At 38.4% G+C, this 109,997-nt stretch overlaps 4 protein-coding genes across 5 annotated transcripts in view; 2 read left to right on the top strand and 2 right to left on the bottom strand.

Moving 5' to 3' along the window:
• The window catches only part of LOC139732986 (ragulator complex protein LAMTOR1-like), a 22,390-nt gene extending 357 nt beyond the window's left edge, over positions 1-22,033 (top strand). The window contains exons 2-6 of one of the 2 annotated variants that reach the window (XM_071643824.1): positions 12,668-12,729; positions 16,045-16,131; positions 17,109-17,186; positions 18,063-18,192; positions 21,517-22,033. In XM_071643824.1, the coding sequence (XP_071499925.1) occupies positions 12,668-12,729; positions 16,045-16,131; positions 17,109-17,186; positions 18,063-18,192; positions 21,517-21,615 (456 nt within the window). In that variant the 3' untranslated portion in view covers positions 21,616-22,033. Of the gene's footprint in view, positions 1-12,516; positions 12,588-12,667; positions 12,730-16,044; positions 16,132-17,108; positions 17,187-18,062; positions 18,193-21,516 lie in introns of both variants that reach the window. The other variant, XM_071643823.1, reaches the window with a different exon arrangement.
• Positions 22,034-31,803: 9,770 nt separating this feature from the next.
• Positions 31,804-34,730, bottom strand: LOC139732982 (leucine-rich repeat-containing protein 51-like). The gene is made up of 3 exons (XM_071643819.1): positions 34,606-34,730; positions 32,788-32,993; positions 31,804-32,394 (listed from the first exon to the last, which is right to left on the bottom strand). The coding sequence occupies exons 1-3, from the start codon at positions 34,709-34,711 to the stop codon at positions 32,104-32,106; spliced, it is 603 nt and encodes a 200-aa protein (XP_071499920.1). The 5' UTR covers positions 34,712-34,730; the 3' UTR covers positions 31,804-32,103.
• A 9,627-nt stretch (positions 34,731-44,357) lies between these two features.
• On the bottom strand, positions 44,358-84,983 carry LOC139732981 (WD repeat-containing protein 19-like). The gene is made up of 32 exons (XM_071643818.1): positions 84,879-84,983; positions 82,379-82,536; positions 81,430-81,654; positions 80,820-80,952; positions 79,983-80,063; positions 79,180-79,292; positions 76,715-76,888; positions 74,814-75,057; positions 70,674-70,788; positions 68,728-68,763; positions 62,430-62,536; positions 61,918-61,923; positions 59,068-59,190; positions 58,120-58,269; positions 57,293-57,440; positions 56,615-56,781; positions 56,063-56,198; positions 55,416-55,477; positions 54,698-54,918; positions 53,767-53,824; positions 52,780-53,009; positions 51,951-52,091; positions 50,961-51,050; positions 50,570-50,694; positions 49,462-49,643; positions 48,853-49,027; positions 47,858-47,982; positions 47,547-47,628; positions 46,883-47,033; positions 46,214-46,337; positions 45,314-45,390; positions 44,358-44,578 (listed from the first exon to the last, which is right to left on the bottom strand). The coding sequence occupies exons 1-32, from the start codon at positions 84,882-84,884 to the stop codon at positions 44,467-44,469; spliced, it is 4,077 nt and encodes a 1,358-aa protein (XP_071499919.1). The 5' UTR covers positions 84,885-84,983; the 3' UTR covers positions 44,358-44,466.
• A 9,349-nt stretch (positions 84,984-94,332) lies between these two features.
• LOC139732980 (zinc finger protein 330 homolog) lies at positions 94,333-104,978 on the top strand. Its single transcript, XM_071643817.1, has 11 exons — positions 94,333-94,365; positions 95,664-95,807; positions 96,620-96,639; positions 97,232-97,302; positions 97,841-97,920; positions 99,118-99,244; positions 100,583-100,687; positions 101,454-101,500; positions 102,336-102,453; positions 103,719-103,850; positions 104,707-104,978. The coding sequence occupies exons 2-11, from the start codon at positions 95,688-95,690 to the stop codon at positions 104,856-104,858; spliced, it is 972 nt and encodes a 323-aa protein (XP_071499918.1). The 5' UTR covers positions 94,333-94,365; positions 95,664-95,687; the 3' UTR covers positions 104,859-104,978.
• Positions 104,979-109,997: the final 5,019 nt, after the last annotated feature.

The raw sequence follows: 109,997 nt of genomic DNA, 5'->3' as shown, positions 1-109,997 counted from the left end.
AACTGAGACTGGGCTGGACAGTGTACAAAACAATAAACAAGACAAATACTGTTGCTATATACAGTAGAAATCTATGTCATGTGGAATGTGGATGAACACTTGCCTTGGTCTTGACTTTTAAACTCGGCTCAGTAACTGCGACCAGCCCCAACGGTAACGCGTAGCGTAATCATGGTAGTAGAGCAGATAGGTGCAAAATTTCGTCGAATTGTGGGTTTCGTGAAACAAGCATGAAATTTGGTCTGCTGGTAGATTATGACTCAGTGGTGATTTCTAGATATAGGGCCATCGTAGATTCGACCTTGGACAAAAATGGCGGCCATTTTCCAAAATGGCCGCCATTGCTACTTTGAAATTCTATGATATTGTGGGTTTAATCAATTCTAGGGGAGGGATTGTTTTCCCTTTGTATTATAAATCACACCGCAGTAATTTTACTGTCCACATAACATTCCAGACTCGACCTGTGACGAAAATGGCAGCCATTTTGCAAGATGGCCGCCATCACTTATTGAAATTCTGCGATATTGTAGTGTCATCACAGCTATTGTTTTGAAGGGTTTGGGAACCCGTCTGGCACCATTTCAATGTTTGCTTGCGATATAGGGAAAGAGTCTACCAAAAAACTTAACTGACGCGATTTGGCGGGATGAGGAATTGTTTTGGAGTATTTCGAGATCAAAAATAAAAGTTGGTATACCGGTACCGACTATTATTCCAGAAGGATCCAGACTAACTCGGTCTTGGGAAAACTTGGCCCTATTTCAGACAATATACACGCTGTTCGTGATCGCCATACTGAAGAGACAATCAAAGACGCTTGATAAACAAAACAATTTCAAAGACAGCGCGTCTCAGGTGATGTGCGTATATACGCTTGAGGACAGCGCGCTGTCCATTTGTTTTGTACTGGGTTAGCGCGCACTTTCCTGTTTTCAACTCGGACCATACTGTGACCAAGCAGAACGCAAAGCGCTACAGGCCGCTCCCATAGTACAACACAGTACAATTTAGTGGGACAACTCGTCCCGCCGTCAAAGCGAGGCCGAGTTGTCCCCGAGTTCGAGTTTAGCCTGACCCCGAACGGATAAGTTCTGAGACTGTGATTCTGGCGAACCCTTTTGGTTATTATTTCGCATTTTCGTTGTTGACCATCGCATATCTTGTTATAACAGCATTATTCCACACATTTCTTAGGCATACGTGCACATTTGGAAGTGGAAATTGACCATTAAAATGCGAATGATGATTTTCACTTAAATATTCAAAAATTTTGATCAGTTGAATTTACTCTTAAATAACATAAACAAAAAAAAAGTATGTTGTCGGACTTACTGAGACATGGACCTCTCACAATTTTATTGCAACGGCATGTTTGCTCTTCCTGGCTATCATAGTCCAATTACAAATTAAGTGGCCTGAATACACATGGAATAGGGCAGGGCCCTGTTGCGGAAAACCCTTACCGCTGGACTTACCGCTCCTTTCTAGCGGTAAGTCTTCAAATTAGCGGTAAATTTTATCATCCTTGATGCTGATTGGCTGTGACACCTAATTTTGACGGTAGTTACCATTGAATTTCAATGGTAAGTTTTATGCAACGGGCACCAGGTGGCTACTTGTATAGCGCACGGATCCACTTCTCAGTGCTCATAGGGCTTTAAAAATGAAAATATATCATATATATCTTCTCTAATTTTGAATACAAGCTTAAATCAGAACTTACTGTTATGAGTTAAGCGTTAGAGACTCTATACGCTGAATTGGTTATTCCCGGCCACAAAAATATTGTAACTGGAATTATACATAGACCGCCACAGAATTGTTCTGAAGTCTGTCTTAATGAATTTTAATTACTTGATATTCTCTCGAGCCCTTAATTGAATAACAAAACATTGTTTCTAATGGGGATTTTAACGCAAACCTCCTACAATTAATTTGGAGAAAATGTTTGTGTAAATATTTTCTTGAATACTCTTATCTCATTTGCTTTGTTTGTATGATGTCATTTATGTGAACACTTTCTTGAAAACTCTAATCTCATTTTCTTTGTTCCCACTCATTGATAAGCCAACCAGAATCACTGATACCACCTCATTCTATACATATTCTTTACAAATCTACAGCCGATTCCAACAGGGATCCTAGTAAGTGACATTTCAGATCACTTTCTTATATTTCTAGTTTATCTCTAAAGATTGAACGGTATGAATTTTGCAAAGAATATATACAAAGTTGCAGCCCTGAGAATGAACAGAAATTTTAGGACGACTTACTGCTGAAGAATGGACCTCGGTTTTGAGTGAAGCTGATGTGAACAAATCTTTTGATAATTTAAGGCAGATAATAACTTTGTTATTCAATGAAAATTTCTCTGTGCTATAGAAAAGAAATCCCGTAAGTCTAAGAAAACTCCTCGCATGCCTTGAATTGCATGTTCTTTAGTGAATTTAATAAATACGAAAAATAGTTTTTTTTTAAATAAATATACGTATAAAAACACCAGAATCAAAGCAAAAGTATACTTGATCTGATATAGGTATATTCTTACTACCACTTTGCGTAGTGCTTTGTACCCGGCATGGATCCGTGCAAACAGGCAGTGGCGTATCTAAGGGGGGGGGGGGGGGGGCAAGGGGGACACGTACCCCGGGCGCCACTACTTGAGGGCGCCGAAAACGAAAAAAAAAACGAAGAAAAAAAAGAAAAGAAGAAGGAAAAAGAAGAAGAAGAAGAAAAAAAAAAACCTTTGCCTGACCGGGGGGTGGGGGGCAGGGAGAATGGGGGAGGGAGAAAACCAAATCAACCACAAAAACAAAAAATGACAATGTGTTCACACAAGAATTAAGAATTCCATGTTTTGTAAGCTGAAATTTCGGCTCGCTCGCTGCGCTCGCTCGCCAAAATTTATATATACATGTATATAAAAAAGAAGATAAGATCAAAACATGATGACGCGGACAAAATGACAATGTATACTAGCATTGTGTTCACACATGCCATCGTTAGAAGGCAAAATGTTACATGGAGCACCGGCTGCAATTTTATTTCCTTCGTTCTGAAGCGATCGCTCATTGGATCAAACGAGAGCGCCAAAGGTGTCGAACATAATATGGGGGGGGGGGGGAGGGGGCGAAAAAAATCAAACAAGATAAGAACAAAACATAATGATGACGCGGCATTATACAAATTTCGGCTCACTAGCGCATATCTTTTTTTTTTTGGTTCAAGTCCTCAGTTTGTTGGTATAAATCGTTATCTACAAGGTCGTCACTTTATCTTGATTGGAATTTTAAGATTTAATAAGTAAAATATGACAAGAATTCCACGATTTGTAAGCTGAAATACAAAAATGTTTTGCTCGCTCGCTGTGCTCACTGCCAAACTTTATATTAAAAAAAATATTAACAAAACTTTATGGCGCGGAAATATGCAAATTTCGGCTCGATCGTGCTTACTAATTTGGAGTATTTTTTTCCAATTCCTCAGTTTGTTGGTATAAATCGTTATCTTAATAAGGCCGTCATTATATATGTTGATTAGAAATGTAAGAGTTAATAAGCCAAAAAATGATAAGAATTCCCGATTTTGTAAGCTGAAACACACAAATTTTCGGCTCGCTCGCTGCGCTCTCTCGCTAGAATTTATCCAAAAAAAGAAGAAAAAGAGGAAATGAAAACATGATGATGATGCCAAAAAAAAAAATATATTAAAATATTCGGCTTGCTCGCTACGCTCACTCGCCAAAATTTATCTGAATTTATTACATTTAAACTACCCTCAAAAGACCCCTTTTAAGTGCTTGAGAAAGCATATCATGTGAATGTTTCTGAAGCCCCTACCGGGATGGGGTTGGGGTTGAACTCTTTTTTCAGAAATTATAGTGGCACGATTTTCGCGCTTGCCCCAGACGCAGTTTTCCGTAGATACGCCAGTGCAAACAGGTTATTTTTAAATTTCTTGAAAACCAACTACTGTATGTGCTATTTAACCGTCCATTATCATCCTTGCCAGGCCATTATTATACTCTTTGATAATGTGCAAATAGACAAAGTCACGAATACAAAAATTTTAGGCCTACATATAGATGACAAATTGAAATTGAGAATTCATATATTATATGCTACTTTGGTAAATTTCTTTCCAGAAATGTTGGCGTTATCAATAATATAAAATCTATATTTCCAAAGAATATAGTGCGTATACTACTGTGTACTCAACCCTTGTACTACACTATCTCAATCATTGTCAATTATGGTGTTCTTGCCAGGAGAAACTCAGTAAAACTTTACTTGGATGAATTATTATTATTCCAAAAACGCGCAGTGAGAATTATTTTTCTGGTGCAACATCACGTTCTAACACTATTGAGCTTTTCTATGAAAATAAATTTCTAAAAGTACATGATATACATTCTATGAATCTAAGGTCCTTTATGTACAGAACGAAGGATTCTGAATTTCCACAGGGTATTTCGTCACTTTTTGTTATAAATGAAAAAGTGCACAATAACTACACTCGGCAGTCTTCTTCTTACAACTGCCATCCATCAGAACGATCTTTAAACAAAATACATTTGCTTTGGAAAAAGGTTCAATTTCAGGGGTTATCAGGATAGTAGGACTACTGATGTGTGGTTTATAACATAATGGAAAAAGATTTCCACCCCAAAAATTGATCTAACCTACAATATCAACAACTTTCATGTACAAGCGATAGCGGCCATTTTGGAAAATGGCCACCATTTTTGTCACAGGTCGAACTTGAGATCATGTTGTGTGGACAGTAAAACTACTGAAGGGTGATTCTTAATGCATGAAAAAAGATTTTCATCCCTAGAATTGATCCCACTTACACTGAAATGTCAACAATTTCTAACGAGAAATGGCGGCCATCTTGATATATGGCCGCCATTTTGAAACAGTCAAATTTGAGATGTTACCTAAACAGTAGAACTACTGATGTGTGGTTTATAACATAATGGAAAAAATTCCATCCCAAGAATTGATCAAACCTACAATATCACTGACTTTCATATAAGAGATGGCGGCCATTTTGGAAAGTGGCTGCCATTTTTGTCACAGGTCGAATCTGAAATATTGTGTGGACAGTAGAACTACTAAAGGGTGATTTTTAATGCATGAGAAAAGATTTTCACCCCTAGAATTGATCTCACCTACAATGTCAATGATTTCGAATGAGCAATGGCGGCCATCTTGAAAAAATGGCCGCCATTTTGAAAAAGGTTGAATTTCAGGGGTTATCAGGATAGTAGGACTACTGACCTGTGGTTTATAACATAATGGAAAAAGATTTCCACCCAAAGAATTAATCTAACTTACAATATCAAAGACTTTCATATAAGCCATGGCGGCCATTTTGGAAAATGGCCGACACTTTTCGTCACAGGTCGAATCTGAGATGTTTGTGGAATGTAAAACTACCGAAGGGTGATTCTTAATGCATGAAAAAAGATTTTTACCCCTAGAATTGATCTCACTTACACTGAAATGTCAACAATTTCTAACGGGAAATGGCCGCCATTTTGAAAAATGGCCGCCATTTTCAAACAGGTCGAATTTGAGATGTCATCTGAACAGTCGAACTACTGATGTGTGGTTTATAACATTATGGAAAAAGATTTTCATCCCAAGAATTGATCTAACCTCCAATATCAATGACTTTAATATATACAATGGTGGCCATTTTGGAAAATGGCCGCCATTTTTGTCACAGGCCGAATCTGCGATGGCCCTATATCTAAAAATCACCACTGGGGCATAGTCTACACGCATGCCAAATTTCATGCTTGTTTCACCAAACCCACAATTCTTTCACCTATCTGCCGTACTATGGTAATGGGGCTGCGCATTGCATTGTAGCATTCAAATCGTGACGGGGTAGCATAAATATCAACTTAAAATCGAACAATTTCTTCAATTTGAAGACTTAAGGTGAAGTTGAAGTGTTGACAACAGGTAATGTGCAACGTTTGGTTCTGCCAATAGTCCCTTTCTGTTCGAATTGATGACTTAATGTGACTCTATCGAGTGGAACGTGGGAGAGCTACACTGAATTGATGGCCAGCACATGCGCACACAGACATCTTATCCGGTCAGTGGATTTGAAATTTGAATGCTACAATATAATAGGCAGCCCCATTACGCTACGCGTTGGGGCTGGTCGCAGTTGGGTCTTGACATACTTATTATCTGCCAACATTTTCATTTGAGAAAGTGGTAGAATCCAGCTTACACACTGCTTACACAAGCATTGACCGACAAGTCTGTCTAATTCTGCGAAAAACTTCTCATTTATAATAATTACATTTGCTGGGTCAGTTTTTCGCTTCTTAGACAGACACCATTGATACATATGCCATTGCGACAGTTTCCACCGTTCTGGCTGAAACGCAACTTCAACCCAGTTCCCCCTGCATGAAAATGGTTATTTTATTATCATTTTTTCCAGCTTGGTTTTCAAACCAATCTGGAAAAAATATATACAGGATTAATCAGTAAACATTGTACTCGCCTCTTCCACTGTTTCCTCCTGTTTTTTGGTTGTTTCCTCCACTTCTTTGCAGCGCTCCCCAATTCATCGCCGCCTACATTTGAAAAATGGCCGCACGAACGTCTATGGCAAGCCAAATGCTCCATACAATCACTATATCGGTACACTTACGTTTATTGACTAAAGTGCTAGTAAGTTGTTCGTGCGCTGAATTTAACTTCGTAATATTGTGAATGAACATTTGGCTTGCCATAGACGTTCGTGCGGTCATTTTTCAAACGAAGGCGGCATTGAATTGGGGAGTGCTGCGAAGAAGTGGAGGAAACAACCAGAAAACAGTGGAAGAGGTGAGTCAAAATGTTTGCTGATTAATCCTGTATATATATTGTCCAGATTGGTTTGAAAACCAAGCTGGAAAAAATGGCGTATGTATCAATGGTGTCTGTCTAAGAAGCGAAAAACTGACCCAGCAAATGTCATTATTATAAATGAGAAGTTTTTCGCGGAATTAGACAGACTTGTCGGTCAAACACAAGCAGTGCTAGCTTGAAGTTGAAATCTCTCATAAGAGGTAATGTTTCAGTATGATTTACTGCCAATTGCGGCCATGCAGTATCAAACGTTAGAGTTGGCAATGTAGATCTAAACATAATTGATGATGAACATGGTGTTGAAAATCAGTGTTTCATTGTTAATAGTAATACATAATGTGTTATTTATTTGACTCATCAGTGAACAGTTGTCCTGATAAGAGTCAACTTTTGTGATTGATACAATTGAAGTCATATGGTGTAGGGTCAACCCTGTTTAGTGTTAATGTACAGTACTATGGAACATACACATTTTCATGATTTTTGTGCAATATTGATATGAATGTTCATGATTTCACAGCAGGATAAAATTCTTGAATTAAAACAAACAGACTGCCTCGTTTTCTGGTAAAATGTACATTTTACACAATTCATGCAGGGTCTGTTTTTTACTATGTAGCTGGGGTTTGAAATACACAGTGAATACATTAAATTTATGTGTTCTTATCCTCTTCATATCAGTTAAACAGCTAAACAGTATTTTTATGTTTAGAAGCAATGCACAAAATTGAAGATTATTGTGTATTGTATATTAAATGGAAAAAAAAAAAATTGACTTGACGAGCAGACCTGTCTGTCTGGCCCGTGTTTGTGGAATTTGCAAACAGTTTATTGAATACAGTCTTGGTATACATATCCTAATAACTAAAATAAGTATGCAATGTATGATGTACATCATATGAGTGCACATGCTCTTTACGTTAGTCTCGGCCAACCATCAATGATCATGCAACGCTGTTTGCACTTAATTACTTGTGGCAACCTTGACAACTGACATGATGGCTAATGCTATAGTATAACACAGTTTTGTGTTGTCTGTGCCTTCAAATTTTCAACCGATGACACCCAAGTTAAGATATCTGATGTCCACTGAGTCTGCATGCTTGCAATCTCTTTTGTGAATCTGATGAAAAGAAATTTTCAGGGGTTTTGAATGCACAGTAGAATTTGTGAGAAGAAGTTGGTATCCTCACTTTCTGCAAACTGCAAACATTACCAATAACACCTGTGTCTCAAACTTTCAGGCCTGTTACTCGTGTATGCAAAAATAATGTACAACGTAAAGTATGTTCATATGCTTATATACATGTATGCATACTACCACAGTGGAAATGACCACAAGAGCAAAGTACAATTGTATGTACATTGTAGTAGGCTTTGCCTTTCCAATATGTTTTGAGATGTCATGATAGAAGATGCACTCCCTGAATCCAGCAAACTTTAATTGAAAAAGTGCTCCAAATGTGCTTTAAAGCTGTGTTTTAGAAAACATGTTCAAGTTTGCATTCAGACTTACCAAAAGTAACTCAGTGAGCATGATGCATGATTAGGAGTACAATGTACAAGTATGGGTTCTCTGTAGGTGTGAAATCTCTCGATTAGGAAAAAAAAAGAATGTGAAATGGGCCAGATGCACAGGCCCCTATTGGTATCATTGAAGAAAGCATGTGATGCTGCAGTGTAATTGCAAAAATTAATTGTTTCAGATAGATATTCATTATTCAACCAGTCATATTTGAAAGATAAGATAGAGATCAAACTTATACCAAATTTGGTAGCAGGTGTTGAAAACCACTTGAGATTCAGAAAACAGAACTTACAAGTTATGTGTTTGTTGTTTTACTCACATTTTTCTTTGTGCATAAGGGGGCCAGGCATACTGTAAAACATGATATATTCGCGGCATGAAATTTTCGTGAATTGGATCCGACGGCCTTTTTCGTGGCAAGAAATTTTCGCGAATTGCCTCTTGCGTTCAATGCATATAGTGTAGATAAGAAATTTCGCGTGCATTTTAATTTCGCGAATCTTGGCGCTCGTAAAATTCGCGAAATTAAAATGCACGCGAACATTTCTCGTTTTACAGTAGTTGTGATTACCTAAATTGGCTTCATTGCATAACATTTACTTTAGAGACATTGTGTGCTTTGCTACATGTACGTCTTTGCATTTGGTAAATGATGGGGGTTTTTTCAGCTTGAAGTGTGTACATGTACACAAGGCCCTAGATGACATGTAAAAACTGTCCCTGAAAAATTAAACACTGAAAAGAATGATAACATATTGATCACCAAGTTACAAGCAAGCTACCTAAAGAAAGGAGGCTCAAGGTACATTATATAACAAGCAAATCCTTGATTTCTTTTTAATGCTTTAAAAATGGGAATAATAATAAATTTGGTTATATTGATTTTGTGCTATTACCGTAAAGTTCCGTGTATAAGACGCACTATTTTTTCGTCGGAAAACGTTGAAAATCGGGGGTGCGTCGTATACACGGGTACAGTCGAATCACGGGAAAAAATCCATCATGTACACCCAATTTTATAAGGCCAACTTGGGGCCATGTATGCCCATCGACGTTTGGAAGGTAAGCAGTCACTAAAACTTATGGATAAAAGAGCGATCTTTCAATCTGGACGCACACAAAAGCTGCAAATACGAGATAAACTTACATCGTCCTTGTGCAGTAACGATGTATCAATCTGGCCATAGACAACAGCTGTAACAGCACTGCTGTATGCTACCGATGTCAGTCTACCAAGCCACCAACAGCCAACCTAGTAGCTGGAATACGCGATGTACAGGTATCATTACTAAATTACCGATACCGTAAAACTTATCAATGTACTAGTATCAATATGGCCATAGACAAAAGCTGTAAAATACGGAGTAGGATCGACACTATGTCACCGTAAATATATGAACGATGTGTGAAGCATGCATGCATATCCATGTCGTTCGTTTGCTCTTCATTTCACGAGTGCGAGGCCAGCTAGGATAGCATAGCTACACTGTAGCTAGTAGCTAGCTAGCAAGCCTTTGGCAACTGCAGCAGCTGCAGAGAGGCTTTTGCAATGGACTCGCGTGCACACAGCGATCGGATCGAAGCGCGCTTGCCCGTTGCGCGCTGTGTGTGCAAGTCCATTGCTCTCTGTGTGCGTGTGCTGAAATTATAGCGAGCTGCCTTTTGCAAAAGGCTAGCACTGTGCATACAAGCATGGTACAAGAGACACACATGTTACTGGTAACAGTGCATGAGTGTAATTACCGTACGCACCGTACGTCTTGCCGTATGATCCCTCTGCTACACTTGTTGATGTTTTTCTTATTTTTCGTAATGAACCTTCCAGTCTGACATGTGTCAATATGCGAGACACCCTCTGCTATGTATGACAGCAAAGATCGTACCGTACACTCATGAGTACGATATGCATGACACATGTACCACGATTGAAAGGCGAAACAATAGCAAGTGAGTACCGAGACAAGTCTCGCATTTTGCGTCTTCCATATTTTGTTGATGTCCGATGAATACCGTTAAAAGAAAATATAAAAGGAAACGAAAAATAGAGCAAATACATGCTGCATTCTAGGGAAATTTTGAGCTGAAATAATATGTATGACACACGCAATATTTGCGTGGACATTTTCGTGTTTTTTTTTTTTTTTAAATTCTAGGTCCGAAATTAGGGGTGCGTCTTATACACGGGTGCGTCTTATACACGGAACTTTACGGTACATCGTATACATGTAAGTTAATGTTTTGTAGACACTAGAGTAAGCAAAAAACATAAAACTTGCAATTTGCATTGAAAGACCTTTTCTTATTTCTCTTGAGTTGATTTAGCCTGGGATTAATGGTTAAATCAATCAGTGGGGCACAGATCCTACACCCACCCCCCCCCCCAGCTCAACTGATTTCTTTAAGAGCTCTTCAGCTTGTACCACAAATATATGTACTACTGTATGACAGAATGTGCAAACAGCTCACCTGTGGTATTGATGGGGTTCAAGTAGTTAAGCTACAGCCTTATTTTTTTTCTCTTTCTCTCACTGGCTTGTTTAAAGAGGCTAATCCCATTCGTGGTTCAGGGCTGTGTAGCTCTGCAGTTTGGTGGGGTAGCACCATAATTGCAGTGCTGAGAAGCCTTGAAAAAGTGGTGCAGAGTGTGCCATTAAGAAAAGAAAACAGACCCAGGTTATTGGGTTTATTGGTGCAATATCAAGCAGTCCTCATGTATATTCATTCACCCTCTTACTTGACCAGGTGGGCAAGTGTGTCGAATTAAGAGGGGGAAAGTACCGGTAAATGGGAAGGAGATGCCCACTTCATGTAATTCATATGTGATTGGACTAGCCCCAACCCCCTACTCAGAAATATTTAGGGTACATGCATAATGCTCCTTCCCTTCCTTCAGAAATTCCTTCAATTAGATTCAAAGCTAAGGAAATTAAATTTTTTCTACATGTATGTTAATACCATGTTCTCATCAGATATTGAAAACAGGTTAACTTTAGATACACCCCACAGTTGTATACTGTCAGCCAGGTTATTTGGAAGTAGGGCCTCACAACCCCCCTCCACCCTCCCCCCCAATATGTCATCAATTGGTTCTGCATGCAAGTAAGTTAGCACTTGTATCGATTAATGCCATTGGCTTTTGAAGAACAGCAGTGATCAGTGCCTTTCTAGGGTTTAAGGACATTTCTTTTTTTTCTGTCTTTTTTTTTTTTGCTCATTTCTGAAGTAGGAAGTGCAACGTGAGGAAAAAAGTGGCCTGAAGTGTTGTGCTTGAGTTCAGTGGCATTTTTTTCTTTCTTGTTTAATGGGTGAAAAAGGAAGGATGCCTATTCAAAGCCTTTGAATCCATGTGGTCATAATGCAAAATGCCTTGTAGGTGAGTTAAGTGTGCACAATATGAGTAGAGGTGTCATGTGTGCCTATTGTGTTCGGACAGTGAGTCTGGAGAGGAAGTGTGCCATGGGACAGAAACTCGGTCTGCAAAAAACTTGCACAGTTCTTGTAGGTTTTGCTTATTTTAGGATAGCTCTTTTGAGTGGTTGTGCCCATACCATAGATAGGCTTGAGAGGCTATGTGTATGAGTACCTAAACAGCTGATTGATAACTACAGGGTTTGTACCTCTCCAAACACACAGAGAGTAATTCTATACTAGTCTTGTTTACAATATGTCCTACTTCAGTCTTCCCTCTTAAAGTTTACAACTAGGTTTTGCAGAGTTATGATTTGTTATCTTTGTGAAACCATCAATTGGCATCAAAACATATTGTTGCTTGATACAGTGACATAAGTTGCTCAGAATGGTACTCTACAACTAGTGTACTTTATTGTGTAATGTTTTAGGGACTTTAATAATATGAGATTTTATTGATTTGAATGTGGATGTATGTGTGTGTATGTGTGTGTGTGTGATTGTCTGTGATGTGTATACAATTACATTATATGCCTATATCTCAATTTAAACCAGCTACCATATGAACTTCTCCTGCGGCAAGATTTTGCGGTAAAATTGTTTGGAATATATTCACATTCAAGTCCTGTAATGGCCTGAAATGTGGCACTGTATTAAACCTCTCTTGGTCTGAATATGTTTTCAATGATTCTACAGGACAGTGGGCCAAATGAAACAACACATTTATTAGACCCTGCCAGGAACACACCGAGCAGACCTGTGCACAGGTTAGTCCCAGTCTCCGTTCAAGTCCCATGTTTATATTTGTCTGTGGTCACACTAACCTTGTTTTGATATCACCCTACAGGATGTTGATCCTAATGAGCCTTTAATAAAACCAGAGGCGAGCTCAAGAACAAGGCCAGACAGGTTAGTCCGTATCACCAGCCTCCATCGTGGACAAGATACGTAACGTGGCTTCCAGAATCCACCTGTAACTGGTTATGTTGTAAAGATTGAGAGTGATATATAACCTGGCACTCATAATGATTTTGCATCATTTTTGTTTTTGTCTGTTTCTTTGTTTGTCATAAAAGGTTTTATTTCCTTTTTGGTACTGTTCTATCAATGAGCTGATATTGTGTGATTAAATACAAATTGTATCGAGACAGTAAGCTTTTCTCCTTTTTTGGTTCATCAGATCCCTAGCTTGAGAATGTAGTAGTAGTGCTGTACTATGTAGTAGTAGCATTGTCATTCATCTGTGTGTTTTCTTCTTGCATTCTGGTTATTTTCACAATGGTATTCGTCATTTCTTTCACTGTTGCTTCCATTGAAATCCTACATCCACCTTTGCACTGTCTATATATTTATCCATGTATTTGGTTGCGTTTGTATTTTGTTTTTGTTTTTTGTTTTTGTTTTTTTTATGGGGGTTGCTGTATGTGGAATACAGCTCTATTTTATTTACTATGCATGGTGGGATCCATATGTAAACGGATGGTGAATGTGTTGCCTTTCTTTGTTAACTTTGTATGCATGCTGTGTACATTTTGATGCTGTATTATGTCTTGATTTATGGAGTTCAGGATGACTTTATGATTGTCCAGGTTGCAGTCTATCAAGTAGGCAAATGTTTGTCTTATGAGCAAAAAAAAATAGATGAATAAAATAAAAATGAAAAATGATGAACATGTGTTCACCAAAGAAGGATGTCCATACATGTATATATGTGACAGGCTTGAAAAAGACTAACAATGATGCCTAGTCTATTTGTGTATTGCTTATTAAGTGAGCTATTACATTTGTCATCTATTCAAGTTGCCTGGTAATTGTCAATTACAATTCCTTGTGGCAAATGGTTCATGGCAAATTAATTGAGGGATATTACTGATTCAACTGGTAGTATGGTATGACAATTCAATGTTTACGAGCAGGAAATATCCATGTACAGTACCAGGTTAGATGTCTCTACTGCACTCTCTCCTTTTTAAAACCAAGAAAGAGAAGAGAGAAAGAAAATGGAGTGCTACATGTACTGATGATGTAGTCACAAGCTCAAAGTAGAGCAGTAACAAACAGATAACACAACTTCTGCAACAGTAAACTATGATTTTACTTTTGATATAAGGTTTTGAATGCACCCCCACAATAGCTCTTTTACCATGAAAAGGAGATTACTTTGTTTTCTGTCCTGCCCAATGAAAGTAGGGGTGGGACTGAGCGAACCTAATACATGAAGTGTCACTGAGCGAACCTAATACATGAAGTGTCAGTTCGTCATCCCTACCTCATCTATCGCAAATGTGAAAGTTTATGGCGTAGACCCTTTTGAGGCATAACTTTCCGATCATTATCCTAGTTATCATTAAATATGGATAAGTGTAGGTATGCACATTGGGGCTACTTTTTTTGCCAAGCAAGATCACATGCCATGGTCATAGGTCATTGAAGGTCATGTGTTACAGCTTTCCTGACAACAGACTCCCTGTATGAAAAAAATATATTATTCAGAGGGGTAAAGGTTCAGGTGTGAGTTTCTTCAATTTGTCTCCCTCTACAAATTAAATTTGTTAAGATCGCAACTGCTGATCTGTAAATTAACAAACATGTCAGAAAAAAGGAACCAGTGGGACTGAAACTGTCATCTACTGCTTTTGGGCAGCAACACTACCACCAGGCTGTCCCAGGCCTTGTCTGCCTTGGACTACTTAACATAACAATGTCGGAATTTTGGAGCTTGGTTATTTGTTCCATGTTCATCGTGTCACTGCCGGCAACCAGGGGTACCCTGCTGGTAGTGTCGCTGCCCGGAAAGCAATAGACGACACTTTCGAGTCCCACTGGTTCCTTTTTTCCGACATGTTCGTTAATTTACAGATCAGCAGTTTTTTTAATTTAATTTGTAGGAGACAAATTGAAGAAACTGACCCCTGAGACGCCCTGTATGTATGACAAGTTATTATGTGACTGTGAGAGATCTGCCTTTAATATGCACAATGTTGGTATGAAAATTCACATAGTTATACAAGTATATGTATATTATGTATGCTTTTTGTCTGTATGTATGTAGACTGTATATTACCGCTGTCACTTTTTGCACTTTTACGTGGTATCCCATTCAATCTCTATTCCATTTATCCACTTCCCATTTCACTGTGCATTCCGCACTATCCGATGTCATTGAGACACAGCATTGCACCTTTTTTGTGTGTGTGCCGGAGTTCATTCAGCACATGCTGGACAGAACGTGATCATGCATCACAAAACCAACAAAAAGTTGCACGCCATGGACTCAATATAGGTGAAATGGATGAACCTTGTCAACTTTTTACTGCATTGAAAGTTGGTTTTCAATAGTCATGAACAGAATTTACCTAATGAGTGTGCAAAATTTCAGCTACTTTTATAATCCCTCCATAGTGTTTGCTATGGATTCCTGTTCTTGGTCCCATTCATTGCACAGAGCTCTGCTGGGTGAGATTAGGCACTTGAATAGACCTAAAGATTCAAAGTCTCTTTTCTCAGTAAACAGTTTTCCAGAGGATATACTTTCTTTTCACCATGGATGGAGATGGGTTAGCAATATGTCCATTTGCATTGAGTTTTGTGTCATTTAAAGCTTAGAATCTCCTCTTTCAGAATCCGCTCTTAAATAAAAATCCATGTCTGGCGACTTTTTGGTGGTTTTGTACTGCAGGGTTACAAGTGGTTGTCATCTGAACTATCTGCTTATGTTTATGTCATTTATTCTGTCTTTTTCTGTTTTATGTAGTGACTTGATGTTACCATTAATATGATGAATAGTAGCCTTAAATTACTGACAGTAACTTGTACTTACAATGTAACATGGATTGCAAGCTATGAGTGCATAATACAAAAAGCATGAATAAGCTCTCACAGCATACTCAATAATTCATGAATTCATGAATAATTCAAATTTGTCCGTGTTGAGAACTAAGGGGGAAAAAATGTTTGTAGGAAGTGAATTCAACAGCTGAGATGTCCTTAGCATGTACGGAGACTGATGGAGGTTTGTGTTGGACTTCGGTGTTCTGACTCCGTAGAAAGAATTCCAGACAACTTTTGGGATGATTTCAGGAAGACGTAAGGATGGAAGTGCCAAAGAGATGCAATGTTTCTGTCATGCTCCAATTGATAGCTTAGTTACAATTCTCACAAACTGAATAAAATGCATATCATTGGAGGTGTTTCATTTTTCCTCTCTTGTCTGTCTGTGTGCAGTGACCAGTTCGATGCTCACAGCCCCAATGGGATTCGGAGAGGCGACCAACAATCTGAGCTTAACAAAGTCCTGCAGAGGGCAGTCACGTAAGTCCTCCTTAAAAGATAAGAAACCTCCAACACCCTCTTCTTCCCCTCCCCCAACAATGAATAAAAATTACAAAGAGAGTGAAACTGGACATTGATGAATGCATTGGAAACATTAGTAAATTTTTCATCGTTTCCAGCTTGTGTCATGTAGATATGGTGCAATAGACAATGTACAGGTTTTTGTCGTAAGAAATGGAAGAATGCAATATTATTGATAGGAAAAGGATGTCAGCATGCTGTCCTAGGTATTGATATGAAAGAGGAAACTTTGAAGGCAAATAATAGCCTGATTTAAGATAATGTCATCTGGAAAACTTGCCTAATGCATTGCTATTTTAAAAGGCAAAGTATAGTCCACTGCAAATCAAATTCAGATAGAGAGGATGGATTTTTAGGATTAGAGATATGATTTTGTTATCAGATAGCAAATGATTAATGTCTATCCAGAGGAAATATTCCTCTTAATCCATGGAATTGAGCATGATTATAGACAATAAAAAGTATTTTAGACGTGAAGATACGAAGACAGATTTGATTCATTTTTTTTTTTCTGGTGAAAGCTTGTATGCAGAACACTCACAATTTAAAGGATATCATTAAAAAAAAATATTCCCTGTACTGCATCAATATCAAACACAATTGCTGCCATATTGCCTGTATGGCCACATGAGATCCTTTATTGAGCTCTTCATTCTTTCTTCCCTTACAAATGAGCATAACTTCTGTTTAATGTAGGTAAAAGTAATCATCCATACCGTGAGGAGCATATTTCTTAGCAGAATGGAACTAATTCCAAGAATACAGAGCAGTGTAATTTCTAAGTTAGGTAGTCACACCAATACTGCTTGTATGCTTCATATTTTGTGATGAAATTTGTTTACTGGACAGTTCTCAAGATCATGATGGACATTCCTTTATCTTAAATGTTTGACCATACTGTGTGTACCTGTGTATATTCCTCTTTGTCATTACAGAAATGTCATAGATGTCTCTGCCATAGATTCACAAGCATTGGAGCAGCATGAGTACATGGACAGAACAAGAGCTTACAGGTAGGCCCATGCAGTCATTTTTGTGTTTGCATTGATAATGCAGCAAAAACTCCAATCACAAGCATACAATCTTAAACTGGAGTTCATCCTGCCTGGCTCCCCAAGCAAACTGGAGAGTCTGATTGCATGAACACATGCATGATATCAAGTGTGTGTAGGGCATATCCATGAGTAATAAGCAGGACGTCCCTAGTGGCTGGGGTTATGAAAGCTCTAGGGCTAAATAGATGCTCTCTGATGCTATCTTAGCATTATATTTGAACATAACAATTAAGAGTGGTAAGAGTGGTGGTAGTAGTAGTAGTAGTAGTAGTAGTAGTAGTAGTAGTAGTACTAGTAGTATAGTGGTAGTAGTAGTAGTGGTGGTAGTAGTAGCAGTAGCAGTAGTGGTAGTAGTAGTGGTGGTGGTAGTAGTAGTAGTGGTAGTAGTAGTAGTAGTAGTAGTAGTAGCAGTAGTAGTAGCAGCAGTAACAGTAGTAGCTGCAGTATTAGATACTCTCGCCCTTCCCCCCCCCCCCCCCCCCAATGTTGCCTTAAAAATTTAATTTACTGTATATGACGGATATATTTCAGAGGTTTATGTTTTGGGTTTTTGTGAATTTCGCGAGTCGGGTGCTATTTTGCAAATTTAAAAACATGCGAAAATGTTAACTGATCGCGACACGAATGTGACATGCACGCATACATTTCCTTGTTCAGTAGTGTACTCCACAATCGCAATTTTAGCCACTCGTGAAATTTTTAGGAAGTCCTTATTCATGAATAATTAGACTCGCTAAATATATGGCGTATTCAGAAAGAGTTTAGGATTTCGCATCCTGATTTTTTTCAGTTATGTTCTGTCCATATCTCTCTCTCTCTCTGTCTGCTGTTTAGCTCCAGGGTGGCCGTGGTGGTATCCGGTCCCAAGAGACCCCCCTCAAGTTTCCTGAGGCTCCCCAAAGGTGTGTCTATGCCCTACTCCGTGCTTTCAGAAGAACCAGTCTCCATTGCAGACATCAGTCTGGTGAGTAACGAACACAGTGTTGCAAACTGATTGACAAATTGCCCTTCATCAATGAAAATAAGCACCAATTATTCATTGTTCATTTATTTCATTTCTAACAAGGTATGAATACACATAATTATACAAAATCAAAGAGGCTCATTTGTCATGATAAGGGAATGTATAGTGTAATGAAATACAATCTAAATGTGAAATTTTAGTGTGAAATAATATTTGTTAGAAATGGAGGGGACTGCTGAAAAGCATGACTTGTAATTTGCAGTCCCTTCATAAACAATATCTAATATCAATGTGTACTGAACTAATGGAACTGTTCAAGTAGTAGCCATGATGAAAAATCATGGGCATACATAGGCCCTACTCATGAAAGTTAGATGCCTTGAAGTTATTTGATCATGCTCATTTTATGTGTTGGATATATCCAACTATCTTTAAAAAACAAACAAACAAACAAACCTGAGATATATATTTTTATAGATGATAGAACCTTTCAGACACCCTTGTGCAGTCATCAATGGCTTGCAGGCTGGTGGCAGCCTCTATCACCCACACTGAGGTGAATACAGTCAACCTCGTGTAAGTCGACATAATCGGGACTGAGAAAAACACGTCGACTTACGCGAAAGTCGACTTACGCGTAAGTCGACATTTTGTCGACTTATAAATGAAAACTAATTTCCCCTATACAGAGTAAGAACACGATACGGATCACTACCCAAATCTCACTCCTTTTGCCGCCAAAACATACCTACTGACATTAGCAACAATTATGTTTTAGTTCATGCATAAATCTCGCGCGGATTAGTAACGACAACGCACAATTCCCAAATCTCTAGAGAGATTTTGAGAGAGCTGGATCGGAAACCTGGGCCCGTTTCTAGACACTGTACGTTTTAAATTTGATTTAAAAAATCAAACGCATATTCCCCAAATTGCATGCAACTTTGCGATTTAAATTCAAGTGCGTTGCTGCGAATATATGCGTGTGAATTCGTATGATTCTGTCGAGATAATTTTTCAGTGCCGACTGAGTTGAAATCGGATGTGTGATTTTCCTTCCCTAAGTCGCCATATTTGTTTTGCTTAAATTTCTATTGCCATACTCTGAAAATGAATTGTTCTCGCGCTCCGATTCGCAACATTACCACTCTGTACGGCGCGGGCCAGTCTGAAATAAAAAGAAGAAGAAAAGTTTGTTAATCCGAAAACGACATCTTTCGGATTACTAACCTTTGTAAAAACAAATCTCTTTCCATCGTCAGACTAATTTAACTTTGGACTGAGATTTAAACCTTCGGCATAGCGAACTGTAACAATAATTTGCTACTATTTTTTCATTGACATTTCGTGCAGCAGCATGCGTTTCGGTAGTTTGAAACGTGTAAATGTTGCGATGTCTTTCCCCTGCTAGTGCAGACTAAGTTCGGTCACGGCGAAAGTTCCGTTACGACTAAAAATAAAAAATAATGCAAGTCTTTTCAATGATAACACACTTCGGTATAGATTTTTATGCGTTTAAACGCAGTTTCTAGTTTCGTACAAAAACCGCAAGTCTTTTCTGCAACACTCTTGCGTTTTGAATACAGCGTTGCTTGTGATTTGATGGACTTGCATTTGATTTTTAGAATTGCGTTTAAACGCAATTGAGTTTAAGTTTCTTACAACTTTCTAGTTTGGATGATTATCAAAGGCAAGTCTTTTCAGCGTTCCGTGTGATTTGATGGACTTGCATTTGATTTTCGGGGTTGCGTTTAGTTTTAATTTTGCGTACGAAATGAAAAATAATGCAAGTCTTTTCAACAATAACGCACTTCCGTAGATGTTTAGAGATGCGTTTAAACGCAGTTTCTTATAGTTTCGTACAAAAACTGCAAGTCTTCTCTGCAACGCTCTTGCGTTTGAATACAGCGTTGCGTGTGATTTGATGGACTTGCATTTGATTTTTAGAATCGCGTTTAAACGCAATTGAGTTTAAAAAAAGTTCCCTACAATTTTCTAGTTTCATATGATTATCAAACGCAAGTCTTTTCAGCGTTCCGTGTGATATGATGGACTTGCAATTGCATTTGATTTGCGTTGCAATTGCATTTGATTTGCGTTGCAATTGCATTTGATTTGCGTTGAGTTGCGTTTAATTTTTAATTTTGCGTACGAAATAAAAAATAGTGCAAGACTTTTCAACAGTAACGCACCTCCGTAGATGTTAAGAGATGCTTTTAAACGCAGTTTCTAGTTTCTTACGAAAACCGCAAGTCTTCTGTACAACGCTCGTGCATTTGAATACAGCATTGCGCGTGATTTGATGGACTTCATTTGATTTTTAGAGTTGCGTTTAAACGCAATTGAGTTTCAGGTTCGTACAACTATTTTCTAGTTTCATATGATTACCAAACGCAAGCCTTTTCAGCAACGCACTTGTGTTTATGTGCAAAGTTGCTCGTGATTTGATACACCTGCATTTGATTTTTAGTTGCATTTAATTACATGTAGTTGCATTTTAATTAATTTTCTAAAAACAGGCCCAGGTTTCTAATACCGCTTCGGAATAATTAACGTTAAAATATTCGGATAAACGGAAACACCTATTTCATGTTCTGATAATGATTCTCTACTAGGACCTATAGGTGTACAAAATTTGTGCGTTTTGAGAATAACGAGAAGGAGAAAAGGGGGAAAGTGAACTGCTTTGGGTACTACATGTAATTCTCCAATGTAAATGAGTGTATGCCCTTTCTATTCTGGCGTACAAGACAATGGACGCGTGGCGTGAACGCTACCGCGCCGTACGCTAGCGAATTACCGAGTAGAAATGCTGCGAATCGGAGCGGGAAAACAATTCTTTTTCAGAGAATGGCGATAAGATTTTGAGCGAAAAAATTATGTCGACTTAGACGAGGGAATTAACACGTATTTCAGCTCAGTTGGCACTCAAAAATCAGGTCGACTTACGCGAGTTGTCGACTTATAAATGTCGACTAAGACGAAGAAATTTTCAAGGAATAACAAAGGCAAAAATCATAATTTTTTTATCGTGTCGACTTAAGGGAGTTGTCGACTTATGCAATGTCGACTTAAGCGAGGTTTACTGTATATTGTTTGAGAGTAGAAAGCAAATGTGTCAAGCACATTTTAGCGGAGGTGATGTACCTTCCTCAATGCTGTGCTGAAAAATTCTAGTCAAGGGGTGAGCTGTGCATTCATGTATTGCAGGTCTAGAAGTTAGAAGCGAAAAAGTAATTCCTCGAGAAGTAGTGGCAGTGCAATTCAAGGAGTGCCCGTAACTCTACCATTTTGTTCTTCCCCTCGTCAATCTTTTTTTTTCAGGTGTCTGATACAGCAGCGAAAGCATGGCAAGCCTCACAGGACATCCAGGTCACACATAAGGAGAACCTAGTCGCCCAGTTTACTATCCCGCAGAACTGACGTACTGTAAATGTTGTTGTGTCTTCAATTGTTTCCCCCTGAATGAAAGACTATGCCAGAGGGCACTGAAAGTTGAGAGGGGAAAAAATAAAAGAGGTGTGAAAAAGCCGCAGGAGAAAAAAAAAAAGGCAATACGGAGTACGGATAAGTCAAAAATATATAACATGAAAGGCTTGTGAGAGATTATCTCCTTGTAAGATATGCATTCCAGGCATAACTTTGGCGGTAGGGGAGATTGAGAGGACTTCTCACTGTCAGGCAGAGTGATGTAAGGCTGCATTCAGTTACCCTCTAGTTTGTTTCTCACTCTGTTCACCATACCAGCAAGAAAAGAGTCCACCAACAATCCCCATTGGTCGTCCAGTAAGTTACGTGTACAGAGACAGTTTGTTGGATTTGTGACCTTCTTGACTGGCGATGTAAGAAAAAATAAATATCTCTTGCATCCTTCTTTTGAAACTGCTCAAATGTTTATGAAGACAGGAATTATATTTTTTTGTAGTTGTTGTTTTGGGCACTCTTAGCCAGTTCAGAAAAATGCTATGATAAGAGAGTAAATTTGAAGCACCAAACTGAACAACAGCTGTGAAAATAAGATCGCGCTCGGACAAATATTATGAATAGTTTATCTAGCATTACAGTGACCTGCAGACTACCACTGGAGGCCAGAGTTATGTGAGCTTGATTCATTTAAAGGTTCTCTGTTATCCAAGTGTTTGCAGCTCCAAGTTATTGTGTCATCAAGAAGGAATGCAAATATGCTCCTCTCATTTCAAAAATGTAAAAAGTTTAGGTCTACAGTGAATGAATCAGGAATGCCTGTGCTACCCCCTCCCCACCCAAAAAAAAAAAATAAATAAATAAATAAATAAATACCCAAATGCGAGCAAGTTCTGTTACCCCAATGATATCTTCAGCTCCAGCAAGATTGGTATGCTCAGCATTGACATTGTTCGGAATAGTTCTACTTGTTTTCTTCAATGATAGAACACTTTTTTTCTCTCTCACTCAGAGGCAGGGATTAGATGCATGAGATAGCAAAGTGTGCGTGAAAAATTATCAGATTTAAATGTTTACGCTTTCAGATCAGAGAGCTCTTGATACCTCTTATGAGAATAGTGATATTGTTTTCGACATGCTTCGTCATTCATTTCACTTTCTATCTCTACTTGAAGTGTATGTACATGTAGGACATACACATGTATATTATACTTGAATTCCACGCATGTATTAATTGCATGTTTTAAAATCATGTTTTCGGTATTTCTGTTCTAACTTTGCTCATCAACTGAGGAATAGCACACAAGAGATGTAAGCTTTGTGACCAAGATGACTTCTTTAATCAGCTGCTTTGAGCACATGCAACTGTAGAAAGCTTTTAGCAGATGTTGAAAGAAAGGAAAGGTCTCGGCCACAACGGTGATATCACTTGCTTGATACTCTATTCCTTCTCATATTTCAATACCTCAAAGGAGGGACACACCTTTTTTCTCAGACAAGACATGCACTTTTTGCAACTTCGGGAGAGATCTATGGCAGGTTCTAACTTTATTTCACATAAATCCCATAAGACAAGGGACTTTGATTCAACTTTCAGAATTCTGGGGAAATCGGGTCGCTTTGTCTACACGGAAAATGTAGATTTAATATGGATAACATCATGGTCATACAACTTGATTTTTTTCTTTATTCTTACCGTATCGACACAAATTTTTCCTGCACTGTTGTAATGTTTCCAACTATCTCAGTTAAAAACTTCATGTTAATGCAAATTCTCCTTAAGGTAAGATCCCTTCTGAGGACGGTATCACACTTAGCTTCTCATTTTGATGGCATTTGTGGCTTGCCGTACAGTTTCTTGGGTCACTTGTCTCTACGTAACCTGTAAGATTGGGGTCTCTGTAGGGTTTTACTTGTGTTGCATCACAGAGTATTTGATCGACTTTTTGTATTTGTTGCTCATTGGTTGTCTAGGGGTGCGTTCGAGCGCTCTCCTAAAGCGAACTGTACCGTACCGTACCCGCGCCAGAGGGGCGTTCGAACGCTCCTAAAGTGGACCGTGCCGTACTGTACCGAGGCAAAAGTGGACCACTTCCCGATGTGCTCCAAAAGCGTACCAAAGCATACCAAAAGTTCGTTGTAAAGCATACGTGTATCATGCGCATACGTCACAATGCAAAGACATCATTCTCTTTGTTCGGGACAGCTGTAAGTAGGTCAAGTGCAAGGTGAATGACATTCTTGCTGTAAACAAGCGTTACCTTTTCTGAAAATAACTTGTGAGGTACGCTTTCTCCACAGAGCGCTTGAACGCTCCCAAACTGGCATGGTACGTTACGGTACGCTTTAGTTCAGTTCGCTTTGATTCGCTTTAGAGCGTTCGAACGCACCCTAGCAGAGATTTGACATTGCTCCCGTCATTGTTCCACAGTGGCTTTTGCTTAGACATTGCTCAGGTTTATCGTTTGTAAACTTTGTTTGAATGTTGATGGCAATATATTGTCCATCCAAGCAGAAATCATTACAAAGGCCAACTCATACAATACTGGGTATTTGTTCCGAGTTCATCTTGTCACTGCCAGCAACCAGGGATAGCCTGGTGGTAGTGTCGCTGCCTGGAAAGCAGTAGATGACAGGTTCAAGTCCCATTGTTCCTTTCTTCCGACATGTTTGTTAAAGTTATAGATCAGCAGTTGCGATCTTACAAATTTAATTTTTAGAGAGAGACAAACTGAAGAAAACCCACACCTCAAACTTCACCCCTCTGCTTAATAATCTCTTGCTTTCGTCCTTGAAGTTTGTTTTTTCTTCAAAGAAATCCTTAATTTACCTCATATAGAGAATCCCATCCGGCACACTTCCTCTAGATTGAAGCTGTGTGGCAGAGGCTTTCTTTTTGTAACTCGGGTTACCTAATGAGTTTTGCACATTTCCTGTATTGACATAGTAGGAAACTGAAAGGGGAGCCATGTGCCTCCATCAACCACTCATTGCGAGGTGTGTAGAATGAAGACCCATTCTCTTGTGTCTTGCACAGCTAAGTTGTAACACCCCAATACCCTGATAATGCATCAGCTGCCCAAGTTGAAAGAGTTGTAATACATACAAGGTGATTCCCCTGAAAAAGAAGAGATTGTGTTCACAAACACATGGTGAATATTTCCTGTCTTAAACTATGCCCAACTAGTACCCATAGCCAACTTTGATATGGCTTCTGAGGTATGTTTCAGAGAAAGAGAGATAACAGCAACAACAACAAAACAACAGTGGGCCAATTTACAGTGTTTAAAAGCTTAGAGAGTAAGGAATTTGATTATCCCAAAATAAAAAATCAATGTGTAATAGGTGACTCTCATCTTAGGCTTTGGAGGTAACAGGTCACATTTAATTCAGACCTTTCTCTGGATTGGAACAGGATTGATTTTAGTTAAGGCAGAGGGAAAAACAAAACAAAACAAAACACAAAGTTTGTTATGCACCATCACACTGAGAGTGGACTCCCTCTCGGGAGGCTGTTTTAATCCCCAGGACCCTTCATGGGCTGGGCTGGGCCGGGCCTGGCCAGGCCAGAGCCACCCTCTCACGTCCCAGTGTTACCCCCTTTTAGTTTGCTTTGCACCGCCTGTATTCTATCTGCAGCCCGACATATTGTGCTGACTGCGAGAAGGAGGGGGGTGAGGGAGCTAAGATTAGATTACAATTTGCAGAGATGTCGACTGTTACTTTTTTGCAGTATTTTATACTGTTTTTTTCCCAAAAAAATATTGCTGGTTTTGTAGAAAATACTGCTTTTTCCCTCAAATTGTATTAGCATATATGCCTATGGCAGGAGAGGTAAATATGCTGTTTTCCATGAAAAATGTTCCTTTTTAGCCCTCAGAATACTGCAGTGCTGTATACAAGGTGGACATCCCTGAATTAGTATCTCTTACAGTCAACCCAGTTCATGTGTATAAAAAAAAAAGAAGAAGAAAAGATTTAGTCAGAGGCATTTACTTGTTGAGAGAATCTTCACTGATTCATGATACACTGTGTACAGTATAGGCCACAAGTATTGTGGGTTATTTTCATCATTTGTGTGAAGTCCGTAAAGACTAGTGTTGGTGCACAAAGCATGTGAAAACAATTGTGGAGTGAGAAATTCGGCGTATAAAGCTGATAATCGAAAGTGAAACACACGGAGACAAGAGAGGCGTAATCTTTTCGTGTAATCATTTCTCTTCAAACTACGATTGCATAAAAACAGGTACATACTGTAAACATCAAAGACAAATCCATCCATGTAGCTTTTAGGAATCGAGTGGTGTTGAAATCAGAGGAGCTGAAGGAGCCAGGGAGTGAACAATAAATGCTAGATCTATGACACTTCAGACCTCAGTGCTAGTGCATAACAAAATTATGTGTCATGAAGGTCAAAGGTCATAAAAATTGTGAAATGTGTGTTAGTGCATTCATGAGGTGACATTTTATCCTCAAAGAAATGTTTTTTGGTGTTTTTTGTTTGTTTTTTCAGATGAAAAATGAAGGGGATGGGCATCTCTACAGAAAAAAAAAAGGAGTAAAATGCACGAATGATTATTCTATGCAGATTAAGTTGTGTTGTAGTATTACAAGGTGTACAGACTTGCTCCCAACAAGTTACTGATGAGTATGCAGAGTTTTGGTGGGAGTTGATTTTTGGGATATTACTGGTCATTGCCAATGTACAACATCATTAGGTTAATAAATGATAAATTCATTCTCTCTGTATATTTACCATACCCATAATTGGCCAGAGGTTTTTGGTTTAGTTCTTCTGTCAGAAAATTTCTGTATCATAATTGATATCATATTTTTTCCTCATTCTTCATTGTTTTCTCTCATTTTTCTCCCCTCCCTTTAAGTGGAAGTTTATGGTGCATCAGGTCCAGTCTAGTTGCTAGTTAGATTTTTTTTTTAATAGTTAATAACTTCATCATGATGTCATTGTATGATTTGTGCTTTATTTGTGTACATGAAATGTCACAAAATTTTGTGAAACTTATTTTTTTGATAAAACACAGTGCCCCCTTTTGCCATTTGTTCTTACTGGTATTCTTAGTTAGAAAGATGTTGAAACTAATAAAAAAGTCATATGTCTTTGCCTTGTTTGCACAACTGAGGAAAAACACAATCTCAGAATCATTTGAGCAAGACAGCCTTTGCGAGATTACATGTACCTCACTTTCAGATGATCATCAATGTTATTTCCCCTCCAAATGCCAAATGGCAGTTGACCATTTTGCAAGTCTTATTTACTTAGCAGGTCAGGAATTAAAACCATCAGTTGCAGATAGGCGTAACCTCAAATCTCAATATCATATCATTATTTGTGTATATTGTTTGGTTCAACAAGCATGGATATCTACATGTATCTATTTTTGTCTACGTACACACAGCCTGGCATGTAACTGCATCATCGCTAACAATATCCTGATATGCGCCCGGTAGCAAGATACCAGTTTTTTTACAGATGAGATCCCAATGGGTATATGTGTATTGTTTTTGGGTTTGTGTATGTTTTTAGGGTTGTTTTCTTTCATTCTCTTTCTGTTTTCTCTTTAGATTTGATTTCTTAATATGCCATATTAGCTATGTAATAGCATTTTTTTCCTTGTTCATTTATGCTCGGTATTGAAAAAAGCAGCCTGGGCTTGAGTTTGATCATACAGACGCACAGACATTTTTTCTTTGCCAACGGAATGAGAAGTTCATGTTTCTCTCGCGTGTGTGTATGTGTGTGACAGACTGATGTATCAAGCGACACATTGGTTCCCTCTGCGCTTTGTAATTGACTCTTAAACACTACCATCCCTCATTTGCACATCAAAGTGAGGGTTCTTGAGAGAATTACACAAAAGTCTGCAGCTTGAATAATTTGTCACAATAAAAGTGCAACTTCTTGATTTTCAATTTGTTAGCCTAATGTGACATTCACCTGATATTGTGTACAAGTGGAAAATTTTTGCACAAGTGATTTCTTGTGCTCAGCCAAGTACCAGGTAAGACAAAATTTTTGATTGTGTTTGATGTTCAGTCATGACAACTGTGCGAGCACTTTAAAACAGCTCACCGCTGCCACAATGGTTAAGGGATTTGGCAGCACATACTATGGTTAAGTTAACTGGTCTGCATTACAACAGCGCGTTCACTCAGGCCAGAGGACTTATGAACGTGAAGAATATGTTGAATAACACAAGAGTAAAAACAATAAGCAAATTAATGTGTGCTCCTTTTTTTTTGCACTAGTTTTTATGTAGCGCAAAAATGGGCAAAAAATTCCCACTTTCACAGTACATATGTACATGTATATTGGAACCTGAAATGATATTGGCATCAGGAGAAAAAAAATCACATGGAATGTCAAGGAGCATATAATTATGTCACTGCAGATTCCGTGTGTATTCGAAATGAAAATTTTGATGCATTCTGCCGGGAATCTGTATGCCATCTATAGCTTCATTGTAATATGATTATGGAAAGATTGTGGGACAGACCTGTGCGCCTTTGTTTTGTATTTTTTGTTTTATTAACTTTCTTTGAATGCAATTGTTTTTTCCCTCCCCCACACTTCAAGTAGTGCAACTATCCTTATTGTTCACCAAATTATATTTTGTATTTACCATGTCTTGCATCCTTTATTCATACTTTCGACAGTAGTTTGAACAGAAGAGGGTATAAGGTAAAGAGATTTTTACATGTTGTAATAGGCCAAGTTTTCATATTGTAAGCAATCATGAAGGTACATTTGATATATATTCCGACTTGAATTCTTTCAACTTTGTGTTTTTTGTTTTGTGTAGTTTTGAAGCAGAGGGTGCTGACTTACATCAAGCATGTATTTTAGAAATAGGTCATTGGCCACTATTTTGTCATTTTATGTTGATTATATCACTCTGCCAAAATTGACGTCAGCGACATGATTTTAGGGAGATTTACAATCGTATTAAATTAGGGGTTTACGCCAAATGCCCAAAGCTCATCTAACACCCACTTTTCCACATTTTTGCACATTTTTCTTCCTGTAATATGCAAATGAATAGAAATGTAATTGAGAAATTTTCTGACCAGGACATGAGCTAGACCATGTTATGGCGTCATTTTAATAGAAAACATAATATTTTCATGTTGACAGACACACCCTACATAAAACAATATTGTTTTTGGTCTGTTTGTGCGATATGCCAAGTACCTTCACTTTCAAATGCCGGTTGAAACATGTCCTTTGAAAAACTGAAATGGTCGGCTTTTGTCAACTGTGTTAAAGATGTTCTGATTTTTGCATGTGCAAACAATATTCTGCAAGAAGTGTTTTTTGTTGAAATGTTTTTTGTCTTCTGTCTAGCCCACAGCTCTGGGAGCATGCAGGAATTCATCTCATTGTGTCAATAGACCTTAAAATTTGAATACTTTGTAAAAGATAAGAAAATATCTACTGTTGCTTTGCATTTGTATGGCAATGTCATGAATATATTTTGGGCTTACAGAGATTTTCTTGCTTAACATGAAGACTTATAGCCCTTATTTTGCGAGATGTATCATACATTTATATATATGTTTTTCTTGTAACCATTAAAAAACAAGAAGAAATGAAAAGACAAAGAGTGAGTTATTTGAACTGTAATAAATACATTTATTAAGAAGATCATTTTTCTCTGATGTGGAATTATTTTCCTTAAAACTTGTTTGTACTAAGGTATAATAATGTGAAGTACAATGAACAGTACAGTGCTGAGATGCTAGGAAGTTTTTGGTCATATCACATCTCATAAATACTGGATGAATAGCCTCTACCATAAGGGTTATTAGAGCAAACCTTGAATATCTTCTCACACCTGCATACTATATATTGTACTTTTGTTAAAAAACGCATTCCTGCATGTTCTATGTTACTTACTTGAAAGATATTTACATGGATATAATATATTTAATCAACATAAATATGCAGATAGATTACATTTATGCCTTCACACAGGGGACTAAAAAAAAAGGAAGACTGTTAAAATGGTCCATTTTAAATCTTCAAGGTGAATGGTAGTTATTAAAATAGCATAGTATATTTGATAAAGTGGGACACTGTGTATAGACAGGTTTAAGGATCTCAAAACTGTCCCTCTAGAAAGGGGACTCCCCTCCCCCACACCACATTTATGACAAGACATCGTGGACAACTTCACATATGCGTAACATGTGCAAACAAAGGCAAGTCATATTGATCACAACAAGACATTTTAGAGCATTCGAAGTGTCTCATGCATTTCAATTCGCGAAATTAAAAATGCACGCAAAACATTCCTTGTTTTGCAGTACCTTCCAACACCGTTTCTTCACGGGTGAAGTGCAAGAGAGGATGCATTATCAGATTTTATCTCCCCTTGGGTACTTTGCTTGATGCTCTCCATAGTTTTATCTTCACACCACAGAAAAACAAAACAAAACAAAAAATAAAACAGTAATCACAATGTTTCATTGCACTTGTCCAAGAAAATAGGCCGTGCAGTGATATAGTTTTGTGTTTTTTGTTTTTTTTTTCTTAAGTTTGCATAGTAGGAAGCAGAGCTGAAGTACTGTATAAGCTGTTATTTTCACGACAGTTAAATTTTTGAGGTAAATTTTGCGAATCACTGTTCACAAAATTTTCACAACACGTGAAAAATGTCACAATATGCCAGGATTATAATAATGTACTGAGGATAGCCTTGGTGTTAAACTACGATAACAACATCTCATAAAAAATGTCCGTAATCTCCTCATGAACGAAAATATATGTACACAAAAATAACAGCTTGTACAGTAGTGTGTACCGCTTGACATAAAACTCTGTCAACTGCTGACATTCATGAACCACAATATTCATTGTAGTATAAATCAGTGCATTTCTTAGCTGGAACAACAAACAAGGTGGCAAGGTTACAATTCTGACAAACATTTACGAACATCAGGACATTCGGGAAGAATGATATAACAAAGAAAGAGGATGTGACATGAAAGTATTTGAATATTACAAGTCAAACTAATCAAGGGATCTAGTCTGAGAAAAAAAAAAAATGGCCATTACTTTGACTAAAGACACTACATATACGTCATTCTTAGCTCACATATATATCATAAACATTGCATATAGTAAAAAGAAGCATCTTGAATTGTTAAGAACAAAGCAGTCAAAACTAGTATTAAATGCCACTATGTTCCTATAAGCAAATCTACAGCAGACACACATATATCTCTTCCAATGATTGACTTTTCAAGCAATTCAAAAGTGAGATCCCAACTCCACAGTATATTTCATATGGTTCCAGTTCATTTTGTTTCTGGTGATAGTCCTTCATGGGTAGAAAACATGATTTGTTATTATTGCATTTAATTTCTCTGCAATAAAAAGAGAAGGTATGCCATACAGTTCCCCATAGATTCACATCATGAACTCCTAGGCCATATGTAACATTATTCTACGCTTCTGACCCTGTGGCTGTTTGTAAAGTAACCTAATGAAGTGCTAAGTACTACCAAGCAGCCAATGTCATGTCTGTGGACCAAGTCGATGGAAACTTTCTACATAACAAACTGTTAATGATGGAAAAATTGCAAGATATATTAATTGCATACTTTTGACTCATGAAACTGCATTTTTAAAATGTCCCTGAAAGTGAAAGCACAACCTGCTTAAACTGAATTAATACTGTATCTTGACATATTTTAGTGTTCTTCATAAAGTCCATACAGTGCACTCCCGTTATAACAGACACAGTTAAAACGAAATTCCAGCGGCAACTAAATAAAAATTCAGGCCGCAACATTATCCGTTCCATGTTTTTAATTGTTTATTTGTTCAGTTATAACAGAAGAAAACTGCCAGTCCCGAGGACTTTGTTATATTGGGAGTCCACTGTACTCAGTACAAATCTGATAAAAATTAATTCTTTGTTTTATGGATAACATTGACACTTGGGTAGGGAAGAAAAGGCAGAGTACAGGAAAAGTAGAAAGGGCAAAAATATTATTTTCTTATTCAAAAAGTAGAATGCATCAGACGTGAAATCCTGCATCATCTTAAAATGTAATGCTACATCTCATCATGTATGTTTAGCGGTTTCCTCATTACTCAACAGGATGCTGAATTCACCAATTTTCTGCTTCTTAGTGGTAAATTATATGCTACAGTCAGGCATGAACACTGCTATTGCTGGTAGTGAGCAACAACAAATGATGCTGGTAATAACGGCAAGTCTTCGAGGATGATGTCTCTACAAGTCATTCCATGGTCTTTTTCTGTCAGAATCAGAGATCTACAAATGAGATAGAAATCTGGAGGCACTTCACAGTCTGTGGCTTGTCTGAAGTCCCACAACTGCTCAGTGACCTTCACACGAATATTTCTTTTGCCATTAGCATCTTGGAATGTTTCACCAGCATTTTGTAGACTAGTCCGTGGTTACAAGAGTGAGGTTCAGCAAAACGGAGGCAGGCATTCTACGCATCGTCTTTTGGCCTCCGCTTTGTCTTCTTCCGGCCGTACATCGTCTTCCACGTGGCCGCGTTTGTCAGGTCCGCCTTCGTCACGCCGCTGAAGTTGAGCGTCTTCAACTTCGGCAGCCGCGAGAGGATGTACGAACGGAACCCGGGCAGGTCTTCGATCAGGTTGCCGTGGACAGTTAGAGAGATGAGGTTTGGAAGGGCGGCAAGCTTGTCGATCTCCTCCAGCTTGTCGATGTGGTTGCCATGGAGATACAGCATCTTCAGGTTTGGGTATTCAAGGAGGACCTGTATGACATAAATGTATTCAACAACAATGAAAAAGCATGTCTCGCAAAACAAGTTCTTATAAAAGGGATGTGGGTTTTGTTGACACCTTGAGTGTCAGTTGACATGGTAAATGCAATATTACTGTAAAACATGATATATTCGCGGCATGAAATTTTCGCGAATTGGAGCCGACAGCCTTTTTCGTGGCATGAAATTTTCGCGAATTGCCACTGGCGTTCAATGCATGTAGTGTAGACAAACACTTTCGCGTGCATTTTAATTTCGCAAATTTTGGGGCTCGCGAAATTCGTGAAATTAAAATGCACGCGAAAATTCCTCGTTTTACAGTATGTGAAAACACCAATATCATGGAAAACATCAACAAAATTTTGTCTAGGTTACATTTCTTACCGGATCTATCTTGGTGAAGTCATTGAATGAAAGATCCAACGATGAGAGGTCTGATGGTGTTTCAAGGATTCCTTCCAGGGCCCCCTTGAAGCCCTCAAAATCTGTCAGTGCATTGTAGTTAAACTTGAGTGATGTGGAGCGGTATTTCCCTTCCTTGGTTCTCATGACCTTTTGCTGACCCTTTCTTGGCACCTCGTCTCCAGCATCTGAAACATTTGAGAACATCACAGTGTATCAATTATGGAGGTAAATGGTTTGACATCTCAATCAAAGGGTGATCAGGCTATCAGTAATAATACAGTACACCTGTGGTTAGACTTCAGTGCCATGCTGCAGCATTTTCCCTCGCTAATTCATTCATAGAAAGTGAATAAAAGTCTGATGGATCTCCACGATAGGCTGCTTTATAATGTTTTCTTGTTGTTATTACCTCCGCCAAGGGAGGAGGTTATGTTTTCGTTACCGTTGGTTTGTTGGTTTGTTTGTCCGTGTGCAAAATAACTCAAAAAGTAGTTAACAGATTTGGATGAGACTTACAGGAAAGGTTGAGAATGACACAGGTAACAGATGATTAAATTTTGGTAGTGATCCGAGAATTTCTTGGGAATTTATGAAGGATTTTTGATATTTTGGCGGGTAGGTTCAATGAACTTGGGAGTTCAAGCTGCACATTATTGAAGTTTACATACACGTACTTAAGTGCGTGCTCCACTTTCTGCTAGGGCGAGGCGCGCCGTGCAGCTGAGGGTTTATGACGTAACAAAGGCTTCTATATTGGGAAATCGGGCGATTTTTCAGCATAGTGGTGGCAATCGATCTCTATGGAAGAACCCAAAGAGCTTTTCCCCTGCCAGTGGTGGAGAGGAGAAAAATCTCTTTGGGAAGAGCAAGATCATCGGTGGAAAGTAGCTGCTTGGCGGAAGTTTGCGCTCTCAGAGTGCTTTTGTAGTTGTTGTTGTTGTTTAAATGCATGTTATAGTACCTTATAATGCACAATTTTTTTTTAATGCATCAATTGGGTTTTTGGTAGAATAATCTAATTTTCTGGATGAAAAGTACTGGCATGCTTAAAATACAGTGCACCCACGTTATAACGAATACAGTTATTAAGAAATTCTTGGAACAAAGTAAAACTTCGGGTTCCAAAATTATCATCTACCTGGTATATATCTTAACTATTCAACTTTAACAGAATTTCTATACTGTATAACAAAAGAAAAATGCCGGTCCAGAGGACATTATCATAAACCAGAGTGCGCTGTAAGTTTATTTGTTTTCCAAACTTTCCAAGAATATTTATAATTTGATCAAAATTTACTAAACACCTGCCAAAATACATTTTGGAGCTAAGAAACAAAGACAAACAGGAACAAATTTGAACAGATATAGCAAGGAAATTTTTTGGTCCTGAACCAAACAACCGGCAAAATCACTCGCTGTATCAAAACCAGTTAGCTATACTGTTAAAAAAATATTCTCTATACTTGTTTGCATTATAAGTGAGATTCTCAACTATAAATTTCATGCAGACAAAGCGGGAGTCATATCCCCCCCCCCCCATATGCATATGGGGGGGGGGGGGTACAAACTATAAGAGGTTTTAAAAAAATTGTTCACTTAAATCCAGCAAAAGCTCAGGACTTAGCAATGGCATACAGTACATCATTTGATTGCATCCAATTTCAGTTTCTAGTAAGATATTCACACAAGAAAACTCACATTTAGAACAAGAAACTATTCTGTCCCATGAACAGTGTGTCCATCGATCTCGTGAGTAAGTCTGAATAAGAATTTGACAACCCTGCATGCAGCACTTACCTAGAAAGGACGTTAGGGGTATGTAAGAATAGTCCAAGGGAGGACCATATTCATTTGTTGCATCTATGGCAGCTGAAGTGTCTCGAGGTGATTTCACTCCCGACATGGCAGGTGACAGGGAAACGCAGGCTGGAGGAGAAATAGCAGAAAAGCAAGAATTATTATTTTACATTTTGTCGGCTAAATTAGAACCAGAAGGGCACTTTCCCATTCTAAAATTTTAGTGTTTGTAAAATGAAAATGAAACAATCAATTTTCATGAAATATACAGTTTATTTAATCAAAAGTGGGTAGATTTATAAGCATTGTTCCAAATATGGCGTAATATATGTTAGCACCCTTGTGGTTTTAATCATAATATTTTACTGAAAATGAAAATAATTTAAAATTGACACCATATTGTAAACAAGATCAAGCTCTACAAGTAGCAACCTGATACCAATAACTCAACACCTCCAAAATTGCTGGCGATTTCATCATAGTTGCATGGCTTTATAAGGATTACTACATACACATTGACAACCTCATATCTTGAAAGCTTAATTGTTTTGGTGAGATGCTGTTCACTTAGCAAGAGGTTATACAGTACATGAATCATCATTTGCTGGAGCGGTCTAGATGTACACAGATTAGAACTATCTCTTTTCCCCCTTCCTGCAAGTGCAAGTTCTCTACAGGACTAAATTCACAGCATTAAATTAATTGGTACCAATACTAAAATACGGTACTAATCCGTAATAGCGTGTGGTAACGAAATACTACAGATTGTATACGAAAATATCCATTAAACTACCAGTAAATTTGGAAACACATAGTTTTGTTGACCAATCTTTTTTTCCCTTTGTACCTTTCAGGGCCGGCACAGCCGTGGGGGCCGTGGGGGCTCGGGCCCCCACACTTTTTGTGCACCATACAAAGGAATACATAAGGTGTCATCACTTTGTTAGCTCATGAAACCCGGAAGTGGGCCCCACACTTTTGAAAACACTGTGCCGTTCCTGCCTTTGACATTTTATTATGTTAAATGCATCTGCTGATTACGTATGCAGATACCTAGACAGTGACAATACTCGACAATAGTGTCTAGAGTAAATAGTAAATTAGAGTCGTAGAGATGCTCTGAAATGTGTGTCCGTTTTGAACATTCAAATTTTAATTATTCAAATATCATCACATATTGTACGTCTACTACTCATAAACCACCTATTTTCAGATCAACCACCCTCACGCAATGACTTTCTCGGTTACATCTAACATCTAACATCTTATAAACAGCTTCTTTCTTTTTTTGTCTTCACCAGCAAATCTTTCAACACATGGGACTAAGCTACCGCAAAAATCTTCACACCAAGTCAGTATTTACGTAAGAATTTAGGTGTGTAAAAATGAGTTTCTATACACTAAAACCACCGAACAACATTTGGAAAGCCACAAATACTACAGTGAGAAAGCTTAAAAGACAATGATCTCACCTCAGCTCGACATGAAAAAAAAAACAATATTACGGCAATAGCGTTAATATCACCCGGTGTAATGTGTATACGACGCACATTCGGTTGTTGTGGACAACGACTGTAGCGTGTGAAACAAAAGATGGCGCTGTCTAGAAAAATATTCGTGGGGGAGACTAGAGAAAGTTATGATACATAATATGAAAAACGCAAACAGAAAAAAAAAAACTGACTAGAAATGAATATTATCTATTAGTGGCAAATTGAGCAAAGAAAATGGGATTCCATCGGGATCCCGATTTTCTTTGCTCAATTTTCTATCCGATAGAATCCCATTTTCTTTACTCAATTCTCACTAATAAAGTTTTAGAAACAATAGGGCCTATTTGGATTGATGGTTTGATGCTGTCCCTTCATCACAATTTCACTTTTGACATCGCATTTATAGCTAAAAGTTTTTAAAAAAAAGAAGAAGAAGGGAAAAAACACACTCTTTTGGGAATCTTCACATTTTCTTTTTCATACATGTACACATTTTTGCTTTAGCCATAGAATTTTAAAACGGTTTGATTTTGCCTCCTTAAGCTGAAATTACGCCTATGTTCTTGATTTCTAAATTTACAACACACTATGACAGGATAAAAATTCCTGTTTCTGAGGATCGATTCCAAATTTGTTTTGTTGTTTTTTCATGTCAATATTCTTCAACTTAATGGGCTAATGTATTTGTAGAATATTCAAAATAGAAAATGAAACATATTTTGTATAAGATTAAGCCTAACTCAATCTTAATAAGGTTAATCTTAATTACCAGATTGAGAAAAACTTATGGATTTATGACAAACAAAAAAGTACATGTTGGCACGAAAATATCATGAAAACTGTTAAGGAGTGCTTCAGTTACTCCAAATAAACTGAAATATTTACTGCCACACAATCCATCACATAGTCTATGTAGCATGCTCAGCGAAGCATCATGCATATCAATCTGTATTATAGCAACTTTATTAAACAAAATTCGCTATCAACGACATATGAACTTCTCTTTGATGAATACAGCCATCTTGAAGTCTGAGCTAATTAGTGATACTTATAATAGAGTGTGTGAACAGCACGGTGTGATGAGTGGGCTATCATTGAACTTTGTGTAGAATACAAATAAGTCTAGTCTGACTTCTTTTACAGACAACTGCTTAATCAGGACAAGAATCTCACTCCTGAGTGGTCTTAAAGGACATGTTCACCTCCATGAACATGTGGATGCAGTAATATTAGTAGAACATATCAGTGAAAGTTTGAAGATCCAATATGTCATTTAAAAGTTATGGATTTTTGAAGTTTCAGCGCTGCATCATTGGATGAGAAGACTACTACTGTACAGCTTGTGATATGTTACATGTTTAGAACGATTAAAAGAAAACAGAAAGAAAACTTAACATTATTTTTTACTTTTCTCGCATAATAAAAGAGCACTTGACTTGCCTCTTCCAGAAAGCAGGGGAAATAATATTACCCTTTTAACATCATGTTGATCAGTAACAACATTCAGTCAAAGGAATATGTACTTCAGAAAAAAAAAAATTGTGAAAATCTTTGTGTTCTTTGTATCGTTCTGTGCATGTGACATCATAAACTGTAGTAGTCTTCTCATCCAGCACTGACTGCGCAGAAACTGAATATCTTTTGAACAGATCATTCAATTTTCCTCAAACTTTAACCAGAGTGTTCTACTGATATTGCCGCATTCACTTAATCCACATGTATGTTAACCAGTTCCTTACGGGAACCTGGTATACCAGGTTTCTGTGGGAGCAACTGATACACGGGAACCTGGTATACCAGGTTCCTGAAATGAAGACAAGAGTTTCTGCTTTTGTGGCCTAAATTCATGTTTCTTCGTGTTCAAATGCCCAGAGAAGTGAGTTCGACAAAAAGAGCAGAGCTTACGCTATCAGCATTTGTTCTCTTTCTGTTTAAAAAATGCATATTTCACATTATTATTTACCTTTTACCTGATTTAGTTTTCGCTATTTCTGCTGTAAACTCGTACGAACATGTACATAGCGACCAAGGCTGAGATCAGTTAGATTTCTGCGTTCGCTGACCCCAGTCACCCTAGTCAGGTGCCTGGTTTTGTGTAGAACAAAAGACTCTGTGAGCTCCTCAGCACACGCTCTATTCATAGCTCGCACTTGATCGATATTTCTACTGTTCACTGGCACATGTAGTTGACCGTGGAAAGTTGGATACAATGTACCGCTTGACTGCCTTCACACAGGTGGATTACCAACCTGTCTGCCTCTCTGTTGACTGGCAAAAAGAATCTCGTTTGGGGAGTATTAACAGCACTCAGAGAATTGCGGAAGGAACGGGTTAAGGTGAACTTGTCCTTTAAATGGTTGCGACTGCACATCATTGCATCACAGGAAACTAAATACCAAGGTACAGTTCTTATGCAGTATGTCAACACACTTGAAAGAATGACACGTAGCAGCTCTGATTTCTTGGAGAGGCATAGAAATTAAATATGGACGATTTATTTGAAGCATTGCCTAATACGAAAGACAGACTTTTCCAAGGAAATCCATCGCAGTTCTCATTTCACTTGCATCTCAGAAACACAAAACTTAATCAATGATACTGAATACTAAGGGTCAAGGTACTTTAAACAGCTATAAGAAATACACAGCAAAGGTGGATGGATAATTTTGCATATGTACAACTACAGACTTCCTAAGCTTTGTTATATTTACATATCTACAACTGTACACTAACAGTACAAAAGACAATAAATTATGGATTTATGATTTCTTGAATACATTCATTGTACCATTATACACGTAGTACTTATTCAGCTTAGTACTCTCTTTTTTTCTGAGGGACATTTTCACTCTCTTGGGTTTTGAACTCAACCTCAAATGAGCAAATCAACTGCAGAATAAAGCAAGATGAATACACTTAAAATTGCAACAGTAATATTCGAGCATCATATGGTTAGGTCTAATGTTTTACAAGGCATCAGTATCAATATATTTGGTTTTCATTTCACCAAGAGAAATGTAAATAGTTTGTTGATAGATGTTATCACACAGCATTCACGTCCCATCTCATGCCACACAGTTTTTAAACGATTACCACACTATTCAAAAAGTTGTAACATAACAATGTCATATTTCTGCCAAGTTCAATTTAACGATCATCGCAATATCTAAAAAATTTTTTAATAACAATGTTGTATTTCTGCCAAACTTGATTCACTGTAGTCCTAAAAGCAAACAGACGTGCACATCTACTGTCATACTCTTCTGTTATGTTTTCTCTTCCAAGACTGTCTCTGAAATAAATTAGATTCTTTGTCTGTAGCAAAGATATTACACAAGATAATAGATTATAATCTAAAAGAATATGATTTAGATGATTTGATTTGATGCCACACCAATCACATCACAGTGTAGCATACGAGTTTTGAATTAATTGCTGATATGACCTTCAAATCTGTCCTGATCCTTGTTATTATATCTCCACACAGAATGTTATACCTTGATATATAAATTAATGTAATTTGCAGTTTTGTCACAATCCAATATAAAGACTAATCAAGTGCCTCTCAAGTCGTCATTCAGAAGAGTTGTTGTTGTGTTGTTGTTACCATGTCCACTAAATATGACTATTAATTCCAACTTAAGTAGATGAAAATTTATAACTTCACGAGACTTTCCTTAAGTGTCAGGATTCCAATATCTAGCTGAGAATGCTCCCCACGGACAATAATCACACAAAAATAAATTAGCAGTTTTGGCAGGAATGCATTGATTCCGGTTCCCCTAATGCAACTAGAAATATCACTTAAGGTGATTAATACCCCCGCCCCGTGACGACAGTCTTACCCAAGGAATGATCTTTCCTTGATCTTCTGCCATTTAAATGCCGTTACCATGGCAACGCAGCTTCCGACACGTCCGAAAAATATGTCTTGCACATCTTCCCACCAAGACTATTGTGTGTGCCACATTTCATAAGCTTTTGTCAAAAACTGAGGAAGTAGTTCAATCCACAAGATCTTTCCTTGATCTTCCACCATTAATATGCCGTTACCATGGCAACGCAGCTTCCGACATGTCCAAAAAATATGTCTGCACATCTTCCCACCAAGACCAATGTGTGTGTCACATTTCATGAGCTTCAGTCGAATACAGAGGAAGTAGTTCAATCCGCAAGATCTTTCCTTGATCTTCTGCCATTTATATGCCGTTACCATGGCAACGCAGCTTCCGACACGTCCGAAAAATATGTCTTCCACATCTTCCCACCAAGATCAAGGTGTGTGCCACATTTCATAAGCTTTGGTCAAAAAACTGAGGAAGTAGTTAAATCCGCAAGATCTTTCCTTGATCTTCTGCCATTAATATGCCGTTACCATGGCAACATACTTTCGGGTACTGTCAAAAAATGCGTCTTGCACATCTACAACCAAAGGCACACATCTGTACCAAGTTTCATGGAAATTGGGCAAAAACTGAGGAAGTAGTTTGCAACACAAAATTTTCCATCATTTTGGCTCATAATATGTGAGCTGTTACCATGGCAACATACTTTTTGTCACTGTCAAGAAATGTGTCATGCTGACCTATATCCTAAGACAAACATTCAATATGAATTCCATGAGAATTGGAAGAACACTGATGAAGCAGTTTTGCCATGAAGCATTTTGCCCTATATTTTACCAATAACATGCCGTTACCATGGCAACGCACTTTTTGCCACTGCGGAAATATGTGTCTTGCACATTAACATATTCAGATGAACATCTGTACCTAATTTCATAAAAATTGATCAAAAACTGTGGGAGGAGTTCGCGACGCAAGATTTGTACCCATTTTTGCCCATAATATGCCGTTACCATGGCAACGTACTTTAGGGTACTGTCAAAAAATACGTCTTGCACATCTACAACCCAAGGCACACATCTGTGCCAAGTTTTATGGGAATCGGTTGAAAACTGAGGAAGTAGTTCGCGACGCAAGATTTGCAACGGACCGACCGCCCGACCGCCCGACCGCCCGACCGCCCGACCGCCCGCCCGACCGCCCGACCGCCCGACCGCCCGACCGACCGCCCGACCGCCCGACCGCCTGACCGCCCGACCGTCCGCTGATTCCTATATACCCCCTTCAAACTTCGTTTGGCGGGGGTATAACAAAATATAGATTATATACATTCCAACAACGTAATTAGCACACTAGATTTCAGTCAATGGCCAATTATTTTACTACCTGTAGTACCGTTTTTCCTTACGTGGTAGTTAAATTCTCCATTCATTAAAGCCTCAGAAAATGTACATCACTCAGATATCAGAACAAATACAATATCAGTACCGGTATACAAGACACTCATATCCCTTGCTAAAACACATTTCCCCATAAAACCAGGCTCACTTTGAATACATAGGTGGTATCAAAAGAGACTGACATGGCTGCATTCACACATCCAGTGCTGATTTGCCACCATCTATTTATCCAGTCTCCACAGCTGTGTAATAGATATGATGTTGCTTAAAAGATGCTTAAAGGGATGGTATAATTTTGATTGACATGGGGATTCAGATTTCAACTTTTTGTGAGATAATTAGAAACCACATATAAAATATTAAAGGGCATACAATTCTAAGAGAATTATGAAAATTTATCTCATAAAAATCTGTTTTGAAATGGCCTAGATATCCAAAAGCAAAGTAAAACAAAGTGGTCCTAATAAAAGGTGGGTCTCACCTTTTATTAGGACCTCTTTACTTTTAGACATCCCAGCCATTTCAAAACCAATTTGTACCAAGTAAACATTTTAATTCCTCATAGAATTGTACACTCTTTAGTATTTCAGAAGAGGTTTCTCATTATCTCACTAAATAAGTTGGAAACCTGAAGCTCCATCTCAACCAAAGCTATATGATCCCTTTAACCCTCTAAATGCTTTGAGTTCCACTTGCCACACACAGCTTCATAGCATTTATACACACTATACAAATTCTCTGACACAGAAAGGGTTAAGCCAGTCCTACATGCCGCCAGTGTGTTCATGACATCAGACTTTGCATGGAGGCAATGTCATGTTAGCTTTTGACTCTGGCAAAGGCACAATATGATACAAAGCTCTGAATGCTACATATCCAATACAGGTAAGTTACACAGAATATGTACACAAAGAAAAACCTGTCTCTTTGGCACACTGTATATTTTGCATTGCGTTTAAATGGTTATGGTGACGATGATGATGATGATGATGATGATGACGATGATGATGATAGTGGTAAGGATCATAATGATAATCACAGTAATACCTACAATTATAATAAATCATCATTGTCATCATATTAATAATGAAAGTTCACATGTGACACCTGCACAGCCACACACCATCACCACACTTTTGGTAATGATAACCATATTTCTGGATATCATTCAAACTCTTTCAAACTGCACAAAATGATTAGCAGTAATTCTTCAAATATGTATATATGTGACACGACACATTACATCAATATTTTCACAATTACGACATATCCAGTAAAGTGCCTGGACTTACAAAATCAAACAGTCTTCGCTCTCAAAAGTGGTCCTTTGGAGACATAATCTTAGAAAGTGTAATTCAAATTGTTCTCAAGGCTGTAAACTGGTTAAATGTGACAGTCTTTTGAATTTCCCGGATAAGTAATTAACAGGTCCGAACGTGTCATATAGAATTTGCAGTATTTACATACCAGAGTTGTATCTAAAAACAACAGCAACAACAAACCAAGGAGCACAAGAAAAAAAAAAAGAAAGGAAAAAGATGATTCTGTTAAAATTGATATTCATTGGTTGCTCTGTCTGTGCTATTGATCAGTTTCTGAATACTGCCAAAGTGGGTATTTTTGTAAGAGTAATTTTTCACACTCTACTGAGTAGGATAAATTTCAAGTTTTAACTGCAGAGGAACCAAGACATTACACATAGTGATTTTTTTTTAAAACATAAATAAGCAAAAACAAAAACAAAACATAACAAGCAAAAATGCTTGTGTGCTTTATAAGTTCACAGTAGTTTCTCGTTACGCAGAATGTGCTAAATTTCCACACAGCAAAAATTTCCACTTTTACAGTACACCGTATATCTAATAAGTCTAATTTTTCACAAATCAGGACTACCAACAATTTCGTGAGTGGCACAATGCATTTATGTCAGGATCAGAGATGACATTTTAACGTATTGTTGAATTTACAAATAGCGACAAATTAGCAAAATTTGTGAAAGTGACAACCCCTCAAAAGATAGGTGGCATACAGTAGTCAGCTCGCTGTAAGGCAGCTACAATGACTGTAACCAGCAATGTTTAAGTGGTATTTTTATGAGACAATACTGGTTTAAGCATTGATGTGCTGAGAACCATGGGATGGTGAGAGGACAAGTGACAAGCATAAGAACAAGGTAATGAGGACATTCTTGAGGTCCTGATTATGCAATATTCATCTCAGAATACTGAAGACAAGGAAAACACTTTAAGCACATTGTGAACTGTAAACCTTCCCTGTGATTCACTCCCACATGTTTGGGTTTGATGAATACAGCAAATTGAAATGAATACAATTCTTCTCCACATTTCTTGAATACAATACACATAAAACTTGTGACTTCGAAGTATATGGGCATGGACTCTGTACCAAGAGCCCTCTAGTGTTATGAGTTCCTGCAGCTTTAAATGACCATGACATAAGAGACCTCTGAATGCATCGAGATTCTAGAAAGTGTTGACTGAAATTAGTTGAAACAATCATGGTCCAAAGACATCATAATATCGCAGAGTGGGCAACAATCAGACTGCAATGAGATCTACAATGAGACAAACACTAAATATCAACTGGATGGTAAGAATTTAAATGTGGAAATCTGAGAGGGACAATTTTTCATTAAAAAATGCTGACTACATGTGCCCAGGTTTTCAAACTTTATTCCTCCAGCGTACGAGTTACGGCGGCTGACTGTGACCGTGGATACCAACCCGGGAATATCGGAACTGGTGTATCCCAGCTCTTGCAGGGAAACTTAAGCAATTTCAGTGTTCTTGCAAATCAAATTAATTTTGAATACAGCATCTATTTAAGAGTAAGCATTGTGGGGCATTCAGTGTAGAACAGGAAAACACCAATACAATGACATTGGCAACCCTCCAATCTCATCTTGTTCTGACTGGTACCTTAACGTCATGTACTACAAAAGAGATCACTTAGATACAATGATGGCAAATTGGGATCGTCAAATTGACCTTGTTAAGAGGTTCCTCACTGTGAGTATGCTCAATACGATGGGAGTTTCCCAGAATGACGAAGATCTGATCAAACTGCAGATTATCAAATCTCGCATCACTTAATGTAAGGGGTTCACTCTTCTCCTTGAGGTTGAAGGTATATAGTTGGATCTTCAACTTTCTTTACCCGCCCTGCCTTGACGTTCTCTGAACACATCGGACATGAATCCTCATTCTCCAGCAAGCTGCAAAAAGGAAGGGTAAAATATAAGTCTGTTTAGGAGGTGCAAATAGTATGAGATATGAATTTCTACTCTTTTTTGGTCTCTAGTCAGATAGAATGATGTACATAGTGTAGTCCATCATTTCATACTATGGTCCTGGCATAATGATATCAGAGATATGTACCAAGTAGGCTTTCATACTAATAACAGGCTATATTTGCTGAAATTTGTGTGAGACACGTATACATCAACACAACTTGTGTATTTAGTTTTACCTAGCTACATGCTTCCTACATCTACACGTCATGAGCACACCAACCAATGGCTAGACAATACCAAAGAAGTTTTCAATTCTTTGAGTATATGCATCTGGGGGGTGTTTCATCAATGCTTGTCAGTGCTGACAACTTGAATCTCCATAGTAACAGTCAGTGACCAGAGCATCTCAGCCAATCAAAACCAAGGATTTTGCTGAAATTGTCAGAGCTGACAAATGTTGATGAAACACCCCCCAGTATTTGTATTCATCATGGAGTTTCCAATTAATGTATCTGAGCATATGTAGCCTAGTGGAAAATTATGCTGTTCACTAATAATACTATAACAATTGACAGTGCTTATATAACGCATAACACATAGTGATAATGTCCCTATGCGCTCAAGTATAAGACTGTGCCCTTAAATTGTCAATCTATCAGAATTGGATTTAGATGGAATATAGGAAATCTAGGATCTAAGATGGAAAACAGGTCTTACCTAGTGAACTCTGAGTACAGGGCTGGAAAGTCACAGCTGGGACATGCAGACCAGTCATCTCGCACCATGTGACGACCCTGCACAGGAGACAAGAACATCATATCTTCACTACTAGTACTTGTATGTGGAAATTGATACAAAACATGCACATCAGCTTCATGACAAACTGACCTTGATGTAACATCCCTATGGTGCCCCTGATGATATGCCATTACACTCATTGTAACTACCTCTTCTGCAGTCCCACAAACAATGTCTGCGTACTATTCTTTATCAAAAAGGGTATCTTCACACAATACAATTTGCCTGTTCTACATGATAGAGATGATGATTGAAGACCTTTTGTAACCATGCCCTGAGGCTCCCTGTGGACCACATTTACTTAGATAACTCTGCATTCCCTGCCCTTGAAGGCTGATTTCCACAAACTCTGGTGAGAATGCATTTTGAAGTATGTGATGAAAGAAAATATTTCTCTTCAGGGTACCCCTGCAACTGCCATGAACAACTGCTCCATTCCCATTTCGTCCCCCAAGGGACCTGATTGATATTATTTTCTCCCCCTTAAGGATAAACATGTTATTCATTTTCAATCACTTTTTGACAAATTTTCACCACCATAACCACCACCACCATCACCATCACCATCACCATTACCATCACCATCACCATCACCATCACCATCACCATCACCACCATCATCATCATCATCATCATCACCATCATCGTCGTCATCATCATCATCATCATCACCATCATCATCACCATCATCACCATCATCACCACCATCACCACCATCACCATCACCATCACCATCATCATCATCTTTTACAGAGGCCCATATATCCAAACTAAGAGAGATATTCCCCTTTCCCTCCAACAATCCACAGGACATCATACCGTGATGATGCAGTAGGGGACGGTGTTTTTACATCCAGGGCAGGATAACTCCGTTTCCTCCAGCATGTACTTGCAGTAAGGACAGGGGGTGGTTGGTTCATCCTCCTCGGTCTTATCAGGTTTTCTGCAACAAAAGTGGATTTTAAACATCTTGTAAGTTAAATCTGCCAATGTCAGCAGTTCAAAGACATCTTAAAATGTCACAGACATCTTAAAATCAATGGAAGAAGAGGAGTTTCAGGAACTAAGGTAGTTTAGATAAGAAATAAGAAAATAAACTATGAATGATAATGATGTTCTTGAAGTGATTTATGTTGGGGCTTTCAAACCAAAGATCAAATCTAAATCTTCTTCCGTGAGAAATATGGTGGAAATAGTGAAATTTTAAGAATTTGATCTAGACCTTTCACCTTGAGCATGTCCACCCAATATACATAGGTCACGTTTCATCAGGATACCTCAAACGGTTTTGAAGTTATGCTGCCCACAAAACTGATTATGGATGGACAGATGGACAGACAGACGAAAGGACGGATGGACAACCTGAAAACACAATTGCCTTTGGCAACACTTCGTGCCAGAGGCACAAATAACCCTCTAGCAACATTTGTTCAATGGAGGTTATTCAAAGCATCAACCTATAACACTACATTATAACCTTTGACCTACCTGACAATAGCTTCAATCTTCTTCTTGTACTTGAGATCAATCTTGTTCCTGTATTCTGGTCTCATCAGCATGGCAGCATAGCTGAAGGATGAATTCTTGAGGCCCGATCTGTGACACTCGATCACTGTCGATGTCAGGATCTGTACCACATCTGGAATTTAAGATACACAAATCATAATGTCATCATAGTATCTGCCACACAGATTTCACAATAAAAATGCAGTTAAGTTATATCATATACAATCATCATTTACAAACATAATAATATTGTGGTAATTCTGCATCATTGGTGTTAGTAATTCTGTAATGATTTTCCCTTTTTCAAGCTTGGTAAGAGAGCATCACTTGGATTCCAATTCCAAGATCATATATGATTGATGACATATTCTGCTGTTGTTATGAATTATATCATGATCACATTTTGGCAAATAAAACAAAAAATCAAAATAACTTCTAAATTACTTTGAATTGACTGTTGCAATAAAATTGTGTAGTGAGTCTATACAGGGCTCTACACCAAATGTACAATCGAATGAATCTTTTTCATTTGAAAAGTACCGCTCATAAATTTTCCCTAGGCCGTGCTTGCGGTTTTTGTCCTTTAAATTTCACTTTCTGTAAAGTTGTGATGTAGATTGTTATGAAGGAGTGATGTTGCACTTACGGGCCGGAAACTTGCTGATGTTGTTTGCCACCCTGATGAGCATCCTGGCTCCTTTCTTGTGGTCGCCCCTCTTCACATGAATCTATATGAAAGACAGAAAGCAAGATGTTGGCATCTTTGAAATTTCAATACCTTTATATATTTGCTGCCATGCACGCACATAGGTGCCATGTAAACAATTTACACATTCCAAATTAGCACACTACTTCAGCGAGTGCAGTATCGACAAAATCACTTCTGGCACAATTCGTACAGTGATATTTTGGAAATGTGCAGTGAAAAATCGCCTCTTCAGACTGACGTGTACTTACCTTGACTAGGATGTAGCTGTGTAGAATCATGAGATTGGTAGCCATCTCAGTGGGGATCTTGATCTTCTGAGATCTCAGCTCGGTGTACATGCTGAAGAGCACATCATGGGCATTCCTGTAGTTGCCTGGGTGGCAGTAAAAACACAAATCATATAGCACATACACTTCATTAGCTTTTCACTTTAATACACTTCTCGTCTCAAATGAACAAGGCAATAAATCTGACACTGCAAAAGGATTTCATTACAACTTTTCTGCTGACCCTTGCCAACTTGGCTTGGGGGGGGGGGGGGGAGGTTTGAGGGGTGGGGAATGCCCTAAGATATCCACATGGCTTAATCTTTGCCAACATTCATGTGATAAAATATTACTGATGCATCCTCTAATACTTAACCCTCAGTATCTAGAGGATAACAACATTTCATATCAACACTTTGGTTCCTGCATGACATTAAAGGGTGTGTACAGTTCTGGTCGAGGCGAGTATTTAGCTTTTAACGTTTTGCGAGATATTCAGAAACCACTCTATGAGATGCCAAAGAGCATGCAATTCTAAGGGGTATCAAAAGTTTATTTGATGAAAATTGGTTTTGAAATGGCTGAGATATCCAAAAACAAGGTGAAACAAAGAGATCCTAATAAAGTTGTGGCCTGTCGCCTTTTATTATTCTCACTTTTTTGGGTATCTCAGCCATTTGAAAACCAAATTTCATCAAATAAATGTTGAATCCTTCTTAAAATTACATGCTCTTTAATATTTCACAGGAGGTTTCTCATTATTTCACTTAGGAATGTTGAAAACATTAATCCCTCACCTCAACCAGTACTGTACAGTCCCTTTAACCATCAGTACTCTTGGTACAACTTCTAATGATACAGAAAAACAAAACATCCCCAATATCGTATCACATCAGATATGAATTTTCAGAAGGCACATCTTACAAGGAGCCTCACTGCTGTAGTGATCCCCACTCCAGCTCTTCTGCAATATTTACCTGCTATCTGCTCCTCCCTGGCTATGATAATGGCCGTTCTGGCCGCTTCCCGGAATTGGCTGAGGGCCATGTAGAGGCGGAACAGGTACTTGGCGTCCTTGGGTACCCCGTCCGTCTCACCCATCAGATAGTCGATCAGCTGGTGAGCAAGCTGGTCATCTTTGGCCCGACCAACCTGATGTGTAAATTTGCATCAGAAGAAATATGTTTTGCATGTTTTAACTATAACAATTGTTGAGAAAAATATATGTATACATTTTTGTTTCTTCATTTTTACTTTTGAATACTGCAATTATTTTATGAGCAACACTCTAGACATTTCCCTATAAATGATGTCTGAAACTTTGATAACCCTGAATACATTGTCACATATAGATTACTTAAATTAAAGGATGAAAAAAAAATGAGATTATTCTCATTATCAAAATACTGTGCATATTATTCTATTCATGTTTACCTTCAAAAACAGAGTTCTTACAACTCCTAGAATACAGCAAAATAAAGGATACAGCTTTGCATACCTGCTTTAAGTGGTGATACTGACTGAATACACTGCAAACACGACAATCACTGATGCTGCTGATATACATGAAGAAAGCTTTAACTCACTGTTTCTATTGCCATCTCGATGGCTTGGCTGTCATCTCCTGTGTTGGGACACCGTAGGAAGTGCTTCAGAGCTCTCGAGTACTGCTCGCACAGCAAAAAGAACTTCCCGGCCAAGAAGTGGTTCTTCTCGTTCTCGAAGAAGAGGGCGATACTCTGGTAGTCTTCCGGGCTGGCATCTTGTCCTATGGCGCCATGGATTGATGAATTTGATGTCAAAATTAATGAACAACACATAATTTGCCATTCTGTAACTAAAACAACTTTATGAAGCGTTTTGTCAGACATTTTTTTCTGACAAACTGTCACAAGCAACTGAAATCCTTGCATCCTTTCATCATTTCCATATACTTAGTCAAGTCGTGCATGCCACCACCTTGACAATATTCACAGAGGCTGCTCTCCCCTCTACTACAACCTTGCAGATCCCTCATCCTTTAGAGATCTATGTATTAAGATTTCACTTGCACAGCACACATTTTTATTGTAAATAGAGATCATCACTGTAGAACCCCCCGACGACACACATGTGTAGTTCATCCCAGTATAGGTTCTTGGAGCTGCACGAGGGATTACGGTATCAAGCACCAAGTATCTGATTGGCTGAGAGCAAATTGGTACTTACCTACAAGTTTGTCGGACAAAATGATTCATGAAATGCCCCCAAATCCTTGTGAAACAGGTTAGGCTACATCATACAGCTGTGCACTGAATCATTGATACAGCAAATATATTTTTGCAGGAAGTCCTAAAGGTAGCCTTAATTCAGTCTATGGCTTAATGAAGATTTGGTACTGATGTTACTGATAGCATTTATTTGTTTTTATGTATGTATATATGTATGTATGTATGTATGTATATACACACTTTGTATGTGAGTATGGATGTGAATGTAGAGTTTGAACATACTGTCTTTTATTGGAATGCACTTGTCCGCAAATATCAGCAGAATCAGGGATTAAACAGAAAGTTGTGCTCATGCTTTCTCATATTTCAAAACCTGCAAACTTGTGTGAGACATAGGCTCAATGACAGCATACTTCAATGTAGCATCTTGAGTGACAGGACCTAGGACATGTCCCGACATGTGACTACTGGTCATGTGACCTACCGATGATGTCGGCATAGACCTCCATCTGATTGTGCTGCTGAGCCAGCTGGAAGGCCTCGTTGTTGCATTGTGACATCACAAGGAACTGGATGGCCGAGGCAAAGTCGTTCAACTTCTGGAAAAACCTGCATGAAATAATCAGTGATTTTAATGTTACATTTGTTTCTATCTCAAAGGGAGTAGCCTACTTGAACAAATGCTTCATAGTTTCAACAAATATGTGGAGACGGTAACCTGCATCAGAGGGTGTGTGTATTCACACAATCAATTCTTCTTGTACAGTTCACATGTTGACCATCAAATCTCCAAAACACTTGTGAATCATCACTTTACAGCCTATGTGAGCTTGAGTGCTGAATTGAGTGCTATGGGTGCAGACTTCTCAACTCACTTTGCAACCATCTTGGCGCCTTCAACCGATCCCGTTTCCTTGACGATACGAACAGCCTCCTCTGGATTTCGCAAGAAGTCTAACTGGATCCTGTCAAATATGGGATAAAACAAGAGATAGGTGGTCATTGATTTGATTTGATTTGATTTTATTTATTCTCTGTAGGCAATTTTTTTTTAGGTACATCATTTTTCTGCAATTTCATTAACATTGTAAAAAATAACAGTAGAATGAATATTTTCAACAGTTATCATCATTTTCATCAATTATACAATACATCTGTAATATAATTACATGAGTTACATCTTAATTTGCATACAGAACTATTGCCAAGGATAAGCACAAAGCTTGAATGTTTGGCAACAAATAATGAATAACATTACAATGAAGATAAACAAGGGGTTCCAACAAGGGGGTCGTGAAAAAAAAAAGAATCATGAATATTATCTATGCATGCTTGTCTGAAAGTCTGCTAACAACAAAATAGAACAATAATTTCCCCGCCTCTATTCTTCCTGTATAATATTGCAACTGCACTGTGTTATAAGGCTCTTCACAAGCCCGAAAATTTTAAGTGCACCATTGTTCAGGATATGACGTCAATGCTACATACAACAGAAATGCAAGGTGGCAACAGCCAAAACAGAGACACAAAGTGATTTACTAACATTGAAAACAGACACAATCTGAGAGGATCTATGGCTCTGTATAACTAACATTGACCCTGTTTTTGGTCTTTTGAGGTAGCTATGGAGGAAACAAAACTCCTGCGTGGAATGAAGTACAAATACTGTGACAGATATACCATAAAATTAGACGCAGACAAATCAAAGGCATGTCTGCAACTGACTAGTGTTCCTTCGCTCAATATTCTACACACATTTCTTAGAGAGTCATCCTAACTGGACAGTTGCAGAAAGACACAAATGACAGGCATGGTATTGATGGATGAAGAGTTTCAGAGGGAGGAATAATCATCCACTATGTTACCTGATGACATTATCCCAGTCTTTGGCATTCTGGTAGGCTAGTGCCGCATCCTTGTATTTGCCATCAGCCTCCTTGGCCTTGGCGTACTGCGTGTGGATCTTTGGGGAGGTGACCTGGGGAAGCAATTCACCAACCTTTGACCTGCAAAGCAAAAGCAATGATAAACAAACTGGGATGATTCGACCAGCTCAGAATAAGTATGACAACATGAATGCTCTAAGAGACCACATTGTGCATGATTCTCTGCAAAAAAGGTATGTTTTCTTGCGGTCTTCTATTTCTTTCTTCTTTCTTACACAAGATTTTTCCTTATTTCCGGAGTATTACAGAACATTTACTTGGGGGAAGTGGTCGAATGAGAGACATTGGCTTTGCAGATACAGGTACAATAATAGTGAGATTCTGTGCATGGGGAGAAAATTTTAGCACACCAAGTATAAACAGACTGCACAGATACATTAGTGTTATCTGACCACCTCTAGGATCTTTGAAACAGAACATGATGTTATCTTGGTCTAATCACTCTCTCAGATTTTTTATTTGGTGACCGAAATAACTTGTTAACAAGTGAAGAGTTTGTTCGCAAAAACCGATAAGTCCATATGTGCCATATGGAGATTTTTGCGATTAAAGGTCAAGAAAAATGAAGTGAATAATAAGAATTTTTTTGCTACTTTTGACCATAATTTTAAAAATGTACCTTTATATGTAGTGACCAATATATCATTTAAAATGTATTATTTTGTACTTTATGACAGAGACCGTACTTCAAAATCTTCAAAAATGGACTTATCGGTTTTTGCAAACAAACTCTTCCAAGTGTTTTTACCAGTTCTTGCATCGGATGTAAACCGAGGCAGCCTTGTCTGGATAGCCTCCCCTCTCGTAGAGCTGTGCCGACTCGGAGTACTGCTTCATGCTCTCCAAGATGGCAGCACAATCACGCTTCACTGCACGTATGTTCATCTTCATCGCCATGGAGACACCTCGCCGGATGTCACCAACGCGGATGGACATGCGTGCAACGCCAGCAGCACAAGTTTCATCATGGTCCCTCTCCTAAAAGTGTTAACAAAGTTTTGTGAGTGGGGGGTGGGGGCTTCCAACTAACATTAAAGCAGGGCTTACAATCATGCACTAAGTGCTACAGTCAAGCATTATTATATACAATGGATGCCTAATTAATATATTCTAACATTATGTTGGACTTAATTTACGGTCTCCAAAGTTTATGTATCATGCATTTAGTTTGCACTTGGTATAATAAGTGCAACTTTGGGAAAGCCAACTCAGAGAGTGTACTCACACTATAGTTAAACTTGGCTGTGTTTGACCTAAGTTGCACCTCATAATTATGGGCCTTTGCAAATCCCCCCCCCCCAAAAAAAAACAAACAAACAAAAACAAATGCTACTCACAAAATGGTTGTTAATGGATCATAGACCTTTGAGCAGAATACCGGTAGCAAAACTCTGGATGTTCAAGCAATACTCTGCTGTTAAGACTTCATAATGGTAGAGGTATAGATATATTGCAATCTGTAATGCAAAGTAATGCATTGGTAACATGGAATTTTCAATTGTGCTAAAGTGATGTCACTAAAGGATTTCGATTTCAAGGCCTTTACATATGTGGGAAATCAATGGCACTTTGCATATATCTCACTGCTGCTAACAAAAACTGCACAAAAGCGAATGAAACTACTTGTGCAAATAAAAGGACCATTGATATAATCGGAAACTTTGGCACTGGTAGATATTAAGCTTCTCTTGAGTATCTTTCTACAAGCTTGGTAGTACTCTGAATGAGAACTTACATTTTCTTGCCTGGTGATGCCCTTCTCATAGTGGACGAGAGCATTTGGATAGTCACCCCTGGGAATAGAAAGACAGAAGTTAATTTAGTCAAAAATTGGCTATCAAACATCATCTCTCTTTTCACACATGGGCAAGTGGTCCTTCTTCGCAAAACAAATAAGGTTCAGAAAGGCAATATCAAGACAAGAGCCCTGGGAGTTTTCCACACTCACTTGGGTTTCAAGATTCAAACCTGATGCAACTTTCCAGCGACGTCTCTTTGTGGTTATTGGTACGTATTCAACCCGCCGAGGACGAGCTGATTTTGCTTTAACACGCATTTTGCACAGACACATGCCTGAGTATATTCAAGACTAGTCTTCAATGGGTTAAAGAAATTGAATCTACCTCTTGAGGGGTTTCTTAAAAGCAACCATTATATATATCTCTTCTACTTATAAATGTATCTGCCTCTACATATAAAAACTTCACTTTTGACCTTTCCCTCAGACTTTTTTACTTAAACCTGAAGATTCTAGCTCTTATTTACTGATCTTTTGCTAATAATTCACACTTGATTAAAATACCTCAAGTCATTCTCATATTGTTGTTGTTACAAGAAAACCTAATTCAGATAGACAACCAACAGACATGAATTTCCTAGCACCACTGAATGGTAGTAGCATACAAAAGTGTTTCATCAAGCCCCTTACCCATAGATAAAGTACCTTGTATGTGATTTATCTAATTCTCAGGACTACACTTACAGAGCAAATCAGAGAGTCATAGCTAAACTGTAACTCACTGGCACATTCATATCAAACATGATGAGCATGGCAAATGAAAGGAAAAGAAAGAGAAGGGAAGGGAGAAGAAAGGAAAAAGAGGAAGAAAAAGCATCTGAAGGAGGTGATCAGTCTTTCCTTCCTTCCTTCTTTCTTTCTTTCTTACGTGAACTCCAACTGCTGGGCATACTCCTTTGAGATGTATGGGATTTGTTCTGGGGCCAGAGTCTTGGCCAGCTTCAGGGCTTGGTCCCAGTGCAGCAGGTCCCGCCTCATCTCCAGGGCTGAGATGGGCCGGCTGGAGGCCAGGAACAGGTCCTGGGCCAGGTTGAAGTCTTCCTGGTACATGGCTAGATGGCCTGCCAGGAGGTTCCTGTCATCAATGCCCTACACAAGAAAGAGAGAGGAGAATTGAACTGACCACTAAATATGAAATGATTTACTAATTCATTTTTTCCTCTATTAATCATTTCTTTTATTGATTCTTTTATCTATTCAGTCATTAATTATCTATTGATTTATTCATTATTAATTCACACAGTTGTTATTTACTTATTCATCTATCTATTCATCTGCTTGATGTATCCTTTTTGCCGAAGTTTAGAGAAAATGAGCATTAGTGCTTTTGCTCAGTTGCACAGCATTCAGTTGATATCAAAGATGCATCATATCAACACCTTCAGAGAATACTGTGTTGAAATAGAAATGCTATTAAATACATCTCACTTTCAATCTTAAACTTTTGATGTGGATACATTTTATACTTGAAAGCAGATTGTTTGCACAATATCGTCTCCTTACAATCTACGTAAATACTTGGTTGAAATTACAATTCAGTAAATCATGAACAAAGAAATCCACAAACCATTGACTTTTGCACTTACCAAAATCTTCTGCAGTGATAACACCATCCCTGCTTCCCCAATATGTCTGTACACTCTGAGAGCTGGTAGGCAAATCAAAACAAACGAAACAAGTCAATCACACAGGACAAAGCAAAACTAATAATCACCTACACATGAGATTTGATATGCGTGAAGAAAAAGTGGTCATGACTGTCACAAAGATTAGTGATGCCATGGGGTTGCCATGGAGATGTCGTGAAGATGTCATGGAGACAGGGCTCAATGAATGCATCTACATGAATGAATGTGATTGATTGTATGCGGCATCAAAGTGGAAGTCCTAGCTGTTTATTGTGATAAACAAACAAGTTGTGCACAAGGGATGGGAATAACAAAATAGCAAGATATGATTATGTTCAGGGAGGTTCCAAAGAGCAATCAAGGAGATACTTGAGTTTTACATGCATTTCAGTCAGCAAATATGACTTCAAAATCAGAGATGCATTTATTTTTTCTTGTCAAGACATGAAGAAATATCTCAGCAAGCAGGGAGCCTCCTGGAGAATCAAGGAGACTTGGCAGCTCTATCATCATTTTATTGAGAAGCACAAAACAAAAGTTAGATTTCAGGTCTACATTTACGACAGCTAGGTTATGCTGGGCGATCCATGCTGAGACGGACTCACCAAACTCCAGCTCGGAGTGTGTGATGGCATCCTTGGCCAGGTCCAGCCAGGCCTCCTTGCTGTTGAGAAGCTGACACAGCGTCCAGGCCTCCTTGTACTGATGGAGGAGGATGCTCTTCTGGAGGGCTGACCGGAGCTGGAGAGAAAGATATATGTTTGTGTATAACAATCTATATATCAATCTATCTATCCATCTATCTCTCTGTACATATACATCCATATACATACAGAGAATAAGTATGTGTGTGTTTAACAATCTATCTATCTCTACATAGATGCATCGACATGTAGTCAAACCTACCTTAGTGGCCACCTGTCTACTACGGCCACCTGCCGTATACGGCCACTAGCCCCCAGGAAACATACTGAAACTCTCTCGTTACAAGCACGAATTGCACAAAGATTTGCAAATAGACAGACAGACGGAGAAGCAAACGCATTTACACAAATAGACAAACACACACACACACACACACACACACACACACACACACACACACACACACACACACACAATAATAATAATGGAAGGAATTGGTTGTTAGGCCTTACCGTTGATGGTGGGAGATCTTGCGGCCGCTCCAGGAAGTTGTGTGTGCTGAGCTGAAGCCCCTGGGTCTTGCCGCTCTGTGTTTGACACATCAGCTCTCCATTGTGCAGCATCAGAGGCTGCTGGGCAAATGGCAACTTGGTTGTTCCCACCAAGATAACTGCTGGACCTACACGCGGCGTGGAAAGAAAACATGATCAGTCACATATTTCACTGAACACTAGACAAATGATACGAATACATCATAGTTTGTTTGTTGTTTATTTTTACTTTAAGGGACTGCTGATTTTAGCTGTAGCCCATCCTGTTCAAATATTCATTACAACATCGTAGATGGTACCTAGTAAAGTAATTGCTGCATACTGGTACTCTGTGGTCGAATGACTTTAATTTTGGATTAAGGTTTAACTAAAAGTATTAAGTGCCCCTGCTTAGTTGAATGGTTTATACCTGAGTGCAGTTTGGCTCTTGTAAGACACAAACTTGCTGTGAAGAAAGGAAACCAACTTCCATGAGATGTGGAATATCCTCTCCTTTAGAGTGTTTCTACATTACGGGTGTGTTCGCACACACAATCAGACATTGTGCGCTGTTCACACAAATGCAAATAGACAAACCACTTGCACTGAATACAAATTGTGAAATAATTATAGACATGGAGCCATCTAAATTCCACTTACCATTGACGGTTTCTCTTGAGTAGAGGTATGTGTAGACCTTTTCCTCATCATATGCCACAAAGACTCCCTTGTAATTGAAGCCATTCTCCCACAGCACGTTCTTGATTGTTGGTGAGAAGTTTGGAATCTCCAATGTTTGGTCATTTACCTGGTCAGATGATGATGATGACGATGATGATTATTATTATTATTATTTATTCGGCTTTCAATCACAAATATCAATATTACATTTTTCGAAATCAGAACATACACTGGAGTGGTAAGGGTGCACCAGGTTGGGCAGATAACGGAAATATTTCCATGATAATGGAAATAGTCATAAAAAGTTGTCATGGTAACCATGATAATGATGATAATGATATTGAGCACCACTGACAAACTAAAGGTAGTTAAAGGATTATGCACTTGTTCTAACCATCTGCACAGAAATTGCAGAGATATTGCAGAAATTGCAGAGATATTATGCAGATGCAGAATTATGCAGATGATTTCCACATTGAAATTGCATACTGGAATACTAGAAAGACCCAAGTCCATGAAACAGAATTACAATACTAAAGAAACAAAGAATATAATAACACATGTGAATCTTTTAGCTATGGCAATGTTATGTATATACATTGAAATGTAAAATAATCATTTAAATGATTATCTATATTTGCATTACTTTGCATAAGGTCTCTAAAGATGATGGCCTCATTTGGACTAGGGCCATTCTTTTATTCAGGTATTCAATTACTTATTCTATATAGTCCAAGTTTGATTAACTAATTTGCTTATCCTCTGACTTGAGGCACAAACCAATCACTGGAAATGAGGAAACTCACAGGATTGTAGACGAAGCCATCACTCTTGTCATCAATGAAGACAAGACGAGTGCCGCTTGGGTCAGAGAAGAGGCGTCTGATGCCCACCAGGTGCCGGAACTCATTCACAAACTGCCAGTCCTCGATGAAGAAGTACATCAGCTCCCCGTTCTGTGTGATAACACAAGGGTCTCATTTCGTAAAAGATATTTATGATAGCATGTCATGCTAGAATGGCAACTTCTTGTAGCAACAGCCAATCAGGAAGCAGGATTCTTGTCATAACCATGACACTATGCCATTGTAGCAAAAGTTGCTATCAACGCAACTCTGTGTGACATGGAACCCAGGTGAGTTTCTATCACAGGTATCAAAATGATTGACGGCTTTTTAGCTCACAGTTTCCAAGAGATAGTAACCTTCTGAAGCCTTGATACATGGCATATCCATTCATGAGGAGGTCATGGATACATCTACAATACAAACTATGTGTCATAGACAAACTGGCTTAATACATACTTCTCTGGATCCCTAATATGACCTACTGTGCACAGCGCCAAAACATTTTATCACACTGTCTAATGTAGTCATGCAGTGTTTTGTGCTCTAAATATGATAGAATGCAATACAATTAGTGTTTAATATGCTTTTCCAATACGGCTCAAAATGCTTAATAACAAAAAATGGAAATTTGAATAGAAATCAGGATAAGAAATGAATACATTTTTTTAGCAAGTTTCGGTCTATCATTAAGACAAGTCACAGAATAATTCAGATATTGTAATGTAAGCATTTCACTCAATACATTGCTTAAAATTGAAATAAAGTACTTTAAAGCACAGGGAAAAACAAATTGTGGAAGAAAGATCAATTTTCATTTCAAAATCATAATTTCTTGTTGAGGATAAGCAAAGGATGCACTAACAGCGGTACAGTAAACTTGTAAGCTGCTCTCACTAAGTTTCTTACATTTGTGCCATAGATGAGAAAGTCAGCGGTGATGGTATGACACGTAATCTTGCTGGAGCTCTCTTTGTCAGGAAAGAGGCGTGTCTCACGGTCCTCATTATCTCCCGCTCCTTCCGACTCGATCTGAAACAGACAAGCCAAAAACAGTCATTGGGACAGGCACAAGATTACATTCCAAAATATTTGTGTGTGTGTGTGTGTATGTGTGTGTGTGTGTGTGTGTGTGTGTTTGTTCTTTTCAGATTCAGCTTCCTACTAAAATCTTGTTTCGTACATTTATATATCAATAAATGCTTTTAAAGTGTGATATCATCAACTTTGCTTTTGATCATTTTGTTTAACCTTACTTCCTTACCTCCGATTGTATGAACAGTGTATATCATATTTTCAATATTAATGTGTTCCTTAATACCATAAAAGTGGAAACTTCCGTGGTGCACATTTCGCACAACCAGAAACTAGCATGAAAATAAAAGCATGCAAATATTTTTGCTTGCTATACACACCACTATGTAATGTCTTGTATAAAACATACACAAATTCATCTTATTCAGCTCAGCACAAAAAATTACTCACACAAATATATCCACTTCTACAGTACTTGTTTTACCATGTAATACTATTGTACCTCAAACCTGAAATATCTGATATTTGCAACATGGCTCACTATGAAAGCAGACCCATGCGCTCTGAATGTAAATATCCAGTTTTGTTTTCATACAAATCTAAATAAGCAAACGAATAAGTAATGAAGTAGAATGCACACCTCTGTCAATGCCAGACTTTAACACATTAATGCTTTATGCTTCAGATAGAGCTCCGTTGCTGGAGAACTCAGTATGAGATTCTGTGTATGCCCAAAGCATTTTTAATTATACACAGATCAAAATATGTTGATACTCTTTATTCTAATGTAGCAGAGGGAATTACAGAGTAGCTTTGAGCATGGAAGAATTTCTGTTGTTAAAGTAAAGCTACAAGCAGCTAGTAGCACTTGTTTTCTTTGCACACAGCGTGAGAAAAGAATAGAAAACGTTGAGTTCAAAAAGATCAACAGTAAGAGAATGTATATAATGCTTTAAAAACACACAGGAGTAGGACAGAAAATTCGGCAAGGCTAAAAGAGAAAAAGAACAAGACAGAGAGAGATCAAGCTTATATGCAGAACAACCAATCTCATGGAGTATCAATGAATGAAGAGAAATCTAGGCATCAAACTGGACATGAAGAAAACACTGACAAGCAGCATGCATCACCAACGTAAATAATAGAGATAAGTGGTTTCAAACACCATCTATGCATTAGAAACTGAATCCTGTCAGCAACATTAGTTACCATGCTGCACACAGTGTCAATGGTATATAGGTCAGAGTGCCCAAAGGGTTACGACAAAATTAACTCCTCCTTGTTTACCGGTAGTTGCCTTTACACCTATGGAAAGTTTAATGGCCTAGAAATAATTGAGTACAAAATACTTGGCATACAAATCTGTGCTATCTCTCAAGCAGAATGAAAGCATGTATAGCAGAGTTAATGAAAAAATAATAAGGTAACATAAAAACAATGTCATTACTGATACAAAACAATATCACTAGTCTCCTTCCAGAAGTTTTCAGAAAACTTATTTTTGTTTTCTCTTTCTCATAAAGTGTGTATTTCATCCACATTGTATTATCTACATTCAATAATGTCCATCTTGATTGCATGTGACAATATGTCTCCTTCCAACGTGGATGCTAATGGAAGGAAAGTCTTGAAAATCAGTACTATGAGGTGTGTTTCATTTTCTTTCTTTTTTATTAATCAATGAAATTATAGTTTGAATGATTAAGTTTTCTTTTAACTAGAATATGATGCAGATATTACTTCAGTAATTCTCAAGTAAATTTATTGAAATTCTGCATAGCACAGAGTAGCTCAGAAATGCCATCGTATGAAAGAAATTAAAGCTTCTTTATATCAGGAAAGCTGGCATATGAAAGGCATGAAATTCAGGCAAAGACACAAAACAAAACCATGTAAAAAATTGAAAACTTCCTCAGTGTATAGACAAGAGCACAGCATATCATCATGCATCTAATATTGAAAGCACCTTAGAGATGCATATACACACGTAATCTAAACACTAAAAGATAAACTACTGATAATATTACATAGGTGTTGTCCCTGTCAAAACAGTATCTAATGGCTTGATGCTTTGTTGACTCTGTTTTCAAATAGATGTTGCTAAAATATAGACATGCAAAGAATGGAAGGTCTGTTTCTGTGGTATTGTACAGTCTTATCACCCAAAGTACCCCTAGCTACACAAAAGTCTACTTTAATGTAATTTGAATGTTACCAGGTTACTTACTACAGAAGAATACATCACATCATATGATTGTTATAAGAAATGGTCAGTACTGAGAACTTCTAGTACCACTGCATGAAATATTTCATCTCAAAGGAGTCAGATGAATACTTTATCTAATTAGTTTTTTTTATGGTCCCATGGTAAAATGGAAAATCAATTTCAGAAGAAAGATGAAAAGAGTAAAACCTGAGGAATTATGTCCACAGCATTTTCTAATACAATGCAGATGTTACATCTAGTAACCTTGTATTGTAGCCCCCCCCCCCCCCCCCCCCCACCCCCACCTTGACACAAAAACAGGAGAAATTTTGTCATTACAAGGGACCGGGGGAGTATGGCACATTCATATCAATAATTAGAAGACTCAAAGAAGCAGCAATATTGATCACACATTTTCTGTAGATTCATTAATTTCCTTTCTCATTAAACTGTCTACAATCTAAACTACTGCATAACTGACACATCACTGGCTGGCAATATAAGAAGTATATTATTACCTGAATCTGTAAAAGGAGAAGGAAACAAACAAACAAAAAGAAATGTCAAACTAATATATACTTGAAATTATGTTTTCCTGTTAACCTACTAATGTTTCTTCTTTGATTTTCAGTTTGAAACAGCAATTCATCATGTAGACTGTTATACAGCTGAAATGGTCTAGTTAATATTACGGGAATCCATATTATATTTTTGCAATACAGGAAAATTGGTCATAAATGAAGTACAAAAAAAACAGTATATGTTTCCTCTGCATCATACAGGCACACTCTAAAAACATCAATTCACTTTAAGTCTCAAGCTAGGATACCCATAAAAATTGGTTCTTTCCTGAAATAAGACCCATTTCATTGTAGGAAATATTCAGGTACTTTCACAAAAGAAACTGAAAGTCATCAACGGTATACATATCATGCCTAGCACAAATTTGACTTCACATATGTCATAGATGTGAGATATGAAATATTAGGAACATGTGACAACAAGCTGGATTTAGTACATAATTTCTCACCAGGTGTAGCTGGACCTTATTCTCAAAGGCCACGGCGGCATAGTCTGCGTTCAGACACATGCTCTGGATGGTTCCCAGGTATTCCCGGTCCTTCAGCTTCTCGGGCCCTAGGAGAGGCAGAAGAACAGAAAGAGATGATCACCACTAGGTACAATGAAAATCACTTACAAACAAATGACACTGAGGAGAAGATGATCAGTTATGATAAAGTCATCATATGAACACAAAGACAAAGATTGACTGATATGATCTTATGAATTTAAAGATGATCAAGTCTTCATTGGTATCTTTTTAAATTGGTAATTATAAAACAGGAGACCCCTTTTAGAAAATACTTACCACACAAGAGAGTTCTTCATTTTCTTTGAGAAGCAGTAATTAAATGCACAGCGATGTAAAAACATATCATTACTCTTTCCCTTGGGTTTATATGAAGCATTGATTGCCACATGTTTTTGAAGGCATCAGTAGAGATTAGGAACAATAAACATCCGTATTGATCAAACTTGGAGCATATATATCAGACATTTGAATCCTACCCTCCTTTGCTTAAAGTAAAGGTGGACAGTCATTATGAACTTGTTATAATAGATGTCATTTTGCATAGTAAATGATAAATAATAATTATATTTTGATTTGGATGTCTTGGACACATTTAACAGAGGTTAGCATGGTCTAATATTAAAGTGATCAGTACAATACAAAGAGAAGTAGTTGATCCAATCATACGAAACCCCAAAAAGTCAAGTTTCCATCTACAATTGCATTTCATCTACTACATAGTACGTACTCATTTTTGTGGGTGTTTGTGTGTGAGAGAGAGAGAGAAGGGGGGGGGGGGGGGGGGGAGACGGCTACGCAATTGACTAAATTTATTGTCCCCAGTCAAGTTAAATTACTATAAACTTTCCAATTAACTGCACTCAAAGACTGGCACCAGAATCACCAGTGCCAAAGTGTAGATAAACCTATCCTCACAGTTCTGTGATGAGAATGTGAAAGTCTTCTACAAGCCTATGAGAAACTTGAAGTGATTATAATCCCTTTAATATAATGATTGCAGCTTTGGAAACATGAATTTAAGTCTGCAGTATAATTCAGACATACATTCTCAGTTGAGATTCTAATGAAACTTTTTTGCTTTTTGGTTTGTTTGTTTAAGACCTCTTATGATTTTATGCAAATTAATTGTATGTGTAAAATTTGTGAAATTCATGGAAACATGATATCATACAGATACAAGAACAAGTTTAAAGGGGAAAAAAGTTTGTTCTGATTATTCATAAAGTGACTGCTAATGGAGACATATAACAGTATGAGCAAAATGAAAAAATGGTTAATAATACAAAGACTGTACTGGTTACAAAGTTGATATCTAAAAAGATGTGCATTACTTCGTTGTGAAATGTTAGCCTTCAAGTTGAGAACAAGTTTTGCAAAAATGGCTAAAATTTGTTTGAAAAGCTGGTGGAAAGGAAATCAGAGGCTCATATAAAATGGACAAAAGACAGATGTCCCTTCCTGTGAAATCATTTACATAATATGTGGAATGATGGCTTGCCTTATATCAAACTGACAATGAAAATAGAGCTACGATAAAGCTGTTTAAACAAGCCTGCCAATATAATGAGCATGACACGGGAGCCGAGAGTCAAGTGACTCAAAATGACTATCTACTGACCAGGAAGGTGGATGGCGACTGTTTCTCCCTGCTACTGACCATGGACAGGGCTTTGAAGATGTGCTACTTAAGATATGTTTATCCCCAGTGGCAGAGTAGTATTGTGGAGTCACATTTTACAATATCACAAATTTTTATAACAACTTAATATAATACCAATAGCCACAACAACTGCCAATAAATTATCTAAACTTTTGCTGGTTGCCATGGTGCGTCCCTGAGACTTCAGACAGTGTTTACAACTTTATGGTTTCTTGTGAAGATGTTGACCATCACGGTGAATACTATGACGATAGGGGAACAAAAAAATCACTTGTCTCACGAAGAAAATTGAAGTGATGTGAACAACGTATCGCCGTCCCGATTCCGTTGGTTGCTGTCCCGATTCGGCGGTTCGGGAACGGCAACCAACGGACGCAGGATGGCGCACTACCCGACCCGTCCCAGGGGACGGCGTGCTACCAACGAGGTCCGCATGAACGCTGTAAACAGCGGTCACAGGATGGCGCACTGCCCGACCCGGCCCCGATAGCGGCGTGCCCACCACCACGTCCGCATACACGCTATAACCTGCGTGCACACACCACAGTGTCTTATTGTACCTGACGAAGCTCAGCAGTAGTGAGCGAAACGTCGTACACCTCACTATGATTTTCTTTGCGAGACAAGTGATTAAAGGGACGCAGTCCTCACGAAATTAAAAAAAAATATGTTGTTGTTGGTACCTCCAATGAACTACTTTCATCAAAAACAAACTTTCAAATCACCAAATAAGCTCGTACATTTCGGTTAAAAAAGTGTGACTCTGCAAATGAGCAAGTCTTGGCGGAGAGTCATGCGTCATCGATGCACAACTCTTTCCAGCGGTGTTCTGCTCGTCATCCCTAGTTATTTATAAATACATGTTTACTATTTATTTTTATATTAATTGTATATATAAATAAGCTTGAAATATTTTGTTTGAAATAATAAAACCACATATTGTCACATTTTATGAAAAAATCAGATATGATCATTTTGAACACTTAATTTGGTTTTCTGAGGCACGGCTGTCAACTTGAGAGTAGGGCATCAATGACGTTGCACCTTTTGGCAGGCTCTTACACGATCGCTTGCAGGAATTATTTTTTAAAAATCGCGTACGGAGACAATTTTTGATGTCCACGCGTATAAATTGGTGAAAGTTTATATTTTTTACTCTTCTTAATTATCAGTACAGTGAAAATCTCAGGACTGCTTCCCTTTAATTTGTTCCCCTATTGTCATAACTTTATAGTTTGTTTGTTTGTTTTTTTGGGGGTTGTGCCACTCAAAGCACACATAGGGTTAATCGCAAATTTCTTACACTTTAAATCTACCGGTACTTTATGATGGCCTGCATGGTAAGCTGATCATGAAACCCGCTACAACTTATAAAACATCCAGAATGGTGATGGAAAATCCTAACATGGACAACACATCTGTTTTCAACAAGCAAAAGCCTTTAAAACCTTTCAGGTAACATTGGTAACATTTTCTACCCTCGCTACATTTTACAATAGTTCAAGCATTAAGCATTTAAAAGCAAAATCCTATCACAAATCTAACCAGCACCTTTCGAGAAACACTACACACTTTGGCACAACAAAAAAACAACTTGAACACACCAAGATACGACTACCCGCTTCACATGTTACACCTGACTTTGAATCAACAATATACCAAACCAGACAGAAGTGTATCATGTGCCAAAGAGAAAATACTTTCTGAAGGGACCGCTACTTTGGAGGTCTCAAACAAACAAAAACAAACACAAACACACACAAACTTCTCAAAAAAACATCATCAGAATCACTTGTGCAAACAACCAAAAAAAAAAAAAAAATCCCTGAAATGCATGTTCACTGTAAAATAAAAAACTATGTTATACTGAAGACACCGAAAATGTCTGTACCAATAACATGTAACTGAAAGGCAACAAGAGGTGCAAAGACAGACCATAAACCCCCAAGAGTAGATACGTAAAGAGTCATAATCAAATACATTCGGCGCACGTAAATGCAATTTGCCAACCATCAAAGGATGGGGGTGACTGTAAATAATGAAAATAGTTTCATTTTGGCAAAGAGGACAAACAGATCTCATGGCATTTAAGCCCGATAGTCAGTTCAGGTCACTTCACATAAATTTCAAACATCAGAAAAACACAATACAGAGTTATTTTCCTGACATTTTGATGATGAGACCAGGGGATGTAAAACAACCTCAAAGCATTGTTGCATCTGACTTTCACAGGGGCCTGAAGGCATTAAAAGATAACTTTTACAAATTACTGTAAAAACCAGAAATTTTTGGCTGGATTTTAATTTTGCACATTTTGTGAGTGCCAAGATTCACGAATCAAGATGCACATGCAAGTTCTTGGCCCCGTCTTATAAAGACATGTGATTGATTCAAATCAATCACAACTATACGATTGAATGCAAATCCATCTTATAAAAAAGTTATTATTGAAATTAAGACGGAGAACTGCAATCAATCAATCACAGGTTGCGATTGATTGCAGCTTTCAAGAGATTTGTGATTGATTGATTTCTATCACAAGTTTTATAAGACAGGGCCCTTGTCTACACTAGAATGCACTGGATTCCAGTAGCAATTCGGGAAAATTTCACGCCACCAAGAAGACCGGTGGCTCCAATTCATGAAAATTTCATACCACAAATACTTCTTGCTTTACAGTACTCCCCCCCCCCCCCCCCACACACACACACACACATCACTGATTAAATGAGTTTAAAAAGAGATAACTTAACATGGAACTACTGAAATCCACTGTCTTATGCCACTCCAGCTGAACAGTGATAGAAATAGGGAAGGTTCAGTCAGACAGGCTACTGCCTTTCCCCAAATGAACACAAGAGTGTTTCTTTGAATAAACTATGCATGATGCCAAGGAAACTTGCTATACATTGTAACCACCATCAAATGACACACACCCATTCCAAGTGTGAATACACTGCAGCATAATCACCCTCATTATTAAAACAAACATGACTCCAGAACAGTTCCAACGGAAATAGGGAAAGCTGTATAAACCAGCTTCCACGTAAATGCTTGTGTTTGTGTGGGTGTGTAGCAGTGTGTGTGTGAGTGTGTGTGAGTGTGTGTGTGTGTGTGTGTGTGTGTGTGTGTGTGTGTGTGTGTGTGTGTGTGTGTGTGTGTGTGCTTACAAACTTCGAGAATTTGTATGGTTTCTACTCACAAACTTGGGTCATGGATACCACATGAAATACCGGAAATGTATTTGAGTTATCTTTGAGGGGGTAAAAGAAATGGAAAATGAAAGTTAATATCAGCAGTGGATATGGTAATCAGTTATGAAAAACACAACTCTGTTAAATATTTCATTTTTTTGGTATCTCTTAGAGAGGTGACGGCTGAAATTTCCAGCATTTTGGCGCACAGCAGCCGTGCCCTAAGGTCCCCATTGTGGACACACCTTTTGAATAATTTTGCATTCACTACCCCTATAGATAATAGGACAATGAAATATAACTTGTTTGTATTGCTTCTGAATCTAGAGAAAAACTTTAAATTGTCCACAATTTGGGTTGTGACTTTCTCTACTATACTTCATTTTCCTAACCCCTTTTGATGAAATTTGCTTGAGAACACTTGAAGCATTGTGGAATAGCTTGATGAACGGACAGATGGACAACCTAAAAAACAATGTTGTTATATCTGGTATCCTCGGTGTGGAGGTCAGGTTCCTACATCAGAACACTTTTCTTTCATGCTTGATCACGGATGTCATCATTCTTTGTAAGTACTTCTTAATTAGCTGGCTGGCCAGTATGCAATGTCCTTTGCATTGATACATAGTAAGAGTATTTCATATACAAGTACAACAGTGCTGAAAAAAAAAAATGCCTTCATTTTATAGGCAATGCTCAGTTTTGTGCTTATCTCTCTTCAAGCTATTTTTTTCTTTTCTTTTAATCAGGTTTCATTTTCCCTTTTGCTTTAGTTTTACCAGGTGAGTACATAATGTTGTAGTATCAAATATGGATATACTATGCAACTTAAATGTGAATTCTGGTTGTCTAGACAAATGGGTATGAGTTTTTACTGCACTGGTTACCATAAGACACCAACAACTTCAAGGAATACCTTTTCCTTACTGCAAATGCTGATAAATGATACATTTTTAGAAGCTACAAATCTTCACAGTTTGAAAACAATTAATTGTAGAACTCTGACTATGACTCAATTCATAAACATAAATTGCAATGAGTACAGTGTACGCAGTATGCAAGTGAAGGCATGAACATCAGCATGAAATGAGGAATATATGCAGAAGTACATACAGGCAAGAGAGGGCATACATTTGAGCATACATGTATGTAGAATTCATGTAAAAAGCACCTTGAAGATTGAAATCTAGTTTACTCTGAGAAGAATGACTATAACTGCATAATAGAAATGTTTAATGCAGTTAGTATACATTAGGGGATGGGAACTGGAAATAGAAGGGGTGGGGCAGAAATTGGTTAAAGCAGCAAGGATGTTGATATTGCTTCTTATATGAAATGACTGTACATAGTGTAATAATAAAGTGACATGTTACGAACTTACACCATCCTTTCTGCGGGCTCTGTAAACTGTAATAATCTGCATATATACATAAGGTAAGCTTGTGAGAAATATTCCACTCACCACATATATATTTGCAAATGACATTTGTGATTGTGTTCAAATACTGTTCTATGTTAGTGTACTGTTACATGACCCACATTTGCTTCATCTAATCACTAATAACTTGGGGTACACTTTCCTTTAGACACTTTCCTTTAGATGTGTTCACCTCCAATCATAATCTCAGAGCTAAGATTGACGTCTGTTAAACACACCTTAGTTAGGACTAGAAATGTCGCTATGGCGACTGGTATGCCTCCGCCATAATGCATGATTCTCCTAATAGGTCTATAGTACATGTGGACAATGTGTGATTACATTTTCACAAAATTGGCAAAATATTAAAATGACATGTTTGTCACAAATGTATTGAATGTTTACCTTCCTTGACCTATGTTTAATTGGATGAATAGGAGAGCATGTATTTGGGGACCCTTTCATAAGTTTATGCACTGAGTAATTTTCAAGGTATGGAGAAAAAGTGCAATTTCTGTATTGAACAGTAAATTGTTATCATTTTCATCTGGCCTTTGATTTATAAGAGAATCACTGTCAGTCAGAACATACATAAATATGTACTAAGTTTCAAGATAGTCTTGAGCCACTTCCGAGATATGGAGAAAGAAGTAAGTTCAGCACTTTCGATTGATCTTTGACCTTTTGACCTTTGATCTTCTTGGCAAAAAAAAATCCCAGAGAATGTCTATTGGGTTATACATGCATACATCAAGTTTAAAAAATAATCCTGCTGGCATTGCATAAATATAAGGAAAACAGTAAAACTTTTAAGTATTGCCCTTGACCTTTGACCCCTGACCTTTGACTCCATGAACCCTAAATTCCCTAGATAACCACTGCCAGTCAGTACATGCATATATATTATGTTGCATGAAGATACCTTGAACAATTTCCAAAATACAGAGAAAAAAGTGAAATGTTAACATTTTACTTGACCTTTTGACCTTTGACCTTTTGACCTCATGACCCCAAACTTTCACCAGAGAATCTTAATTTGGTAATACATGTATACACTAAGTTTCAAGAAAATATCTTCAGGCATTGCATAGATATGGGAGAAATAGTGAAATTTTAAGCATTTGACCTTGACCTTTTGACCTTTGACCTTGAGCATGTGCACCCAAAAGTTGATAGGCACAACTTCACCCCATAATACACATACATGCCAAGTTTCATTAGGATACCTCAAAAGGTTTTGGTAGTTACCCTGTCCACAAAATTCATTACGGACGGACGGAAGGACGGAAGGACGGACGGACGGACGGACGGAAGGACGGAAGGACGGACGGACGGACGGACGGACAACCCGAAAACATAATGCCTCCGGCACCACTTTGTGGCGGAGGCATAAAAAGTGCATAGTACACTAAATGCACAACTCCTCTGAGATATATTTACTGTAAAAGTGGAAATTTTCGCAGTCTTGAAAATTTCACGCATTTTGTGCAACCAGAAATTAGGGCTAAAATAAAAGCATGCAAATATATTTGCTTGCCATATGTTCCAATAATTGATGTCCTGATTCCGCGGAATGTAAAACTCTTCTTATCCAGCTGAGCATCAAAAACTAGTCACATGAAAATATCCACTTCTAGTTTACAGCAATAGCATCAGTCAAATAGACGATTCAAGGTTTGTTTTTTTTAGAATTTAAAACAAATGGTAATGTTGTTTTTGTTCTTATTGTTTTCATCAGTCACCTTAAAAGAGCTGTGCAAATGTCTGATTTGAAGTACACAAAGTGTGGTGCAAAGAAAAACACACAGGCAATATTCTTTGATGATAAAGGAATTCTGAAGAAGTTTGGAGAAGACTGAAATGTGGATAATAAAATCAGTAAAAGAGTGTGTCAGCATTCAGATACCTACCCTTGTCGCTGAGCACATAAAACCACGCCCGGTTATTCATGCCGGCAGCCAGATGGTAGGGTCCGAGGGCAACAAACGTGGGTTCCACCTCGATACCGATGGGAATAGCTGGTTCCTGAGGCAAAAAGAAAAGTTCTTTGTAAGTACATGACTTTAGTATTCTCATCAGGATGATACTGAAGAGATTTTGTTCTACTTCCAAGTTGAGAATTCACTTGATTGGGAAGATAACACTTTAAAAGAACATGTATGTTCTCCTTAAAAATTAGAAATTCAAACAGGTTAATTCCACATGAAATATTTTATCAGATTCTTTTCACCTGTGGCTATTCTGATGTCAATTATGAAAACTGTGATTATAAACTGTAGCCATGGCAACAGTTATGAGGTGTGCCATAGGCAAGTGTGATGGTAACTCCTTACAATTTCTCCTCTGCATATACCAGTACCTCCGAACAAAAAATTGGTACAATCCTGTGTCCTTTACCACCTCTTACATGTGTCGACTTTAATACCATTGAATGCCAAATAGACAAAGATTGCTATTACAGATTTTCTAGTACAGTGTAATAAGCTGACTTGAGATAAAAAATGACCTAAACAGGATTTAATGAATCTCATTTACTTTTCAAGTTTATGTTGTTACAAGGCTATAAATTCAATATTGTATGTTTATCCAGAACTATTTTAGTATATCAAGTGACCGAAATTCAAATGCTTATGCACCTCTTATATTCCTAAAAATTCTAAGTTATGCAACCATAAAATATGGTGAATACAGCATGCACTAGATAATCCTTCACAGATAGAACCTGAAATGCATTTGTATTGTAAGAGTCAAGTTTGTGATGCACAGGAAAAGAAAAAAAAATGATGCATTTTACTTGCAAGCAAATATAAAGAATGCAGTAGCACTAAGAGTGAGAATATCAGATAATTAATACCTGGCATGAAATGCAGAATACCTGAGATAGAAGTTACATAACCCATAGTCTCTTATACTCAATGACTGAAAATGCATGCAACTACAAAATAATATCAAATAATATCATTAATCAACATGAAAAGGAGCTGAGAAGGTTCTACCTGTATTCCTGGATGCCATACACATTTTTCAATTTAAGACATATCAAAAGTAAAACTTTGAAGGCAATTAATCACAAAAGCCGACGAACAGACACACAAGTACATATGATTGTGATTTAATGAAGACAACTTTTTTAATCAGAAGGCAGATTTGGTAAGAATGGGTAAACGGAGTAAAGGTTTATCACAGTAATATGAAGAATAAACAGGCTAAAACTTGTTGAGAGTGAAAAGTTTACAAGCAATGTAACCCCTAAATACAATGTGTACAGGTTAGCTCGAATATCTATACCACTGCCACAGCAATGGTAATGCTGATTTCTTAATCACTTATTTGAACAATAACCTATTTTACTGTGCAATAATTGTATCCTCGGTATTTTAAAGATAATAAAAAGTTTTGGTACCTCAAAAGTTTCCTTGAATTTCCTTGTCTTAGTTTGTGTTTCAGGTTAAAGTACCTTTCATATAACTAACACTGTGAGACTTACTCGCCCCAAAGTGCTCTCATGTCTTAGTAATCATGCAATTAACTGTGACCAGCAGCCCCATACGCATAGCGACCAGCAGTCCCATACGCATAGCGTAATCGGGCTTCGCATTGTAGCATTCAGGATCATGACAGATTTAGTATCGCAGGATAAATGTCAACTTAAAATCCCCAAAATTCTTCAATTTGAAGACTTACCAATTAAGGTGACGTATTGAAAACAGGCTTCGGGCAACGTTTGGTTCTTCCTATAGTCCCTTTCTGTTCGAATTGATGACTGGCCGAGAGGACCTTGGGAGAGCTACCTGTACACTGAATACTACAGCCAGTGCATGTGAACACTTCACATGCGCACAAATTTCAAATCCATCAACGGATAAGATGTTTGTGTGCGCATGCGCTGGCCGTAGTAGTCAGTGTACAATGTATGTAGCTCTCCTAAGGTCCTCTCGACCGAGTCACATTCAGTCATCAATTCGAAAAGAAAGGGACTAGGCTATTGGCAGAACCAAACGTTGTTCGAAGCCTGTTTTCAATACTTCAACTTAATTGGTAAGTCTTCGAATCGAAGAAATTTTTGGATTTTAAGTTGACATTTACCCGTGATACTAATTCTGTCATGATCCTGAATGCTACAATGCGAAGCCCCATTACGCTATGCGTATGGGGCTGCTGGTCGCAGTTAGCTATGCGTACAGTGGGCTGCACGCTGCTGGTCGCAGTCAGTGGTTTCGTACAATATTTATCGACGCTGTACAGCGGCGGCTCTGGTACGAAACCATTATTGCATGATTACTAAGACATGAGAGCACTTTGGGGCGAGTAATTCTCACAGACAATGTACCTTAACATGAAACACAAACCAAGACAAGGAAATTCAGGGAAACTTTTGAGGTACCAAAACTTTTTATTATCTTTAAGGGGTGATAGAGAAAACACATTCACATAAAAACATACAATATATCTCTGGTAGAAAAAAGCAAAAAAAAAAAAAATGTTTAATGGACCAGGCTAAATGCAGACTAAAAGAAAAATAAGATACATATGAACAAGAAAGTAATAATAGTAAAACATCCAACAGACTCAAGTAGGTAATCAAACTTCTACAGTAATTAAAATTGTGTGATAGAAAGGATCCGAAGTCCTTGCTGATATCAAAGATAGGCATCTGTCATAATCAATACATTTTTTCCCCCTTCAAGAAGAAAGTGATGCAGAAATGAAAGAAGATGAGAAGAAACATGAGAAAGACACCATCAAGGGCCAGGACGAGGCAGCAGCTGACTCAAGAATGACGAAAAAAGAGGAAAAACGGCGAGATCTACTAGTCTATCATGGCAAGCATTACAACGGAGACAAGGGCAGCTTGAGAAGATTACGCCACGAAGATGGGCTACTTGCCTTCATCCGGCCAACACGTCTCTGACATAGTCAAGGTGGTATGGTCCACACGAGGACAGACATGTTAGTGGGTGACATGGTGAGTGATGAGACAGAGTGGGCAACATGGACGTGCTAAGGGGAGGGTGAGGTTTTCAACCGGCCTATGGCCCACTTCAATACCGGACTGTGTATACATCACACTGGACCAACAGTTTGCTTGGATGCAAAATTACTACATTCGACACTTTCTCTTTCATCTCTATAGATGCACAGTACACCACACAGATTGAGATGCAGATAACTGCATCCAGTACTGGAATTAATTTACATTTTATAACATCTTGTTTAGTCTCTGGAAACAACATTATAGAATTCATTCATAGTATGTGCTTTAGGAGCTAAAAACAAAAAACAAAAACATTAAAAACCCTAAGGGTTAGCAAATGTCCATCCACAAAGATTTAATAAATCAGACTGGTACAAGGTATACTGTTTTTTACAATGTTTTAGACCTATGTAATGTTTAATGAACTATGTTATAGTAATCTGAAACAAAGCATGCAAACGTTTACTGAACTATGTTATAGTAATCTGAAACGAAGCATGCAAATTTCTCATAGAATTATGGTGTTTAAAAAATGATTCCTTTGCTCCTTGTCTTTATTCCATTTTGACTATAAAGACACTTTGGTGATAATATGATTCACAATCACAGCAAAATGTGGTGCTCATGAAAATGTTGTTCAATTAAAAAGAATTGTGAGTGTGTCAAATAAACTGAACAAAAAAAGAATATTTTGCAACGGAAACATGGAATGAATAGTGCTGGTTAGTGCATCATACTATCCACTGCCTCGTTCTTCCAACTTCATTCATCTCCAACTACCACTATATCAATATCCTATTTTGAGAGAAAATGATGTTGAAAACACTTTATAAACCCCATCATACACAATAAAAAAAGGTATCATTTGTGCCTTTCTGAGTGGATGTTTGGTGCCTTAATGTCAGATATAAAAATTTATAACGTTGTGATATGATCGCATGTTGTTCATCGAGACAACTAATGAGAATAAGAAGTCACTTACAGGGAAAAAAAAGATTACGGGAGGGGGTGGGGAAGAAAACATACGTGTTACAGGGGAAGGAGGGTGGGGCAATTGGCAGCACCCCATTCTCACCTGCTCAATGGGATTCACCACAGTAACCTCTAACAGAGAGGTCAGGTAGGCCAGTCGAGTGCCATGGGCGTCCCCTAGGATGGGCAGCTTGGTCAAGTAGACATGGACGCTGCCCTTCTGCGTGCCAACGGCCAGCAGCTGGCCGTCCTGCGTCCAGTCCAGGTTTGTCAGACCCTTGGTCTCGTCTTCCAGGTTGATGATGGCATAGACTTCCTTCAGGTCAGACAGATCATGGATTTTGATGCTGCCGTAGGGGAAGATTGGACATTGTAAAAATGTTTCACATACCTTGTGATAGACTTGATAAAGTGTCACATTACACATTGATGAAAATCAATGACACACTTTCCTCATGGACCATACCCATTTGAAATACTCACAATTCTACAAGCCAGAACACGTTCTAAAAAGCGTCTATTTTAGTAAAACCTCTCACATATTTGCAAACAATTCTATGAAAATCCTCTGACACATGGCACCTTTGTAAGGAAATATTTCAAGAGTATTTGACCTAACTTCTAAAACAGAGTCAGCTTTGAAATCAACTTGAAAGACCATTGAAAGAAAGTTCACAAGTATGGCCAAAACCATAATACAGAGCAAGGGTTGCAGTCAGTATCAGCACCATGACCCATCGTGTTACCCTAACAAAGTCACACACACCATAGTTCAATACAAAACTGAAAAATTTGGTGATTTGGCAGAAAAATATGAAATCTCATACTTACTCATACATCAAAAGTTTGAAATCTTAACCCTAACTAGGCCGGGGGGGGGGGGGGGGGGGGGGGGGGGGGGCCTCGACGTTTCGCGCAATGTATCGCTATCGCGAGAAGCTATCGCCGCGACGTTTCATGACTTTTTTCTTTCGAGTCTCCCGCATCTTTTGACACCAAATTTGCGATGCCCAAGTACACGGTTCCAAAGTTGCGCATAAATATGCACGTGCATGTCAGACCAAAAATTGCTCAAAAACGTGAATTTGTGTACAATTTCAATGCAAACTGTGTTTATAGGCAAATTTCATAAAAGCATGATTATTTTGGGGGTTTATAGATCAAAATCAATTAATAACACATTTTCTTGTTCAGAACAATGTCACGGACAAATTTCATCGAAAAAACAATGAAAAACATAAAGTCAAAAAAGCAAAGAAATATATAAGAAATTCAAAAAACAATGAAATACTTAGGAAATTTTTTCTGATTGTGCAATTTTTTTCTCTTACAATTGCTAAGGACACTAAAAAGAATATTTACACCAAAAATGTGCCTGTTTTGAGCTTTATGTAGTGATTTATACCAAATTGTCTGATTTCATGCATCATTATGCATTATAAATTAGCATAATTTAGTGTAAATGCGATAATTTTTGAAAAAATTAACTTCATGGTACTTTAGATTACATCATAGGCAATGCGTGTGCCAATTTTCATCGCGATCGCGCGGTCGACAGCCGAGATCCGGAGGGGGGGCCTGGGAGGCCCCCCCCCCCCCCCCCCCGGCTCTATCATCTACCTAAATAGCCCGGCCTAGTTAGGGTTAACTAAATATTATCCAAATTTCACAGTTTACAAATGTCTGAAATTCTCTTCATGAGGCATGTTACTGTGGTGTTTTGAATTGGCCTATTGCACCTAAATGCTTGAATCTCCAACATCCTCGACTGCATCTATCCTTTGCGGCCAATTTTCAATACAGTGTGCTTACGAGCTTGCTAACTTTCTGAGCAGGTGTGTGATAACTTTTCTGTAATGAAAATGGAACAAATTATGAATCACTGGAATGCTTAAAAGTCTAAAGAATCAGACAATGCCACAAATCATATTATTAGTATATAGGGACTTTAACAGGGATTTTGTGGCTGCAGGTGGCGTGTATGTTGCTGGCTTTCATTCTGACCTGTTGTCGCCACACGAGGCTGCTTTGTTGAGAGAGTGTGAGATGGCGATGGCTGCCAGCGAGTCCTTGTGGTTCCTGGCCTGGAACAGCTCCTGGCCGATCTCCTTCATGTGGGTCGAGATGACGATGAAGAAGCCGTTGGAAAAACCCAGCATGATGTAGCCGTCTCCATACCTTCATAGAAACATCAATGAAGTAAAATGGTACACCTGAAGAGTGTCTGAGCCTAGATAATGAGCATGCAAATAACTTATTGTACCTTACTTATTCCCTACGGTTAACCCAAGAAGCATTGCTAGATGTTGAGTTCTATTGCAGAGTTGTTACAAACCATATCATAAACGCAGGCTTTCAACAGGTGACAGATGAAGACAAATATATAAAATTCCACAAAGTTTCAAATGGAACATAATTATTTTATCTTTACTCTAAACTTACATTCAGAAAGAGAAAATAAAACCATTAAGTAGCTTTGCCTTTGTAAATTTAGAAGCAGTTATTTAGCCGACAAGCAAATCATTTATGGAGTATCACAAGACACCCACTTAATAATGATGTAAGCCATCACTGTAAGTTTTCATGACTGCAGTGACTATAGCACAAGCCCAGGAATGACCAAACAGCAGGTATTAGTCAAATTTTACCATCGCAAATGTAATTATTGCAACTGGCAACAATTGCAAACATCTTTACAAAATGGGCAAATAAAGTTTAGGTCTATCTAGATTCAAAAAGTTGCATGACCTTTTCAAACTTGGAATCAATATTTGTTTTTGACTCCTGTTGTTGCCTTGCAAATGAAAAACATAAGAAGCCAAAAATATATTTTGTTGACAAAAGACAAAATGTTATTGTCATTCACTTTTTATTATTCTGTCATTCCACTAGCTGTTGAGTTGATTAGCAGGTGCTAGTATCAATTTAAAATGCACCTGTTGTTGAAATGTTAGTTACACATGTCTGTTACAAGCTACAGAAAAGTGTGCTGACCCTGTCACAAGCTACAGAAAAAAAAAGTATCTCATTGTGTAACATAATTTCCAGTAAACTCCCTAGATTCAGAAAAGTTGCCTGGCATATAAGATTGTGGAATCAATAAATCCTCTTGCAAACTCTCAAGATCAGGGCCTCATTGCAGAAAACTATGGTAACTTTACATTCAGTGGTATCCATCAGTGAATTCTTGGATATGTTTGACCATGGAACATACATCTATGACAGTTACCATTAATTATTAAGTTACTATAGTTTTATGCAACTAGGTCAAGGGGTTGGAAAGGGCATATTTTTCTCTTTATTACAATCGCCTGCTTAAAGAACAAAAATAAAATCAATATTGTGTTACTTGACAAAGGCTAGGTGAAACCAACACTCACTTCTTATTTGTTTGGCATTCCACTGGCTCATGTATTGATTGACAGGTGTTAGTATGAATTTACTTTGATACACCTGTTGTTGTAATGCTAGGGATATTGTGAAGCTAGCAAAATGCTAAAGAGTGTGTGCACACTGTAGCCACATTCACACATACAAAATAGCAGGTTAGCGAGTGCGCTCCAAATCTTGAATTTTTGGGGGTTTTTTTGCAAACGTTCATATGTACAGAAATAATTTGCTAATTGCAGATGGATAAATCTATTGTTTTTGTGCCTCATCGCGGTGTGCAGTGCACACTATTGTGATGTGTGCTTGTAATGATGGGATATAAATACTCAAGCTTATTTGGTCAACTGTTTACACTGTCACTGCCAGGCAAATTAGCACGCTAATTCAGAAATAAGAGCAGCATTTCGTAGGTTTAGCATCGCGCCGCTCATTGGGCTAATTTGTGAGTTTTTTGAGTCAACACATGAAAAAATCTTGAGTTTGCTAGTGGGTTACAAATCTTGAGCTTTGTAAGCTGCTAATTTGTGTACCTGTGAATCCCTCTCATGTTTAAAGCTACATAGTTGGCTTTTCAGTGTAAGGTCATCAGACTTTCAATGTCTGACTGCGAACCCCAGAAATTGTAAAAGTTGCATGACCTTTGCCACTATGGAATCAATATTTTCATTTGTTTGTAAGCTGTCAAGAGTAGCAGTTTGACCTGGTAAAAGAAAAAAAAAACAGTATTGTGTCACATGACAATAAGCTGGATGAAACTTACATTAACTTATTTGTTTACTTGGCATTCCGTTAGCCTGTTTATTGATTGACAGGTGTTTGTTTACTCTACTGCACCTGTTGTTAACATGCTGAACACTTCACAGGACAATAAGCAGGTCCACAGACTTGATTAAAAACCTTAGGAGGAAAAATCTAGGCCATTTTTTTCAAGGTACCTTCAAGGCACTTCATATCCCAACCCTAACTCTAATTCCATACTGCTCACTCATGGTGGGTGTTTACAGTATATACTATCCCAACAGGCCAAATAGGTGAGTGGTATATCTTTCCAGACATACGTAATACTCTACAACACTCACCACCTGTAGGCCACCACTTGTCCGTAGCGCTGTTGGAAGGCCAACTCTATTGGGTTGTCTCTGTCATCCAGGTTGTACAGGAAGAGTGTCTTCTTCCCAACAAGGATACTTATCTGCAAAAAAAAAAAAAAATGTCAATCAAACACATATTGTGGTGCACTTTCCACCATCACATACACGTAGGAGCTTTTAATACACAAGCACTGATTTTGTGGGACAATGTTACAGCACCATTAACAGACACATTATCTTTACTGCTGTAAATGCAAAATTTTGATAAATGGGACCCATTTTTTCATAGCATCTTCATACGATATTGAAAATTTGCAACTTTTTAAAGGTAAAAATGTTATAAATGTGCAACAGAAGGCAGCCAGAGGCATAAGAAATAAAAACAACAACAATCACTGTAAACGCGGAAATTTTCACACATTTTGAGCGGCATGAAACTAGCACAAAAAAACAAAAGCACCCAAATGTTTTGCCTTTTACATATAATACCATTTTATATCTTGATTCCCAGGAATAAAAAACACAAAATTCATCCTTGGCGGTCATACACGAAAAATCGCTTACGCAAATATTTCTACTTTACCAATCATGAAAAACTATACGTACAAGGGAATATAGAACAGTTGTTCACTGAAGCATACTAGGTGGCTGTTGCTGTAAGCTGGCCACTATACCCACAGTCTTCAGCACATGATTTCTCTTAGCATAAAAGTTTGTAGCAGTTGCATTAAACAGGTGACCTTATAAAAGGGAAATAAAACATAAGGATGCAATAAAAAAAAGTGACTTGCCGTTGATTCTCCTGATGAAGTCCTTTCGTCTACCTTCATTTCTGAAAATTGTATGTCAGATGGGTCCATTCTCACTCCAGTCTGAAGAAAAGGGCATAACCATATCAAATAGTCATTAGTGAGGGAAATAACAGGCAAGTGTACACAAAAATAATGGTATATAAAGGTAAACTGACATCATAAAGTTAAACGATGCCAATTTGTGTATGGCTATGTATGGAAATGTTATATTTCAGCTAGAATAGTAATGCACAGAAGTATGAAAAAATCTATTTAATGTCTAGGAAGCAAGAGAACAGAACAAACAATATACTTTTTGAACTGCGTTGAACTCTCAGAAATTTCAGCCTTATATCTAAAATTTTAAAGATTCTGTAGGATGGGGAAAGGAGGGAGGTCCGATTGAACTGATCTTCCTTTGCTGCCCACAAGGGTACATTCGAAAAATGCGAATAGCAGAAGCCTGCTAGAATAGAGTGCCTCTTCAGCAAATGTGCATCAAAGGGCACTATGTAGTATCATCAGTAAAAGTCAACTCCAGTCAAAATTCTTTGGCTGCGTGTATTATTACCCAGAGATCAGTGATAATGCTGTATACAATCCGTTACAGGGATTCTGAAATATATTCATTTTTGGCCAGTCTTCGCATTGTACGATCGCCATGCTACCGCGTCCTTATGAGACGGGTTGAATATAAATCATTAAGATGAATTGCACACAGGTAGGTTTCTATAGACTGACCATACAACACCTGAAAATATTTGAAAACAACATTCATGCATAAACAAACAAACAAAAAAACAACAGCCTATAGTCAAGGATGTATGAAATACTTACAGTAGCTATTGTGTCTCCCTCTGGGTTGCTGACAGTAATGGTTCTGTCTTCACTACCGAGGGCCAGGAGGTTCTGAGCACTCCAAGCTCCACATGTAATCTTCTTGGTGTGCTTACCAAGGATTGGCACTTTCCTGATACCATCATAAATGACAATAAAGTCTCATCAGTACATGGTCTCTCTTGTTTCTAATAATCATAACACAAAAATTTCGATATAGCCATCTTCACTGATTAAGATTTTAGAGCTAAACTTAATTTTTTTTTATGACTGTGATTTAGTTGTTTATGAAGTACATGTATTAGAGAAAGCTAATGAGTTTTAAATCATGCTAGAATTGAAACTGTACAAAACAAATTACGCATAATACATTGATTCATTCAGGCAAATACTCTCCAAATAGCCAATGAGCAAATGCTATGATAGCAGTGGATACAGTCCAGTGGTGAGATACCCGTTTCTTCTTCAGGCAGCAACTGAAATAATACATCAATTGTAGGACCTTTCATTTCTGAGGCCATCTTGATTCTATCAGCCACCCCTTAGAATGACAGAGACAACAAGGAAAAGTTTTGGTGGCATGACAAAGGAAGAAAGAAGTGTTTTTTACCGTGATGTTTGGTGGTTGTAGATGAGGAGGTTCCCCTTCACTGTGCCTATGGCCAGCTGGGGGCCAATTTTGGACCACAAGAGGTAGGTCAGCGAGTCCTTGAAACCACTGTCTACCTGTGACGTCCGGTGGCTATTGGCATCCCAGAGGAAGACCACGCTGCTCTTGTCACAGATGAGTGCCAGAGTGTCACCATCCTTGTCCCAGCCAAGGCCAGTACACGCTCTGGGATCAATGAAGATTAATCAAGATATATCACATCATTCTGCCATCTTTCACCATGTCACTGACAATATAAATACAATCACTCTTTGTTCTTGTAAAGTCTCTATCCACAATGCTTACATGTAATATACAGATGCTTCATAATACCTTTAAACTTTGATATCTACACATATACGGTGTTCATGATACTGTATTTCATGAGCAATTTCAACAGGTCAGATTCATTTCACTCTCAGAAAAAGAAGAATAATATTTGTGATGAGACACCACAAAAGCCATACAATGTTGGGAAAATAGATTTTTTTTTCTTCTTTTTTTCTGGCAGATATGAATTTGCCCGCTGCTAGATTTGAACAGATAGAAAACTGGCCTACTTCCTTGCAAGGAAAATATTTAGAAAAAAAAGTGTAAAGGTTAAATTGCCAAAATCTGCTTTAAGCACATTTTTCTTCCTTTTATGATCTCTGACTTTATTATGGTAACATGATGACGCACCACATTCATAGATCAATAAATAATTGCAATTCAAGTACAACTGCAAAGTGATCACTCTTTGGTAGATTATAAAAGACAGAAACAAAAACAAAAACAGAAAGAGGTTGGACAAATATCATCATCTAGGCATAGTATCTGTTACTTGCTATCATGTTGGACATATCAATCTCTCTACAGGTAGCTATCTACTACAATGCCATTATCCAGGATCATCACAGCGGGGACATACCCTGGCAAGTTGATCTCATCGCGTAGCTCTCCATGGCGGTCGTAGATGTGAACATTATGGTTGGAGCCAGTAGTGGCAAGGTAATTGCCAAGAGTTGTTTGCCAGCTGAACGTAACGGGTCCCGGTCCATGGGTTTTCTCCGACAAATGAAATACCCTCTGCAAGCAAAGAAAAAAAAAAGAGAAAATGAAAAGATCAGTATAACTATTTACACTGCATTAGTATCAAGTTAGTGATGGGCTGCTCCCTAAAATCATGTCTAATTTTTGACAAATGTGACAAAAAAAATATCCTTTGCAAAAAAAGAAAAAAGAAAAAAAAAAGTACATGAGTATCCACTGAGTGATAGGCTGTTCCAAAAGAGTTCTTTTTGTGCCCCCATAGGTAATAGACATCCCTAAGTAACCCTAACCTTAAAGGGACTGTATAGTACTGGTTGAGGTGGGGATTCATGTTTTGAACATTCCCAAGTGAGATAATGAGAAACCTCTTATGAATGTGAAAGAGCATATAATTTTCAGAAGGATTCAACGTTTATTTGATGAAAATTGGTTTTCAAATGGCCGAGATATCCAAAAAAAAGACAATAATAAAAGGCGACAGGCCACGCCTTTTATTAGGATTTCTTTGTTTCACCTTGTTTTTGGATATCTCAGCCATTCCAAAACTGATTGCCATCAAATAAACTTTTGATACCCCTTAGAATTGCATGCTCTTTAACATCTCATAGAATGGATTTTGAATATTTCGCAAAACGTTAAATGCTAAATCCTCACCTCGACCAGAACTGTACACACCCTTTAACCTGTAATACAACTCTGGAGTCCAGCATATATCCCATTTTTTTTTTCTTTCAACCCACTTTACAACCTAATAAATGGGCAATACACATGGTTGGAAATATCATTTCTAGTCATGTACGTTAATGTCTACTGACTGTACCAAAAGTAGAGTTGCTAGTTGGTGCCTACAATAGAGTTGACTTTAAGCAAGAGTATTTAAAGTTATATAAAACAGCCAAACTTGCTTTAATAATAAAGCTACAGACGACAGACACACTCACACACACGTACACACACACGTGCACCTTGTCTGTGTGGGGCAGTTTGCAACTCATGCGGTGGCAGATACGACTACGAGATTGCTGGACACAGGGCTGCCAACTCTCACGCATTGAGCGTGAGACTCACGCAATTCAACCAATTTTGACTGTCTCACTCTGATAAACGAAATCTCACGCTAAACCCCCTAAATGGACTGTACATGACTACAAAAATAAATATATCTCTAAATTCTCTGATATTCCGAATATCGATATGCCCAAGCCCAAAATGTCGAGATTTTCCAGCGCGGGTGTAAAGCTTAACCAATAATAATCGTTTTCGGTTCGCGCGCAAAGACGAGCTATTGGATTACGATTGGCTTCTACCTATACCACGTGAGCGTGGCTTGTACTTTTGGCAAATTACAGTACATGTATGGCTATGACTTGTGCTTTACATCGCTTTACATACACTGACTGTGTACGTAGTACGTACGTACGTATGTACGGCCGCACAGCAGGCCGCCAGGTGCTAGCCAGGAGGTCGCTCCGCTCCCTCGCAGTGTCTCACGCCAAACTCTCACTCAAGGTTGGCAGCCCTGTGGGACATGCTGCATGTGGTTAGCTTCAGAAATACTACAATTAGAACACGTCTACTGTAGGCCTACAATGATTTTAGTTAAACTGTACAAGTCAAACAGCATTCCATATGTATGAGTAATTACTAATGACAGCACAAGCTCGCCAGTTGCTCAGTGTCTGGTGGTTCATGACATGGATAAATTTCCAGTTATTGATATTACGGCATCCGAAATTACCATTTTGATTTTTGGCATAAAAGAAATACAAGGATTGAGATAAAGTTTTCTGGACAATCTGATTGTTACCCATTTGAATTAGGGAGGAAATAGACTAATAATAATACAATAAAAGTCCCCCTATCTAGCTAACCAGCTATCGTGTCTAGCCGTCCATTATGACCTAGATTCATTTCTAGTCTATCTATTTCTAGTACTTTAATTTAAGATCTAAAACTAAAAGTTAAAACACAATTTAGTATGTCATTTAGGAAACTATTTAAACTGATGGGTATAATTGATTCTAAAGTTGCTTGGGGAAAGGCAAAGAAGGATGCACTGCCAGCTGCAGCTAGCTAGCAGCTGCCTCTGTGAGCTATGCAACTCGTGAAATGTACAGTGAGTGCAGGCCTACACAGCACAGTGCAGTAAACCAGTTCCCAATGCACAGCTCGCGCCGCTTCGATTCATCGTTCTACGGTGCTCTCACGGGAAACTTAGGGGAACCGAGGGGTTGTTTACCGTTGCTATCCGCCGACAGCGGCACTTGCAAATGTAACGTTAGGTGAATGACTCGCATAATAAAAACTGTGCTAATTTGACAACACTTGATCACATGAACAAAGCATAGACAGACATAGCCCAATAATTATATACATACCTTCATCCTGACGGATACACGTTCTACGACTTTGACTAGAATGTAGTATTTTTAGCAGATATTTCCATCATCGCGAAACTGAATGGATCAAGAGCGAAATATTTGCATCCCAGCATGCAACTTTAATGTTTACGCCCTCTTTTGCTCGCTCTGAGTAAGGGAGTAAACAACTAATGCTGCTAATGCTCGGTACTCAGTAAATGGAGAGTTTTGAATACTCCTGCAATCACAGAGAGGAGAAAAATACTAATAAAATACATTTTGTACTTGTAGTATATTATGTAATCAGGCTAGACTCGGACCAGACAGGGTGTCTGAGCTCTGTCGGCCAGAGGGCTTAATATCACATCACTCGTATATCGGAGGGATTAAAGAGACAGGTGTCCTCACATCATGGTGGACCACCATACTGGTAGTAGCAATGTACCGATGTATTTATGACCAGGCAGTCCAGTGTTTTGGCCAGTCTGTCTCGAGCGTTGGCTGAATGCAGCTCTTCCAATAAAGTCAATCTCTCTCTTAACTCCGAGTGTGTCGATCGTGTTCTATTTGATTGTGCTCATAGCAGGTCACTTCACTGGCGACGAGGATATTTTTCGAATGCACCTATACATGTACTGTATAGGATGGCTCTCATCGGGAAAATTGAGGAGTTTCTGGAGGGGAGAGAGGAATGGTCGCAGTACGTCGAACGGCTGGACCTCTATTTTAAAGCCAATGACATTACATCTGAGGGAAAAAAGCAGGCGACACTGCTCACAGTCATTGGGCCTTCGTCATACAAATTGCTACGGAACCTGGTGGCCCCAACCAAGCCCTCTGCCATGAAGTATGACGATCTCGTGGCAGCGATGAACGCACATCATTGCCCGATTCCAAGCGAAATAGTGCAAAGATGTAAATTCAACAGCCGGTTTCGCATGGATAATGAAACGATAGCGGGCTACATGGCATCACTTCGTTCTCTAGCAGAGTTTTGCAATTTCGGGACGTCGCTTGATGTAATGCTACGTGATCGCCTGGTTTGCGGCGTGCGGGATGACCGCATCCAACGTCGGCTTCTTGCGGAGAAGAGCTTAAATCTCGGGAAGGCGGTGGAAATCGCCACCAACATCGAAATGGCTGCCAATAATGTTCGGGACCTCCAGACGGCGCAAGCTCCAAGGGAGGAAGTACACCAAATGGCTTCCTCGCCTCAGCCGAAACAAGCCAGGGCCAGAACGTGCTTCCGGTGTGGAAAGGGCGGACACACATCTGACAAGTGCCGGTTCAAGGACAGCAATTGCCATCATTGCCAAAAAAGGGGACACATTAGCAGCGTGTGTCTAAGCAAAAGACGCGGAATACCGCCCAAGAGCAGTGGCCAGGTGAAAGCGTTAAAAGCGGACGACGATGACGCCGGCACGGAATCGGCGGACGAGAGTTCAGCTCCACCACGACCACCAGCGGAGTACGGCAATCTCAGGCTGTATCGAGTGGACGGCAAGTCAAATGTGCCCCCACTGAAAGTAAAAGTCAATATCGACAGCCAAGAGGTCGGAATGGAAATCGACACCGGTGCATCTATTTCGCTCATGTCGGAGACGACATTCCGGACATATTGGCCTAAACGACGACTAAGCCCAACAACTATGAAGCTGCGGACTTATACCAACCACGAATTGGAAGTCGTGGGCGTGGTCGAGGTGCACGTCGCTCACAATGGCCAGGTGAAAACGCTCCCGCTCATCGTGGTCAAAGAAGATGGTCCCAGCCTCCTTGGTAGAAGTTGGCTGCATGAGCTGAGGCTGGATTGGGCAAGTGTGCATAACATGAACGCCGCAGCCACAACCGACGTCAACGACATCCTGCAACGTCACGACGCGGTATTTCGTGAGGAATTGGGCAAGTTCACAAGTCTGCAAGCCACGCTTCACGTGAACAAGGATGCAGCGCCCCGCTTTTGCAAAGCACGGGTGGTGCCGTATGCGATGCGAGACCTGGTGGAGAAGGAGTTGGAGAAATTGCAGCACGATGGGGTAATCGAACCAGTCCAGTTTTCGGAATGGGCGGCACCCATAGTGCCCGTGATGAAAGCTGATAAGCAGTCAGTTCGTATCTGTGGTGACTTTAAAATGACAGTCAATCGCGTAGCGAAATTAGACAAGTACCCACTCCCGAGGATTGAGGACCTGTTTGCATCACTTGCAGGGGGACAAAAGTTCTCGAAGCTGGATTTGTCCCAAGCGTATCAGCAGATCGAGCTCGACGATGACTCACGCCAGTACGTAGTGATCAACACACATAAGGGGCTATATCGCTACAACAGGCTCCCGTTTGGGGTGTCGTCCGCCCCAGCCATATTTCAACGAGTAATGGAGAATTTGCTACGCGATATTCCCCACGTCACGGTATACCTCGATGACATCCTCATCACCGGGGTCAATGACCACGACCATCTTTCGACAATCGACATGGTGCTCGGGCGGCTGGAGGAGTCTGGGCTGCGCTTGAAGCGAAGCAAGTGCAAGTTCATGCAGCCGTCGGTTGAGTATTTGGGTCACACCATCGACGAGCAAGGCCTGCATCCGACTTCGGGTAAAGTTACAGCGATCACGAATGCCCCTGCACCCCGCAACGTCACTGAACTGCGAGCCTATCTGGGGCTGCTCACATACTACGGCAAATTTCTCCCGAATTTGTCGACCACGCTAGCACCTGTGTACGCCCTCCTCAAGAAAGGGACACCGTGGAAATGGAGCTCAGCTCAGCAAACGGCATTCGACTCGTCCAAGAAGCTGCTGTTATCATCACAAGTTTTGGTTCATTATGATCCAAGCCGAGAGCTGGTCGTGTCCTGTGATGCCTCGCAATACGGCATCGGCGCGGTGATCGCGCATCGCATGGAAGACGGGTCAGAAAAGCCGATTGCGTTCGCCTCGCGAACACTTGCGGAAGCCGAGAAGAAATATTCGCAAATCGAGAAGGAAGGTTTAGCTTGTGTGTTTGGGGTAACACGCTTCCATTCTTACCTGCATGGGCGCCACTTCACGCTCGTCACCGATCACAAGCCCCTCCTCGGCCTGTTCAACGAGGACCGCCCTATCCCTGCTCAAGCATCAGCTCGCATTCAGCGTTGGGCCCTCACTCTCGCGAGCTATGAGTATACACTCCGTTTCAAACCGACAGGATTACACGCTAATGCCGATGCTCTCAGTCGTCTACCACTCGCCGATGTGCCGCCCACGGTGCCGTTGCCGGCGGAAACAGTGCTCCTCCTCGACACGCTTGAATCATCGCCCATCACTACAGCCGACATTCGGAAGTGGACGCGCCGTGACCCGGTCTTGTCTCGCGTGTTAACCTACGTAGAGCGCGGTTGGCCTGAGCAGCGAGAGGAAGTCGATGTCGACATGAAGCCGTATCATGTGCGCCGCGATGAGCTATCAATGCTAGATGAGTGTGTGCTTTGGGGAAATCGTGTGATCGTTCCTAGGCAGGGAAGGAAGCAAGTGTTGGAGACGCTCCACGCGGGACATCCAGGCGTGTGTCTCGGATGAAAAGTTTCGCGAGAGCGTTTGTGTGGTGGCCAAAAATGGATCACGACATCGAAAGTACATCGAAATCGTGTAGCAATTGCCAGGAAAATCAGCCAATGCCGGCACCCACACCGCTTCATCCATGGCAGTGGCCAAATCGTCCATGGTCACGCCTGCACATTGACCACGCTGGGCCGTTCATGGGGAAATATTTCCTCATCGTGGTCGATGCGTACTCCAAATGGCTTGAAGTGATCCCAGTTGGTTCGACGACGACAGCGTCGACAATCGCGAAGTTACGGCTACTTTTCGCAACGCACGGATTGCCAGATAAAGTAGTCTCCGACAATGGTCCCGCCTTCGCTAGCGCGGAGTTCAGCGTCTTCTTGAAGAAAAATGGAATCGCACACGCGAAGTCGGCCCCATATCACCCAGCGTCTAACGGCCTAGCAGAACGTGCCGTTCGCACATTCAAAGACGCGATGAAGCGCACGGGCGATAGTTCGTTGGAAACAAATATCGCGAGATTTCTTCTGCAATATCGCACAACTCCACACTCGACGACAGGAATCTCGCCCGCTGAAATGCTAATGGGTCGTCGTCTGACGACCGCACTCGATCGTTTGAGACCCGATATCGCGTCACGCGTGCATGATCGTCAGGAAAAGCAAAAGCTAATGCATGACAGCAGCTCGAAGTCGCGTACCTTTGCTGTGGGAGACAAAGTGTATGCCAAAAACTTCACCTCGAAATCTCCCAAGTGGTGGAGTGGAGAAATCGTTTCGCAGAATGGGCCGGTTTCATTCGAAGTCGCTATCGCCGACAACAGCGGTCGGGCAATTAAACGTCACGCGGACCACATTCGCAAGCGTTACAATTCTACGATATCGCCCTCGAGTGGCGGTACATCTCGACTGACGAATACCGCACGCGACATCACCAGCGATGAAGGACTAGATATCCAAGGAAGTGTAGACGCGACCGCGACGACCGACCCACCAGCGGAGCTACCACCCCCGGTCATGTCGCAGAACGACAGCGAGCTCCAACGGCAAGACCAGTTAGCGCCGAACCGTAAAACCTACCCGATCAGGCAGCGGAATCCACCTGACCGATATGGATTTCCATAATGCCGACAAACTTGGTAGATGACACTGTGTTATATCAGTTGAGTTGTTGTTGTTTTTTTCTTTCCTTATGCGTTTTTTTGTTGTCTGTATCCCTACACAGAAACGAAGAGTAATATCTAGGCATGCCTTCGTTTATACTGTAAAAGTTCGGGGTAGTATAATCCCAAATGCAGCGAGTATGTTGAAAAATTTACTTGAAAATCGGCATTTCATGTCAAGTTCATGTTTGTTTTAACTTATTCGTCCATAGTCAGGAACATTGAAACATTAGAACAATGCCTTCAACCCCACCCCTTCGTTCTGGAATTCTGGGCGAGTTTATTGTCAAGGTGTACTTAATTGGCAACTACATTTTTGTACACAGTTTGGGGTTTTAGTTTCGTTGTGTGTATACATGTCGTGAGTGTGATGGTTTGGAAGTTATATTCTCTCCCTCATCATCTCTTCAGATGCTATGATTATTATCATTATTATTTGGTATGTTTCGTTCATTCACACAATTGTTAGGTGATGCTATCCTTATTTGGTTTGTTTGGGCAAATGTCTGACAATTTTGTTTTGTTTTGACTTTCTTCCGTATATTAATTTTGGCATTGTTAATTCCAGGTCAGTTTAAAAGGGTGACCATATTTTGCATAATACATGTATTTTAATTCCAGGGGTATGCTGACCAAACTTTCTGTGTTTGTGAGGGTCGCAATGGTCACCATCATTTGACGATAGAGTATAGCTTAAGTGAACATGTGTCTCAAAGGACGCTAACTCCATTGTACATTATGTAAATGTTAGTAACAAGCGTAGTCAAATGCTTGTTTATTTCCTGTGTTGTCATGCTCTTATTCACAACAACGACAATAAGGCCGCTTACACCCTATAAGCGAATAGTCCGTGCATAGCTGCTCATGTAGAATGTTGTCCTAGGAAACTTTTTTCATGTACTATCTGTTAATATGTTCTGAATGTTTCTTTTGTTTATTTTTGTTTTGTTTCATGTTTGTAATGTCTAGGATATGTACCCCATATTCTTTACCTGGTCGAATGATAAGTAATACCTATATAATGATAATATTTTGTGAGTTTTTTTTGTGTGTTTTTCATTTAGTACTTTATTCAGGTTATTTGGCTATGTGAATGCAGTGTTAATGATATAACTGTTGAAGACTGATGTTTTCCAAGTTTTGCTAGCTCCTAGAAACTCGTTCTATTTTGATGCAGTTGCAAGTTATCACTTTAATGGAGGTTGTAATCTAAGGGGGGAGGAATGTAGTATATTATGTAATCAGGCTAGACTCGGACCAGACAGGGTGTCTGAGCTCTGTCGGCCAGAGGGCTTAATATCACATCACTCGTATATCGGAGGGATTAAAGAGACAGGTGTCCTCACATCATGGTGGACCACCATACTGGTAGTAGCAATGTACCGATGTATTTATGACCAGGCAGTCCAGTGTTTTGGCCAGTCTGTCTCGAGCGTTGGCTGAATGCAGCTCTTCCAATAAAGTCAATCTCTCTCTTAACTCCGAGTGTGTCGATCGTGTTCTATTTGATTGTGCTCATAGCAGGTCACTTCAGTACTAGTAATCTATTTTGCTGCGGATAAATTGTTATTGCTCTTTATTCAATATTTTGATTTTCCTAAACAGAGATCAGTGATAATCATCTCAATAATGATAACTTTGACTACAGTACAACCACTATGGCACGATAATAGCAAACTGTTTCAACTTGATAATTAAGGAGAGTTAAATCCTTGCCAAACATAATCACTTGCAGACATCATATCGAATTCGTTGAACTTAACGAGACTTTATAATTAAGTTTCGACCTGATTCTGACATTATTACCTCTTGCATAAAAGTTAGGAACGGAGGCAACAAAACATACCACCGGTACACATTATGGCTTATAACTCTTCTTCGTCGTCTTCTTCTTCTTCTTCTTCTTCTTCTTTTTCTTCTTCTTCTTCTTCTTCTTCTTCTTCGTCTTCTTCTTCTTCTTCTTCTTCTTTTTTTTTCTTCTTCTTCTTCTACTACTACTACTACTACTACTACTACTACTAGTACTACTACTACTACTACTACTATTACTACTACTACTACTACTTATGACTACCACTATTACTCTGGAATCGATGATAACCAAATACATGTATAATCTTAAAACAACAGCAGCAATGCTTTTGAAATAATAATTATTCTATAATCCAATTGAACTCAGATTTGGTTCGTTTTCGATAAAAAAGTTAAATCATAAAGTCATTTCTAAAACAAAAAGTAATGCATACATCACATTGTCAGCAACAAAATGTGGAGAATGTGGAATCTATTCGGTCAAGTTTTTATGTTATTCTCATCATTTGGAAAGACTTTTCATCACTTCGTGGAACGAGTGTCACAGTGCATGACGGGGTTGATTCATTATCAAGGTTTTACGAGGTACTCGGACATGCAGGATACCTCCCCCCCCCCCCCCCCCATGGCAAAGTGTTCTGCAAGTTATGGAGTATTAATATTGCATTGCAACTGATTGACAACATCGATGTAAATATAAGCACTGAATTGACCAGTATTTTGGTAGTAGCCATGACAAAAGAAGTCGTGAGCATACCGCACATGGAATTCGAAGCTAGACCTCCTAATCTCCGGACAGGCGTCAACGATCCACTAGACCACCGAGCTCCTCGCCCGACAGCCGGCCAGTGGATATGGGGCTGGTTCTCATCCTTACAGCTGCTGCTTGCAGTAGTCACCTACTGCGTAGAAACACTGATCAATAAATGCTTATAACGATAATTATGCCGATGTAGGGCAATTTGTGAATCTGTTTGCATTAAAAACAACTCGAAGAATTTCATGAATGTGATAACAACATCGCATTCAAGTTCATATAGTAGTTCTGGTCAGTCCAATTATGATGATAATCAAATACTGTAAAACCAGAAATTTTAGTCTGCATTTTAATTTTGCGAATTTCAAGAGAGCCAAGATGCGCTTAATTAAAATGAACTCGAAAGTTCTTGTCTATACGCTGTTATGCATCGAATGCAAAAGTGGCACTGATTTGCACAAAAATGCCGCGAAAATAATTTTGCTTTAGAGTCGTCCGTAGCCCATACAATGTGTCAACATTATCTTTAATCGGCGTTATGTTTGATAAAACAATATTGAAATATGATAGTATATCTATCACCACCTTGACTTGTATAAATAGGTCACGAAAAATTATGGACCATTTGGGTTATTTGCTTGTGAAAATAGCAAGTGACTGTCTTGTATAGTTGTTACCGGATTGTGTTAGGTAGTGATATCAAAATGATCTCACCCCGTAAAATTGCTTCATGATCTTTGCAACACCTGGTATTCAAATTTAAGATGAGAATTCATTGAGAACTTTTTCTCTCTTTTTTGTGTGTGCTTACATTGTTTACTTTGTGAATCTTTTTAACAGTTTTTAACAACTTAAAAAAAAAATCTCCGTCACTGCATGATTTACTATAGTAAACAACAGTCCAATTTGCCAAATCAGAAATAAGAACGTCTTAGAAGGAGCAAAAGGAAATGGTTAATGCATACAAACTGATTGTAATCTCGTATTATAAGAAAAATAAATCTATTCAGTTTGAATATATGAAAGAAAAAAGTAAACGTTATCTTATTTTGATTTAATTTTCTTCTTTCTTTAACAATTAAGGATTTCAAGGAAGAGTATAAGTAGTCACAGCAGAAGCAGCGATAGTAGTAGTAGAACATCTAGTCCTATTTCCTATATAGTAATACTCCCGAGCATGTAGTAGTAAAAATTGTAGGAATATAGTACTATAGAATAAATTATGGATGTGAAAGTCAGTAACAATGACAACACCTAAGGATAATAGCGATAATGATAATGATAATGACTATAAAAATGGAGGATTTGTAAGGTTCCCTGAATGAGCAATCTTTTTATTTTCAGGAGGTCTCGGGAACTGCTGCCCCCCCCCCCCTTTTCTCTCTCTACTACATAAAAAATAAATAAATAAATTACCCCCCAAACATTAATGCCAAAAACAAACAAAACCCACGCAACAAAACCAACAACTCCGCCCGAGATTCTGTCTGTCAGAGACAGGGGGGGGGGGGGGCGATGGGGATCGAGGGGGTTACCATGACCCTTATATCCCAATCGCTTAGCAGCCCCCCGCCCCCACCCCAGTACACTTTTATGTTTCCTTAACCTTTATTGAATTCATTTTCCCTCGAATCATACATAGATAAACAATTCTGGAAACCAAGTAAAACGTACATGTACAGTTTAAACAAAAAAAAACCAAACAACTCAACATCATTTTGCAGTATTTACTGCCATTACTTCTCACTTTCACGTCAACAACTCTTCATGAAACCAACTCCTAGATGAAACAGGGTCCAGCCCAGGAAATGAACTGACAAGAAACACGTCATGCTGATACTGATATCAGGGAGGTGGAAGAACCACCTCCCTGCTGATATGCTTACAACTGATAGTACTATTAGTACTAGTAGGTGAATGCCAGAGCGGGTAACCCGCTAGCTCTCGATCTCATCTGGTGAACTGGTGAATGCTTCATAGGCGCCATCTACGATCGGTTGCGACTGACAGCTAGAGTCGTTTTTGATGCATGGAAGCACACGTGTCTCATAATTTTGAAGCCGACCACCACATAGTATGCGCGATCTATGTTATCAAGCTGCTGCGCTCGTGCTGCAGTACAGCAGCGGTAGTACGAGATTCACCTCTATGGTTAACAGTTGTGATAGCAATTCTATGGTTTTAACACGTTTGGTCATTCGGAAACTTTGCTGCACCATCGGGTTGTTCAAGGTAGCCACTTTATTAATATCCTTTCTGAATTTGACTGATATATATTTGTCCATTCATTACATGCCACAGAGGCCAGAAGTTTCTGCGTGTGTATGAATTTGGAAAAATAACATATATTACTGATAATGTTTTGTCAAAACCTATTTTCGTTTGTGAATGTGATGAATGTAGATTAGAGCTTGGACTCAGTCCCAGTCGTTAATATCTATGTCAGTTGGTGCCGGGCAACGTAGGATTATATATTAGGAGGCATTGCCATTGATATTTACGTAGAATCTCGACTCTAGCTCTACCTTTAGATCTATAGAGTCTATATATATGTCTACGTTGTTACAGATAGAATCTGTGGTATTACCGGACATGCACATTTTTGCAGGAAGGCGCACTAATGTAGTATTAGTAGACCTAGTAATGACATTCAATACGCGCAAGACTTCATAGATTAGCCTCGGCCTGGTGGCCTCACACAGAAGGTCGTATGGACCGAAATCGCAAAAAACGTGACATAAAGTCAAACTCATGCAAGATGTAACTAAAAATGCGAAGAAATTCACATTTTGATTTATCTCAGATGATATTTTAGAAGAAGTCGTTTTTCACAAGGTTTTATCACGTGAACTGTTCGAAATGAGAGAGAGAGAGAGAGAGAGAGAGTATGATCAGATGATAGGGCCAGTAATTTAAGTGAGCGCCCTTCTCTATCCAGTGAATCCCTTGTCCATGATTGTTTTGCTTGCAAAATGAAAGAAATATGTAAATCCTCTAATACTTACTGCTTCGCCCGGAGCAATGCCTACATACACAACGACTGTGCAAAATCACTCGTTGCAGCCATCACTTTGAATCTTGAGTGTCCCATCACCTGGTTCTTTACAGAAGCAATATCCTAGCCATTGTTCCTCTTGTAGTAACTTCAGAGAAGCTTATTGTCCTTACACTTCTTAGTCTTGAGCCTATCATGATTGACAACCAACATGGAGTTCTGATATGATGTGTGTGTGTTTTGTGTGTGTCGGCATGTTCGTCGATTGTTGCCGGGCAACATATACCACACAGGGGTCCTATGGAAACATATAATACAATGTACCATCAGTACATTATTTACTTATACTTTATACACCAGCTGAAAAATCAGAATGCTAAGAATTTATTTTCATGTTAGAAAAATTGCAGTCATGATAAAGTGACAATAAATGACAAAGACAAACCGTACAACTCGAGTATGTAGTAGTATGTTATCATTAATACTATTTTTTGTATGTATTTTTAGGTTTTGTTTGTTGATGTTTTTCCCAAAGGTACTGTAACAATAACATCTCAAGATGCCTAAGAAGAAAACAGGTGCCAGGAAGAAGGCAGAAAAGCAACGAGCAAGGCAGAAGAATATCAGGTCAGGAACAGAGGCACGGAGTGTGGTGGAGTGGCCATGCAATTATACCATGGTAAGTATCGGTTCTCGTCAGGAGTGTTCAAATGTCTTGCAGGAATGATAGATCAGAAAACAGTTGGTCCTTTGATTGTTGTCGTCTACAAGATTTTATGCCCCTTCTTATTATTGTTATTGAATGAAGAAGAGAATAATCATTGTGTCAGCGTGTACAACAAGAATTGAGAGTTTGTGTGTAGATTCTCCACCTCCCTTAAATGTTGTTTTTGTAGACGTGATTGGATGGGTTACTGACTAGTACTTAATATTTATGAGTGTTACATTGCATTTATTGTTTGTTCATATGTTGTCAAAATGTTTAAGTTAGCAGTGCTGTCTTTTTCTTGGCATTGCAGGGTCATGGACATTGTGACTTGAGCTTGTTTTGTGAACTCTTATCAATTTAGAATTTTGCAGAACAAACTAATGAAAATTTGTTCCAATGATGCAAATGATCCAAATGATAGCACCACAAGCACATGTGTACCCTTTGGGATGGATATCAATTGGTACGGTAACTGTGCATTGTAAAGTGTAATGTCCACACATTTACTTTTGTGTGGAGTGATTTGCACAGGTCAATACTAGCTACAACTTAAAAGCAAGAGCCCCATAAAAACTGGAGGAAAGCTGGTCCCCTGACCCCTCTCCATAAAGCGGGTGAAATAAATTGCACTTTATGATAAGTTATACGTTTGCATCAATAAACTATACGATAAGATGTAGGTATTTTTACTGTGCGGTAGATGCATCTAAATATAAACAAATTTTTTTTTCTCATAGCAGATTACATTAAAACTTGTTTTCTGTCTTTATCTGTTCCTATAGGAGTGTGACAAGTGCAAAAGGTAGGCATATTTCTCTATTTATGCTTTTATATTGCATACTGTGGAGCAGGATTTCTTAACTTATTTGTGACATTGCATGATATACCACCCTCATGTGATGTATGTTTTTTTTTTTTTTTGGTAATGTGACTGGTAACTACCTTGCAAACCTGCAGGTTATCTCAATGAATTGTAGGTGACAGTGTTATGAAGTTGGGGTGGTCTCTTTACATCGTACAGTAGATACATCACTTCACACAGTAAATGGGTGAAAAAGACAACAACATTTCATCAGAGTTGCCATGTGTGAGAGTCACAACCCATGTGTGTAGAAGATCCCGCTTCATTCATTGCAAAGTGCCTAATGCATCACTCGGTGAAGTGGTCTTCTTCAAGCACTCACTACTGCACCCCATGGAAGACCAGCTAGTACAGCTGAATATTTGCTAGGCAGCCATCTTGTCAGATGTAAAGTAAAAACAAACAAATAAACAAATTTGCTCGAGAGATCACACACATTCATCACAATAGGAAGCATGTGTCAAGTTCTTATTCACTTGCAGGCTTCTTACCCAATCAAAGTTGATATTTATATGTTTGTCTTTGAATGCAGGAAACAAAAGAACCGTGCCTTCTGTTACTTTTGTTCAACTGTTCAAAAGTTACCAGTCTGTGCCCATTGTGGTAAGATTCTAATTCTTATGGGTTGTTTGTTAACCTTTCATATCTTCAAAAGTTTGAATGTTTCAACATCAGTAACTTAGTTTGTGAAATCAGTGTTTGAACAGGATCAGTTATAGAATAGTAACAATCAGTGTTGTAACATCGATATCATCTGCAATGTGCATATCATTTATATTTAGAAGTAAAGATATACTATGATCATTAGAATACAATATGGAAGAATTGACTTCATGTAATGTAAGGTTATGGTCACATTAAAAACACGGCTCTTGAGATACCTTTGGATGTTTTGCTTTTTGACAGTGAATATAAATTTCTGAATAGGTTTTTTCACCTTCCTTATCTCTTGTCATATGTTATTGTTTGTATGCTTTTGATCTATTTTTTCTCTCACTTCATACTTTGTTAAGGCTGAAAACAGACTCATTTTTTTGTAGAATTTATGATGTTAAATCATGACTTGAATACTTGTCAGTCATAAGCTTTAAGTGCTAAGTTTTATACAAATCCTCACTGTCGCTTTATTTTTTTTTTCCAGGAAAGATGAAGTGCATGATGAAAACAGGAGACTGTGTCATCAAACACCCGGGTCGTTTTACAACAGGTCTCGGTATGGTGGTGAGAAGCTGAAAAGAATACTTAAAGGGACATTCCAGACGATTTTCATAATTTTACATCATGTAGTACATAAATCGACAACTCCATGTATAGATTTGTGGAATTTATTGTGGTTCTTGAGCAGAGAAACAATGCTTTGAAAAACCTTAAACAAAGTACACTGAACAAGGATGATGACATAGGAGGTTCACATATTTCAGAAATGTAGCAGTGCAGTTCCATTACAATACCGCTTGCTTGCATGTTCACCTGTGTATAATCTATGCATGCCTTCTTCTTTTGTTCTGCTTCCTTGAGCCCCAACTCATGCATTCTTATGGTGACTCTGCCATGTCATCATCCTTGTTCATTGCAATTTGTTCTAAATTTTAGAAAATATTCTTATTCTTCATCCTAATTATCACAAATTCTGAATCTCTGTCCTCAGTATAACTAATTTATAGTTGTTCAAATGTAAAAAGGAGGTCTCCTTTAATTCACCATAGGAACCTATCGCTGACAGGCTAAATTACAAGTGCTAAGTTGTATGAAGATGTCCCAAGCATAATGAGAAGGGCAATGTGGAGACTTCACAGGGAACTTATCTTGTTACGACTATTTACAAGTGCACTTGGTAGGGATATTATATCAGGACAGTGCTGCATCTCTTCCTGGGGTTACAAAGAAAACAAACATCAGTTTATGACAGTTTGTGTGGTTTTGCGTGTCTCAATGAAAATCTGCATTTTGTAGACATGTGAAACAAAAAGTCATGTGTTGTGAAGTGTGTAGGACTGTATTTTTTTCCTCAATTGCTCCGTACCTCCATATGGGTATACGTTTATGTACCAACATTCCCACTGACAGTATGTTTGCAGATTATTCATTTGTCTGTTTTCATTTCTGGTTTTCCAGCTATGATTCAGCTAGGAAAGGCCAAAGGGAATGGAATGTGGTAACAAAGATACAAACATGAGAATGGCTGTCTGCAAAGGTATCAAAAGTCAATTACAAGGTCCAAGCTTATGATCAACGAGCTTCATGCACATGTAATGTGGGGCATAAATTGATGAAATGTTGTGACCATGTGACAAAACAGAGGCAGCCTGGTCGACTGCACTACCAACTAAAATTTGAATTGTAGTTTGTAGTTTCAAGACTTTTTATGGGTCGTACTTCTATGATCTTCCTCACATTCATCCTTCTTTTCATGACCAGGGTGCTATATGTGATTTCTGTGAGGCCTTCGTCTGCCATGGAAAGAAGTGTTTAGCAGTGCATGCGTGTGAATGCCCCCTCATAGATGCAGAGTGCTTAGAGTGTGACAGAGGCGTTTGGGATCACGGTAAGCTGCAATTACTGTTAAAAGTGGATATTTTTGCAGGAGTGATTTTTTACACTCCGCCAGGTAAAATGAGTTTCATGTGTTTTCAAACCCGTGGAATCAAGACATGAACTAGTGGAATCTATAGCAAGCTAAAATATTTGCGTGCTTTTATTTTCGCGCTGGTTTCTGGGTGCATAAAATGTGCGAAAATTTCCACTTTTACAGTACTGACTCCCTCATGTTTGTGTGAAGTATATCACATATTTGTGGGAAATAAGTCACATATTTCAACCATGATGCAAATGTGGAACATTTTGTATTGAATTGTGTGCAAGCAAGCTTCAATAGCTAAGATACATTGTATCAATTCTTGATTTTCGGACAAACATCAAATTTCTTGTTTCCCATCAGATTAAAGGTCCTGTTTACCATTGGGAGCAGTGATTTAAAAGGTGTTTGAGTGATCACACTTTATGCTTATATGAAGGTCAGTTGTATCACAGAAACATCCTACCGTATAAAAATTTTGTAATAAAGCTTGAAATATGAGGAGATATCACTATTTTTCTCAGTAAACCGTAACTATAGATGGTTTATTCTAGACACAACTTTATTATAACTATTGTGCACATTTTGTATATTTAACAATTTACTTGAACATTGATTATATTGATTAATATTTTTACATTGGGCGTTTCTGTCCCTAACTCACAGTTTAGAACTATTTTGAAGCACTAAAGCTGGGTTTTTGTTTTGTCTGTAATGCCTTTAATATATCAATTCTTGATTTTTGGACAAATATCAACTTTCTCATTTCCCATCAGATGAATGCTTGAAGTTTGCTCAGCTTTAGTCTCTGTGACATTATTTGGGTGACGTGGTGACTAGTCACAAGTGATGTGTTCTCACATAGCCTGACTTAGTGTCTTTCATTAAAATCACAATTGATGTGTTGGTGTAGCCTGACACAGATAACAAGTGCCTTGTGTCAAAGTTACAGTTTTTGTAAGCAACCGTACGCACAGATAACAAGTATCTTTCGCCAAAGTCACAATTGCTGTGTCCTTGTGGCCTGACACAAGTAAGTGTCTTGGGTCAGAGTCACAATTGGTGTGTCAGTGTAGACTGATGCAGGTAACAAGTTTTTTTCTGTCAAAGTTGCAGTGGATGGGTCAGTGTAACGGTCAGTGTAACTTGGCTGAGATTTCAAGTGGCTTGTGTCAAAGTTGTGTGTTTTGAGGTGTAACAGTTGCTATGTTTGTGTGAAGGGAGTTGTACAAGGTCAAAGGCTCATTTGAATAGATACACAGGGGGAATGAAATTGTATTCTGTATTTATGTGCTTCGATTCCATCAGGTGGTCGTGTGTTCCAGTGTGCGTTTTGCAAGGGCTTTCTCTGTGAGGATGATCAGTTTGAACACCAGGCCAGCTGTCAGCAACTCCAGTCTGAAAACTATAAATGTGAGTCCAAAAGAAATCAGTTTATGAACTAGAAACCTATTCACTCATTTTCAAATATGGAGGTTGAAATTTAGATTAACTGTATAATTGTCTGTTAATACAGGGGATTTTTATCACATAATATTAAGGTCTTATTTTTCCAGGGTAGCCTCTTCAGAGTTGCCACTGCTCTACCAGAGGGCCCTGCCATTATTGTTACCCCAGCGTTGCCAGGTACCAATTTATACACCTGGGTCGAGAGGGACCCAGTGGGTAAAAACATCTTGTCCAAGGATGTAAGCACTGGGCGGGAATCAGACTCTGGTCCTCTGATTGGGAGTCGGGAGTCTTATCCACTATGTTACAGCACCCCCACATTTGATATATAATGTTTAATGTATTCATTTTGATATGCTACATCTTTTTTCCTGTATTATGTCATTCTATAATTCACTTGGTTTTTTTATCTTTGCTGTAAATGCTATCTTTTTTGACCAATTAATACTGAATTATAAACAATAAATAAATGAAAGTGAGAAAAAGTTGCTTTGCGATGAAAAAGCATATGAAGTGTTTTGTGAATTTGAATTCTTATCCATGCCCTGGTAAAATTTGTCGATGACATAACATTAAGGGGTATCACACAGATTTCTGATCAAATGTATAAGCTTCATTGGGTGTGTCAGGCTGATATGGAACTTATTACACTGAAAACCTCCATTATGATGGCTTCTGCAATGTGTTCCATGTAATGGAAAATCACTTGTTGGCTTTATACTTTATGCAGGTGGATCTTGTAACAAACTTGGACAATACACATGTCTAAAATGCAAGGTAAGTAGATTTCAATTTCCTGTCCAGAATCAATTCTGTGGCATTTTTGTATTTTTGTAAAGAACTGAATAGGTTTCTATGTATCATGGATATTATTCTATGTAACAACCAGAAAACTTACAAATGTCAGAAGACCGATGTGATTGATGACATTCCAAAGAAAGGTGTGTACTTTTTTTTCTTCTTTTTTTTTTTTTGCATGCAAGGAGGGAAATATGGAGAGTGTGGTGTAGGAAAGAAGCTTGATTTCTTGTAAATCATTTCTTTACCTTATTGAAGATTGATGTTTGCCATAGATAAGATAGCATTCTTTTCAGACTAGTCAAACACAAACATTTCATCAAGCCATGATAAGATTTTGTTGAAAGAAAAAAAATGCTTGCCACATTGTGTTCAGAGAATTACCTCTATTTAAAGGGATGGTACAGTATTGGTGGAGATGAGAATTGGGCTGTAAACTTTTTGCGAGATACCAAGAAAACGCTTTGATATAGTACAGAGCATACCATTTTCAGAGGAATTCTAAGTTTATTTGATGAAAATCAGGTTTGGAATGACTGATACATCCAAAAATAAAGTAAAACAAAGCAATCGTAATAAAGTGTGGGTCCCACACTTTATGAGAATCCCTCTTTTTTGGATATCTCAGCCATTTCAGAACCAATTTTCATCAAATAAACGTTGGATTCCTCATAGAATTAATGCTCTGTCATATTTCATAGGAGGTTTCTCATTATCTCACCAAAAAATGTTAGAAACCTGAAATTAGGTCTCAACCAAAACTATACGATCCCTTTAATACCAGTGTACTTTCCTGATGTGCTTGATTCTCCAGATCTGTTTTTGTGATGACCATGTGAGGAGAAAAGGTGTGAAATATTCCAAGAATCAGCCAATACCCTGTCCCAAGTGTGGCTTCGACACCAGAGACACCAAAGATCTTGCCATGTCAAGTAAGTGCTTAATTTGATCCAAACAAATCAAACAAATCTTAAACAAATTATAACCAGAGTGAGAAAAACCTAAATACTCTATAAAATTTAGTATGATATTTTAGACTTCCACAAAATGCTACAGGGACAAGAGAAAGTCCTGTCTCTATAGATTTAGCAGCCTGTGTTGCATTCACCATGGATAGCTACTGGAAGAGATACTCTTCTCCAAGTTGGCTGTAATGAATAGGGTAATATCAAACAGAATGATACAGGTTTCATCAAAATCAGGCATAAAGGTAAAAATGCTACGGAATCTGAAAGTTCACGTTTCCATTACAAAATGATGCTAGTTGAAATTACATACTGTATATGCCATATATTTAGTGAGTCTTTTTTTCACGAATCAGTACTTTACAACAATTCCTGAGAATTTCGTGAGTGGTTAAATTTGTGATTGTGGAGTCCTGTGCTGAATAGAGAAATGTATGCATGCATGTCGCGTTCATGTTGGGATCAGGGTTAATATTTTCGTGTGCTTTTAAATTCACGGATAGCATGCGACTCGCGAAATTCATGAAAATAAAAACCCCATGAAATATTTGGCACACACCATATTCTAATTAAATGAGGTGATAATGAGATGGTCTCACAAGACCCCAACTGATCCTCATACAAAACTTCACTCAATGTCCATTTTCACATAAAGTGACAAAGAAAACTATATCTTTCCTGTGTTTCAGTAACCTACAAACCATTTCTGAACTCCAAAACGTTTGCATTACTTGATCAGTCTGTTCTTTTGCTGCTTGGTTGGCCACTTCATTTAATCCACACAGCTTATTTTCTTTTCTTTTTTTATGTTTATTTGACTGAGTTTGATCTTTTGTAGCAGTGATTGAGAAAAATGAACATTCAGTGGAGGTTTTATACACATCTCATCATGACAAACTACTGTACAAGCTGAAATTTTCGCGTACAGATATTTTCGCGAATTGCTACTTGGAGGACATTTTTGCGTGTTGTTAATTTCGTGGTTGCGAGGGTCTAACTGAACTTAGTTATTCGCGCGTTGTTATTTTCGCGGTTCAAAGGCGATTCGCGAAATTTGCGAAAATAAAACCACCGCGAAAATTTCAGCTCGTACAGTATTCAGTTTCATGGTTGAAGTGAAAACAATACTATCCACTTGTGTCAAGATGTTACACCAGTGAAACTATGCATATGCCTGTTGTGAAAAGGAACACAGAGGGTTGTTTTTGAAGGTGTTCTTCTTTTTTCTCCAGTCCGTAGAGTGGACTTTGGCCGACAACAGCAGGCGAACGGAGCCGTGGATGATGACGACGATGCTGGAGGTGGAGGGGCTTCAGGCTACGATGCATTCTGGGCGAAATTGGCTGCAGGGGGTGGCAATAGAGGTTAGTAGTCATAGTCAGACTCCCAACCAACCTCATTCCAAAACTCAATTTCTTTTGTTCTTGTTTTTGTGCCTAAGTTACATTGCATGATGTTTCTTTCAAAGTACACTGTATTACCATGCTGACATGAATGTATAAACTGTTAGCGGCACAAAATGTGTCTTTGTTAACATGCATTTTTGTAGTTTTCCATTTGCTGCAGAATCTTTTCTGACACGGCTTTGTACCTCTCTCATTAGTGTACGGTACGTGTTTAAACATCAAATTTTTGCCAGAATTATCCAGCCACTGGCATGCTAGACTACATACAATTAATGGTGGGTGTTATAATGTTAAGTAATCTTTGCCTGTCACTGAAAAAGGCTGTCAACTTGACAGTAATGTTTTGTGTGTAGTAGAGCTTATCACGTCAGTGCAATATCTCATTAGAAAGTTGTTAAAAGCCCCTGGTTTGAGATGATAGAAAATATCCCAAGATGCAAAGGGAGCGGTTTCTAGTGCGATAGTAGAAGCAATGACATGAAACCATTTGAAAGTGTGTTTGTAATTACTGGTAGTTTGGATCGATAGAATATGATTTTGGTATGGATAATTTCTTGTGAACTGGAACAAGGAATCTCGTTACCCCAGCCACAGGTGAAAAAACAAACAAACACACAAACAAACTGTTAACATCATTATCTTGTAACAAACATGAGTACAGCTGTGTTGCTCAATGAGTCACAACATTTTACCTTGTCAGTGAAATTTAGATAATTTTTAATTGAAAATGCAATTTCTCAGCATATCTGCACTCCTGCAGTAGGGCTTATGTTTGTATGTTGATGTATTCCATTCCCGAACTTACTCTATGCAGGCTATCTTTCGGAGGGTGATGATGATGAAGAGGAAGATGATGACGATGACGACGATGATGACTACGATGAGGAAGATGAAGATGGCGAGGAAGATGAGGAAGAGAATGTTACTGATAGTATAGCTAGGATGAAAGTTAGTGGCAACTCATAATCAGTGTACTGCATCTCCAAGTTCTGTGATTTGCTGGTGATGTATTCCACTAAAGATTCATCATCATCATATATTTTCTTTTGAATCAGTGTTTTATTGTAGTAAGATATAATTTTGTATTCCAAGGGGTAGAAAACATGGTTGTGCCTGTCAGGTTATCAAAGTAAAATTCCACTCATAGGTCCTAGTTGCCTTTAGTGAATACAGTGAGATTTAACAAAATTCTATCAAAATCATACCAAGAATAAGGTTGTTTAAGTTTTGATGTTTCGTTTGCTTATGCAAACAATTATCTCATATACATTAATGTATGCAAATTCAACAAGGCTTGATGTCAGTATCTCACAACGCTTCTGTTGATTTTTCAATAAAATCATCCAAAAGAAATTATTTTTGTCAATAATTCTGCAGCTTTGATCCCGTTAACTTTGCTGGCTCGTCACTCAATTTTGAAGAATACACTTTCTCTGAAAATTCATGTAAAAGAGAAAAGAATTCAGTGAAACTGTGTCTGCTAGCCAATCAGAGACTTGTTAGGCTGTGACATCATCACATCGTGTCACCCGCATTACGCAACTGTGATGACATCACTAATTTGTGCAATCATCAGAAACATTGGAATTCCATAATTGCCTTAGATAATGTCTGATTTTTATGAAATTCTACCATGCTGTTATATTTTACTTTGTTAATTAAAGTTTCCTAGGACATGGATTGGTATTCTACTTTAAACAGTACGTGCTATGAGGCCCTCAAAGCAAAAAAGAAAAAAAAAGTCATGGTCACATGACTGAAATGCTGCTTACATAGAAATCGCTACTTTTTGTGTATACAGATTAAAATAAAGTAATTTTTTAAATTGTAGATGAGCAAAGTAATCTGTATGGAAAATTATTTGAGAGAACAACATCACTGATATTGGGTCAGCAGCGTCATGAAGAACATTTACATATGCCTTAGAGGGGTGGTACAGTTTTGGTTTAGATGGGGCTGCAGGTTTCAAACTTTTATTGTGTTTGAGTTTGTGAGATAATGAGAAACTTCTTATGAAATATGAAAGAACATGTAATTCTTGGAGGAATTCACAGTTTATTTGATCTAAATTGGTCTTGAATTGGCCGAGACATCCCCCCCCCCAAAAAAAAAAGCGATTGTGATAATATGCGACAGGCTGTGACCTTCATTAGGATCGCTTTGTTTTGGATATCTAGGTCATTTTCAAACCGATTTGTCATCAAGTTTTCAATTCAGTTTTCAATTAGAATTGTATGCTCTTAAATATTTCAGAGAGTGGTTTCTAAATATCTCGCAAAACATTAAAAGCTGAATCCTCACCTCAACCAATACTAACCAACGTTTTGTGGACAAGACAAATGAGTGTTAAATAAGCAATGTCATGGTTGGTAAGTAAGAATACCTTGTTTAAGGTACCAGCTTCCACTGCGTTTAAGATGGATTTAATAATATTATTTAGTCATAAATTGCATAAATTGAAATATTAACAATGATTGAAGCACTTAAAAGTTTCCTGTCTTTTGGTCTCTTGCTTTTATTTCCGTGCATTTACAACGCAGACGCTATCTCCTACATCTATTTAACAGAAATTTTATTCAGGGAGCGTTTCTTAGATTTTGCCTTGGTAACTCTGTTCTTTGCGATACATGTTGGTGTGTTATTACAGCAAGGATACTCCCCTGCCTTTTGATGTGATGTGAATCGCATATGTTAAGAGTCTGTTTTCTTCATTCTGCAAGGGTATAAGGTACTGACATCGCCAATGAATGGTGGTCTCATGCTCTTTTGATCTCACTGAGTCAAATTACTCCCCAAAGATGCAGTTTTCATGTAAAGTTACATATGGTGCTGTACGCACAAATTCTGAAGAGCAGTGTAATGTCTGTGACAGACAAGTATTAAGACAAAAGAATTTACAAAAATTATGATGTATGCACAATCCAATACAGTACAAGACTCTTCCTTCTGTGTAAGTACAGTGCACTCCTGTTATAACGAAGTCGTCAGGATGTGCAGTTTTCTTTCAATATCAAAATTTCGTTACAACCGAACAAACAAACAATAAAAAACATAGAGCCGATGAGGTTGCGGTCTGAATTTTTACTTTGTTGTAACCGGAATTTTGTTACAACCATGTTCGTTGTAACAGGAGTGCACTGTACTGTGATGAATGTGTTGCTTCCTCAGCAGAGTTGAGCGGCAGAACATATGGAAATTTTGACATACCTCAAAGATACTGGGAATCTCTGCCACCTTTATGATATGACATGAAATGGTAGCTACACTAGACTTCATGATGCCTATAGCTGGCACTGAAATCAGGTGTGTTTGTGCAATGGAAATTTTGTTTTCTTTGCCTTTTCAACCATGTGTACCGTCTTTTAGAATATCATATTTGTAATTATCATTACATGTATTGCATTTGAAATTTATTAAGAGACGATATTGTAAAATTAAATTCTCAGCTCAGTGGAAATGCATTACCTTTATTATTTTTATGGAGAGATTTCATGTTTTATTGTATGTTATTCTACTCAGTTTCTGAAATGTAAAAAAAATGCTTCTTTCATAGGAATGTGCTCACTGGATACAATGCATTGGAATATGAAAAAAAAGAAAGAAGAGATGTATATTGGAGGCTGAGAGGGGAACAAGGAAATCATGTTTCTCCAGCAATCAGTTTCAATTGCCCCATCCCCATGGCATATGCTCCTCCTCCAATCCCATGATGCAATGCAGAGGAAGGCTATTGTCACCATACCACATGGATATGTGCACACGTGCCAGTCATTAGCATACTTCTGGACACAAAGCACAATAGCGTATGTCCCCCCAAAAAATTACAACGGGAGCCTCCGCAATGATAACTTTAAAAATAGTGAATCAATCCAAATACAATTTCAGGGTATGAAACTACTATAACTTATTGCCCACATCTTACAGAAAACCCCATCCGATTTGCTTCAGTGGTCAAAGAGAAATTAGGAGTTTTGTAGAGCATGTCAGGAATCCCTTCCCTCCAAGTTCTGTCCATTGCATTCACGCATCAATATTCAATTCCAAGAGCATCCAAGTGCTAAATTTGGAAGAATCAGACTGATGACAAGCTGTACAATGATCCACATTTCTCTGCAACCACTTAACCAAATTGAAAGGGGTTTTCTGCAAAATAGAGCTGAGCTATTATATTTTAAGTCCCTGAAGTAGCATTTAGACAGTTTAATCATATTGGAAGTTATCAATGCAAAAATGCAATTGTAATTTTTTGGGGGACATACTGTACGTGTGTGATTATGATTTTGTGCCCATTTAAGATGCCAAAGGTATTGTTCCAGAGAAACTGTCTTCTAATCACCATTAATCATACAATCTGCCTCCAGCTGACGTTGTGCCAGTTGCGTACATTACAGTGATTCTGAGATGTTGCTTAATGTCCATGTACATTTGCATTACAGTCTGCTAAGATGTGATGTAATATATTGTGTAGAAAATGCCTTGGGGACAAAAATAACCTAAAATAAATTCTGTAAATGCCTGACATTCTCACTCATGGTGCTGTTGAATGTGAGTATGATAGTCACACACACTTGCCCTGTCCATTATTTTTAATTTTTGCAGTGCAAATCGAATTGTGTTAACAAAGAGTGCAGTAATAATTGTATAATTTACCCGAACAACTTTACAAGGCAAATCCTCAACAAATTTAAATTGTCTATCTACAGAAAGAATGTTCTCTGCTCTACATATCAAACTATTTGCTGTAATGGATCCTTGGCTAGTGGGGATCAACTCTGTGCAACCCAGGAATGAATCAAGACACTACTTTGACATACCAAACAATGCTGAGCACAGACTTTTTGAATGGTATACTCTCCACAGTCAAGCTGTTGCATGTGTTGTGATTTGCCTGCGAGGAAACAGTTTTCAGTTGCACCATCCTATAACAATGCATTCATTATATATAAACATATATTTATATCCTGTCTGTCCAGCTGTCTATCTGTATCTTTCTATCTGTCTATCTGTCTCTCTGTCTATCCATCCATCCATCTATTTATATATCTATATATCTATCTATCTGTCTCTATAATTACATATCTGTCTATGTATATTTATCTATCTATCTCCCCTCTTTCCCTCTATATTTCCCTCTATCGCTCCCCTCTATCTCTATCGAGAGTGAAATTGGGTCCTGTATCCAGGAGACACTGAGAGATAGCTGTAAAAAGTTAATTTCACAGCATGGGATGAGAGCGGCCCCAATCAGCACAGCACTCTCTTACACTGTTGGCCTGTAATACCTTGCCCGCAAACTTTCATTTTTTCAAATAAAGTACACATTCCATTAACTTGAGTGTACAGACACAATCATGTTACAGGTAATATCATTCCCCCTGCCTTCTGAAGGAGGTACATCAACTTCTCTTTCATTATGCTAGAACAATTAGAATGTGGACTTTTCCTTATATTTTCTTTATACCACTTTTGTGACATTAAACGCTATAGCCTTCTTATCCCGTAATAGATTTACCCAAAACTTGAAAAAGTTAGTCTGTGTCCAATTTTCCTCAAACTTTACTTCTTTTACTTTTTTACTTTTATTTTACCCAAAACTTGAAAAAGTTAGTCTGTGTCCAATTTTCCTCAAACTTTACTTCTTTTACATTTTTACTTGTATTTTACCTAAAACTTGAAAAAGTTAGCCTGTGTCCAATTTTCTTCAAACTTTACTTCTTTTACTTTTTTACTTTTATTTTACCCAAAACTTGAAAAAGTTAGTCTGTGTCCAATTTTCCTCAAACTTTACTTCTTTTTCTTTTTTACTTTATTTCTGCACCCACTGCTTCTCTCTCTCCCTTCCTCAACCCCCCCTTCTCTCAGTCTCTTTCTATCTTTCCTATGGGGTAGATTACTCTTTAAACTTGGAAGCCAGAATTTTCAAATGGAAGTGATCATTTTTCAATGGGCATGTTTGTTGGTGTGTGCGTGTGTGTGTGTGTGGGTGCATGTTCGTGTGTATCTTCTAGAACAAGTCCTTAGGAGCAGCTGTTTTTATCAACAACAAAAGGAAAACTATATAAACAGCAAGATTAATGTGTTTCAGAATGACAACTACTACAATAT

Source organism: Diadema antillarum, unplaced genomic scaffold (genome assembly GCF_040938485.1).
Source record: "Diadema antillarum isolate AM-2024a unplaced genomic scaffold, OU_Dant_1.0 seq00000459_RagTag, whole genome shotgun sequence".
NCBI lineage: Eukaryota > Metazoa > Echinodermata > Echinoidea > Diadematoida > Diadematidae > Diadema > Diadema antillarum.
This window is presented reverse-complemented; position numbering and strand designations above follow the sequence as displayed.

Excerpts from the sequence above, each read along its gene's own strand:
- LOC139732981 (XM_071643818.1), bottom strand. Across the intron at positions 76,889-79,179 it reads CAAGTGGTGGCCTACAGGTG|GTATGGAGACGGCTACATCA; the intron begins GTGAGTGTTGTA and ends GTTTCTATGAAG. Across the intron at positions 44,579-45,313 it reads CTGTACTCAGAGTTCACTAG|CTTGCTGGAGAATGAGGATT; the intron begins GTAAGACCTGTT and ends TCCTTTTTGCAG.
- LOC139732982 (XM_071643819.1), bottom strand. The coding sequence starts at position 34,711 with ATGTCGGGAGTGAAATCACCTCGAGACACTTCAGCTGCCATAGATGCA. Across the intron at positions 32,994-34,605 it reads ACCCCTAACGTCCTTTCTAG|ATGCTGGAGACGAGGTGCCA; the intron begins GTAAGTGCTGCA and ends CAAATGTTTCAG. Across the intron at positions 32,395-32,787 it reads ACTTCACCAAGATAGATCCG|GTCCTCCTTGAATACCCAAA; the intron begins GTAAGAAATGTA and ends TATGTCATACAG.
- LOC139732980 (XM_071643817.1), top strand. The coding sequence starts at position 95,688 with ATGCCTAAGAAGAAAACAGGTGCCAGGAAGAAGGCAGAAAAGCAACGA. Across the intron at positions 100,688-101,453 it reads CCAGTCTGAAAACTATAAAT|GTGGATCTTGTAACAAACTT; the intron begins GTGAGTCCAAAA and ends TACTTTATGCAG. Across the intron at positions 102,454-103,718 it reads CAAAGATCTTGCCATGTCAA|TCCGTAGAGTGGACTTTGGC; the intron begins GTAAGTGCTTAA and ends TTTTTTCTCCAG.